The sequence below is a fragment of the Oreochromis niloticus genome, linkage group LG9, assembly GCF_001858045.2.
Source record: "Oreochromis niloticus isolate F11D_XX linkage group LG9, O_niloticus_UMD_NMBU, whole genome shotgun sequence".
Lineage (NCBI taxonomy): Eukaryota > Metazoa > Chordata > Actinopteri > Cichliformes > Cichlidae > Oreochromis > Oreochromis niloticus.
In genome coordinates, this window is record NC_031974.2 from 25,219,271 (window position 1) to 25,362,718 (window position 143,448).

Genomic DNA, 143,448 nt, shown 5'->3' on the forward strand with positions numbered 1-143,448 from the left:
CTCTGCTCTAAACAAAGACACAAAGACAGTGTAAGTCAGTCCTTCAACACTTTATCCTGAACATCGCCTGAAATAAGAGCATCTCTGCAGACGTCCAATTACATTTTACTGTTTCGATTAACACACTCAGTTTACTGGGCTACAATAACTACAATACTACCACCGTAATACTACAGAATACATATTTAATATTACAGTAACATCTGACTTACACTTAAGTACTACCACACTACTGTTTTAGGGTACCCATGTAAACTACTGTAACCTGCAATAATACTAATTTATTACAGCATTAATAACACTGTAATGTGCAGTTATAACACTCAGCTGACTGGGATAGAAGAAAAACACTATACCCCCAATGACACTGCAATTATAACATTAAACGGGTATTTTAACTAGGGCTGCCACAAACGATTATTTTGATAGTCGACTAGTCACCGATTATTTTTGCGATTAGTCGACTAATCAGATCATGCATCCATTGGACGTAAAATGTACAGCTTATTGCACCAGCATGCGTCTGCTCTTATATAACTATCATTAGCTTACAGCTTGAAGTGTTTAAGGTATGTGCTAACTAAAAATAAAGACAAGATGATAGTTTATTACACTTTTAATGAAATTTGCAGATTGTTTCAGTGAAGTTTAATAAACTCAGCCGTCTGCTCCTTGCTATCTAAAATATAACAGGACACCTGAGTAATTCTGGAGCATCTCACACTTCTGATAATCAGTTGTCTGCTTGACGTTTATTCATCTGTGCAAAAACTATAACTTTATTTCTCAGCCAAACCAATTTACTCAGGAACAAATAAAATACAAAAAAAAAAAGCCAAACAATAACATTTTTAAGTTATCTAAGTGACTTATATTACATGTCTAACCTGAGTAGCGAAAGACGGCGGTGAGTTTGAAAACGATTGCCGGGAGTCCGGTGTTCTCACCGACTCTAATGAGCCTAGAACCCCGGCTCGCTATCGAGCTGGTGGGTAACAGACGTCTCCGAAAACGTCGGAGCGCTTTTGAAAATATGTGGTGTCTTGATAGACTGAGCAAATATTTGAGGTTACACAGCTACATTCTCACCTGAAAAATGTTAAACGTTTATTTTGTGACCAGAAAGAATAATAAGAGTAACATTAAAACTAACTAGCTGCCGCCATTGTTGACAACTGCGCTGGGCCGCGCTATGAATTCTGGGACACAGTTTCTTCTTCTTCGGGGTTTAACGGCAGCTGGCATCCTTGTACATGCAGTGCTGCCATCTTCTGTTTCAGTCCGTTATTACACTCTTAAATACTACTACTTATTTGGGATCTTACAAAGCTTCAAACGACGCATCGACTATTAAATTAGTCGTCGACGATTTTAATAGTCGACGTAATCGTGACTAGTCGACTAATCGTGGCAGTCCTAATTTTAACACTAATGTTTAAAAGTACTAAAGCTATATGGAAGCAATGATACTACAGCTATAATACTACAATACCATTATGTAACGATACAACTTTGTTAACCATAAGAGAAGATTACTGAATGGTTTGGTTTGTACTTAATTTATGTTTTATTTTATTCCATTTACACCTGACAGAGGAATGAGCTGCTGTAAACCAAAGGCCATTTATGCAGAAATAACAACACCATGATATACCACGAAGCTGCCTGAAGATTAAATAACAGCAACATATCAATTTCAGCATTTTTAGTTTTCATGATCATGTAAGCAAAAATCATAAGTGAAATGAAACTCTGAATAATGGCTCAGAGCTACTCTTCGGAGCAGTAGAAGTGCTAACATGCTAACACAATTTAATGAGCAGACTTGTTCCAAACAGTCAGACTGAACTTACAAGATAAAAATAAAAATACATACCTCACAGTAACTGCACTTGTAGAGTCTCTTTCTGGTGTGGATCTGTTGGTGTCGTCTCAGGTGACTCGGAGTTTAAAAGTCTTCTCACACAGGTCGCATTGATAAGGTCTCTCCTCAGTGTGGGTAAACATGTGGCTTTGTAAATGTGCGTCTGTTGTAAAGTATTTGCCACACTGATCACACCAGTACACATCTTCTCCGGAGTGAATGCGTAGGTGTATATTTCGGTACCATAGCTGGCTGAAAGTTTTTCCACAGATGTCACAGCTGTATGCCTTCATTCCAGAGTGGGTAACTAGATGTCTCTGTAAGTTGCTACTGTGAGTAAAAGCTCTGCCACACTGATCACAGCTGTAAGCTTTAACTCCACTGTGGACGATTTGGTGTCTTTTTAGGACATTCTTCCAGGAAAACAACTTTCCACACAAGTCACAGCTGAACAGTCTCTCTCCAGTGTGGATGAGCTGATGTTGTTTTAGTTCAGACTTCCTCGTAAAATCCTTCCCACACTCGTCACAGGTGTATTTTTTCTCTCTCTTTCTTCTGTGAGGTTTGTCGGCGTCCTGAGAGCGCTGACTTCTCGGTCCATGTTGGTCCTGCAGTGACAGAGATACAAACAGAGGCAGTGAGTGAAATGCATTCATTGAACAAACTGAAGCTTTAAACTCCCTCCATTAACACTAGTTTTAAACCTGAAGGTGGAGTGTGGCACCAAACACCTTAAAGGTCTCTTATCCACATCTACTGGTAGTAGTAACACATTACATCCAACCTGGTGTTAAAGATAATTAATCATTGTTTAAACACTCTAAAATCATGCCCATCCCTCCTGCTTTTACACAAATATTAGTGCTAACACACTCAGAATAGTAATAAATGTTAACCAGGTCTGTACTTTTTATATTTCCTGTTACTGTTTCCTATTATATTTCTATAATTGACAAATATATTCAATAATAATAAATCAAATGTAACAGTTACTAGCTTGGTTCAGTGAAGGATGATGTCAGAGTCTGACTGTAACCTGAGGGGTTTTTTTACTTTTACTCGTTACATTAAAACAATATATATCTGTATTTTCTACTCCTTACATTTTCAAAACAGCCTTGTTCTGGTTTAAGGCATTTGAGGGGAGTTATTTCATCACCGCGGGCATCAAAGATCAAATTGATTTGAGCCTAAACAGTAACTCATGAAATCCAATCCTGCATTATACACCAGGCTATGTGGTCAAGTCCTAAAAACGGAGCATGTAACGATCACCGTAACGCAAACCGTAAATTTTATCTGAGCTAAAGGTTTAAATCACCATCAATTTCATCCTTCTATGTGGGAAATAGATTCAGAGTTTGCTGACATTCCTTATCATACAGAGGTCCATCGGCTGAGTTGGGAAAAGTTCTCAATAAGAGTTTTTGAGCTCAGCAAGGAAATCTGTCAGTTCATGGACATGTATGATGCGGTGAAGACATTTCAAGTGAAGCTGTCACAAATGCACCAGTGCAACTTGCCTCACTTTCCCTGTTAAGTAATGTTGAACCAAGTCGGCGCACTTGCTGATAAACTGAGCGCACTGAGTTCGCACGGCACTTTGGTGACTGTGAAGCACAAAAAGAGAGTTTCGAGCTGCTTCGCAACCCATTTACATGGAAACTGCACCTGTGCAGATTCAGATGGAGCTGCAGTTTAATGGTACATTCAAGGCAAAGTATGACACTGAATGGCCCGCACAGTTTATTAGTTCCATTCCTGCAGCAATGCCCCAGCTCCGTCTACATGCAGCTCCAACCTTGTGTATGTTTTCATTTATTTTTTCTGGGGTTTTTGGCAGCGTGTTCATATTTCTAACTTGCATAATTTTGACAGGATATATTTTTAAGATCAAAACATTTAAAGTTAAAGTTGATTTTTTTTTTTAAAGTTCATTTATTCTGGAATAATATTCCTGTCTGTTTTTTATTCATATTTATGTTTAAAAAACATGGTTTTAGTGTGTTCAATAAATGTTTAACTTGTTTGGCCCGCAACCTAAAGTGTGCCTTGAGTTTTGGCCCCCTGTGCAATTGAGTTTGACACCCCTGGTGTAGAGGATGGAAATCAGCCAGGACAACTCATGAAACATCTGCACACATCTGGCTGAATTCAGTTGTGTACATCCCAAGAGCAGCAGGTCAGCTGATCACAGCCTGTACAATAAGAAAATCGACTCAATAGAAATGATTGTGAGCTGTGACTCTTTTCCCCACACTGAGCCACTACAGCTCATTTTAGGGTTCCCCACCTGCTGAATCCCACTTTAACCTCTTGCCTGCCCATTTTCCTCTTTAGAGCCAAAGTCACCCTCTACAATGTAGGCATTGTATTATTACATGATTATTACATTACATTAATATAGCACAAGGTTCAGTTAGTTTTGCATAAAATATATATCAGTACTTCAGCTTTTAACCCTTTAACACCTACCATAGAACCCAGTTTGTCAGAGCTTATCTTTATATTTTTACATGCCGTTAATGCCATTTTTGGGAGCATTTCAAGTTGCTATACATTAGAGCTGGGCGATATAAGATTTTTTCATATCACGATATGCTTTTTTCATTTCAGGTGATAACAATATATATCACGATATAAGCCAAATAACTATATTTGTAAGATTTAAATTGCTCACAAGTAAAATGTGAAATAATCAGCAGCTTGTTTTGATTTAAATATTTATTTCCCATAATAAGTTCAACAGGGCAGATGTACTTAAAATGAGGCTTCAGTTTAGGCAAATAAAGGCAAATAGTACAAACTACACAAAAGGTAGCCGCTAAAGCATTTAAGTTTCAAACAAACAAACAAAACAGACTACTAAATTGTCAGTTCCACTTAGAAACAAAATATTAATTCTAAAAATAAATCTTAGTTTATTTACAGAAGAAGAGACAAAATGACTAACTTATTTCATATTGCTTTGGAAGCGCTGTCTGAGAGAAATGTTTATGTCCAAGGAGTTGGTAACGAGGATCCATTACCTTAATTAGCTGCTTGAATCCTTCATTGTCGACCGTGTTTATTGGTAGCATGTCTTTAGCAAGACAGAAAGCTATGGCATTCGTTATGTTGTTATGTCTCTTAGCTTTTTGTCATATGGTAAGACGCTGGAGAAAGCCGACTCAATTGACTGTTGCTGCTTCGCAGGATTCCCCTGGTTGTTTTCGACGACGAATTAGCGCTTTCAGTCAGAGATTGAGCGTGCTCTAGTGGGTGGCACTGCTTCAGGTGATAAAAAAGGTTTGTTGTATTTCCAGACTTTGTGAAAACATGCTTTCGGCACAATTTACAGTGCGCGTTACTCTGTTTTTGTCAGACTTCAAATAGCCGAAATACCTCCACACTACGGAACTTCTCCGGCCTTTCCTTTCGACAATCTCTCCGGCATTGGAACCGTCATCTGTGTTCTCTTCGGTAACCTCTCGGTTGATTTTTCTCTAGTTGGCACACTCATTTCCTCCATTACCCGGCCGCACTTCAGCTGGCTGCTTCCCAAACAAATACACATGTGCAGCTTGGCACTTGAGCTGTACATAACAAGTTACGTGACGTGACGCTGCGGCTGTGATTGGTTCGGCTCTGTGCTGCTTAATTTGTATTGGCTATTCATTTTTTTATAAGAGAGGAAGAGAGAGAGAGATGAGGCCTATCGCAATAGTTTCATTTTTCTATCGAGAAAAAGTTATTTCGCAATACATATCGTTATCGTTCTATCGCCCAGCTCTACTATACATCAATATTACCATTATATCCCAAATTTTAATAATATCTATGCACTAAGTCCATAGTAACTACATAAAGTACAAAAAAACTGCAATAAAATAAAACAAATGTAAAATTGTTTTTGTTCTGTTTCTACACATATTTCTACTTAGAGAAATTTCAGAGGTTTATCCCTCAAAACTGTAAATGCAAAAAAGTTGCACATTGTTTCCAACCACAGGAAATTTGTTTTGAGTATTTTTGAGATTTTTATATACTGCAGGAAAAATAAAAATAAATATTATAATGCAAACTTGCAAAACAAACAACATGTGCATCAAAATAAACTATTTCCAGCAGTGCAATTTGAGTTCTAAGCATCCCAGAAACAATACAGAAAACAAAGTCAAACATGACTTTTAAAAACACCAGTATAGGTATCCCTGAAGGCAGGTTTTGGCAGGTAAAGTTGGACATGCGATAGTTTTCGCTGACATCTATTCTAATGTAGGAAGTGTTATGAACAGCTGATCGGATCGGCAAAGCGTGTTTCTGGTATGTTATGTTTTTTTGCTGCAGTTTTTGCAAATGTGGAAGAAAACCGTGACCTAGGGCAAGCTGATGGCATAAGATGTAAGTACAACTCCTCCTAAATAAAATAATTGCACTAGCTTAAGTGCAGTTCTACCGGGATTTTAAAATTGTTACGCAAAACGGAGCGTTCCTGCTCCAATAGGCCTTAAAGGGTTAATGGAGTACTTCTTAACAATAGTATCTGTCACCTTCTGTGTCGAACTCATTGTTTTCTCTGCAGTGGCTGAGCTGAGTCCAAGTAGCTTAAATGTTCCCCTGCTGCTCCGTCAGACTCTTCTCCTCCTGCTGATCAGCTGGACACAAAACAGAACTTTGTTAGGCTCCACACTGCACTGAAGAGTCAAAGTGTCTCATATGTTCATCTGAGAGCACAAACAACAAATTTTAGCTTCCCTGGGTGGGCAACTTGTTTAAAACAGACACAAAAGGTTTGAACACCGATATCAAATTCAGCAGTATGGCACACCAGTACCAGGAGAGCAATTCCTCTTTAAAAATGGCCCTGGCCATGAACAAAAAAACCCAAAAAACAATCAATGGAGCTGCATAAACGAGTACAGTGTTTCCCAACCACTGTGCCGCAGCATATACAAATTTCCCACCTGTGGGACTAATAAAGGCCATCTTATCTTATATACGTGTGCCGTGAGAAATGATCAGGTGTGCCGTGGAAGATTATCCTATCTGAGTGGGTTTAGAAATCTGAGCCATGATCCGAGTAACCCTCATCACTCAGTCACACTCCGATTCTATACTTGTATCAAGTCCATTGTACTACTTTCAAGCATTCTGTCCACCTGTCCTCTAATGTGTGCCTTCCTCCTCTTTGTATATACTCCTCTTATATGTTATTTATTCTTACTGTCTTACTATTATATTGTTTCCATGCACAGTTGGTGTGGAGCACCCACAATTTAGTTGAATACGTACAAAGACAATAAAAGACTATTCTATTCTATTCTATTTATCTTTGTTCCTCCATTTCAGTTTGTTTGGAGCTTTAAAAAATCTGCAGTATATTTAAATGTGATAAGAACACAGATCCCCTCTTAGGATTTGAGGCTGTATTTGTTTTAAAAATGCATCTCTGGTATCTCTGGCCTATCATTATTATTTGCTACCAGTTAATCAGGCTCATTTACTGAATACTGATCAGAATATATCAAATCATCTTTGAAATGATTCTAATAACAGGCGTCTCAGAGTGAGGCCAGTTTTTACAATCAAATGCCCTGTGGGCCAACACAACTTTGCGCTGATAAGACAAAGGCAGCTGTGTTTTAGCCTGGAATACATTTATTTTTGCATTTCTCATAAATGGATTTCATTATAGCACTTTTACCGCCAACATGTTGGGATTTTTGGAGCCGGAAGTGACCTTATATGGATGAAGGATGGTGCTAGCTAGCTAGCTTGGATAGCACGCTGCATTCATAAACTGTGCAGGTGCCACACAGTGACACAGAGATGCTAACTAGCGCTTAGTAACAGACTAATAAAATAATAGAAACTCTGATTACACTTAGTTAATATAAAAGCTTTCTTCATTTTTCTTCTCAGTGTTTCATTAGCATTTGTTGATATCTTCTTGTAAATTAGTTTATAGCAGCTTGACTTGATGTAGAGGCTTTTTCTTTCAACAGGTTCACAAATAACTGACAACAGAGACCGAGGAGAGCAACAGAAAACTTCACTCAGGAGCTAAATTCAAGATTGACCAAACTCAGATCAAAGTTACCTTAGTGCTTCAGATTAGGAAGAAAAATAAACTAAAACACAAACGCAATGAAGCGGGAACTCTGCGGCTTCTTCTTCTTTTGGGTTTTTCTTTGGCGGTTAGAGCTTTAAGGTGCATTACCGCCACCTGCTGGACTAGATGGTTCTTAAACTAAAACGAGAGATTTAAAAGTATTTTAATAAACAATAAAAACAAAGTCAAAATGTTTCAGTGTGTTATATTCATGAACATAAACATCAGATGGCTTCAGCTTACCCTTACCCCCATTTCTTTAAGAGGTTTTGCTTTCTGCAGTCCGCCACAGTAAGTAAGTATGTGTTGTTTTGCCTGATTTAATAAAGGTTACACTGACTCATTTCTCAATCACCAGATCCAAGTGTGACATTAGCCATAATTTCCCAGGAGGGTACTTGGGTTTGGAGTCACAGCACAGTTTTCAGATTAATTAATGGGCTTGAGTACAGCCTGATAATTACAGGCATTCAAACTGCCTGTAATTCTATGGCATTCTGTCTCTATGAAGACATTAGATCTTACATATTTCTTGGTTAAAACCACATTAAACTCCTTAACAATAAGCCTGCAGCTGCAATGTGGAGGCAACTAAGAGTTTTGATGAGAATTTTCCAAAAATCTCATCCAATTATTTCTCCTTTACAGATTGTATAACTTTCAATTTTTAAAATAAGAATGCTCCAACAAAGAAGAAAATGATTTTTCTTTCATTTGTTTTGATACTAACTGAAACCACAAAGCTCCAGTTTCACACCCCAAACTAACCAACTGTAATGCTTCTTTTCATCAGCACAATAGTTTTCAGTTGTCAATTTCACATTGGTCTATATTCTCCACATCCTGTCATGTCCTTATCCTCGTTGGGAATCAGAGATATGAATATAATCAATTCATTAATTAACAATTGAATTCCACGCTTGTGTTCATCCACAGCAGCAGGACAATAAAGTTTATTGTGACCCTGATACTGCAGCAGATCTCTCTGATCCATTACCTGTTATCACTTCAAATAGAAATGAGGCTGTAGAGGTTTGGTGCGTGCAGAAAAACAGCTGCAGGGCTGCTGAAAAGACTTTTCTGCACCAACTTTCTGCGAGCAAATGCTGAACTTCTCCCAGCGTGTTGAGCTAATGATTAGTTGGTGTTTTTCTCCAAACACTCGCTCACTCTTCTCTCAATGTGTTCACAATGAACTGTGAACAGACACAGAGGAGAGCAGCAGAAGACCTCATTCAGGAGCTAAACTCAAGATTAACTGAACTCACATTAAAGTTTGCTCGGTGCTTACCTTTAGATGAGCCCACAAACTGCGAGACACTCTACTGTGGCAACACCACCAGTTTATAAAGAAGAATAGACGACAAAGAAAAGTTTTTACTTCCAGAAAGAGCAGCAAAACAAACTCGGTGAGGAGGGAAACCTCTCAGACAGACCCAGACCCCTGCACAAAGTGCTGTTCAGACAAACTCATTTATATTTCATGTTTTGCAGCAATGGCACACCACTACCAGGCGAGCCATCACACTTCCTCTTTATGCCACAGTACAGGAAGTGTCAGCTCGAAGAATTTTATTTATTTTAATTTTTGAATTCATCCATTTATTTTATTTTAAGTGTGAAAATTAAAACGCATCAGATTGAAAACCTCAAGCAAAACAACCGATGAAGCTGCATAAACTGGTAACACATATATACAAACAAATATATAAATTAAGTACATTAAACACAGGCGATAAACATTCGAAGCTAAAACAACCAAAACTTATTAAACTTTAGAATCTAAAAAGAATGAAAACCTTCATGAACATGATGAAAAGTGTTTCATGTCAGAAACAAATGTAATAATATTCAGGACAAACATTTGCAAGCTGAAGTAGCTGCATCCAAGTCAGTCAAGTTTAAAATCACCTTAAATCCATTAAGTGAGATCAGTTCCTTCAGTTTTTGTTGAGTTCAGTTGATTCTAAGAGGAAGGAGCTGAAAATCTGAACACTCTTTTCCCAACACAACACCTTTAACACTGAGTTGGTGGTGGGGTAGCTTTCTACACCTTCGTGGGGTGCTCAGGCTACGTCCTGGTGTGTGTCGGTTTGTGTGTCATTAGTGGGTGGGCGTGTGTGAGAATGACTAGCCTGTGTGTGATCGTGCATGGCCTGGGTCCTGTGGACATGGTCATGGAGGCAGGTGTTCTTGAGCGCCTGGGCAGGCTCGTACAAAGGGGTGGTCGGCCACTAGTGGAGTCAGCTGCCCCTGGCCTGAGGTTCTCCGGGATTCTCAGCCTTCGTCTGGGGAGCCCCATCTGGGGCTCCTGGGGCCATTATTGCAGCTTCCCACCCTCATCATCAAATACAATTGTGACAAAGACACACACTCATACTCTCTCTAACAGACAGGCCGCAAGATGATTGATGATTTATGTATCTGTGGATTTATCTTACGTGTGCAGCGGTTGTCGATACATTGAGTTTTTCTATTTGTAAAACATATTCGTAAAAAATCAATCAAGAGACATAGTGAGACGTAGACTGTGACAACACAGGCTTGACATGGGGTCTCAGGAAAGATAAGAGGTCTAAGGTCTCTAAAACCTTTGGATGTTCAGTCTCTGACAGAAGGTTTGGAGACATGTAGAAAGTTAGCTTTCAATTGGTGAAATGAATATTTTATTTACAGTTTCTCATACACAAGGCAGATAATATTCTTCATGTACATTATTTTTTACAAATACTGAAATTACAACAAACTGAAACAAATCACATTTTCATGAATTCATCTCTTGATGTTTTATACAAAACTTCTGAATGTGTTCTCTCTGATTTCCCAGTATGTGTTTTGGATCGACTAAAATGTATTTACAATAGCCAGAGTCTGCTGAATCCAAATATTTCTTAAATCCAAAGGTTAAAAATAAGGGGGCCGAAAATTCACCCCATTCCTTTTATTTACTGGAAGAGATCAAATCTGAGACTCTGTTATGTTGAGCTACATGAAGACAAGAAGATTCAAACTTAATACAAAAAGTCTGATATAAATCACAATATTTGTAATTAAAGGATCATTAGCTGCTGGCAAGGCTCTCCACTTGCTTCTTCAAAAGTTGTGTTGTGAAAACCCAAGTTTTTGTTGTTCATACCGGCAACAGGGTTGAATTCATAATTGCCGTTGCCTGGTAGCATCGACCAGCCAAACAACTGGGGTGAGGTGGGGAAGGTCCATTGAGGTCCAGCCGCAAAATTGCCCACAGCCTGATAATTTGCACCAGTTCTGATTAAATTGGTCTCCAGGTGCTGGTGTACTGCTGCTTGAGTGGGGGCTGTCCCTCTCCCTGAAACTGAATCACAGACAGCACAGTCAGTAAAAGTACAATACAAAGTTCTTGTTTCAAATTATACTCAATATACATTTCAAATTAAATTAATGAATGAATTACCCAGATGTCTGAATCAAAGTTTATTAATAGGAGATACTTACATGAAATGGGAACTCCTAAACTTTCTCCTTCTGTTTTGAAACCAAGTTTTTACCAAAAGATGAAAGAAAATAGAAAACATCTCATCAGTACAATGGAGACAAGATTGAACACGAATTCAATTTCTTATGTTTTAGTAAGCTGAAAAACACTCACCTGTTTGTAGTCAAAGGAGCTTGCAAAGAAAAGCGTCTGGACTTCTTTAAGTTGCTTGAAGACGTTTCACCTCTCATCCGGAAGCTTCTTCAGTTCCTCTAATCGCCTGAGCCAAGGTGTGAAACTGGGTGTGGGTCCCAATCAGCCAGGGTTTTGGTTGAGCTCATTGTGAAACCTGGCCCCACCTTATCATGCGAATTCCTGAGGTCGGATGGCCCAGGATGTGAGTGGGCGTTAAGGCGTCTGGGGAGGGAACTCAAAACTGGATTATAGATGGCAGACAGTTGGTGTCGTAAACCACCGCCTCTGTTCAAAGATGGTCGCTCACAGTGGACATAGATGGCTTCTTTCACTTTCAAACCATCTGTCCTCTCTGTCCAAAATGTGAACATTGGCATCCTCAAAAGAGTGTCCTTTATCCTTTAGATGCAGATGGACTGCTGAGTCTTCTCCTGTGGAGGTGGCTCTTCTATGTTGTGCCATACGCTTGTGAAGTCTCTCCAGTGTAGAGGTCTGGGTACTCTTCACTGCACTGTACAGCAAACACCACATTGTTAAGTCTGTGTTTGGAGTTTTGTCTTTCGGGTGAACCAGTTTTGTCTGAGCGTGTTGCTGGGTCTGAAATGCACCGGGATGTCATGCTTGGAGAAAACTCTCCTGAGTTTTCTGATACACCGGCTACAGTTTCACACCTTGGCTCAGGCGATTAAAGGATCATCAGGGGTCCTTTATCCCTCTGTGGGGGATACTCCCACTAGGTTTAAATCCGGGACTCTCCACCATTTGACCTTAGAACTGAAGAAGCTTCTCGGATGAGAGGTGAAACGTCTTCAAGCAACTTAAAGAAGTCCAGACGCTTTTCTTTGCAAGCTCCTTTGACTACGATGACCTGGATGACTGAGAACCTTCACAGACACCTGTTTGTAGGTCAGTCCCGTCATCTCTTCCAACTATTTAATCTCTGTTGGCTCATGGTAATGTTTCAAATGAAACTGATGGACAAGAATATTTAACTGTCTCTCTGTGAACACCACCTGGGCCGTTCCTTTAGGTTTCTCTGAAGCAGTGCTGGGATCGTGCAGAGTGGCAGTGATGTTGCCATCCTGGCTTCTTGGGACAGCAAAAACCTGTTTCTGCTCTGAGACAGAGCTGGAAACAGCCTCAGAAGTATCACCGGTTTTGTTGCTCACTCTCCACCCGTAAGGCGAGTTCTTCCAAGGGTCGACTCCCTTCAAGGGAGACAGGGACATTTCTCCCATTGAAACTAGACCAACAAGCCAAACAGTTAATTGTGTCATTTTTCCAAAGTCACACATCAGAGTAAAAAAAATGAAGATGAGTGTATGAAAGATTGTTTTGAAAGCTCAGAAAGTCATCCATTTCTGTGTTTGATTCTGTTTTTATTCTAGGATTGATTCCATAGAGATTGTGCACAGTGTGATGTAAAAAAGTAGAAGCTAAAAGTAAAAATAGTAATATAAAAATAGTATTTTATATTCAATTCTGGATTTAACAGGAATCCTTTTGAGAAAAGTCAATATAAGAGAAAAATGCTCTGTCTTTCTGTTTCCTGCCAGTTTGTCTCTGAAGAACTTTTATGGTGTGTATGGATACATGCTCCTCTAAGATCCATAAAATGACATGTGGTGTGCCTCAAGGGTCGGTTTTAGGCCCTGTACTTTTTAATTTGTATATGCTCCCTCTTGGCGGCGTCATCAGGAGGCATGGAGTGAACTTCCACAGTTACGCTGATGATACTCAGCTGTATAGCTCCGTGTCTCCTGATGACACCAGACCAATGGATGCCCTTTTAACTGTATTCTAGATATAAAATCTTGGATGGCAGAAAACTTTTTACAGCTTAACCAGGACAAAACTGAGGTTTTAATCATCGGTCCTGAGGCTCAGAGAGAGAAACTCTTGTCTAAATTACAGGCATTTTCACTATGCCCTTCACTACAAGTGAAAAACCTGGGTGTTATTCTTGACTTTGAGCTTGGTTTTATCCCACATATTAAACACGTAACCAAAATTGGATTTTATCATCTAAAAAATATAGCCAGAGTCCGCCCTATTCTCTGTCGGGCCAACACGGAGATGCTGATGCATGCTTTTATTACCAGTCGCATTGATTACTATAATGCCCTGCTCTCTGGTCTCCCCAAAAGAATATTTCACCTTTGCAACTTTTGCAAAACTCTGCAGCTCGTGTGCTGACGAAGACCAGAGGGCGGGCCCACATTACACCGGTTTTACAATCGCTGCATTGGCTCCCCGTGTGTTTCAGGATCGATTTAAAGTTCTTTTATTGGTTTTTAAATGTCTTAATGGTCTTGGGCCTTCTTATCTTCAGATCTGCTTTACCATATGAACCCTCGCGGACCCTGAGGTCCTCTGGTACTGGCCTTTTGATTGTCCCTAAAGTCAGGACACATACTCACGGAGAGGCAGCTGTTCAGTGGTATGGTCCTCGACTGTGGAACGTGTGTATCCATGACCGTTTCTGTTAATAAGAGTGTGGGGAATGAGTGGGAGGGTGGGGGTGGGGTGGGCTGCTTTTAACCATGTAAAGCACTTTGTGCTACAGTTTTTTTTTGTATGAAAAGTGCTTTATAAATAAAGATTGATTGATTGATTGATTGATTGATTGAAGCTAAATGCTTTCCATGGAGTTTTTAGGACATCCTGATAGTAACAAATTACAGTAATGAACAGGGAGGCGGCAAAGTCTTAAACAACAAATGGGCTCATCTGGGATTTGAACTTAAGAAACTCAAACTGAGGATCATCCCCAAAACCAACAAGTCACAGGAAACAGCCACATTCTCCTTTTAAAATCTCACATTTCAGTGGCACAGTTTCCAACAATGTTACTCTTATTTATGTTTCTGCGTCACAAAATAAACTTTTAACATATTTTCAAGCGAGAAAGTAGCCGTATAAACTTCAAATATCTATTTGGTTTATCAAGACATCACATATTTGCAAAAGTGCTGTGACGTTTTGGAGACGTCTGTTACCCAGTCATTAATGTGATGTCCTCGCGCCGATCCACATCACGTGGGTCTATACTTTCAGTTCTTTTGTTCATATTTAATAAAACAAAAATGCAGACATAAGTGTAAACATTAGTTTTGACTGCTAGTGAAAAGTGTTTTCTTTACAAATAACTCTCTCACTGAAATAAGAGAGTTATTTGTTACGACCCGGCTCAAGGCCGCAACCAAAAAAAAAAGATGAATACCAGGTTGTGGGTGAGAAGAGGCTTTATCTTAAACTGGACAACCAGGTTGGCTAAAAATTGGCTGGTGCCACTAAAGCAAACACAACAAAAGAGATGGACAAAATGGTGAACGGAGAACTAAACTATACTGGGAAACTAAACTACTGACCCTGAACAGAAACACAAACCTGAACACAAATAACCGCGAGCAGAAAACAGATGACGGTTGGGCAGCAGGGAAAACACACAGATGATAATAATAATCAATCCCTCAACAGGTTTGTGCTCTCTGCTCATATTGCCTTCATATTAAATCGTTTTGTGCTTTTTAAAGAACTTATTTTAACATTGCACTCAACAACAAACAAATCCCCCCTAACAACAAAAGTAACTTCAACGGCCAAATTTCATTATATTTCTTCAGGTCTATATACGGGCCGCAAGTTAGGAGTGAGGTAAGCAAAGAGAGTCCCAGGTATTTATACACCAGTGGGATGTGTCCCTTAAAGGAACCCAGGAACTCATCTTTCCAAGTTCCGTAGACTAACAGGCCCTGGATGACTGAGAACAGACAAAACTTAAATCTTTTAGGCACTGCTGGGAGTTGAACCCAGGATCTCCTGTTTTCTAGTTTAACACTTACTAGACAGGCACTTTAACCAACTAAGCCACAGTGCCACATACATGCCACACAGATGAGTGACTGATGAACACTGAGAAAACCTCCAAACATCAAACCAATTTGAGCTTAAACAGAAACACATGAAAGGTAATCTTGTTTCTTTATTTAATCACCAGAGGTTGTCGCATCAAAAGAGACAACGTCTGTCAAAGTCAGGGGTTAAAAGTTTTGCTAGCTCTCCACGACACTCTAAACTTCAGGCTGCTCATCTACAGTCAGCCTCCTCCATTGCGTCTTGATGCCCACTCACACTAGTCAGCTTCTACGACAGGTGGGTGGGGTAACTGCAGAGTTACTCTAGTTTTGCATTTTCATTTTCTTCGTTTGTTTTTAATTTAGTTTAGTTTCACTTACGTTCTATTGTGAGTTCATGTATTTCAGTTTCGTTTAGAGAGCAAGAGAGTAATAATAACTAACTGAGGAAATAAAAGTAAAACCCTTCAAAGTGCTGCAGAAAAAGAAAATATTTCACTCTAGTCAGTCACCTTAAATGATAAAAACTGGACTTCACCACAGGCTCTAACTTGGCTGCCCAATTTAAAATCACTGTCCAACTTAAAACCAAGGTCAGTAATACCAGGTTTAACATAAACATCCAGGGGTCTCAAATCAACAGAGGAGGACTCACAAGGACCACTAGTTCCAAACGCCAACACCTCTGTTTTCTTATCATTAGAATTTAAGAAGTTTAAAGCCAACCAAGCTTTAATGTCATTTAGACATGTCAAGAGAGGTTTTATGGAGATGCCATCCTTCTGCTTTAGCTGCAAATAAATTTGACAGTCATCAGTGGAACAATGAAAAGAGATCCCATGCCTTTTAAGGATGAAACCCTAAGGCAATATATACAGTAAAAAGAGCCCTAAACTTGACCCCTCTGGGACGCCACATGACAGAGAAGCAGGAACCGAGAAGCTGACAGAGAAAGTTCTGTTGCCAAATAAGACTAAACCAATTAAGTGCAGTGCCACCAATACCCATAAGATCATTTAATCAAGATATTAGAATTTTGTCGTCTACTGTGTCAAAGGGTGCAGTCAGATCAAGCAAGATCAGAACAACGTGGTTACCAGAATAAAGACCTTTAAGAATGCAGATTCTGTGCTATAAAGGGTTTTAAATCCCGATTGAAAAACCTCAAGGATGCCATTACATCTATAAAATATTTCAGTTGACACAAAACAATTTTCTCTAACACTTGGAAAGAAAATGCAGCTTGGAAATCAGTCTATAATTAGCTAAAACTGTGTGATCAAGGCCAGGTTTCCTAAGCAGTGGCTGCACTACTGCATGTTTGAAAATTGCAGGAACCACACCAGAGGACAGACTGCTGTTAATAATGTCAAGGACAGACTGCCCTATACTAGGAAAGATTTCTTTTAACAATCGTGGAGGGAAAGGATCCTGGGGGGAACCTGCGGGGTTAATATGACACCCCGCATCCTCTGAAATGGAGAGAATCACAAGCTCAAACTGAGTAAAATCAGCAGTGCAAGGCACAGAGACAGAGGGTCAGAGTCAGGAGCTGTGATAAGAGCCCTGGTGGTGCCGACCTTTTCAATAAAAGGCGATCATCATGTCTGGCGATTATACCTCAGCAGAGACTTTGTTTGGTGAATGACACAGGTCAGAAATAATAGAAACAGAAACAAACTTGGGAGTGACAGATGAGCAACCACACACACCGGCGCCATCTTGTTACCAGTCAGGTGTGAAGAACAGTTAGACCAAAGGTTCATTCAAGACTTTTTATGTGAAGGGGAGGATTTTAAACTGGATTCTGGTTTTATCAGAAAATCAGTTCCACTCGATCTGTTTCAGGATGGCTGAGTGGTCTAAGGTGCTGTGTTCAGGTTGCAGTCTCCTCTAGAGGTGTAGGTTTGAACCCCATTTTGAGCAGTTTCTGCTTGGTATGAGGAATCAAATGCACAGTCTACTGCTTGCTGAATTTCATCACTTGCACACCTGGTGTTTGTCAAACACTTAATTCAGGCTTTTTCACTTAATACAAGATATTTTAGCTTGAAATAAGTGAACAAATCTGCCAATGGAACAAGTGAAAATAGTCTACTTTTTTCTAGTTTTAAGCTGCTTGTGTCTCGTTTAAGTGTAATGAGATCATTTTGACTAGAAATAAAAGAAATATACTTGGTAAGATTTAGAGTTTTTGCAGTGTGTGCTCCCAAAGCTGCCTCTTTTGCCTCTTATCTTATCTGCAAAGGCATTCCCTAATGTGACTGGATCTTTCCCTCGGGTATGTGCTGCACATTTAAAACGGCAATTCTACTGGGCAATAATACTGCTTATTGCATATTGGCTATCAGTGTATATTGTCACATTTTGTTTCTCTGCAGCTTACATGCAAAAGGGCAAAAAGGTTGACGGATTTAGAGTTGTGCACCGCTTTATGGTTATGTGTGGTTGTGAGAGGAGCAGTGACATTAAAGACAAGTGTCTTGCAGGTGATAGAAATGTCATCTTAGTCTGCAGCAGTAAAACATCTACCTCGTGTGGAACTAACAGTGTCAAAGGGTGAAATAAAACTATTTCCCCTGGAACATTGTACAGCTTGAGCCGCTGCATACTTACCTCACACGCAGAGGCAAAGCAGAAGCAACTGGATCTAATCTTTTAGGATAGTAAGCTACTGGCTTCATTTTTGGGGAAAGTGCTGTTAGTCCCAGTCACTTGGCATTTGTGCTGTTCACAGAACCACAATTCCATCGCTGAACTTCCTCCTGCGCCGTCGGATGGAGCTTGGCACGCTCCCTTCAAGCTTCCATCTTGTGGACGATCTCCTCAGTCACTCCTTCGCATGGCACCTCACGACACCTGCAAGTTAGTAATTGACACTCCTCTTTTGCTACGGCTCTCGCCATGTGTCAACTGCACACAATGAGACATGCACAAGAATGTTGCACATTCTTCTCCAGGGTTTCCCTCTTGGAGCAGCTCCACTCCGAACCTGTAACCCTGTGTATAAACATTAGTGAGCTGTTAAATGTTAAGCTTGTTTAACTCCCAGCTCCACCCGGAGCCTGTATCCTAGAAGACAAAGTTAAAACAAACTTCACATTTCCAAACAACTGTAGGTCATAAGAGTAATAAAGTATTCAGCATCACAAAGACAACTAGAAAGTGCATTTTCTGAAGAAACTGCAGTGTGAATGCTTGAATCTGAATGTATGCACTGAAATGAATTAATTGCTGAATTTAAGCTAAAATGTTGAATGAGCTGGAAAATACAGAATTTTTAACCTGAAAACAAAAGTGCAGAACTTTTGAAAGCTTATGTTCACACAGAAGAAGTTGGAAAATGGCTGAAAATGTATAAAATGTAAATTAGAAAAAGATGAGTAATGACAAAAGAAAATTTAGAGTCAGAAAACCTCTGAATATTAAACGTTCATATTCTTCTAATCACTTAAAGAGTGGAATTATGTATTATAAATCTCCAATTAAAAAAACCCCCAACTTAATAAAAATAAATGTAAAAACAAATTTGTTGAAATGAACTTAAAAGATGAACAAACATTCTGGAGAAAATACAAACTTTAATATACAGCATAATGTTTTTCAGACATATTGTGTATATTATGTTTAATAGTATTATATACATCAATTTGTTTTGTATGTCATAAAAATAACATAAAAATCTTTTTTTTTCTATTTTACAGCTCCTTTCTGAAAAGGACTAGTAGAATAAATAAAAATAACTAAATTAAATAACTAAATAAAAATAAGCAACATATGAAGTACATGAAAATTCAACTTTTAAAACCACAATCCTGAACCTTTAAATTGTGTTGGTTTCTTAGAACATGGCTGAACAGCTGTTTCTATCCGTCTACTTAATCTACTGCTCTGTCTACAGATCTTTTTATTACTCATTTTTTACGTTTTATTGTAAACAGTGTAAAGGAGAACTGTATAGAGATTTTTGAGTAAATTCAAATGAAAGCCTAAGGTGGTGACACAGTTTAAAGACAGACTTTAAAGAAAATTCTTATTTGAAACTGGTGATAAAATCCAGGTCAGATACAGTTACATACAAACATACAGTACACACTGCTGCTCAAAGGTTGGAGGTCAGTTAGAAAAGTCCCTGATTTTAATAAAAAATTGGCTTTAATGTAACATCACATGAAGGTTATCAGTAATGTTTTCACAGCTTTAATCAAATCATTCATCATCCATAAGTTGTGATGGAAAAATGTCTGCAAGCGTGCAGGAGCCCATTTTTAGAGACAATCACTCCTGTGTTATAATGTTAATTGAAGTTTATCAGGTCAGATGACCAATAGATGATAAGAAATATACTCTTACTGATTATTAGAGTTGAAAAGTACTTTGCTAAGCAAAATTAAATGAGGTTAGGCTGCAACTTGAAACGTTTACATAAAAGGCTCAGTTGGTGATGCATGAAAGAAAAATAATTTTCTTCTACAAATCTATTGGAGAATTCTGATTGTAAGAAATGAAAAATATTCAAAGAGTGAAACTGTTGGAAAAGTGAAGGTTTTGTGCAGCTGGGTGTTGCAGCCCCTTTAGAGGAAAATGTAAACTTGGTTTAATGAGGTTAAAAACAGAAACTGGGATGATCCAGACACATTTATTGTTTCTTTAATCCCCACAATAGTTTGAGTTTGTGCTCAAATGTCTTAAAAAGCTGTTTTGAGTGATAAATTAGGCTTTTAATGTGTTAAACTTGCATTAGATAAGACAATGTACCACTGAACACAGGAGGGATTATTGCTGAAAATGGGTCTGTGAACACCTCTGTAGATATCTGAGAGGATCACACTCCTAGACCAGAGGAGAGACATATGAATGTAAACAGCACTACAGTCAAGTGCTTTATTCCCATCTTCTCTTTTCTGGAATACATTTGACAGAACTGAGTCCTTACTTCTTTAATTGAAGCAAAAATGGCAGCTTTAGTGCTTCTTTCCTGCTTTACTTGGTCAAAATCCAGAGACTGCACACCATTCCTGAGGTAGGGCTTCAGGTCCATTCCCTGATACTGATGTTCTCCAATGTACTGAAAAGTGCTTTCCAGCACTCGAGGCAGTATTCCTGGCTCTTTTGGAGTTCCTGCAGCACTTCAAAACATTACCATAAGAACACGACTTGAACTTCACAAGGATATTGTGCTTCTGTCCGTACCTTGGATTGTGAAGGTTTTCCCAGCATTGGTTACACCATAGCTGAATATCAGTGCATTCTTCCCATCCAAGAAATCACTCATTTGGCTTTTGACTGTGTTCTCAAACAGCTCAGCCTGTGTTGTGTCAGGCCCAAAAATCTAGAAGGCAACAGAAGATAAAAAGTTGATAATTATTGACATAAAAGGGGGGAGAAAATGGGTCATTTCAAATGTTACTGACCTGTGAAAAAGAAAATTTGTGGAGTGACATGCCAATTCCTTTCTCACTGCTCTTCATGGTGGCAGAACCTTTTGGTGCATTCAGTGTCACCGTCTGGCTGTTTTCAATCACAACACAAGCCTGAGAGATGGGAAAACAAAGTGTTTAACAGTCTTTGTAAATCAAACCATCTCATAACAGGTGAAAGTCAGAACTGGCATGGGCCAGTTGGTGCAAAAGTGGCAACTACGTCTTAAATCAGGTGCTCTTTCCATCCATCCATCCATCCATTCGCTTCCGCTTATCCTTTTCAGGGTCGCGGGGTGCGCTGGAGCCTATCCCAGCTGTCATAGGGCGAGAGGCGGGGTACACCCTGGACACGTCGCCAGTCTGTCACAGGGCCAACACACAGGGACAGACAACCATAGTTTCCTCACACCTAGTGACAATTTCGATTATCCAATTAACCTATCCCCACAAGCTGCATGTCTTTGGACGGTGGGAGGAAGCCGGAGTACCCGGAGGAACCCACGCAAACACGGGGAGAACATGCAAACTCCACACAGAAAGACCCCGGCCTGATGGTGGAATTGAACTCAGGACCTTCTTGCTGTGCGGCAACAGTGCTGACCACCGTGCCACCGTGCTGAGGTGCTCTTTCCATTAGTTTTATTTTGAATGCAAGACAACTGCTCTTAAATAGTATTAGGCTACAAGATCATCTAATCCGGGTAGGGAGACCTATTGTGTTTTAATACAAAATGTTCCAGTCTCTTATATTGATGGAAATGTGCAGATGAGCTACAACACTTGCAGAAGAAAGCAGAGAGGATACACACTGGTTTTTCCTTATTGGTCATCCCAGTATGTTCGAGTGTACCTGATCCTCATTGTTAGAGAGCTCCTCTTTAGAGAAAGGCCTCACTCTGAGATAAACGCTCATTGTCTGCTGTTCAGCTGCACCGGGCACATCAGTCTAACAACAGAAAAAGACCAATCAAAGCAGAGGAGCTGAGTTTAAACTGTTTTTTCCAGTCCCTCCATTCAGTTACTGGGACAGACTCCTCAAGTAAGCGAAGAATTGGCAGCAATGGTAATGCAATAAAAACACAAACAAACAAAAATAAACATTACCTGTTGCAGGGACGTGTTGCCAGGAGGAAGACAAGTAAAGTCCATGTCAACAGACTGCATACAAACACTGTTTTCCTGAGTCATTTCACTAACTTCACTCATCTTCAAGTAAATTAGCTAAAACAACAACAACTACTACAAAAAGAAGTAATAGTTATTTGTTAAATTCATACATGAGATTGAGTGTAAGATATCAGCACTAAAGCTGATTTAACAGCCACTGACTATTGTAGGCTTGAAATAACTCTTTGCACCTTAACAAGAGCCAGTAGACCTGCTGGTTTTCCTCCACTGAGAATCAAGGGAAAGCTTCTAATCACCACTAATTGGAAGCAGATGTGAGTTCAAGCAAGTCATCAATATGTCCAACCAGCTTGGAGTGCCCTGTGTTCCAGATTCTCATTTGATGAATGTGTCACTGTACAAAAAGGAGACATATTGAAAAATTAACAAGCAAACAAGCAAGTAAGACAAAATGGAACCGTTTTAATCTTTGAGGATTCTTCCAAACATAGATTTCCTCATTTGTTTGATTTGATTATGATGTTGGAGAGCGCAGTCTAACCCACCAGTGTTCACTGTGGTTTAGATCTGCAGCCGGTTTCACAAGCGCAGTCTGTAGGATTAAACAAGTCTTATTTAGCTCAGGTTTACGCAAAAAAAATTTGGAGTTTAGTTGTCTGGGACAAAACGAAATTACAAACAGAGATTGAGAATAACCCAAATACTATAACATAATTAGGGTTTGGTGGGAGATACGTAAGCGGTTGGATAGAGAAGACGGCACATTATTTTTAACCCCTTTATTGAGAAACACAGACTTTGTTGCAGGAATGTCTCACAGTATGTTTGATATGTGGCGTAACAACAGGTTACAAATGATCGGCGACCTGTATCAAAACATCACATTGATGAACTTTCAACAATTGAAGTCATATTTTAATTTTTCTTGAGAACATTTTTAGCTCTCTCCAGGTTCATAATTTTGTTCATGCTAAAATGTTACAATTTTTAGAAACAACTACATATGATGATCTGGAGACATTTCTTATGAAGGAAACATACAGAACTCATTTTACTTCTGCTTTTTATTCATCACTGTATGCTCACAGTAGCAGTACATTGAGTGCTATTGAAAAATGGGAGGGAGATCTTAATAATCAATATACTGAGGAGGAATGGAAAGGAACTATTAGCATAGTTAGGTCTACTTTCACTTGCAACCGCCAGGGAGAAACCCAGTACAAAATTTTGCACTGCCTATATATAGGCCCTAATGCAGGGGTAGGGAACTCCAGGCCTTGTGAGCCGGTGTCCAGGAGGTTTTAGACCTCACCCTGGGTCAACACACCTGAATCAAATGATTAGTTCATTACCAGGCCTCTGGAGAATTTAAATTGCTGTGTTGGATCAAGGACACATCTAAGACCTGTAGGACACTGGCTCTTTAGGCCTGGAGTTCCCTACCCCTGCCCTAATGTTTTGCATAAGATTAAGAAACAACATTAACTTATTTACAGCATAAACTATGTACTAAACTATTGTTGCTGGCTCGGAAATGTATTATTTTTAACTGGGTCACAGATAAACCTCCTACTGTTACTTTGTGGTACAGGGAATTGTTTAGATTAATTCCACCTGAAAGAGTTGCTGCTGTCTTTGGAGAAAAATGAAGATTCATTCCTCAGTGTTTGGTCTCCCTTGCTTATTTATTTGCCAGATGATTTGTCCCAGCTGTTGAGAGATGGTCGGTTGTCTTTAGGATACCCCCAGGCAATTGGGGAGTGAGCACCAAGAATGGGAGTTTACTTTTATTTTTTTACTTGTGTGAATAATGATAAATATCTGCTTTTTTTCTCCCAATCTATGTAATTCTAATTTGATCATGATTTTAAATACATGTGATTGTTTTCCTGCTTTGTGCGAATGAATAAAAAGTGTTGTACAAAATAAAGTCAAACACCAGACAACTTACTTGTAGGGTTACTATAATCTGCTGTTACCATGGAATCAATAGCAACAAAAAAAGCAGTATTTCATGACCATCTTTAACTTGTTTCACCAAGTTGCCTTAAAATCTATCAAATGAATATCAGGAAGTATCTACTTGGGTTTTAGCCCCCCCAAAATGTGTTGTTTATGGGTTAAAACAAGCCTTGTAAGGTGTAAACTATACCTCACCCTTTGTGTTTACAGCATTCCTATCATGTCACTAGCCCCTTTAGTTCAAGCTCTCCATAATAAGCCTTCAACTGGCAAATGTTTACACTTAGTAAAAGCCCTTATTAATATACATGTCCTAAAGAAAAGAAAATGCCAAAGGTAAAGTTATATCTATTGCTTGAGAAAACTACAGCCATTCAGCGAGCTTGCAAAACTGCTTTTTCAGGTTCCTTTATTTGCACCTGTAGGTAGATTTTGCTAAAGTTTACAATTAACATCTAGATCTTAATCCCAAACTTGCCCCTTCTGAGGTTCCCCATCATCACCAACACAAACTCAAACAACACCACACCATAGTTTCCTCAATCATTGCTTTATTGAAAAAAATCTGGGTCATTTATGCATCAGCGATAGTGACTTCGACCTCTACACCAGGTTCGATGCTGATGGAGGTGATCTGCTTGACAATTTCAGATGGGCTGTGCAGATCAATCAGGCGCTTATGGATCCTCATCTGGAAACGATCCCAGGTTTTGGACCCTTCACCACAGGGAGTCTTTCTGGTGGTGATGCGCAGAGTCTGGAGGAAGGAAGAGAAACGCATTTTACTTTGATAAAATGATAAAGCATCCAGGATACACCATCAAGAAAAAATGTATTCCAATGTGGTGTTAGAGTTCTGAGCCATGGTCTTCAGTACCTTGGTTGGCATGCGAACAGGTCCCTTCACCTTCAGATTCTTCTCCTTAGCCCCACGGATCAGGTCTGCGCAGACTGCAGATCAGAAATGCACAAAACTTTTGAAAACATGGCCAATCATCACTTTGCCTTGATTTGCTTTCCAAGCCGTGGCTCAGAATAGCGTATACATAAATCAGGGTTTATCAGTCAAATTTTTGTCCTCATAGCTCAGGTCAATATTAAACTCACACATTAAATAAATCTGAGCTTAATTACCCTTCTCCAGAGATTTGACGTTGCGGCTGGTGAGGGTGATGCGGATGCGGTGGATGGCAACCTCAGTATCGACTGGTGCCTTGCCGGTGTCCTTAAAAGCCTGGATGTGAGGAGGAAGAAGCAGTTACTCAGACCCATCTCTGATATTGCAGGACAATGTTAAAAAACAACAGTGGTACACAGAATATTACACAGCATGGCTTACATTCAAACTACCCCCCCCCCAAAAAAAAATGGGGGAGATCTCAAGAACACGTGCAGCAAACTAGTTTAGGTTTGATTCCTTTTTTACTGATTCGAAGCCCGGGCAAAAGCACCTGAACGCAACGGCAGACAACTATAATTTGGGACACCCCGATAAATAACGACACCCATATGATTTACTTTCAGCAACAACCGGCCCTTCTTTGACTTCTCTATAAACCCCACAAAACGCGCGAGTCAAGAGACAGCTTTAACTTTTTCTCAGCGAGTCTTCAGCCTCGCTTAGAAATGCGCCGAAACGTAAACTGTGCATTTAACATCCTGAGCCGCATGAATCTACAGCTTTCTAACGTTAGTAAAATTGTATTTACAGTCCGTTTGGAGGGTGTTCATGAAGGGGTTGCGAGCGCCATTAGCTGTCGGCATTAGCAGCGACACTCCGTAAAACTCTTGAGTTCAAATTACTCTATAAATTATCAAGCCATTAGCAAAACCAGCTGCATACAAGTTGCTGGCTGGCATAATCAAACAGCACATACCATTGTGAATATTCCTGACCGACTTATTCGGGAAAAAATTCAAGCGAACAGCGGTGAGCCAGGAAAGCACGCCACCAACGTGGTTAGCTCTCGGTGAAAAGACTGAGCAGAGGCCCGTTTCCTCATATGCACTGCTCATCCGGGAGTCTTCTTCTTCTTCGTTAGTGTTTCAAGCGGCTTCATAACTAACAGCGACATCTAGGGGACACGATTTTACATGACTTTGAAATTTGTCACCATTGGAGAGCAGTGGGCGCTCTCCACATTTTGTGATCACGTATGTGCGTTTTAGATAAGACTTTTTCTTTTTAAAATTGCAACTGTTACTTTTACTATTATTCCAGTAACAGTGATTTGTACAAATTTGTTACAGTAGTTGTTGTGTTGTTACTCATAATCTATGGGAAATTCTTCATTCCAAAATGGGTATTTAGAAGCAAGAAACAAAATCAGAATACTTTATTAATCCCAGAGGAAGTGAAAAGGTCACAGTTGCTCCAAGACAGTATAAACAGTAACAAGCAAGTTAAAGTATCAATATTAAATAATACAATATATTACAAAATGTCTCTAATAATACAAATGACTGAATTACACAAATTTCCGCAAAAATATATCACAACAAAAGCAAGAATTGTCAGTAAATTGAAATATATAAAATCCAAGGTTTATTTATGCAAATTAGTAAACATCAAGGAAAATGTGCTTGGTATAAACTGAATATATGCCAATCAAGTAAATTTTATTTGACCAGATTCCATTAATTCTAAGGTTTTACACTGTACTTATATAACAAAATTACAGTGAAATTTTATACGTAATTAAATTAGTTAAAATCGACATTTTTTGTTTGTTTGTTTGTTTATTTGTTTTGTGAGTGTACTGGAAAACTACATTTTTTCATTTAAGATATTGCTTGTTCTTTCTACTGAGAGAAACAGAAATCTCCCATTTTTTTTAATGTATTTATTTTAGTTTCTAATGTAAAGCTTATTTTTACATTAAAAATATATTTCTGTATATTATGGAAATAGCAATGCTTATTGTAAATACGGTACTGCTATTTGGAGTCTGTGGCTTAAAAAAAAAGGAAAAGGAAAAAGTGAATTGCTGCATTTCTCCACACACACCACTGGAGGGCAGTGGAAACACGTTTTTCGCCCATCTGTTTAGCTGCGCGTTGGCAGGACATGGATAACAATAACAATCATGACAGCATTCAAAATAAACCAGAAACGTAGTGTTTTTAAAAATGTTAACCTCTGTATATCTACGACAACTAAATAACCTCTTAGTATGTAATGCAAAAACCTCAGACAACAACAGCAAAAAGAGACATAAAAAACAGAGAACACTTCCGGTAAAAACGTTTCAGAATAATACAATTTTTTTTAATACGATTATGTTGAGGCGAACAAAAAGTTCAGAAAGATGGTGATAGCTGAGTGAATAATATCAACATCGATACTATTCTGTGGAACACTGCGCTTTTGACATTTACGTTTTTAAATTGAAAGATGTGTCATTTGCTTCGTGTCACAACGTATATATTGAGGTTTGTGACACTGTATATTTTAAAATATTATCTTGGCTGGTAATGTATCGGACACTAGTCATAGACGAATGTGGAGTGAGGAAATACAAACGCAATGTAATGAAATATACGAAGCAGCCGAGCTATAAGTGGGTAAGTTGAGCAAAGTACCCCAAAAGCTGATCGTACCTGAGTATGCTTTTGTTTTGAAAAATAAAAGAGGAAGTAGTGCCGTGTCGCCGCTAACTTCACCGTGGTCAGATTCCTAAACAAGTAACGGAACCGGGCATCGCCGGCTGCTTGCCACAAAGTTGTTTTGTGAAGAACATTAGACTAAATGTAGAGACTGGAGAGGAGCTCCTTGGCGTATTGTTTGAAAGGAAGAACATTAACAACAAATCTGAACTTCATTTTGCTGTGCGTCATGATTTCCAAACACAGGCCGCCGCCAAGTGACAGAGGAGAACTTTTTCACGGTTATCGTCGATAAAACAACTGGAAGCTGAATGGAGACAAAACAGCGCGGTGAATAAAGACATGAATTTCGGGGTCCCCGCGAATTCGCGGCTACTTTTACGTGCCTGCGATGAGGGGGACTATGAAACGGCCCGGGGCATCCTGGAGCCCGGAGCCCCTAAGGAGTCCGGGCGGCAGAGCAGGCTGCGATCAGAAGCGGGTTCGGAGTGTGACGCCGCGGACATGTTGTCTCTGGTACCTGTGGATTGCACCGACGAAGAGGGAAACACCGGCCTACAGTTCGCCTCGGCCAGCGGCCACGAGAACCTGGTCCGGTTCTTGTTGAGAAAGGGGCCTCAGTGGACAGCCGCAACAACTACGGCTGGACCCCACTGATGCAGGCTGCGAGGTGGGGCAGCTTGCTGGAGCTCATGTAACTTGTCAAGAGGGTGGCACCAGACTCCGTCTAAAAATGTGCCTATTTTATTTGCCACCGTGTGTTGTTAATCATAAAGTGATTTATATTAAAGGGCAGAAATCTTCCGATGCCCCTCCCCAATTCGTCGCATAAAAACACACATTTTAGTGAAGATGGAAGGGAGCAGATTATGTTTAGTCTTGTTCCCTTTAATATCACAGCTAGGCTGATCGGGGGGTTAACATTTTCAAAACTTAGTGGAGTTTCGTGGGTATCACTTTATAATACAGCCAGCGACTAATTCCCCTGTAATTAAATGGTATTTCGAATGATTTTATTTGAAATTAAAATGTAATTATATTTTACCAACAATTAATTACACGAAGGCACATTATAATAACGGGGTAACAAGTCAGGTTTTTACAGGAAACAGAGGTATATATGTACTGTAAGTAATTTTAGGGGTGTGGATTAATCTTGCCCCTCTTTATTTAATCTTTAATTAACCTCTATTATTATAACTGTCCTTTGATTTTACCAGTGTAAATGTGATAAAGACTGTTCTCACTACCAACTAACAAGAAAAAATAAGTATCATCAAAATTTGCAGGCTAATGAGATTTTATAATGATGGAGCCAAGCCTAGCTAAATTGATCTTAATTAAAAGAAACAAAACTTAATTTATGCCCTTATGTGCAGGCCATATTATAAAGTAATACCATTGTTATCTAGAGGTTTCAATGAGCCTTCAACCTTCTTTATAGAGAAAATTCAAGTGCTTTGTAGCAAATTACTGTTCATTTTTATCCATTTTCTTTTTCTAATTTTGAACATACCTGTAGTTTTCTACCCAGTCCTTGCTTAAAGTCCACTGGCATCTCTTTTGGCGCCTGTGATAGCTGGCTTAAAAAGAGCATCCTAATTCACCTGGAACAACTTCTACATGCAAAGTTCTTTCTTTGTGTCTTATTTCTCCTCGCAGGTTTGGCCACTTGACTGTCGCCCACATTCTTTTGGAGAACGGGGCAGAGATTAATGGGCGCAACAGGCTTGGAGCAAGCGTCCTGACCATGGCGGCTCGCGGGGGACACACTCATGTAGTCAAGCTGCTTCTGGAAAGCGGTGCGTACGTGGATGACTTTGATCACCTGGCTGTCGCCGCAGAGGCGGTCTCCAATGGCAACAACAACAACAGCTGCAGGTTTTTTCTCTTTTTCAAGTAAATCTGTAGCCCAGTGTGCTATCTAACAGTGTAAAGGACTGCACACATGTACATTTAAGTTAAAAAGAAAGCCTAAACATCCTCCACTTTTTTTTGCTTTTTTTTTCACAGCGGATCTGGTTTTGGACCTGGTGAAGGCTGTCTGGGAGGAGGAGGAGGTGGCAGAGAATTCATGGACATCACAGCGTTGATGGTGGCATCTCAGCACGGTCATGAGGCCGTTGTGCGCCTGCTGCTGGAGTGGGGCTCTGATGTAAACTTCTCTCAGAAGACCACTGGCTGGGGACCACTGATGCTGTCCACTCTAAGTGGGAAGGTGGGGATTAAAACATGGATGGTTGGATGGATAAAAAAAAGATATATAGGTAGCACACTGTGGGTATGTTGGTGGTTTTTATTAATGGGTTTTTATAAATTGATTATCATGGACCTGGATTAATTTTCTGTAGGACCTGGTGATTAAAGCTGTGTGTGTGTTTTGTAAAGGTGGCTGTGGCTCAGCAGCTGGTGGAACGTGGAGCGGACCCAGACCGAATCAACGTTCTGTCCAAGACAGCCTTTGAACTGGCCATGCAGCTGAAACAGAGAGACATCAAGGCTTATTTGGACTCCATCACTACTGTCAGACCACAGACAGGTACGGCCTTCCCTCAGTTACTGATTCAGACTTTGCTGTCCTGGCAAAGTACAGTTTAGTAGTGCCAGAGCATCTTATGCACGTCTTCCAGTGTGAAAACGTTTAGAAGCAAACTAAAGAAGCTGAGCGGCTGAGCCTGCATACTTGTGTTACATGTTCCCTAAAAAGAACAAATGCTGGCTGTCCCGTCTCCCTTCCCTCACCCCTTAGCGGACGCATCAGATGACTGCCCCTCCTGGTTCTGTTGGAGGTTTCTTCCTGTTAAAAGGGAGTTTTTCCTCTCCACTCTTGCCAAGTGGTTTTTCATAGTGGGTCATTTTATTGTTGCGGTTTAGTATTATTATTATCATTATTATTATTATTAATACTAAAATTAAATCAGCCAAAACAAACAGACACAAATAACATGGATAACATCAGTATAAAACTTCAGCCTAACCTGTATCTTGAATGCATATAGAACATAAAAAGAACATATAAAGGAAACAGTGGTTTCCACAGTAGGTCCTGTGTTAATACACTTCACAGTAGGGCATAATGAAGGAGTTAGACGAATGTTTTGGATTATCAGAGAATAGCAGACTGATGTAATAGTGCGAAACATGAAAGACAAAAATAAAAAAAAGACAAAATAAAGTATATACTCAACTTTTTAGTGTTTTTTGAGAGTGTGTGGCGTTTTGAAAGTTTTGAATTTTATTTTGGTAGCACCATGTTAACAAGAGAACCGACCCCCCACCCCCACCCCCTGCAGGTTGTGAATGCACTTCAGTTAACATTGACGTGAGACGGGCCAGAGGAGCTCAGCCTCTTTGATGTTTCATGGCTCTTCTCGCAGGTAGTTCAGGTTTTTAGCTCAACTTACCAACGTAGCCACACGCAGTGTATATTTCAAAGGTTTTAATTGCAGCATGCATACCGGGAAAAGTGTGAAAAGGCAAATCAGGCAGATTATTGTGGATTTGTTAGCGAAACCTACCAGTTTTAATTTCTAACGATGTACAAGTTCTGGTTAAAGCATGAGGTTCTTATTACTCATATCTTATCAGAAGTTCAGGAGTGGGCCCACACTTCAGACATCGCTGGTTTACCTCTGTAACCTGCCCTATGCAACTGTTTTTCTTGTTGCCGTTCCTCATTCTCATTGTGGGAACTGAGAGGGATCTATCAGGATTAGGAGCTGCTGCCTTCCCCAAACCACAGCGTCAGCCTCTGGCTTAGCTCTTTGCTTCTCATTAACGTGTCATCTTCATTAGCAGTAAACACTGGTAAATCACATTTGGAGCTTTAGTTCTTGCTAGTGAATGCGTCTTTCGCCTCTCTACTTTTCTGCCTTTTTTCTTTTTTTCTCTGCAGTCTCGCACATAAATTATGGTTGGTGTGATTTATGTGTGTGTTGAACTCTGTAGTATGTAACAGTTGTGTACTTAACACCCCACCCCCACCCCCCACGCTGCCTGATTTTTGCTGAGCTATGTGGAGTCTGGCCAAGCAGGGCAGTTTTTTTCCAGATCTCTTTCCTCTTCTCATTCTCGCTCGTTTCTTCACAGATGATGAGAGAAGAAGGCCAGATGTGTTCAGCGCTCTGAAATTAGGTAAGCTAAATCGAACTGATAAACCTGGGAGAAAGGTTTTCGGGAAACGAATGACTTTACCACACGACGGTGCCTTTACACATCTGTGGATATGTTTTCTTCTCAGGAAATTCACAGCTGGTCAAAGAAATCCTGGAGGAGGATCCTGCTCAGGTGAATTTGTCCAATCAGGAGGGAGCAACGCCTCTCATGATGGCAGCAGTAAGCGGCCAGTTAGAGGTGGTTCAGCTGATGGTGGAGAAGAATGCAGACATAGATAAACAAGATGGTGTCCATGGGTGGACCGCTTTAATGCAGGCCACCTACCACGGGTGAGGAGAAGCTGCTGGTTTGTTTCAACCAGAAAATTGTTTCTTGCTTTTTTTTTATTAGACGGATTTTTGATAAATTTAAGGTTAAGAAGTTTGGCTCAGGTGTTAAACACTGTTGTTGTTGTCCTGTTGGTTTTGAATGTCAATTAGAGAGTGACAAAAACTCAATACCATATTTAATATCACGATGTTTGACTTCCAAAGTCATACACAGAGCATGTATCATTTCTTACACTGTCTTTTGTTTTCTCCTCCGCCCTCCATTCAGCAATAAAGACATTGTCAAGTACCTGTTGAATCAAGGTGCTGATGTCAACCTCCGAGCTAAGAATGGATACACAGCGTTTGATTTGGTTATGCTGCTCAATGATCCAGGTAGTTCTTACTGTCATTGCTCCGTCTAATAACACTTTGGGAAAACCTCAGCTAAAGAGGATAATTCATTCATAATCAGCTAAAAAAACAAACAAACCAAAAGGCATCCACCACTTGTGAAATCCCTTATTTAAACCTTTTAAATAAAGTAGTGTACTTAAGATGAGGATACAGGACACAGATAGTGATTTCATAATATCAACCAATCAAAATTTAGAAGCATGAATTGGAATGAAAAGAATTGAATCTTTTTTCAGTTATATTTGCTTTTAGAAAAGCTCATCTCTAGTCTTTGGTTTTAGCAGTAAGTGATGAGGTTGCTTTTTGAAGTATTAGCTGTGTGAAACGAGCTGTTTGAATGTGATGGGTGTTTATCAGTTTGTCTAATCAAACAATTCATCTTTTATAGAGAAAATAATCAGTAGAATAATCTATGATAACAATCATAAAACAGGTCGACTTAAATCCCTCACTTTTTGCAAGTTATTAACTGCATATACTCATAATTTTTCCCCTGTGTTTTCTGCCAGACACTGAGCTGGTACGTCTGTTAGCATCCGTGTGCATGCAGGTAGACAAAGATAAGTCGAAACACCGCACCAGAACTTTAATGACGCGCTCCAAGAGTCGACAGTCCCTCAACAATGTCCCCTTGCCACCCGATGACAAAGGAGGCCTTAAGGTAAAAACGTAATTTGCAAAGTTGCTTTCTATCAAGGATACAGTAATAGTTTTGATTGTAACGCTCCTTTGTGTCCACCCTCTTCCAGTCCTGGTGGAGTAGGATGTCGAACCGCTTCCGTCGGCTCAAGTTAACTCACACCCTCAGGCATGGCCTTTCAGCCAATCGCCTGGCTCCATTTCCAGATGATGCCGAAAGTTCACTGGATGCCACGATGAAGGCGAACGGGAAGCCCACTGCTGTGTCCAACGGGGCGGTGGCACCTACTCCTGCTGTAGCAGGGAATGATATGAGCACCGCCTGGGCAGTGAAGACCAAAGATGGTGGTGAGTCACAGTTTCCTTAAAACCACGAATGACATCACATGTCCATGAGATGTTTAGGGTAAATGTAGCTGAGCATATGTCCAGCTTTATGTGAGCAAAGCAATTGATAAATGTGATGTATTCTCCTTTCAGCAGGTCATTGCAGAACATCCTCAGAGAAAGACGACTTTCTAATAACCACAATGGTAGGAGCACTATCATGGATTATAGTTATTTCAGACGTGTTTGTGACTCTTAATATGTGTCTATCTTCTTTAGTTGAGAAGCGGTGCCCCCTTGACTCGGCTGCCAAATGACAAGCTGAAAGCAGTGATTCCTCCCTTCTTGCCACCCTCCAACTTTGAGCCGTGGAACTCGGACCGCTCACGCGTCCTCAGGGAGGGCAAGAGCGAAGTGCCCCGCCTGCCCATGCCACCACAGAGGAAGCTGAACAGCAGTGGAAACTCAGATATTGTGAGTCCTTTTGGGTGTTAGACAGAGAAGGTTTTAGTTCAGGTCGGAGAAGGCGAAATTTGTCCTTATGCCGATCCTTCTCTCTCCTTTATGGGACAGACATCCATCAGCCGTGTGGTCAGCAGGTCCATTAAGTTTCCCAGTATCCCCAAGGGACCATCTTCATCCTCTCCTTCCAACTCTGGTCACTATCACTCCCCCCACTCCTCTGGAGGCTCAAATGGAGTGGCGGGACTCAACCGGGACTCCCACAACCGTTCAGGTTCGCAAGTAAAAACATTAAAAGCAAAAAGTGATTGCATGACACAGGGGCTGCAAAACACAACACAGTCTTGCTTTCTCCTTACACCAGGGGGCAGTGCAGACAGTGTGCTCTCCCAGATAGCAGCCCAACGTAAAAGAGCAGCTGGCCTTATAGAGGTAAAGAGCCAACCTCCGGAAAAACAGCACAACCAGACGCCGAGTCAAGCCCCACCACCACCACCAGTTTCAGCACCTGGTTTGCCCCTGCCTGACATCAGCCTTCCTGACATTCACACCCATCCCAGCCTTGTTGCCTCAGACATCCATTCCAGAAAGGTCTCAACTTTCTTTCACAGGTTTTCTTTGACAGTAACTCTTAATGTCTTGTATAACTGTGTAAAAACAGCCAGAGCTGAACAAATGCTTCTGTTCACACCAATCATCCCGTAACACTGTCCACCCTCACTGTCCTTTTTCAACTCCTAGAAAATGGAGTTGAAAAAGAGACCTCAGTCTGGGAATTCCTCCACTTCCAAGAGCACATCGCCCACTCTCACACCGTCTCCTTCACCAACACCCAAGATTCCCCCCGTGCCAGGAGACTCTCTGTCCTCAGCCTCTTCTCATCCACGCTCCAAGAGCAGCGGAGGATCCAGCAGCGGAACCATCACAGATGAAGGTGTCGGCCCATTTTATTCAGCATTAACCCAAATCATCACCATGCATGGATTGTGTTCTTTTATGTGCTTTGATGTAAAATAAGTATGAGTGGTATCAGTTTCCTTTATAGTTTGTTTTACTTTTTCAGATGAGCTGTCCAGTATTTTGAAGAAACTGTCCCTTGAGAAATACCAGCCTATATTTGAGGAACAAGAGGTACTCCATCTTTTCTTTCTTAGCCTTCTAACCATACATTTTCACAATTAAAGCCCAAAAATGCATCACGTTTCTTTTTTTTCTTTTCTTTTCTTTTAGGTGGATATGGAAGCATTCCTGACTTTAACCGATGGAGACCTGAAGGAGCTGGGCATCAAAACAGACGGACCCAGACAACAGATCTTGGCTGCCATATCAGAGCTCAATGCTGGAAAGGTACGTTCGGTTTAGCGTGGTTATGCATTTCAAAGTTGCTTCCAGCAATCTATTTCTGTGCTGTGTCTTTCTAATGTATATCCCAACATTATGTCATAGTAATAAACTGCCTGAGCCACCAGAGACATATAGAGGGAATTAGTAATTGTGTTACAGTGTGTTTACAATTGTGTAAAAGTAGCCAGATATGGCTACTTTTAAAGAACATTTAGAGCATCTTTGTCGGAAAATCTGTTCCTAATGCATAAAGATCACTGTTGTCTGTCATCAGGGTAGAGAGAGGCAGATCCTTCAAGAGACCATTCATAACTTCCAGTCTTCTTTTGGTAGCAGTGCCAGTAACCCCAGGCAACCAGGACAATCACGCTGTAAGTAGTGAAAACAAGCTTGTGGGCCTGTTGAAAGCCTTCATAAAGACAACATCTTGATCTGTTTATCTGTCTATCTGCTGTCATTCTTTAGCTCCAACAAGCTGGATGAGACACCAGGTTCGTTCCTCCAGCAAAAGGTAACCCCATCGACTTGATGCACATGTGGAAGAAAACCAAAGGTACTTAGAGTAAGAGTAAAGTGCTGCTGACACCCTGCCAAGATGCGAACGACATGGAGACTTGGTGCGCGTGTTCTTGACCAGTAGAGGTCTCAGTGCAAGAGGACCATGCATCAAAAAGGCCAATCAGGTTGTAACAAACTGCCTGTGTCGGACCCTCCTGGACCAAATTGTCTCTGTCATGGATTATAAAGCAGGGGTTCAGTGCCCTGCTGCTTTTAACAAGCACATGATGTTACCACGGTATGAGGCTTTCATGGTACAGTGATGTCAGGAAAGTGCATTACACAGATGTTAAAGTCAGGTACAAGGAACCTTAAAGGTAATAAAAGATAATTTTTTTTATTTCTTTGGTTGACCAAAGGCTTTATTGAAAGTAAAAATTATTTTTAAATGCTAAAGAAGTTATGAGTAAAACTAATCATCTTTAGAAATAAATAGATAAAATAAATAATAGTTTGTGTGTGTGGCTGAAGCTGACGAGTCTGGCAGATAGTAAGAAAGAAGAGCCTCTGTCGTGTTGCTTCTTTCAGTAGTGTGGATGAGTAAACAGTGTGATAACTGTCAATTTTCATACATTGTATACCGTGAAAAACAGGAAACCCACTGCCACCTTAGCTGCAAAATATACTTTGGTCTGAATAATGCAGCAGCTAACAGCAGCTGGGTAAAGCAGGGAGTCGGGATAGTGAAAGACAAGAATGTTACACACAGCAGAGGAAGTGAGTGCGAGCCATGAGAGATTTTTATTTTGTCTCGACGAATGTGAGAAATGCAGCAGATGTATTGTATAAGTTGCAGGTGAAGTCGAGAGGAAAGAACTAGCTGTTAGCTAGCGAGACTGTGACTGAGATTTATAGGCTGTGCTACAACTGAGAAGGTGCACTGATGAGGAGCGCTGATGGAGAAGTGAAAGTGAACTATTTTTAGTCAGCCAGTCCCCGGGACTGCTTTATACTAGTTTATGTGTTGAATCTTTAAACCACTAATGTACACAGATGACTTTATTAGAGACTGTGCTGTCATGAATAAATAAAACATTACGATGATGTAACAACATGTTCTTTTTTTGTTTTTTTCTGTTTAATACTTTATTGGATTTGTGATGAGAAAACTTTGGCAAAAACATTTTGGGAACATTTTATGAGGAGTATAAATTTAGTTTAAAAGAAGTACATTGAGCAACAGTTTCCACTCAGCTCACTCCGTTCATCCCTCTGGCCCCACCGTGAAACACGGAGAGACAGACGGACTGCTATATCATTCCTAAATATCAGGTACTCCTGTTCCAAGTCTTAAATCCAAATGATGGCCTGTGGTACTGTTCAGGATTGGCCGGTTAATGTGAGATGACGCTGATGCAATATCCTGTTTAGTCATGTCCCAAGTCTGGGAAATATAAATTAGAGGATGAATCACTAAACAAACTGAATACAAATGGGTGTTCATAATTAAATGCAACAAAATGAAGTAAACACAGAATACAAAGTGCATTCAGCGGGGCCTTGGTTTTATAGCTGGAAACCAGGTTTAAGGTCTAACTTTGCTTGTTTAAGAACTTTATATAAAAACAAATGATGTAAAACAGTCTCCCATCCACAAGATGGCAGCGATGTGCAGTTGATGCAATAAATTATACTCGGTATAATAGCATGTAATGTTGTTCTGCACTGATTTTGGTGTGTGATCGTATCTTCTGCTTTTTAAATGAGATGCATTAAAGTAAAATGTAATCCCATCAATGGTCATAGAAAGTGGCTAATGTTTTCAAAGCCAAGAAGCCCAGTTGGTACCTGACTCAAAAAACTGAAACATTCAGGATTTATTTAAAACTATAAAAGTAGTAATGTAAATAATAACTTCTTTTTGACAGGCACAGGCATGTAAATAAAAAATATTTTTATTGTATCCAAATGACAAAAAATATAAAAATTACAGAAGAAAATATGCTATTGTGGGAAATAAGTGGGCGCATAGAGGAGGCCAACTGAACACAACTGTGCTAAAAAACAATACAAAACACAGCTTAACAAAACAAGGCATCTCAACAAACTGATCCAACTTAATAAGAGAACTGAAACTAAATACTAGTAGAGGAAATGATTTAGATGCGACTTGGGGAAAACTACAGAGAAGATAACTAAAGTTAATACAAAAACACCTCATTTCCCATGTTGTCACCAGAGATGGATCAGTGAATTTTGTTGAGGCATGGTCAGTGTATCACATGAGGTTCCCCAGCAGCCTGAGCCTATAGCAGCATTAAAGGTTAAAAGCAATTTAATTAAAGCAAGTAAAGGTGCTTCTGGTCAAGCCCTAACTATTAGCATTATCAAAAAAAAAGAGGAAAGATTTAAGTCATCTTAAAAGTAGAAAGGAAGTCTGTCTCCAGAATTGTCCTGAATTACTTTTAAATACTAAAGGTCATCCTCCAGCCTGAGAGTGCTGTGCTCTATTAGGTTAATAACACTGAGGCCTTTAAAAATGATCGGGCCCAATTATTAAAAACATTGTCTGTGAGGAGAAAAAATGTAAATTCAATTGTCCTTGTGCCTCTATGGGAGTTAATATGGGAGAATATGCTCTTTCTTTGTATGCCTCAGGCATGCTCAAAAAGCTAAGGAGCTTCCAAAAAGCTTATTCTGTTCATCTGGACGTAGCGTTTTTAGTGGGAAAAATGTGACTCATCCAAGTGACTTCTTCAGTCTCAGCTGACTGCAGGTTTCGCCAACCTTATAAACAGTGCATTTGCACACTGACTGAAGCTAGCACCACTGATGAACAATGGGCTGTGAGGTCAGTTTTTTGATCATTAATATGGAAGTTGTCATAATCATTTATCAACAACAACTGACTGATGACCACTGATCAATTGCCATGAGTACCATTCACAGAGAATCGGGGAATGGCTTCAATCACAGCATTGTAGGATGATGAAAGCTGTACCCTTAGGCTCCCTCCTTGATTCAGAGATGTCCATCCTCTTTTCACGTAAATGGCCTCCTTGACTCCACACTCAAACCAGCATTACTCCCTGTCCAGGATGTTTGCATCCTCATCACTGAAAGAGTGTCCACTGGCCTGTAGGTGTGAACATACTGCGGAGTCCTGGCCTGACGAGGTACCTCTTCTGTGTTGTGCCATCTGCTTAGCCAGGGGTTGTTTGGTTTCCCTGATGTATAAATCATGGCAATCCTCCTGGTACGTGTTGGGGGACCCGATCCTTGGGGTGGACCAATTTTTGGCGCAGTGTATTTTGGGGTTTAAAAGCCACAGAGACATAGTGTTTAGAAAAAATGCGTCTCAACTGTTCCGATACTCCTGACATATAGGGGATCACTACAGGTTTTCGCTTAGGCAGCGGTTGTCCTCTCCTGGATCGGCTGGAGCTTTCTTTAAGTGCCTTCCCAGTTTTGACAAATGTTCAGGTGAGATAACCACATTTACTCATTGCCTTCTTGATGTGATGTTCTTGTGCTTCCCTGGCCGCTGTATCTGTAGGGATGGTGTTCAGTCTGTCTTGTAGCATCCTGATGACACCCTGTTTGTGCTCCAGTGGATGATGAGAGTCAAACCTTAAATACAGATCTGCATGCGTTGGTTTACGGTACACATCAACTGTTAACTGTCCCCCATTACTGGTGGAAATCTCAGTCTAAGAAGGCTAACCTGCCACTTTTCATATCCTCCCTGGTGAATTTGATGTGTTAGTCTAACGAGTTAATGTGATCAGTGAACTATGGTACATCCTGAGATTTGATTTTCACCCAGGTGTCATCCACATACCTGAACCAATGACTCGGTGATGTTCCAAGGTAGAATAACAGAGCCCTTTTTTTCCACTTCTTCCATGTATACGTTGGCCGCAATGGGTGAAACTGGGGAACCCATGGCACACCCATGTTTCTGCCTGTAGTAGTGAACCTTGTATGTGAAAAATGTGGAATTAAGACACAGTTCCAAGCGCAAAAACACTTGATTGGTGCTGAGAGTGGTCCTTTTGCTGAGGTTGGGGTCATGAAATCTCTTACGAACTACCTCCACTGCTTTAGTGACTGAAACACAAGTGAAGAGAGATGTAACATTGTACAAAACCATTGTTTCATCTGCCTAATGACATCGCTCACCTTCTCAACAAAATCCAAAGTTTTCTCAATGTGGGGTTTAGAGCTGCCTGCCAGACGGTTGAGGATCAAAGCCAGAAACTTTGAGTTGATATAGGTGACCGAGTTGATGATACAGACAGTTGGTCCTAAAGGTCTAGCCTTTCTGGTTTACCAAACCGTGCACCTACACTTGTCTGCCGAAAGGATGATAATATTGTTGTCATTACCAAGCGATGTGAGATATAATTTCGTCTCCTCCATGCTGTTTGATGCTGGGGGCTTTGCAATGCTGAGACAGGCTAAAGCTTTCGTCCGCAGATGCTCTGCTTCCACATCTGCAATGTTGTGCTATGATGAGTTCCATGAGTAGCAGGATATGTCTCGGCATCACAGCAAATTTCAACCCTTTTGCAAGGATGTTTTTCACTGTTTGGGTAAGTTGTCTGTCAGACAAGTTTTTCACCCACTTGTCCACATCCTCGGTGTGGAATCCTTCCCTCTTCTGGCCACTGAGGACACTGTACATATTTTGCTGATGTTTCCAATGCACAACAAGTAGGTCAAAGTTCTTTTTTTGCCTGGTCTTAGACTTTTCAAGCTGTCCTAGATGAGCCTTCTCAGTGAATCCAAACACCTTTTGAAGAGTATTCTCATCTAGAAGCTCCTCTTTTGATTTTAGCACATCAATGGTAAAATTTGTTTGTTTCACCTGTTCATTGAGCATCTGGCTCTGTGCCTCCTGGAGGATTCTTGTTGCTCAGAGGCCCTAAATTGACCTCGTGGCCCATTGTTCATTAGTCGAGCTAGTTTCAGCCATTATGCAAGTGTATTGTTTGTAAGGTTGGGGAAACCTGCAGTCAGCTGAGACTGAAGAAGTCACTTGGATCAGTGACAGAACGTTTCTCCCACTGAAAACGCTACGTTCAGATGAACAGAATCAACTTTTGGGATAGAAGTAATAATGCATGAAGTAGCTTTTAGCATCACTCTGAGAAAGGATGTTTCTAATCTCAGCAGTACTGCCCAGATGAAAGAAAGCAGTCATACATATTCGTTTAATGTGCACATTTAAGGATATATCTTGGGTAAAAGAACCTCCAAGATTGGAGTGCCATCTCAGTAAGTATCTGGTTCAATACCATGGTTTCAAGATTTTTAGGGCTGAGTCCATTAACCCCAGTTTTACTTGAATTTAGAAGCAGGAAATTACAGGTCATCCAGGTCTTTATGTCTTCAAGAAATGCCAATAGTTTGACTAATTTTTTTGTGTCATCTGGCTTCAACTAGGTATAGTCTTCAATTCAATGAAAATCTGTGCATTATTTTCTAATAATTTTGCCTAAGGGAAGCTGGATATATAATGCAAAAAATAGTGGTACCAGCATAGAGCCCTGTGGAACTCCATGGCTAACTTTCATGTATGACAAGCACTTCTCATTTACATACATAAACTGGTATCTGTCTGAATGCAGTGTTGTATCGTATTTGGTATTAAAACTAAAAGCTTGCTGTTTAAACCTAAAAGCTGGAATGATGCACAAGAGTGAAACTTTAAATATGGAAGTCTGATTGATATGATTGCATGCATTAGATAAATGTTACCAAATTGTTATTTCAATTGTGTGGTTATGGATATGCAACTATAAATACCCCATGTTAATACTGAGAAAAACTGGTCTCTGTCGCCATTGCGTCAACAATCAAACATAATAAGACGCAAAGCCAGATACTTTTGTGATATGAAACTGCTGTGAGCATGTGAGAATGATCAGTGGAAAGATGTGTTAAAACGACGAGCATTTCAAACCACATTCCCTGAGGTTCAGCAACACAGACGATCCTCAAACATGACCAAATAGCAACGCACTGGCATTGTGGAAATCATTATTGATGACCTGGATATAGACTGGCCCGACAGGCAGGCGACAAGGTTCCTGTAGAGTTTAATGAAAAGCATCACTCAGTAGAGGAAAGCAGTCCTCTCCAGGACTGTGGCAGATTGAGTGCGCAGTCATGTGTGAGCTGTAAGAAACTGGTGGGGAGAGAAGTACATTTGGAATATATTAACATCGCTGTGGCATGCGGGCAGCAAATGGAGTGACTCATTCAATTTCCTCCCAATTGTTTTCACTCACATCAGGTTTCAATTGGATTGAATAACATTTAATAATATTGTTTGTAGCTGTCAATACAGTAGTCATGCAGTAGTGATAAACGACAGACATAGATCACGGGCACAAACTGATTAAAGATGAAAACAACTGTTTCTCTAATGATTAACACAGCAGAAACCTTTTATTATTTGATATACAATAAATTAGAATTTTAAATCTTTATTTCTTACTATCCTGGCTATCTTAGCCAAGTTTTAGCAAAGTGTCTGCTTTAAATCCTAGATTTAAAAGAAGATCCTCAGTAGAGATCAGTTTTCAGTTAAGTGGCAGTTTTCTGATTTCTGTTCCCTGCACTTTGCTTTAGAAGGCCTCATGTGAAAAAGAAAGTTTTCACAGCACTGTGCTATACTTTAGGAAAGTAAATCCTGCCCCTGTAGTTTGAAGTAGTTTGAAGAACCACCTTTAGCAGCAATAACATGAAGTAATTGTTTTCTGTATGACTTTATCAGAATCAGAATCAGAATACTTTAATAATCCCGAAGGAAATTATAGTATCTCACATTATTGTGGAGGAATTTTTGCCCACTCTTTGTTACATTATGCTTCAGTTAATTGAGGTTTGCAGGATTTGTAAGCTCCCATCACAGCATTACAGTCATTTTGAGGTCTGGACTTTGACTGGCTCATTGCAAAACCTTGATTTGTTTCTTTTTTAGGCATTCTGGGATAGATTTAGTGCTGTGCTAGGGATCATTGTCTGGTGCAAAATGCAAGTTGGGCCAAGCTTTAGCTGACAACAGACAGTCTCACATTTGACTCTCGAATATTTTGGTATACAGAGGAATTCATGGTTGACCCCTCACCTGCAAAGTACCCACATCCTGTGGCTGCAAAACAAGCAAAAATCATCACCCCTCCACCACTGGGCTTGATAGTTGGTGTGAGATGTTTGTGCTAATATTTTGTGCTCGGTTTTCTTCAAATGTGGCCAATCATCTTCACTTTGGTCTCATCTGTCCAAAGGTTTGTGTTCTAGAAGTCTTTGTAGTTTGTTTAGATGCAAAGTTGCATCTAAACATGTTCTTTTTAGAGAGAAGAGACTTTCTCCTGTTAACACTTGCTAACATGCCAGTCTATTTCAGGTTTTCTAATAATGCTGTCATGAACTGTAACATTTAACACACTAACTGAAGCCTGCAGTCTGAGACCAAGCTTTTGGGCGTGTTTCCAATTTCTCTGACCGTTGCATGATTTGACCTTGTGGCAAATTTGCATGTATGTCCACCCTTGGAAACATTATGGCATTGTGTTAGCATACAGCTGAATGATTTGAATTCCAAACTGCCAAAACTTCTGCTTTTATAGTGGTTCTCACACTAGCAGCACCTGTTTGCTACTAATTCCTGTGAAAGCAGTTAGGGTGTACTTATTTTTTCCACAGCATTGCACAAAATGCTGTGGACGTTTTTTTTTCACATAACTACTCTTTTGTGTATTCCTCTTACACAGAGATGCCGAGGACAAACAAAGACAGAGTCAAAAAATGTGTTGCAAAATCTTGACAAGTAACTTGCTTTCAATTGATTACCAAGAATCATCTCAAGAAACATCTCAAAGCTGTCCCGACTGTTTCTCAGAGTTTTAGAAAAAGGGGACTCAAATGATAAACTAAGGCTTAAAAATCCTTCTGACTCTTAATCATCACAGTTAAAGGACATACATATTTTTTAAAGCTAAAGTCCTAAACTTAATGACTTGTGTGTGTGTGCGTGTGTGTGTGTGTGTGCATGTGTGTGTGTGTGTGTGTGTGTGCGTGTGTTAGTGAGAGAGATTTGGTATTGCAAGTGACCTAGCCTCAGTCAGTGGTGACACAGTTTGCTTAATATGACAGACATAATAGAATTTTCCCAGCATTTGGACGTCTTCCCAAAAAGCTTTGTTCCTTTACCATGAAATTCACTTTGTGGCCATCGGCCTCTGGCTGTACAAGCCAGTGCGGTTTTCAGAAGCGCATCACCTAAGGCAATGCATCTTTACTGTGTGTGTGTGTGTGTCCTCATGTGTATCTTTTGATACCTCTGTTGTGTTGTATATTGCAATGATTGCAGGTTTAAAGCTTCTGGAGCTTTCACTATTTAACAGTCTCTGTTTTTTAATTAGCTCACTTGCCCACTGAAGACCTGTCAGTTTGTTTAGAAAAGCTACAGTACATCCAAAAAGCAGCGTACATAAATATCATAGCCTTGTGTATTGTTGTGCAAACGATGTGCAAGTAAACAGTTGCTGCTTGAGTTCACATTTGTGCTCCACTGTCAACATTTATCACTGCAAAAGTGACTCATTTGCTTGCAGGGTTTCCCAGCATCTTGGGTGTTACACAACACCACGACCCTCTCTGTCGGCCTCTCTGTGCCCTTTTTTTTCGTGCACTTCACACAGATAGAAGCAGAACCGCAGCTGTGGGATGGAGCAGATTACAGAGGGATTGATGGGAGCAGAAAAAGGAGTCAACCTCCATCTAACCCTTGCTTTGGCCATAGAATGACCTCTGGAAAAAAACCCAAACAAATCCAAACATCAACAAAAGATTATCCCCATCAGAGTTCCAATACACAGTTTTCTCTCTCAAACCAATTGACACAGATCTCGATACAGGGAGAGACAGAAACGTGACAGCTACGCACGAGTTTGAAGATGTATCCATAGGCTGATTTTTTATTTTGTTGTTGTGTGTGTAACCTGCAGCATGATTATTTATGTCTGTCCTGATGCTGAGCTGCACCATAATGTATGTTACTGTGAGCTGGAATTTGATAAAGAAACGAATGCAATATTGATTTGAGAACACAAAAGCATGTGTTTGGAACATCTTCAAATGGTCACCGGGCTCGATACCAGCCCCTCACACACTTTCAATGGATAAGTTTTGTGGTTGTACGTTGTCAGAGCGTTTTTTTCTGCGTCATCGTCTTTTTCAATCTGTGTCTTTTGCATTTTGTTGTCAGATTTTGTCCCAGATTTGTGATCCGTGGTTTTATAAGTTCAAAGGTGATCTGTTCATTGTCTCCAAATAAACACGAGTCTGTTCAAATGTGGTATTAAACACTTCAGGGTCAGTGTGGGATTCTTGCAGCTTTTCTGCACATCTAGAAAAAAAAAAGAAAATCAGTAGATGAAACCTTGCTATTGTTCTTGTGCGCGTGCATGCTCACTTTTGTGCCTGCGCAGTATTTCCCACAGGTCCTAACTTCTCAACCTCTCGAGCTGGTCTTTTGGTTGTCATGGCTTATACTCAGACTCCACAAATCCTGACAACACAATTGTGCTTTTCAGCTGCACTCGTCAGGCCATGAACTCTGCTAGCACTCTGCGGTTCAAGGCTCCACTGCAAGTGGGGTCAGCACCTCTATTGACATCACTTTTTATAGGGATTGGGTAAAATGATGTCCGAGATGAAGCTTTGTGCTTGAAACATTGCACAACAAATAAAATCCTAATGTGCACGCTATCCGGTGTGCTGATCAATCTGCTGGATAAAATGTGTGTTTTTTAAGTTGTGCTTTTTGTTATTCTAACAATGAGCACTCATGTACCACATAATGGACAACGAGCCTGCTCTAAATGACAGTGACAGCGAGGGGAAATGAGTGTATGTTTGGTACTTTCCGATATCGACCTTCCCATCAATTATACATTTCCATTAGAATCAGACTTGTCGTGTCACAGCTCCCCATGTCTCCTGAAATCCCACACTGATGTCAACAGAGACATCTTAATCAATGAAAGCCACACTATTGCACCTGGCAGATGGCTTTCAGTAAGTCCTATTTGGCTTGTCGGTCAATCTGAAAACTATTTAGCCACATACACATGCACTTCTTAATGTATGCACACAATAGCTTGCTCGCAGAGGCGTGCACCCACGCACACAGTAAACAGTTGCGTGCAAAGGTCTGCCCCAGCAGCGCTGCCAGAGCTCTAAGCCTGGGCTAATCTGGAAGGCAGCTTGGATAGTGGTGCCAGCGGATTTGCATTGATACCAAAGCTCCCTGTAGCTTTAATGGTAGCCACCGACAATGTTTACAGGACCTTAAGATCTCTTTAGATCCTCAACTACGACTGTCACAACAAATAAAACGCCTCCCCTGATGGACACTTTCATACAACAGCACGCTAAACAAGCATTTGCTCTGTCTGTCGTGCAGTCTGACTCTATGTGTACTTTGAATTATAGAAGACAAAGAGATAGCAACAAAGTGTGTCACTACAGTGTTTGGCAACCAGTTGTCACCTGAATAGCTTAAATGCAGCTTAGCATTGAGTCTCCAAGTGTCTTGAACTCTACTAGAAGGATGGGGGAGCAGTCTTCTATCAGATATTCCGTAAGTGGGTGTTTTGATGATGGTGTTGAAGAGGGCAGGGAGTCCAGAATCTCCTACAGGTGTTCATCTGGGTTGAGAAACATCATTTTCATAGTGATCAAACCATTCAGTGAGCCCTCATGTCTTTGCCCTTTATGGTTCTTTATAGGATAAGAAAATAGGGTAACTGCGTCTCCTTCACTGTAGGATACAAGGGTTGTTTTTCTTTTTAACTTTTGTTACCCATCTCATATATTCCACAGCAATCTGGAGACTAGGAAGACGACTGACAAACGTATCTTGTCATGTTAGCCCTCAAGCCCGAGGCCACCGCTGTCCTTGGTTGCTGTTTTACACACTGCATACATTAGTTGTGACATTACTGAGGACCAGTGGTGATTAAACAGTGATTTACTCTGCTCTCATCCTGTTGCCAAAACGCTCACTGGGCTGCTGTACGCTGTCAGACGGCTTCATTAGCTTACAGATTAAAGCTTTAGTTAGACAAACATTACTCAAAGCCTTTCAGAAGTAATCCTATTGGGTGACATAAACCCTGGTAGGTTGTGCCACACCACATCATCACATCTTGTCTATGTGGCTCCGGAGTATCTTGGTATGTTTATAATACAGTTAATATATTTCTGTTTAAATGCCACGTGTCCCCTTTCTTTTTGCTCTCTCTCTTCTTATTGCTAAATTGAGTTTTCCAATGGGAGCTGTCCCGTCAACACTGGAGGAAAGTGACTTCACATAATGTCTGGGGTGTGTGGCACATCACAGTTGAAGGTTTTTCCCTTGCACTGTGTCATCTTTCTTAAAAGAACTGTGTTGCGGTGGAATTTGGCTTGCATGGTTTACTACACACTAATACACACTGAGCTACTGTGCTTTTCAGTTTGCTATGCATGCTTTGTACACTAGGGTGCGGCAGAGTAGACCACCTACATGTGTGTGTGTTCTGGTGAGTGTGATGCGTTTCAGTGACAACCGATTGAGGCAGTATACTTATTAGGGTACAGTTTCACAAACAACGATTAATCAGTGAATACATTCATCTCTTTTAAAAATGGAAGTACATTTAAAACATGCTCATTGCAATATTTGACCGGACATCTTCAGTAATGCAAAATATGATCGAGGGGGGGATTCTGCAGCAACAAATCCTTGCAAACTCTGCTTTGGCTGCCTCGTTTTGTAAGCATTGTGCGGGTAGTGATAGTTTTATAGCTCACAAAGAATATAGCTCAAATGAAAAATATGATTTTGTTTATTTTTAAGGACGATTCGTTCAAGCAAAAATAAAACCTGGAAACCATCTGTGACTGTAAGCCTTGCTTTCTTATGTATTTCCTTTTAACTTAAAATAAACAATAATTATATCCAATTGACATATAAACGCGGATCATAAATCCGACAGGTTGTCCAGATTTAAGCGTTTCCGGTTTTTTAAAAAAAGACCACATGTACTCAAAATTTTCCATTACTTAAAAAAGACTGAATATGAATCAACGATCTTGCTTAAAATCCTCTCACTAGCTAATTCCAGAGATTGTACAAGCGAACTCCAGCGGATCAGTCATTACTTTTATTTTGACAACGCATTCGCCTAATTTCCGGCGTAAGCATGGCGTCTGTCGGTCTGTACAAAACTTGACGCAGCGGCCAAACCGGTCCCGCAGAGCCCATTTCTGGAAGCTGCATCCGATAATTTAGTAAGAAGAGGCTTAATCCAGTCCAGCGCACATTACACTTGAATATTTCGGGGTTTCTTTGCAAAATGTGTACGTCTCCTTTAGCCTTTAGTTAGCTAAATCCCTCCGATCTGCGAGAGCCCTTACCCACCATCAGCCTCGGTTTGAAGGGGCAGATTTGTGCCTCCTCTGCCCTTCGCGTGCGACCCCTCCCCTCTCTACTACTCTCAGGTCGGGTTGGGCTAATGGTGCATTTGAATACTCTTCGTAAATTTGCCAATGTATCACGAGTTTCGAATAACTGTGCTAAACACCACATACATTTAAACAAATATAGCACCACCACAATATAGACAGTAGCTATTATCTCTAGTGATTTTATGAAACCGAACAGAAGCTCTGTTCTGTAGAATAAAGTAAAAATTCCTATTGACACGTAACTTTTTCATGCTCCCTTCAAGTCTTGATAGTAGCCCGCATGTATAACTAAAAATAAATCATATCCAGCTATTATTCATCCATAGTTAATTACTCAATTCCGAAAAGACCGCCATGTTAAAATACATAAACAAAACAAGTTGTTGCCCAAATTCAGACAGGGCCTGAATGCAACATAAGCCTCCAGTGTGTGTGCGCTCGCGCCGTGTTTGTGAGGCAGAGAGTTGCGTGCGAAGAGCTCGACATGTCATTCAGAGGAATCCGCCACCTGAAACGCGAGGAAGTGAAGGCGACTCAATTGGGTATAAAGCATCAGCCAACATCTGCCCCGAGCAGTGCAAAGCTGATGAAAACATCAGCTCGGAGCTCATACAGGACCACTCAGATTTATTTGATTTCCCCTGGATTTATCGCTGGGAGTCGGTGCACCCTGGGAGACGCATCTCTTTTCAGCACTTAAAGTGAATGTGACTCCACAGCCAACACTATACTGGAATTAACAGAAAGCCGCAGATATCTCAGGTCAGTGCTTGCATTTGAGGCGCTTTTTTGTAAATTTAAAATTCCAGTTTCTTTATTTAATTTTCTTCTGATTTTAAGCATTCAGCGTGTCTTCTGCAGTTTTGCATACAGGCTATCCAAGTTGCACCGGCGTGCTGTACTTATTTATTTTACTTTTCTTGTATTTTACTATGTTTTAATTTGTTTTATTCTACCTGATGACATTTAGATGTTTGCTATTTTTTTAATCACCATCGAGTAATAATAAAAATATTAAACCTATTTCGCAAATTGCCCCAATATTTTTTTCTTTAAAGCACTTTAAGCTGTTTTAAGTGGATTGTTGTATTTACTTTTAGGGATGCTGGAATTTCCTGCGCATTTATTCCAAACTGAGGACTTTTCAGTGACATATAACCACGAGTGTGTATATATTTGAATGCACTCTCCCTTCCAGCGTGGGTCAGGGTACTTTCTCCAGCCTCACGTAAAGTTTTTCTGTGTCCTCCGCAGCGCACCTGTTACCTCCACGGAGCGCGAGATCATGATCCCTCCTGGAGACTGCATGTATGCGGGCAGAAAGAGGAGGAAGCCCATCCAGAAACAGTTAAGGAGCGCTCTTAAGTATTTATTTTTTATTTGTTCATATCTGTTGACTCAGTGTTTCCTGAGGCTGCACACTTTTGTTGGTTCAAAGTAAACTTCTTCTCTCTGCCCTGTGATTCAGTAGCCCTAACTAGGTTATAATGAATGACAGGAAGTAATTGAGGTTCTAGCATGAAGGTGTGAAAATTATAGCACAAGTTGGTATGGGTTTTAAAAGAGGAGTTCACATCTATCACAACTTTCATTTAACACTGCTGTCAGCAGATCTGGTGCAGATCCTGCTTTAAAGTTAATTAATTAGAATTTGACTGCCCTCTGTGAGCTGTCCAAAGTTTCCTACGGACTTGTTTCCAAATACGCACAAATGGGGCTGATTGATCAATGATTAAAATTAATTGAAGTTTTTGCAGGTTCTTTTTTTTTTAACCTTGCATGTCCTTTTCAAAATAGTTTTAATGCAGTCACAGGAGTCACGGCATCATTCGTTCGGTACTGTTTTAAATGTCCACGGCTTTTAATGCCAGGATACTTTTTGTTAGACAGTTATGTCAGCTGATGTCATGAGCAGTGGCTGGCAAGTTGTATAAGATTTTGAAGAGGGAAGTGGTAATTTAACGAGGCTGGTAGCGTTTTTGACTGGGTTGCTAATACAAGGGGAAATCTTTGCCACGTCAAACCGAGCCTACTAATTCTGCCATTAGAGTCTTGAGGATTTAGAGTTATAGTTAAAGGGAAGTTTTAATTATTATTTAATACTGAATTTGTGCAACTCAAAGTTTGTCTAAGTAACAGGTGATTTAAACTGTAGTCTAGACCACACCGTGACATTTAAACATATTTCTTTATGCACTTTTTCACTGGCAACAAGTGGAAAATATATTCGACCGTTAACGTAAACGTCTCGGCGCGGCGTGAGCTGAAAAGTTTAAGCTCTCAGCTGTGGAAATCAGAGCTGACCGTTACGTATGTGGATCGTGTTAAGGTCAGCTGGTAAAGCCGTGATACACCATACTAACATTCACAAATAACTAGGAGAGTTTTATGCTCTCAGGGAAAGATCGTGCCGTCTGTGCGGTACCTCTAATATCACATCTCTTTAATGCAAAGCTACAAAGCTACAGAAATGCTTGATATCAGAAAAATGCCCAAATCGCTTCCTTTTATCTGGTGGTGAATGCACACATCTTTTTTTTTCTTCTTTTTTTTAAAGGGAAGCAGAGATGATTGATGTGCATGCTGTGTTGTGGAAGGCTGAGTCAAAAGGAACTATGGTTTTAAAGAAAAACGGACTCGTACACTGTGTGGTTTATCTGGTCATGTGTCTGTCCTTGGTTTGCAAGTTGCCATGCTCGCCATACGTAAACAAGGCAAAACACCATCCTATTGTTTGTGTCATCAAAATGAGGAACAGCTATTTAGCAAAAAAAACAATAGGTATCTATTTCAAAAAAATCCTCAAACAGTGAGTTAGTAATCACTTTACTGTAACCTCAGAGAGTCTGACACTGTGTTGATATGAGTGTGTTTTGGCGTTTTTGCGGTATAGCATGTTAAAAACTGGCTTGTTGCCACGCTTCATACTTCATATATTACTGATACAATCAACAAGTGTGTGTGCGCTCTGTAAAAAAAGGCCTGCATCGTGTCGTTTCCACCGTCTTTGCTTTTACCAGTAGCGTAGCTCCAACAAGTGAAGTTAAACAAACTTAATCCTCTTTTTTGTGCTGCTGCTGTCGCTCACTGGTTTTGGGGAGTGTTGCTCAGTGTACTCAAGTATGCTTAAAAAAAGCCACATTACACACACACACACACACACACACACACACACACACACGCGCGCGCCGATGTCCTCTCAGACCCGGTATCTGTCTTTACCTTATATCCGTCTCATCATCAGGAAGCCATCTTCTGCCAATGAGAAAACCAACCCATCCAAGCGGCACCGGGACAGGCTGAATGCTGAACTGGACCGCCTGGCCAGCCTGCTGCCATTCCCCCCAGATGTCATCTCTAAGCTGGACAAGCTGTCAGTGCTCCGTCTTGCTGTTTCCTACCTCCGCGTCAAGAGTTTCTTCCAAGGTAAAGGAGGTACAAAAGGCGGCATTGTTGCAGTAGTGGTTTAGGTATTTTGCTTATGTGGAAGTGTGTGGCTTTGAGTTAGTTGGAAGCTCCTGAGTGGATGTGGGTCAGGCCAATAAATAGCTTTAAATTTTCTTTTTTGTTTTGTTTAGTTTTTTTTGCATATGAGCATAGAGGCCTCTGTTGTCCACTTCTGATGCAGTTACCTGGACATTATTTTTTAGTGTGAAACGGAGGGTTGTGACCTATTCACTTTTACTATGCAAACACAGAAATAGTGGTAACAGAACTATAGGTAGTAATGTCTTCCTTTTGGCAGATGGAAAGAATGCATAGTGTTTTGCAACACTTTGACATGTAAATTGTAATTTAAAAGGCTTTAAATGTCAGAATACTGAGCTAAAAAAAGTGTGTTGGAATAACCTGTGCACTCTTTCTGTTGGCCTCAGGAGTGAGATTCCCCAAGGCTCCGTAGCAAAAACCTAGATAAGAAGATCTGTGCATGTTGCCATTACACTTCAGATTACAGTGATTTACGATGTGAAAATGCTTTCTAGATACGAGGAACCGCAAATAACTATTATGACCTTTATCTCTTTTAAACGCATGTAATTAGAAGGCATTTTGAGTTTTCCCACCCTCCCACTGTCAACTGAATGCCTCCCGTCCTCTCCTCGTGTTCCTCCACGATTTGCTTCAAATATTTATGCGCTGCTTCAGAAAGTATTTTGTTGCCAGTGGCCTTGGCAGCTGCCTTATCAACACAGCGGCTACTGGCACAGCTGGATGTGACAGGCCTAGAAACAAGAGGCACTTTTTTATTATTACAAAAAAGAGCACTCTTGCAAGGGGAAAAAGCATTAGTAGGATAAAAGGGAAAGGCAGGGCAGTGAAGAAGAAGCAGCAGCGGCGCTCCCGTGAGGTTCACTACCTAGCCTGCCCTCGGGGCTGAAAGAAAATTCTCACTGAAAGCTCTCTTCTTCGAGTAGATGGCAGATGAATTTGTGAGGCTCTGGTGTCCTCAAAGTTTTGCAGCTAGTCTTTAACCTTCTCCTCCTCCTCCTGATCCTCCTCTGACACTTAACCTCCATCATTTGTTGCCTTATTCAGCTTAGCCACCACACAAAGTTGGCAGGCAGGTGCTAAATGGAGTTATTAAAGGGGCATTTCCCAGATCAGGGCTCACGCAGAGATAAACACCACATCCACCGCTTTAGCGACGAGTGATAGCGGGGACTGTCGATGACATCTGAGAGCTGCAAAGGGAAGGAGACGGTTCAGTTCAGTCATGTGTGGAGGCTGGTGCGAGTGTTGAAAGGTGTGCAGAAGCCGTTGGCTTGAGTGGCAACGCTGCTGGGTGAAACTACCCTCACTGGGGGAGTTTTCTTGAATATATCTGTGCAGGTTTTTCTTAAGCATTACAAAAAAGGTAAATGTGGAAAACATAATTTAAGATCCTTTATTCTGAATTCTTTGAAGATGCATTCAGGCCAAAGCTTGTGTCTGTTTACCCCACCTCTGCTGGGTGCCTTGTTATCAGCGGCAGTTGTGACCAGCTTATCTGTCTTTTGATGCTCCGATAATGAGATTAATTAGTGCGATTTGAGTCGGTATACACGTGGAATCTCTTGCCCTCCTTCATTTGATAAACTCGGTTGGCCTTTCCACTGATATTGAAACATGGAGTGTTGATCAGAGCTTTTCCAGATAAATCTTAAGATGTACAAGTAAGTTTCCACATCCTTCCTGTGGTTTTCAGCGACCGTCATATTTGTCTGTTTCTTTTTTTCTTTCTTCATTTCAAAAGTGAGTCATTGAGACAAAAACACATTATGAAAGCATGAAACCAGCAGCAAGTTTCATTTGTTCTTATAACCACTTTTTCTAGGGGAAACACAGACATTTTAAAGTGCAGTTACTCTGTATTTCCACCGGAGGGACTGTGTGAAGCTACTACTGAACTGAGCTATGGCTGATATCCTTTTCAGTTTGTTCAGATACAGCAGTGGGTGTGAAATTTGACTACAGTTATACCATTTATCTTTGTAAAAGCATACGTTTATCAACTTGATCTGAGACTATTCAGGTATGTCATGCAAGGTGTGCTGAAAGGTTCAGACAGGCAGGAGGAGAGGGAAACCGTGCAGCAGCAGGTGTTCTGGAAGCTCCCTGAGATTATATGCCGGTTGTCTTTGTTGCGTGACAACTCGAAGGTGGAGCTCATTGAACAGTGTGTGGCCATGTAGTTCATGCAAATATACCCTAAGGCTGTGTGTGTGTGTGTGTGTGTGTGTGTGTGTGTGTGTGTGTGTGTGTGTGTGTGTGCGCGCGCGTGTGTGTATAAATAAAAAGCTCGCCTGAATCATCATATTCCACTGGGATCAGAACTTCACTGGAAATTTAGATGATTTGTTTAAAGGCCCATGACTGAGATCACTACATGCACTATTTCATATGCATCTATAATAGAGGACAAACGTGCAAATAAATAAATAAAGAATGAAAGTTGTTTGCATACATAAACAATTTCTATAGTTTTCTTTTTTCTTTGTTTGCTTGTAGGCAGATGCATGGCTCAGGAACGTTTTCACAAGCGGGCCTAACAAGGAAATGTTTTTACAGATAAGAAAATAAGGGACACTGTTAGAAATGTAAACTTATACTTTAGAGTTGAAGCTACTGTGTAATGAAAACCACCACTGTGCAAGCATTTGCCCTTTAAAAAAGTAAAAATTTCTTAAGCAGGTTTGTTTTGTTGGTACTTTTACTGATTTAATTTACTCTCTTTTTCAACAGACCCCTTGTCTGTGGAAGGCACATTGTAAATAAATATTACTTAATTGATTATTATAAACTTTATAAAATGTACAGAACACTTTTTACCCGTCTTCTGACATCCACGGGAAAACTGAAAACTGGTTGCCTAGTTTCATTTTCTTTGTTAAAGTCGAGTTCTGCTGCCACATTTTTCCCCGAGTCGAGACGGGACGCGGCAAAAAGTCATATTCTCCTCTTTCCATAAACCATTACTCTAGCAGTAAAGTTTGCCGAGCTAGTGAAAATGGCCCCAGAGGGGCAAACCTCTCCTTTAAAAATAACAAAAATAATAAGAATAAATACATTTTAAAAAAGTCATCAGTTTGTAGCCTACAGGCTGCGTGGAACTCTTTGTCCCATGTTTTTCATTTAAATTAGATTTTAGGCCAGAGTAGGCTTTTTTTCCAGGCTTTTGAGGCAGATGTCCAATCAGGTAGGTCCACATGAACGTATGTGAGCGTTGACAGTCAGCAGTTGTAATTCTCCTCTTTTCTATGTTAGGTCTCTGGCCTCGCTGTAATTGCTGAGCTTGTTAAATATTTACCCTTAGGATTAACTATCTCTCCTCATTTGTCTTTCTGGCCCGATTGCCTGTATTTCTCCTCTGGTGCATATGTGTTTTACCCTGTTTGTGTGATTGTGTTTCTCATTATTTTAAAGTAGAATATTCTTCTTTTTTTTTTTTTTAATTTTAATAAGGTTACTGCATTTTTTTTTCAGGGATTAGGTAATTAAAGGCAACTCTTAAAGGGAACATTCCCTTTTTGAATGATTGTAATGAGTGAGATGCTGGCAGGGGGTTGTATTTTTCTATATCAATGACATTAAAGGGATCCTGATAAAATAAAGCTGGATGAGGAGTCATCGCTTTGATTAATGGTGTTCAATAACCTTTCTTTTTCCTTTATTACTCTTCACCCCCACTTTCCTCTGAGAAGATATGAATTGGATCTGCCTTTAATGAGAGTGGAAAGTCAACAGAGCTAGAGATAATAATGAACTGGGCAGCATCTTCTTTGCTAATGCACATGCTGCCTCTCTGATAAATAGGGTTGAATGGGTTCTAGGTTTTATATCGGTTGATGTAATTCATAACAATGCACTAATACTAGCTGTTGGTACGACTTATGTTTTAAAAATGTCAGGAATCATTATGCTCTGTTTGTGGTCTTTGTTTGCTTATAATGTGGTCAAGTTGCAAGTTGGAGTGCAGCTTGTGGTTGAAATACTGTTGCAGCCACGTTCCACATCAGCGTGTCTCTGATCAAGCAGAACATTTTCAAACGTGAATTTAGTGAAGAAAAAAAAACAGAAGTTTCAGTTGGTCATGAAACTTCTCTTGGTGTTTTGTGCCTGCGAACAAGGCTCTAAGACCACCACACTTTCCCAGTAACCAAGAATAGACACCTGACTGTATCAGGAAGCGTTCTCCTAACCAGAGAACATGGCATTGAATAAATATGGTCTTAAACCTTTCGGTACTGAACCTCTGTACTTGGAAATAAACAGTTAATTATGCCACACTCGTTTCCTGCGTGCTATTATTTGCAGCCTTTTTCTGTACTCAGATCTACCACTTAGACTATCAAACCTATATTAAATCTGTATGGATACTGCAGATATGTATCAGTTGTTAGTTAGTTAGATAGTTCTTCTGAGGTGTGAACAGGACAAAAATGAACTTTTTGGGGCCAATATGTACTTTCGATGCAGCAGGGAAGTTGTTTGCACTTTAAAATGTAATCACCGAATGATATCCAGTGTGCTTATAGGATTTTTTTTGTGTGTGTGTTTTGTTTTGTTTTGTTTTTAAATCCATCTGAAATCCTGCCAAGGACATATTGCTTCATGCCTTCGTGCCTCATGCCGGCAATCAACTTTATGAAAAACAACTAAAAATATCACCAAGTTTGGTAGAACAACAGTTATTTTAATAGTTTTTCTGCATTTTTCTTGGTACTTAAAGTAGTTACAACTACAAAATCTTCTTCTTTTTTTTTTTATTGAAAACATGATAAATACTGAATATAGATACGGTCAATATAGTTAGAATGGATCCTTCTCCTTAATTCTAGAAATAAAAAAAACCCTCTACACACAGTTCTCAGCAACCTGTAAAGCTAAATCATCTGATCTGAAAACTTAGCACTGTCTAGGAGTGCATGTCATAACACTCCCTAATCCTACCACCAAAAACAGATTTCAGCCCAAATATAAATACCTGTGGTGTAAATGTATCCACACTGCATTGAAGTATATTTAGAAATCTGTGTGCGTGTGTGTTTCTGGAAGTCCTTAATTAAAACCCAACCGTCCCTCATAGCTGTCGTCCGGTCGGGGTGTTGACAGCGTATGAGAACATACCCAGACAAATGTAACGAGACTTCAGTGCAAGTTCACCAATTTACGCCAAGTTGGGTAACCTGATGTGCCCACCGTCCCGCTGGTATACTGAGTTTTGTTCACCAGCCATCAATCCTCAGATCTGCTAATTGCAAACAAGATATATATGCGTGCTGTCTGACTCTAAATGCTGGCTGAGCTATAATAAAAGAGGAAGAGAAAAAAAGGCCACAGAACCCACAGACTCACGCCAGGCACACACCATTTGTGACGTCAACCAGCAGACAGGAGACAGTTTTGTAACTCGCCGTGCAAATGAGGAAGGATGGAACAGCACAAAACAATCAGGTTGTTATTAGATCACCTCCTAATTTAAGAGAATTTCACGGACGTAAGCCCGGTCTTCATTGCTAATTGGGTTAATCCTTTTTATGTCAAGTCTGTATCAAATCCGGGCAATAAAAGTGCGGACCATTTGATTTCCCAAAGAGGGAAGTGCTGCTGCGTGATAGCTGTTTCTGAATGGAGTCTTTGCCCATGGGTGAAAATGTGTATCAGGTCACATTACAGATGGACTTTGTGTTTACTAAACTCTGAGTGACCCCACACTCTTTCCTTCCTTAATACTTTGCAACCCAAAGGCAGACAAGATGGCGGGGCAGAGTCCGAGACAAATCGGTGATCTGGGCAGACTGTAAATGAACTGAAAAGGTTTAGCAATAGAAAGGTCAGCATGTGGTCAGTTTATTGCGGTTTGAGTTTAGGAAACAAAAAGCTTTCACCCAAAAAATTTCCGGTGAATCATAGACTGCGTTCACAGCTGTTCCCATTTTTAAACCAGGCTATTAGAAGGTATCGACAGCTTGTTCAGTTTGTATTTGACCCATTTAGTCTAACGCAGTACAGATCTATGGGTCTGTAGATGTTAGCATCCTAGACTCAACACATATTTGTGCCTTAATCTGTCTATCCTGTCTAGCCTATTCCTATTTTTTTAATTTCAAAAATGTTGCGGACGTAGCAGCTACAAACCTAAAGAGTTGTGTAACCCTATAGAAAATATTTTTTAAAAGCCCCAGCAACTGTAACTTGTAATTGCGATGGAACATCTCTTGACAAACAAGGTTAACTGAGAACAGCTTAGGAACATAAGCGAGTATAAAAAGAACATTATAGACAGGCTCAGTGTTTCAGAAGTAAAGATGGGCTGGCGTCTTCATCCCTGTGGAGCTCAAATAGAATGATGTTTTATTTCATAAGATTGCAAAGAATTTGAAGATTTCATTATTGGTGGTACGTAAAGATTCAGAGAGGCTAAATAAATCTCTGTACACAAGGGAGAAGGCCGAGAACCAATATTGAATGAAGCGATCTTTGGACGAGCATTAAAAACTGACACGATTCTCATGTGGCAATCCCAGCATGAGCCTGGGAACAGTTCTGAAAACTAACAGTGTTTTTATAAATTCAAGTTAAAAGCATGTAGATACAAAGAAAAAATGAACAAGGTCTAGAAAAGCCACTGTCTCCTCTGAGCCCAAGCTCTGTTAAGATGGATTGAGGTGAAGTGAACTGTCCTGTGGTCCATTTTGGTAAGGGAGTGCATTAATGTACATGGCTTGGGTAACTTGCACATTTGCAAAGCCTTCATCAATGCTAAATGATATATATATATATATATATAAAGTTTGGAGTAACATATGCAGGTATCTTTTTCATGGAAGGCTTTGCTTATTTTAGCAAGACTACACCAAACCACATTTTGTAGATACTACAACAGCAGAATGCATCGCTCACTGAAAAGGTGTAAAAAAAGAAACAGCAGTTTTCCTAGAGGCCCCAAATATTTTGCTCTCAGCAGTAGGTCCCCTCAGGCCCCAAACATGTGCAGAAAGCTGCTAAATAGTAAAAAACCTATCTAATTTGCTAGTCATTTCATTCTGTTTTTATTTACATTTTTACGCACCATCCCATCTTTTTAGAAATGTTTTTATTTGTTTGTTTGTTTAAAAAAAAAATATTCCCATCAGATTCAACGGCACTGAAACGCTGGTGTCTGTTAATGATTCAGCTGCTGGGCATTGTTATAAATTATACCTGTTAAATTTCAACATGAACATGTTGAGCACGTTAGCTTGAGGCCATATACACTGACTGGTTTTGCTGCTCAGCTTGATATTCAAGTTGTATTTATCTATAGTTTTTGTGTGTGTGTGCACGCGTGTGTCTTAAATAAACACTTCACTAGCTGGAACGGCGGTTCATGTATAGACAGAGAACCAAAGAGGCGGGTATGGAGGTGTGGTCCTGCTCCTTAAATTCAAATAAATTATCTCCAATTAAACCTTCTATTAAACCCCATTTATTTATTAATTCATTTATTTTGACTCAGTTACTTCTTGAGTAACTAAAGCAAGTCTTACAAGCTGATTTAAGATGCCATATTTGTGCTGGGTAACTGTATATTTAAATGTTTAAGTGCATCAGAAGCAATAAGATGTTAGCGTGGATGTTAACATGAATCTGCCGTTCGTGCCAGTTTAATGTCACATGTCGCAACAAAACTTAAGACGGATACAGACGGACTGCCCTGCTGATGTCAGCTGCATGAAATCTCCAGTTCATGCCGAGCTGCTGGATTCCAAGACTTTCTAAAAGTAGGAGCAAAAGTAGGAGAGTGAGAGGTGATGTTATGAACGCCATGTTTCTGAAAGTGGACAAAAGCTTCCTTTGAGCGTTCGTGACACACAGTAACCAGAGCTCCAGCCAGCAGCTCCCATTCTCACGACTTTTTTTTTTCTGGACAATTCATTAAAGCGTTTCATGTAGCTTCTCATCGTTTTCCGATCAGCACACATCAGTAAATCTTCAGAAGAGCTACTTGTGTGTATTGATTACGAGCATCCATGGAGATATTGAGTCACAACATCTCAGTGTGTGCTGTTGAAGCCAACAAAATTTGCTCTTGTGCATGATTATCATCTTGAAATGAGGGTACACATCAACCTGAGCCCCGGCCCCTTCTTTTCTACCCATCCCTGTCTTTTTTTCTTTGCCTAACATTTCTTTCTTTTTATCTCTGTCTTCTCTTCTTTTCCCTCTTTTCCCCCTTGTTATGTTCTGCCCTCCTGTAAGTTTCTCTGACCTCTTTGGAAGAAATTCACCTCTCGTCTCCATTTTTGCTTCATGAGGAGTGCGTGATCGAGCTAAATGCCAGTGCTCAGGCTTTTTTCTTCTTCCTCTTTCCTTTGCATGCGATGTCTGTATACAAAGGTAGATGTATGGCCCCTTAATATATTTCCAGTGTAAATGTTAAGGTGTTCTCACTGTTATGACTAACCTAAAGCCTGTGCTCATGTTCCTATCATTCCTTCCCTTTATTTTGGCATGCAAAAATCCAGCTGATTTGATGGGGAAAGGGGTTTGACAGAAGGATTTATACATGTAATATAGTGACAAAGATACTTGTACTGACAGTCTTTATTTTTTTTAATGTAAACACTTTTTCCCATGTAACTTTCCTTAGCACCCATTGGTAGAAAACTTGTAGATCAAAAAATCAAATCCAAGTTAATGAATTGCTCTGACCGACTGTTAGTGTTATTTATTGTTTACTTTAAAACATAAGAAATTACAGGGTGTCCGCTCCAACTTAAACTAGTCTGTTATTGTCCCAATCTTTGGACTAATTTTAACATTTTTCACCATTAAACTCACCATTAAAATCACACTAATCAAATAGTTTTAGGTGGGATAAGCACCTTAAGTGGGTGATACCATTTTTATTGCATAATCCCCGCAAGTTGTAAAAGAAAAATTGCCCTGGATGCGTGCATATTTTTAGCTTTGAGTAGTTTTATGGCTAAGATAGAGGTATTGTCTGCCCAATGAGTCTGTGTTCAGCAGCACATTAGTTGCATGTCAGCTCACTCTCCCACCCTCGTGCATGTGTTTTCCCCCTCTGCAGTAATCAGCCACACAATAGCTGTTAAGTAGTGCGACTGGCCAGCCATGCTAATCCCTTGTATATGTCAAAAACCATGAATGGAAATGTCGCCGTACGGATTCAGCATCCTCACAGTTAACTCATTAGTTGCTTGAATCTAAAGCATGACACTAGCTTTGTCTCTGCTTGGCCTCTTGTGCCATAGACACTGAACTCACTTGAGTGGAGTTGGAGTCTGTAGGCCTGGGGGGCCCCCCAAGAGTCCCCTGGGATCACTGAAGGCCATAAGTGAATTACTCAAATCAATGCAGAATAGGAGCCCCGTTAGACGCCAACTGTAACAGCTAGTGGAGACCATTCAGCAATGGGAGGTGTAAGTGTGTGTGTGTGTGTGTTTGTGTGTGTGCCTGCCTGCACGCAGACTGACGGGTAGAGTGTGTTTCAGTTTGAGTGAGTGTGAATAGACAGCCAGGGCTCATGCAGAGGGAGCAGCAGCCTTTGTTGGCCCAACACTATTGTTTGAAGCTGTCTTGTGTAATCACTGTCACAACTACCGCTTAGTGCGATGCGCGGCCTAAGCGAGGGCGGAGGGGGGCGGGTGGGCAAGGAGGGAGGCAGCAAGCAACCCAAAGCCCCTGGAGATTAAGTTGATAATAATATTATGGGAGCACTTTAAGGAAGCAGCGCAGCTACAAACATGCTGACATAGCCCAGCTGGTGTTTTACATTGTTTAGAATATTATTGCATGCCATTAGAAATCTTAACACGCTACTCTGAAGTCAAGGGTATTTAAAGATTGCGGGTTGTGCAGTGTGCTGTGAATCTACAGTAAGAGTATGGTAACGCTGTTGGCAGACTTATTTCTCATTAAAAAGCGTTTTTTTCTTTGGGTTTGCACTGTGCCATTTATTTATTTTTATGTTTTTTACAAGCATGCATTTCCTGCAGTGCTTCACCCCAGCTACACTCTTTTACCCCTTTTCATTTTTGGATTAGATTAAATATTTTTGCAATGCCAATTTATGTTAATTCCTTCACAAAACAAACAAATAGACATTGTTGATGTCCCTGCAAACATGGAATATGGCTTACAGATTTAGTACTCCCTAAAGCCACATGTTGAAAGCCCATTTGATAACTCATTAAGCTTCAGAGCAGTCTTTTTTGTTTGTTTGTTTGTTTTTTGTTTTTTTTGTGTGGCATGCGAGCATTTCAACAGAAACAGCTTCCTGTAAAAGTTTTGCATGTGTTTATTGTGGAATTACCGGATTTCACAAAACTAAATCCATTTTGCAACACTGCTGGTAGGGAACTAAGAAAAAAATAAAGAATTTAAAAAAATATATAGGAATCAAAGCATCCTGCGTCCTGATTGCCTGATGGCAAACTGAGAGACTCTTTACAGTCACTAGTGAATGAGTGGTCAATGTTATACCAAGAAAATCTGGTAATAAATATCAAAATAACACAATTAAGGTCAAATTCAACAAACCCACATGTACTCCACAGTTGCACCTAAATGCATCATCATTATAGACTCCTGAACCTGGTAAAGCTCTACAAACACCAGAAGCAATGTGTTGAGGATTAAATGCAAAGGAGCCAAAGCATATGCTCGTTATAAGCAATATTAGTGATAACGATCGTGTTGGCTCTTAAAAGAAGGCCACTGGCATGGCACGACTACCACATGTACTACATGTCGTCAGGCTGTGTCTATGCTCTGGTCTCTCGAGCATACTGTACATCAGACCGTTTGTTTTGTCTGTCACCTCCATTTATCTTAATTGAAGCATGCTTCAGTGTGCAACAATGCCCAGACCCGGTCCCTGCTGTTGTTCCCTAATGTAAATCGATATGTTTCCATGCGGTTGGAAAGATCACTAACCAAAGGTGGCATCTGACCCGATACAGCTCGATACGCTAACTACCGTCAGCCAGATGAGGTCCCCTTTCATCAGCATGTGATATGGGAAAAACAGCAGCCTGAGTAAAAATAGAAAAATAGTTCCTTAGATCATGTCATATAAAGTTAGGGTTATTTGGAGAAGCTTTTGGGGGGGGCGATTTTTTTTCAGAATTACCCAGTGTGTTGCAGATTCAACCATACAAATTGAAATAATACTAAGCGAAAACATCTTCCTGTAAAAGGCATATATTCCAGTGAGAAAGGGCATAGTAAGGGCTAATTAAAGAGGACAAGAAAATGTGATGCAAGAGGGTGTTTAAAAGGGTTTGTGTGTGTTTTGTTTTTTTTATTGGCTGGCAGGCCGTTGCTGCACTCTGCGCACCCAGAGCAGACTGAACTCTGAGTGAACTCCTGCTCTCTGCCGAATTATGATCGAATGAGTGAGCCTGACAAAATATTTTTAGTTTGGAGATAGACGCAAGCAGAGGGTACAGCGAGAGGGAAAGAGGGTAATGGTAGGGCGCTTTATCTCTCACAGACACAAACACACACGTATGCGCACATGCGTTCACTTGTACACGGGCAAAGCAAAAGAAAGACGAAGGGAAGCTGAACATCAGTTAACAGCTGCAGAATCGTCTGTGACTTGACAGCGTCCAGGCGCATTGTTAAAGAGGGAAGGCTCTGCAGGGGCAAATGTCTCACCAAGGCAGCCAGGTATTCAGTCAGTCAGGAAGATGAAAGTTTGTGTGTGTGTGTGTGTGTGTGGGAGGGAGGGAAGAAGCAACTGAGTGAGAGAGAGAGGGAGGCAGTTGCGTGACTTGTGCTCGGCTCAGCCCTCAAGCCCTCCGGGTGTTATTTGTTAGCCAGGAGAAAGGAAGGTATATCTTAAGTGTTCTACAGTAAACAGAGCTGTGACGGGGGCCCTAATGCTTACCGGGATTTATTTGGGATGTGCACATTTGTGTGCATGTGCGCGCAAACAAGACTATCAGCAGGGCAGGGAGTTTCATCTCGCATCCCCAGAGTGTTAACTGGACTTGAAACATCATCGTAACATTATTCAGAAAAGTTAAAGTGGGGATTTTAATGTAGCACGACCGGACAAATAACACGACTTTACAAAATCTTTAGCGAGATGCTGTTAACGCAGGAAACTCAAACAAAGTGTTTGCTTTATTTATAACTGGGTTCACAGTAGTTAATTCCTCTGCAGAGCTTGAAACCTGGGCAGTTTTCCTGTTAAGGAAGCTGCTGGATGCACTGGGCCCTGCTGGAGGTTTTCACTAACATCACTAGCAAACCAAAGGCCCACTGGGGGAGTTCACGGTGAAAGCTGTCTGGGGCTTTCTGAACTTTGCAGTGTCAACTGAAAATAAAGAAGAGAAAAGGAGAAAAGCATAAAAGATGTAGTAACTGAATAATGAAGGGGAAGGATGCTATTTTTAACAGCTGCATTGCAGTTTTATCTTGAGGTGAGTTGTGGTGGTTCACTCTGGTCTTTACACTCTTTGATTTTTAAGGCAGAAATTTGAGCAAATACATGCCTGTGAATAAAATAGTAAAAGCTACTTTTTTTCCCATCACTTGATGATTCTTTAACACACACATTTTTAAAAGGCTGTCAGTGTTAATGCTATATTAAAGGAGATTTTAAATATTTTTAGTGAGGAGCTGGTACTCTCTTTAGTGTTTCATCTCCGCTCCTTTCATCTCTTCAAAGTACGCTTCAGCTTCAGCTGACGCGTTGAATCTTTGCGGGTGTCAGATCTCCGCTACCAAAAACAAGCCTCCTTCAGCTTTTCTGATTTCACAAACTTCCTTTGTTTTTTACTACAGCTGCTTTCATTGTTTGCACTCCGGCCAGCTTCAGCTGACGCCGTCTTTTCATCCACGCGCTTGATACCACATACATGTCCGATGTCCATGTCAGTTTCTCTCCTAAACTGAAGCTAACATTTCAGCTCCTTTCAGTGATTAAAATCTAACTTTATGCTCAACCTTGCAGTGCACATTTACTTCACAGTATCACTCGCACTTTAACTGAACCTTTCTCAGTATTTGTCTCTTGCGTGCCACTTTCCATTCAAGCTTCAGCAGTATTGAAATATTTGAGCAAGGAGCAAAACTGGGCTTTTCTACTTAAATATGATCTTTTTATGTAATAAACACTTTGGCACGGCCGTTTCCCGTCACCATGGTTCGTGACCTTATTAGAAGTGGAGCCACAGGCAGCGAGGCTCTGGACCTTCCAGGGATAAGTGCAGGACTGATCTCATGACTTATTCATCAGGCACGGCGGCATGACCTCTTAAAGACGGTACATGACAGTGAGCAAAGAGATCAAGTCAAATCAGGTGCATGAGCTCATCACGTATACCGCAGCAATGTAGGTGATTTACGCTGTGAGCCTTGCGCACGGCGAATAGTTTCAACAGCAGGAAAAAGAAGAGGAAGGAGGAAAAAGAGCGAAAATGACAAAGTGACGGTGAAGAGAAGCATTGGACTCTGTTTCTGTCCCTGAGGATTGTTTAAATTGGCATGTTGTGGAGAGAGCACTGTTAGAGTGGATTTAAACAGCTGCTGGCTTCACCCACAGCAACACACACACAGACTGACACAGACACACACTCTCACACAGGGGCCCTCCCCTGCTCTAAGTTTGCGTGCGGAGCTGGGAAATTATCCATGCTAATGTGCCAGGGTTTGTTTTCATCATCAAATTGCAAACGTTTTAAATATGCATCACACACATAAAACCTCCCCCCACACACACATTTAGTCACATTTATCTAGCCGGAGCGCCGACGCTGTCTGATCTGTGTTTTCATACACTGTCATCTGTCAAATATAGAGCTGGAAGTGGCTTCCACCCATGTTTATTTTTCATACACCACTCCCATAATTTTTCAATCATATTTGATTTCTTACACAGGATTCTTTCGACTATAACGGATCTCAGTGCTTTTCTTGGCTCTGTGTCTAAATTAATACATGCAATGTGGAATCACAATTAGTGTGAGCGCTGGAAGATTAATGGGAAAAGTGAGTGGTGTGTTGGCATGTTTGTGTACTGTTAAAGCCACAATGCAGAGACTTCTCTTTTCAGATTCTCTGTTTGATGACTTGGCTTTATGAAATACATGCATACATTTATGATATACTATAGAAAAACGTAACACAAGATAAAGAGACAAAAAGAAAGACATCATCACCTCTGTTTGCTTTACAGCACCGAACACTCAAGAAAGCAAAATTTTGACAAATTAATGTGACTTAAAAAAAAAGGCATTCTGATGTTTAACCCACTTTCTTGCTGTCAAAAGTCAGCCTGGCCCAGCACAAATTCTGACACCCAGAAGATGTTGATATGACAGCCCGCACCGAGGCTGAAAGCCCAAGTAAATATAGCACAAAAATCAAAGCTGAGTCACATCCACTCGTCGTCCGTAGCTGTCTGATACAAGTTCAGAGACGCTCTTTTCACATACTTTTACTGTGGCAAACCAAAATATTGTAAAAAGTTTGGTTTTGCTTGGGGATAAAGTTAAATTTTGCCACCACTTAGAAATGATTGCCTTTCAAATCTTTACTGAGAAGCTGTATTATATATAATCTTGGCTTAACGATATAGACAGCCCACTTAAGGATGAAGGGATGTGAAATGCTTTTTTTTTTTGCCTTGGGTTGGTTAAGGTTATCGCTTTAAAAACAGCCGAATTATTACGGCAGAACTTTTTCATGTGTTTTTCCATTACACCCTACCAAATTATCCCTGTTTACCTTTAAAAACAGGGATGACTTTCTTCCATCCCCCCCACCTCCGCTGAAAACCACATGGCTGTGATGCCCAATGTTCTGCGCATTCTTTTGCTCATTGAAATAAATGCTGTAAATGGAGTTTGGCCACAGGACAGGGGGAGAAAAGGGGATTGTCATAGCGATAATTCAGTTTCCATCTCTAGAGGGAGTGATAACAAAAAAACATCTTATTTGAAATTGAAGCAGGGATTCGTCCAAATCCTACCATGAGTAATATGAGGATAAACAACAGATCACTGGAGACTCCTTCCTTGTGACTCATGAGCAACAAGTTCTCAGAAAGAAGAGAGAGAAGGAAACAGTCTTCAGGGAGGACGGGGGGGTTGGGTGGTGGTGTGGTGGTGGGGGGGCACCATAATAACATCATTGTGGACGTTTGAAGTCGCATCAGGCCTGTTTCCCACATACAGTAAGTACAGGCTGTCTACATGTCTACTGGTCTCTCGCCACTCAAAGGCCACATTCATGGAGGCACTGCCGCCCTCACAGAGGGCAATTGGATCCACCAGATACCCTTCCCTTCTCACGCAATGTTGTGTAAACCCAGGGAAAATGACCTCAATATGTCCTAAACGAATTAAGGATGAAGATGCCGCGCCTGCTCACATGTCTTAGGCATGATAATGTGGTGATAGTTTTATAAATACCCGCTCTCATGCGCACATGCACACATAGATGCACACACACACACACACACACACACACACACAAACATGCAGCAACAGCAAACACTGATTGTGTCTGTCAGTGTGTCGCACTTGAGTTGAAGCTGCTGTTGGATCTCTGAGCGGCTAACAGATCGCCCTTACCCTCTGTTCATATAGGAATCGTTTGTCTTTCATGTTTGATCTTATCCAGATACACCGGACAGGTTTGCCTAGGAAACCAATTTGAATTATTGGCATGCAGATTAACCTGAGATAAACACTGATTATTTTATACAGGGATAGAAAAAAAATGTAACCAAAACCATGTGTTACACCTAAAATTTCACTTTCACTGTTTCATTTCTTAATTTATAATTGTGTGTAGTTATATCCTAGACGTGCGGGCAGGTGTTTTTTTTGTTTTTGTCTTTGTTTTTACTCACGCTGAGCTTGTTAATCTCCCATTTAATCCGTCCTCTATTGTGGTGCCACCACACCTTGGCCTGGAGGCCTGGACAACCTCAGCCTGACTGCCTGCTGGTGTGGATTCAGCCTGTCTCTCTCGCACTTTTTCCCAGTAACTGAAGCTGCACACGCTTTCTTTTTTTTTTTTCCTTACTTGACTCCCTCACCTCTCCTGTTGCCCTGCACTTCCTCCCGCTTCCCAGTAAAGAGGAAAAATAGACAAAGTCGGAATTATTTCATAGCTGCATAACCGGATGCGTCTTACAAATAGGTCAACGCGTCACGCAAGACCCAGCGCTACGAGTGGTGTTCAAGAGAGGTCAGCGGGGGGTTGGAAACATATGAAAGGAGGTTTAAAATAAAAGGCAGAAAGGAGGGAAATCGTCGTGCATAATTCATTGGGCCATCGCAACACCAATTCTCCATTCATCCATCACTGGACCACCATCTTTATTAAAATGTCAGATGGGTTAATTCATGTAGAAACAGGCTTGACCTAATTGGCAGACGTTGCTGATGAGGTTGGCGCTGCTGTGGTAGACAATTAACTATGATTCAGAATTTCCAGAAAAACGACCTTAATCATTTGCTGAAAGTTTGCATCTGGTTGACTCTTCTGTTTATCCACTAATCAGTCCACTATCTCAACTCTTTTTTTGGTAACAGTTCTTCACGGAGTTGTTTTGGAGCTGTATCCTCTCTGATTGGACTGACTTTTCATTCCTGTAATATATTGGAACAACCTAGACACAAAAAATGTCCCAGTTTTTGCAGTACGATATGCTTTGCCATCACTCTGTAGTAGTTGGTAAAAGTAGCTAGAACAAAAGATTACTGAGATTAGAGTCTGTCTGTACAGCTAATAGATTTTCTTGTAACACCTCCCATGTTTTTAGTCAGCAGCTGGATGGATAGCAGAGACAAAACACCTGCCAAAAGCCTTCAGGCTTGAGCCTTTACTTTTTGGCAAGCTTCCCCTCCCTGCTACTTCAAGTCTTTCCCCTTCTCATGCAACCTCTTCTGGCCAAATTCTCTGTCAATTTCCAGGCCATATTGAGGCTGTATGGTGGCTTCCACTCCCTCACTGGTGATGTCATGACAAAAAACACAAACTGAGATTTGATGAGCTGGAAAATCTCATTCCAGCTTGTATAGAATTGTTGTCCAGTCTGCCTAGAGTATGTGTCAAAATGTCAGCTTTGATTATACAACTACAGCGCAGGTAATAATATTTGAACTCAACAAAGTTTGTGTGTGTTCACGCATGTCTTTGCATTTACGCTGCTGGGTGCGTGCTTATATGCAACAAATGGACATTGCTGAGATCTTTAGGCAAAGCTAAGACGATTGACCCGGTCCTAGCTTAGTAGGGCATGGCAGGGCTGTTGGGATTTGGATTTGGCAATCTGAAGCTCTGTGTATGGGCTTGTGCTAAATACCTTCTGTTATAGTATAGTTTGTGTGTAGTTTGGTTTCTATTTTATCCTCTGAAATACAGGAAAAAACTACAACAGATTAAATATTGTAAATGATTTTATATAAGCTAAGACCTTCCAGTTTTTAGTAAAGCAACCCAAATTTACTCTTAAGATAAAAAATTCAGTTTTATAGTTTCTAAAAAATGAAAGTAGCCATTTATGGCTAATCTTTTCACTTAATGCTAATGTTAATGGATTTGACCTGCTCTCCCGAGTCACCATTACTTAAAACTGAATGTTATAGTGCTGTCTGGTTAATTTCTGAAGAAAGTTCATTTATGTTTACATCATTTATATAGTTCCCACTGTAAAGGTAGTCTCCTTCAAACAAAAAGCCAACAAGCAACAATATTTTCGACTAGCTAGCAAGCTAATACTAGCTAGCTAAGACATTTAGCAGAATAGATTAAATGGCTGCATCAAGTCACTGGGCTGCATATTGTCCAGTTTGGCAATATGCACCTGAAGTATTTTAGGAACTATTTAAATAGGTGAAATTTGTATATGAGTACTGAAATAGAGAGCATCTTAAGAATATTTTTAGAATAATGCATTATTTTCTAAGCAAAGTGTTATTCTATCTACTTAGACCCTGAATAAATTAATTAGCTTCACTACTCATCACATTACCTTTGCATTACATTATTTACATGGCCTGAGGTGTATTTTCACTTAATTACCAGCTACGAACATAAACCTGCGGCTACACACTCGCATCCCAAAAAGGACAGACTGAGATCTTTCTATTAGTGTTTACGTATGAGCACAAAGAAAACAGGAAAGAGGAATTCACAGAAATTTATTGTGTTATTGTGACCGCAGCTATTCGTGCTTAGAAATACAGGCCACGATGCCACAAGAGCAGCTGCTCATCAGTGCTTTTGTTACCTGTTGAAAATCATGCTTTGACTTACTGGGTGTGGTCAACATGTGCTCAGCTTTCAAGTCACTTCAGTTCCGGGGTTCTCTGCTAGATTTGCGTTGCCATGTTGCCCTTGCAGATTTGTAAGTCGAAAGAGCTTTGTAGGGATTTTGAAAGCATTTTAGAAGACCAGCGGTAATAATGACTTCTTTGTTTGTCTTTCATGCTGTCTGTTCAGAAGCACTAGCAATCACTTTCTCTGTGCACACTTTCCCCTCTGGCTCCCTGTCATCCCCAGTTACTCTGTATTTCTCCTTGGGCTATCCTGGTAGTACAGAGGTGATGAGAGGATGGAGAGGTGTTGGGAACGGGAGCGAGACAGAGACAGGAGCAGGACAAAGACAGATTGGCAAACGTAAATACGTCCTGATCAGGACAGGACAGTGTGCAATTCTGTTTGTGAAAGAATACAGTTCTTTGTGTGTGTGTGGCCATAATCAAGTTGGAAGTACACAGAAAGAGTTCACAGAGTAAGACTGAAAACTCATTCTGGCTTTGCTTCAGTGATCTTAACATGTAAATGTAAAACTTTCACCTGCTCTAGCAGCCTGCAGCACTGATTCAAAAGAGGTTTGAGGTTAAAAGGTAAAGGCAAAAATAGTGTGTCTTAAGTCTGCTCTAACCACACGAAGAGATCCTTTTTAAGCACAATATTATGTAACATGTGTATCACTGTGTGAATAATCCACTGAATACGTGTTTTGCTTGCATGAAAATCTTTTTTTTTTCTTCTCTTTTTTTGTTTCCATTTCATTCTAAAGAAAGCATAAAATTTTTGGCACCGATTGCAGTCAGAGGTTTATTTGGGAAACCGGCTTTTGACTAGTGTTACATTTCCACGCTGCATCCACAGGTTGCATGTGTGTTGCCAGCGAGCGCAGGAATGCTTTGAGCGCGCACAGAGCCAAAAATAGACATGCTGATCCTTTAAAAGCAGAGCCCGTAACATGTTGTGGCTGCAGGGAGCGAGATGCACACTGTCTCTTTAAGACAGGGTTCTTTGTGTAGCATAGTGTAGTATTTGCTGTGGTAGTGTGAGTATGCGTGCATAGACTCTGTGTGTGTGTGTGAATGTAAAGCTGACTGAGCAGGCGAAAGGGTTGCGTGACTACTGCAGACGAGGCTGCGACCTCAGAAAAGTGGTTATGAAAACGATCTGTCGAAGCAAGCAGAGAGAGAGAGAGGGAGTAGGAGTGAGTGAGTGAATGAAAAACGAAGGGAGTCAGTAAAGAGGGCAGAGAGAGAGAGAGAGAGAGAATAAGCGAGCAGGGCTGCAGAAATGAGTTAATTTGGACCCTACACTATGACCGAGTGGCACTGAGGGCTGCCCCACATGCACATATTTATGGTATTGAATGCATATGCACATGCAGTAAACACACACTGTGCTGTGCTTATAGCGCTTAGAGCCAGGGGGTGATGCCACTAAAGGCCAGTTTACACATGGGAGCAGATAGCATGCGCGGACAGAAGCAATAGAAATTACACCGAGATTTAAAAAGAAAGCCAGAGAGATAAAGGAATGGGAGTATTTTGTCACTGAGACTGAGAGTGGGGGAAATAAGCAGGAGGGAGGTGGGGAGAGAAAGTCAGGTATCATATTCCTACTGTGGCATTGGTATGCTCTGAACATCCAGGAGAGATTCCTGAGGCTGACCACATGGAAACAATCAGAGACCGACAGAGGACTGTAAGGACTACAGTATATACTGTCCAATTAAGATGGCTCAATTTGCATCCATTCTTTTTTCCCATGCCATGGAAATTAGAAAATGTTGATTCAGTGTCTGTTTCTAGCGTGTTGACATTTTTAAGTTTTTAACAGCTCTCCGTTTTCTTAATTACTTAAGAGTTGCGGTGGGGGCTGGAGCAGCCATCAACATGTGAATATAAATTTTCCTGAAATAAAAATAAAGTGATGTAATGTCCCTGTTTGTTGAAATCTTTCCACAATCTGACTGTGTTAGGATCAGCGAGTGTTTGGGCTCATTCCTTGGCGAGCAGCAGAGCGGTAAACCTGGAACCGTGTAATCAAAGAAACATGTAAGCTTTTAATTTTCTTTGTCGCAGGAGACGTTTGCTGACCAAGCTTTAACCAAAACAAGTAGACGTAAATGTTCCTCAGAATGTTTGTGCATCTGTAAGAAGTCTTTGGCTTCCTTCATTACCCTCATAAATGTTTTAGAAAGTAAACAAAAAAAATCAAGGCATGGATAGTTTGTCAAATGTTTCTTTTAGTAGAAGGTTAAATATCACCAGGAGCATACACAGATGTGGCAGAAGATGGGAAGAAAAACAAGAGTGGGCAAAATATATCGGTGTTTGGTGCAGATAGCGTGTGAACAGTAATGCTCGCCTTCAAAGAGCGCATTGTATCCGAGCATGAGTCGCTCAACAGGGACAGCAGCATGACGGAGGGAGGGAGGGCATACCAGGACAAGGGGCTGAGAGAGACGGAGAACGAGGGGCGAGGAGGAGGCTGAATGAGTCTGAGTCATGACAATTGTGATCTTTGTTTTGTACGAGGTTGCCAACTCTCACGCTTTTGGCTCAGTCCCATCAGACCATGCAGGTCTTACATCAAGGAAAGTGTAATTATAAAAACAAAGGTGGGCTGTGGAAAAATACTTGAGAGATTTTTTTCGTGCCACTTCAATGTCAGTGTATTAGTGATTGTGGTTTTATAGTTTCAGTAAAAAAACAAACAAACAAACAAAAGAAAAAAAAAAGGCTTGCTCGAACATGAAAATGAGTTTTGTTTCTCAGTTCTGAATGAAAAACTAAAAAAAAAGTCTAGAATCGCCACACGCTTCATAGCGAACCAGCAAGTGTAGAAAATACGCTTTATTAATGAGGAAGGAGTCAGTGGAAGTGGGTTGTTAAATCCTGGGGCTCTTGACAGGTAAAACTGAATATCTCACTGCTTAAATCATTACATTTTTATTGTTATCATACCTTTCATCAAAGGGCAGGCTTATGTATTTTATCGATGTGGTTAAATTGCCTGCAAATAACAAGCAATAGCAGGATTAATCGGAAGTAGGACAAAGTAATATCTTCCTTAAAAATAGTTAAACATTGAGGTGCTCATAGACGGCAGTCGCTAAGCTGAAAGCTCATTCCTACAAAATGGGTTAGTCATGGGGAGCGAAGGGTCAAAGGGTCATCTGATGTGGCGATACAGAGTTTGGAATTTGTTTCACACACGTGTACATTGATAGGTCGAGACGAATTCAGGCAGGTTTTCTTCTGCATATTAACATCACTCTTCTGCTTAGAGACAGGAAAGAGGGGTGGACAAGAGCGCCTCAGCCTTTTCAATTATAAATGCTTGAGAGTTCAGCTGCAGTTTCTGCAGCGCTTTATACATGTTTTAAAATCTCAAATCTGCTATAAAGACCAACTGTCTGAAGTCTGTGATGTTTCTATGGCTCTATCAGGAAAATCTTTAAATTACTTCTGCTGTAACTGGAACTGCTCTCAAACTAACATGAAGTTTATCTCCACTCATAGCATCAGCCATTTTCCACATGAGTGAAGAACCGTGTGTGTGTGTGTGTGTGTGTGTGTGTGTGTGTGTGTGTGTGTGTGTGTGTGATATGGTTTCCCTGCTGGTGCAGCATGACTGTTTTACCCTCCTCTTCAGGGTCAATATTTACAGTTCATCTTCCTCTACAAAATCACTCTGTCACAGCGCTTTACCATCTCTCTCTCTCTCTGCGCATCCATCCCTCCCCCCCTCTCTCCCCCTGCTGCCTGTCACATTTGCTGTATGTCTCAATGGCTGAGCGTGATCAAGGCCAATTATGGCTTGTTTTGAGCGTGCGGGGCATCTTGTGGAAGCAATGCATTACTGGCAACTCACTCGTGCCGCTGCATCCCTCCCTCCATATGCGTCCCCTGTCCCCTGTCTCTCTCTCTCTCTCTCTCCCCCGTTCCTCGTGCATGTACAGCATGTAGTAATTCTTCACACACCTCCTGCATGCAGCTGGAACGTGGCTAAATGCAAATTCACTGGCGTGCGTTTTGTTTTGTACGTACTGTAGGAGCATTCCTCTGTTGTCCCAGGGCTTACGAGACGATATTCAGTACTTTGGTTACTCTTTGCTCAAGGTGATTCCCCAGCTTTGTCTTTAAAAACATTAGGTAGATTACCAGACCTGGGATAGGTCCAAAGTAAAACAGTGCAGCCTGTAACTTTTGAGTCTCACAGAAGAAATATAATAAAGCCATATGGTGTTTTTTTTTTCTTTACATAGAGCAGAAATTATGATATTAGCTAAAACAGTTGTTATATTTTCCTCACTGTTTCTACTGCTCACTCGCTACATTTAACTGTATTGGTACCATTTGTGCTTTGAGGCTCATCCGCTCTCATGTTTGCTTTGTGTTTTCCAGCAGGCTACAACGTGGATGTATTTTAATCAAATTATAATTTGTCTTCTTCTGAATTTGTTGAAACTCTCTACAGCCTTTCCAAGTATTCTTTTAAACAGCAGCAGTCCCTCGTGGAAGGAAAAAAAGAGAAGGAAAATATGTTTTTTTGTTTTTTTTAAACACAGTGTATTTTTTTTTTGTTCAAATGTGAAACTTTTTAAGCAGAATGACTGCTAAAATTAATCAAGGCTGAAGGAAGGGAGGAATCTGGCTTCTTGTTTATCCCCCAAAATGACTCATACTTGCCTTGCATTTTTGTGATCGAGTGATACAGATCTATCAGCGTTACAGCGCATAGATCTCCAGAACTCAGTGCAGATGCTGAGGGAAAAAAAACCTCCTACTTTCTATTGTTGTATGTCCGTTTCAGTAAAAGCGTTGGTGAGGCGGTAGGTAGGAAGGAGGTGTCGACACACACCAACACAATGGTATGGTTTCCCTATGCTTCTCCACAGGATGCTGTCTAGATCCACACACACAGACAAACTCAGAACAATGGATCGACACATGGTGCTTTCATTTTATTTACTGCTGCTGACTCTTCTTCTGTTTAAAAAAAAAAAGAGATGTCATTTATAGTCTCACATCACCTGCTGCACCAGCTTTCAAGCTTATCATGAAATGTAGCTTAAATTTGCCTATAAAGACAGGACAGGGTATGGAAAACAAATAAGGAATGTTAGATTTTTCTAAAGATTATTTTCAGTATAGAAAGAAATGTTGATCTTGGTGTTTAAAATACTGGCGAATGTGAGCTGTATTGGTGTATAATTACAAAGCAGAAAAAAAAGGAAAAAGACAACCCTCTGTCTGGCTTCCTTCCACCCTGATGTGTTAGCTATTACATGAAAATGACCCAACACAGAGACCTCAAAGAAGCAGCCACATGTTTCCTATCAGTCATTAAGTACACACTCCAGTTCTGTTCAGCCGCCTCCCATCATCAGGGATCATCACCTCATCATCAGGATTGGTTCCAGTTCATTTTGTTGCATTGTCACTTTCTGTTCCCTCAGCTGTCCAGTCCAACTTGTTAACGGATTCCTCCTGTTATTCAGTGACTCCAGAAGTAAGACGTTGTGTATCCCTGCTCCAGTGTTCAGTCTATTTAAGGTCTTGACTTATGTCCGGAAAAAGTCAGTGGCATGTTGCTGAGGTAATAATATCTGACCGCTTTCCCTGTAAAATGCGCATGTAGTCTATGGGAAGAGTGATAGAGAGCAGGTAGATGGATGCAGTAGGACTCTACAGTGAATAAAATGACCTCTCTCCAATTGCGTGCCATGGTTTGTTTTCACTACAGGCCGCATGTTTGAACATTGCATAACTTCTGAAATGTGGTTTGTAAGTCATGGATTATTTTGGGAATAGAGGTGTGTGTGCTTTGACAGACACCTTACTGAAAACTTTAGCCTACTTCTTCTAATCAAGATAACCTTTTGAATTTAAAGATCCTAAATCCTAATGCATGTAGTTCTTAGAAATGCTGAATACACCATTTAAAATGACTGATTACTAAGTGGTTGATGTAGGAAAAAGTAATTTTCCAGGCATTCACGTACTTAATCTCTTTTACTGCCCGCATTCATTCCACAGATGGCTGGTTGTCTCTCGTTGTCCTAACGGTGGGAGTTTTGGCCCAATTAAAGGCTAATTAAAGGCCCAGCCCATTAAAACAAGGAAGTCTTTGTAGTGTTGTTTGCACAGGTGGTGTGCATCACCGTGTTGTAATAGTGTCAGGTTAACACATCAAGGCTGCACACATGGACACACATTCGTGCTTGTGCAGGATATATGTTTTCAATAGCATCATTTTCTTAATCGTATTAATTTCCAGGCAGAGGCTGACTTATGGTGTCTGTTTAACAAATCAATCAAAGAGATTGAAGCCTCAGCAACACTTATGGTATGAAGAGCAGCTTCATTACTTGACCAACGTGTTTCAGTTTGTGGTCTTCAGATCAGTTAAACCTGAATTTCGGACTTTTGTTGAGGAAAAACAACTCAAAATACGATGAAGTTTTAACAGTATTTTTTAGATATATCTCCACCAGAAGATGGTATATTAATTTTATGATGACATGGGCTTCTTATGTCAACTAGCCAGCTATCTTACTGCTATTCAGGTGTTGCAGTCACATGACTAACGACTACATAACGAGAATTTGTCCCCCATTTTGAGCATGTGACGATGTATGGTCAAATGACTAAGGCTGCTGTCACACAGACCTAGAGACCTGTCAGTGACCTTCTGCCAAACTCTGGTTGCGAGGGAAAAATTTGCATTCCCCGAATGGTTGGTGGGTTCCTGGCAGTCGCTAGGTTAAATTGGTCACAAAGAGGTAAGCGGTGCTGCAACAAAATAGTTTCTTGAAATTGCTTTGGCCACCAGCAGATTACCACAGTGACCCATAGTTTGCATGTGAGATGCCAACTTGTCTGTAAAAATTCACCAGCTACTCTTTGAGCGACAGTGTAACTGTGAAAAGTGTGATGCACACCAGAAACTGAGAATGTCTGCCTTCAAAGTAAATGTTACACCTTTGAAATCTATTAGCTGCAGTGCTGATGCACAAGTTTTACTTTGAAGGTAAATTATTTCCGTTTGTGTTGCAGTTTTTCAAATTTTACTGCTTCTTGGCTCATAGCTAGTGAGTGCATGCAAACAATCCGCCGTCTTCTGTGCAAACGACACAGGACCATAGATCTTCTAGTGACCAAAGGAGTCACAATTTTTGGTGTAGAACCTTCTTTGCGGCCAGTTTTACCAGCAACAACTCAACAACTGGTTGGGGAATACATTTCCTCTAGAAACAGAGGTGGCCTGACGATCACCCACCAATCTGTTTGACTTAGCCCTAACTGAACCTGATAAACATTAAACTTAATAAAATAAAATATAACAGTGAATTTAAAAAAAGATAAATGTCTACACCCCCTAATAATCTTTACATTCTATCATGTCCAATATGGCGGACAACTCTTGAGCACTGTGCAGGTGATGTCATACAAGAAACCTGAATATTAATTTGTAATGGAGTGAAACTTATCATTTTATTCTTGGATGCCATGAATTTGCTCAAGAGACCAGCTGCACTTGTTTTATTGCAGTTGATGTTTATTTTTTCTTTGTTTCTGTCTTTTTGGAACTCAAGGTTCAGTTTGGACCTGGAAATATGTCCAATTTAATAATTGGAAAACAGAATTTCAAAGCTTCCAAAATAGTTGCCATGTTTGTCAAGATGTCATATTATCTCCTTAAAGTCTAGCAAATGCTTGTTATAGATAATCAATTATACAATGAGTTCCTCTCGATGTGAGGTGCTTGTGTCCAGAACACAAGAAACAAAACAACTTTGGAATCGTCCTGCAAGTCATAGAGTTGCTGGTGGTTTCTCTGCAGCACAGTTTGTAAAGATCTCTTCACAGTGCTGGTCACCTTCATGCCAGTGGATCCCCAGTTTGGAAATTACAGCCAGAGTCATCGGCCACATAAATGCACGGGAGCATTTGTACTAACAACTCCCCGTCTACTGGGATTCATATTTCAGCACTTTCCAATTTGAAATCCAATTTCTCCAGTAAATGTTTCAATACTCAAAGCAAGACACAGCCTTTGTTTATCTGGACTTCTGCAGTATGCCACTCGAAATCAAAAGCCTTCACTGAAAATAGTCTGGAGGTGGAGAACCAACCATTTCTCAGCAATGACATGTTTTGGTGTAGTCGACCATAATAGGCTGCACTCTCACCCTCAAACACACAACCACCGCTAAAACACAGCCTCACACGCATAGAAACAGTTCAAACAAGTTTTTCTTGTCAGTCCTCTGATCTGTTGTGGACTGACCACCCACACTGCAACCAGAACTTCCTCTACATGTGAGACTCATCAGCTTTACTGTTCTTTAACCCTTGAAACCGCATTAGTCTTCAGGTGTTTCTGCCGTGGCTAAATCACAAGCACATTGAAGATCAGCTCAGTGATATTCTTTGCAAAGGATCATTGCTCTCATATTTATAAGATAAGTATCATTCTGTTTCCACAAGCGCTGTCGAGACCATACGGGGGGGATATGCATTTCCAGTGATGCACACTGATCCACTGATGAGGTTAACCAGATGCAGACTGTAATAGAGATAAGAGGTCTCATTTGGTCACGGAAGGACCAGCTATGGATTTAATGGGGATGACAGGTGAATAAATGGAAGAAGTCCATTAACCCTCCTCACGACACCAGCTCAAGCCTTACACCTAACTGTTACGCTGGTCTGTGTTACCGTTCCTCCTGAGTAGGTATGTGTGTTTGCAGTTTGTGTGGGGAGGCGTGGTTTCGCTTGGGAGTCCCGCCCTGCTGCACGCAATGCCTGGGAATCCGTGCTGGTTGAGGATTTACTGAAAATGCTTTAGGGAATCCCAGCCCCTTCCCTCTCACATAGACACATACATATTCATATGCACAAAAACACACACACTCTGCTGACGTAGTTGACACCGATCAGGTAGAACCCTTCATGAGGATGGCACTCCTACACACGCACATTTCACTTAGTTACAAAACAAAATAAATAGATACAGCGCCGCGCAGACTCTCCCCAGATCCCATGAGGATGCGAGGTGTCTTTTCCAAACAATGATCAGATAAGATCAGTCGCACAGTCACCACACACGCACGAGCGCACACACACACATCTTCACCTGGAACTAGCCATCAGAAGCAACATTTTTCTGCCTCTTTTCTTCCTTCCATTGTTGGCGTATCTTTCTTTTTTATTTCAAGAGCACTGAAGCTGATGTTGCTGTGTGATCATGTGCCAAATTAAAAGTAACAAAAGTAGTACATAGAAAATGCCTTTAGCATAACAGTTTACGTTCCAGTTGGCAGATTATCAATCAACTTCTCTGGCTTTGGGTCAAGAAAATGGGAACTGGAGATACAGAAAGGCCGCTATGGCTTCTTTAACTGTAGCAGTGTTTTAATCCAGCCGTCTTCTAAGTACATGTTTGACATGTGAGGGAAAGGACCTTAAAAAGAATTAGCTACAGCAATTGTGGTTTCTGTTTTTAAAGTTTCTATTTCAAAAAGAAGTTCAAGAGCGGAGAAAATGTTTACAATAACTCGATTTTGGAATGCAGTGTGCACGATTCTGTTCTTGATGAGAGTCTTGATGCAATGTTTTAGTGGTCTCATTTTAAAGAGGGGATGTATCAGTAAATATTTCTGCTGATTAAAAAATAAAATCAGCTCTGATCCTCAGACTAATTTCTTAAAAATGGCCTAAACAAGGTGGTGCCAGTTTTATATATTTATTTAATTTTTTTTTGTCTTGACCTTTCGCTGCCTCGGTGATTCACTGTCGCTGATCAAAGGTGAGTTTCTCTATTGTGGCACAGTGACACTAAATGTTTGGACAGGGAGAAGCTGTGAGCATCGAGCACAGAGAAGAGGAGACAGAGGCAGGAAGGGAGAGGTGATGTCAGACGCCGAAGTGTTGAAATCGTGGGTAGAGGTGTCGCCGTATCCTCATCCTGCATTTGCTGGGAGCTTTTGAGAATCTCTGATTTGTAGAACTTAGACATATTTTACACGTGCATCAGAAAAAATTGAAATTGAGCATTCACATCCACACGTGATGGTTGTATGCTGTAGATCAGTTTCCACAGCTGCTGACAGATGCTGTGGAAATGGTGTTTGGCATCTAGTAGGTAGCTACATAATAAATCAAAATAATTTGAGGGGTGCTGTGTATAGTTTTGTTTTCTTTTTTTCTTTCTTTTTTTTTAAGGATAACTACACAGTTCATGTCAAACTATGCTTCATATGTTAGCCATCTGGTTGCGCGTGAACCTAAGCCAGGCTGGATTGGGTTTAATGCGAACCCCGGGTCCGCTCCTCTAAGACCCACTAAGTATCACAATGAAACTTGAAGCATGTTTGAGACACATCTGGAGCTCTCTCTGACTCTCCTTCACAGTACAGCGGAGCCACAGAGGATTTCTCCTTCCTTCTAACACACACACTTTTTCATGTTTTATTGTCCAGTGGGAAAAAGACTTTGAATCTCGTTCTCTGTTCTTTTGTATGATAGTTCCCATCCTGGATTCTCTTTATCTTTCTCTCTCTCTCTCTCTCTCTCTCTCTCTTTTTTTATCTTGCAAAGGAATTCCATTCTTTTATTATTACCCTCCTCCCGTGTCTTTCTTAGCTTGGAATTTGAGTTGGTGCTGGTGTCGCAGCACTATATTCAGCCACCCTTTAGTGTAAATTCAGTTGTTCTTCCGCAAACAAGACAGTCATGAGGATTAGCCCACACATCTTATCATTAAATCATTTTCTTAGAATAACATCAATTTAAATAAATCCTCTGACCACAGACTGTCAGGAAGCTTTCTTTTATCAGTTTTTAAAAGTACATGTACTTAAACAGGAAACAGCGTCCCTTTTTACATATACTTCAGAAAACGTTAATGGTTTTCTTCCAGCGTGAGAGAAAGTGAACTTTCCATTTATTTAAAGCCTCCGTCATTACGTGCATCATTCTTCCGGCTCCCAGTGATGGATGTTAAACGGCACCGTGCAGTGTAAAATTTGGTCTGAAACTCGATGTGTCTGTGTTTGAATGGACAGATTATAGCAGGCTATTTAAAGATGAGAGGCCACAGTGGAAACAAAGAGTGAATGACAAGACCACACACTGATCTGAGAATAGACTTCTACAGAGCTCTCTCTCTCTCTCTCCCAGTCTGTTTGTGTGTCTGTTTGTGTATTTGTGCGAAAGATCTCTTATAGATTGTCTATATATGTCCGCTCCTGTGTGCATTTGTGCAAATTCAAGCACGCGTTTGTGTGATTTGTCACTGATAATTTGGAGCAGGATGCTGAAACTGCTATCTCGAGATGTCTTTCTCCAGAGACTGTGATATCATCAGTCTTATTTAAATATCACTACTGTGAACACATTGAAAAGCCCTCCGTCTAAAGTTACTTGCCAGGTGTCCGCTTGGCTCGGCCTAACTACTGCAGACAGATACAAAGGTTTTTTTGCCAGCCCTAAATGGGCTCGCGGTGGCGCGAATAATCACTGGTGTCGGTGAGGAAATGGATTGGCTGACCACAGAGCTCCTCCTGCCCACAGTGTGGACTCTTCTCTTCTCTTCTCTTCTCTTCTCTTCTCGTCTCGTCTCGTCTCGTCTCTTCTCTTCTCTTCTCTTCTCTTCAGTCACAGCGATGAATAATTATAACCTGTGATGGTACTGAAAGGGAGCCTAGGGGTGGGGGCGATGGGTGGGTTCTTGTCCTCTCTCTCTCTCTCCTCTCTCCTCCATCCCTTTTGACATGGAAAGCGTGTAAACTTGGCAGGGCCAAATTTGTTGATTGCGGGCTACTGATGTGACCCATCTGGGGTTGAAACATTGCATTAGGTCTTCGCACGCTATTCCTCGCCACTCCCTCGACTCAGCAGTTCCCCCACCCCACCCCCCCACTCTTCTGTCACATGAGAAACAGTTGCGGCACTGTTGTTGGGTGAGGAGGATGTGGGTGTTTGGTGTGTTTATTTTGTGTGTGTGTGTGTGTGTGTGTGTGTGTGTGTGTGTGTGCGTGTCTGGGTTTAACGGGAGACTTGCCTACCGAATGGACAGTGGTTCAAACCCAGCAGCAGCAGCTGTGCGCTGAAGTGTCTTCGAGCAAGACCATATCCCTAAACAGCTAAAAATGTAACACACTTGCTCAAAGTGTGTTGACGTGCGAGTAGGTGTGTGTGCATTATTAAGTGTAAGTGCATCTGCAAAATTTCTCAGACACTGATTTCGATCCCTACACTAAAAAACCTGACTGATTTAAAAATGACACATAATTTGAGGAAGAATAAAGCACTGAGCTGACATAGAAAGTTGCTACGTCAAATATTCACAATGAGATGAGTAAAAGAGCAGAAAGTGCAGTAAATCTTTGTTCAGCAGAGAGGAGACGAGGATCTGCATTGGCTTGCGTGAGCCGCTCGCAGTGACGGCCGTGTTTTTGAGCTGCTAATACTTTCCCTAATCAGAAATGCTGCTCTTATTGTGGAGACATCCTGAAGCTATTGCACAGGAATTTCTGTGGTCCTGCTCATAAATCAGCTGAAAAGTCAAGCAGAAAACACAGGAGGACTGGCCTGCAGTGTGACGCTCAGTCCAGCACAGCATGGCCCTGGATGGAATACTCTGGAAACACATGTTCTTCACTTTCACCATGTTTGATGTGTCTTGCTGCATTTTCTCTGATGTAGATTGCATACGTGCTTTCATATATGCAGAGTTAACTCCAAGCAACAAGCTAAATCTGGAGCCTAACAAGTGATTTCCAAGGTTTAAAATGATTTTAGTCAAGTTTACATCGGAGCTCTCAATGGACAAAGCAGCTGGTTCAGTTTCTGGGTCAGGGTTTCAAACCACAACACTTCAGCGTGTTTTTAAGGAGAACTTTATCTCATGAATGCTGCCATGTCACATCTGACTCAGAACAGCAGTTAGATTCGATTAGATAAAACTCCGATGATGTCTGTGAGGAAACAGGGTTGCAACATCAGAGACTGAAGGTGATAAGAAGAACAGAGAAGAAATTTGGAGTTTGCTGTCTGCGAGCAGAGTCTCAGCGTTTGTAGATGAGATTTAAAGCACCGTGAGGTGAATGCTATAAAATTAGGGTTGAAAGCAGCCAGAACTGCAGCCTTACATGGGCAGATTGTGGGCGTGGGTCCGGCAGTGTTGCCCGCAGGTCTCAGCTGTAGGACAACACCAAAGGGCCGATGTGGAAGTTTATATGTTGCCGAACCTAAAAGGCGGTTTTAATGACACAGGGTGTAATGTGAGGTTCATTAGTGCAGAGGCGATAATTGCAAGGGTTGTTTGAGGAGTGTGCCACACATTAGGTCCCGATGTTCAGCTTTTCAGCAAAGATTCCCGGCAAGTTTTTAGCCTTTCTCCAGAATTCTCTGACTTCTTCCAAATATAAAACCTCCAAAAGTCACTTCAGGACTCGACCATTGTTGGTTTAAAAAAGAAAAAGAGTTTGACAGATGCATGTCTGTTTGATTACATTTCAATCTGCAGCTTGAAAACAAATGTCAGATGCACATGATCTCATCTCGCATTTTCATTCAGATGATGTCTTTATAAGTAACATAAATCTCAACAAATTGAATTATGTAATGAATGAATCTTGCCTACTATTCCCATAAATCAAATTAGCCAGCAATATTTCCTCTGAAAAGTTTTTCCACATTTATCCGTTGCCTCAGATTTACAGAGTTGCTCTTTACCATCTGCAGATTTCCTGATAGAACAGGAGCACAAAAGCATGATTTAGGATCCAGATAAATCTATAGCTTAGCCCTAGCCTAGGTCAAATTTTAACCAAGGTGATCATTGTGCAATAATAACTCATTAAAAAGAATTATCCCCAATATCTGTTTGTACTTCCTTACTTTTCAGCATTGCTTTAAATGCAATATTTCCATTTGTGTTAACCAAAATCAAAGATGACGTACATTAGCACACAAGATTGATATCCCAGTTTTAAGTTCCAGTCAAACACACTTAAGACTTAATATATTTTGCACATTGAAGGCAGTGAAATATGCAGTTTCTGTGTGTGTGTGTGTGACTCTGGGCCGCAGAGGATTTTGGGTCAGTGGATAGAGACACTCGATTCTGTTTGCTGACCCTGCTGCGCCCTACTGTACTCTGCTTGGCTGTCTAAAACAATCCCTCTTTCTCCCTGATTCAGATACGCACACAAGCATGTGCACACGCACGCGCGTGCGCTCGTCACTGCTTCCGACCTTGCTTCCGTGAGAAGCAGGCTCTTATTTTAGTGGACAAGAAGGATTTTACCACATGGTGATGAGATCATTACCAGGCTAAAACATACATACACAAACAACTGCTGTGTCATATGCACGAACACTTGCAGTGTGCGAAAAAAATGAATCCTGGCCTGTAATGACTCACAAAGCCACACACACGCAAGGTCATTGTGCTGTAATTTTTTTTTTAAGACTCATTTGCTTACTGTTTAAAGTAGCTCTAGTCCTAGATGTGGTAAGAGCTAAAAAGCTGTGTTACACAGGTGCCCTCACCCCACTTTTTCACATGGCTTCAGCCCTGTGATCGAGTTCACAGGCACTTGGAGTATCTGCTTTTTCTGGTTTTAAACCTGCTAAGCTTGTTCAGGTCATCAGCGCAATAAAAAGTTTTATATGTTGGCAGGAGGCCTGTTTTACTGTAACTACAGCTTTGCTTTTTACACGCAGGAATTCAGCACAGCTACCCATGCATTTTTTGTCTTGTTCAGTTAATGTCTAGTAAACAGTTGAGACTTACTGATCTGCAAGTCTTATGTTGAAATGGAGTGGGGTTTCTTCTTTTTATTAGAAAGGATGCTCTTTCATAAGGTGCCTGGTCTCCCCAAACAAAGTCTCCTACATTTACTATATGCTCATATAATCATGCCATATGCAAGTGTTATCTTGCTAAATGCTAAGATAGCGGTAGTGACATCACTTTGATATCATCATGGGTCATTTCCCCAGACTTGACAAAGACCTGCTGTCATGCAACTGTTTTCACAAGATGAGCAGGACTCACATTGAAGGGTAAGGTGGAGCAGGTGGAGTGCCTCTTAAAGCAAAAAGGTATGTCCTCCAACTTTTCGGTGTGTTGCCTTCTAGATGGAGTACAGGTTGGTGTGCTGCATGTTGCAGCTTTGCACATGCTGTCACAATAATAGTCTTCCTATTTAGAGCAAGAGCCTGTTCAGAGAGGCCAGACAAGTCCGTGTTTGTTTACACCCTGCAAATCTCATCAGTTGGTCGGGAATTAAACATAACACACACAAACATATATAAACTCATATTAACACACTAACACCAGATGCCAGGAAACGGAGTGGTGACTAGGTGGCATCTGCAGCGAGTCCTGCCATCCGTGACTTGCCCCCGACTTTACCTCTTTCAGCAAGCTTGCGTGATCCCACCATTACTCCCCTTTAAGCTCTCCTCATCTCACTACCCGAATCCTACAGTCTCTCTCACACACACATAGTAGCATATTGCCTGCTGGGCAACAGCACAGGGGGTATACGTCCTCCCTCCCTGTGCCAAATGAAGTGATAGGAGCAAACACTTTTAAAGAGGCTTGGATTGGAGTGTAGTTGTGACGTGCAAGGGGGCACGGATGGGAAAATGTGAAGTGTACAGTCACGATATGTCCAGACGTGACAGCAGCTATCCCAATGCAACTCACATATTTCCACCTGCCCTTCCCCTGAGGGATTATAACTACAGCAACTTCCCAGTTTTCTATAAAAAAAAAAAAGCTCATTCTTCACATGTACTCAGGGTGGACACAAAATATTCTCTCAAAACAAGCTTTATAAAAGTCATCCCAAAGGGCTCTTTGGGATATTTTGCCACTTGAGCTTTTCTAAAAGAGCAAGTTGTTAAATGTGGAGGCAGTTTAAAATGAATGGATGCTTGCCATCAGTGGGTCTTATTGGAGAACGGCCATGTAGAAACATTTTGCCTCATTTGGAGTCTTGCAGTCCACCATTATTATCTTAACAATAGTGAGGTAGACCCCAAAATTAAACAGTTTTAGTATTTTCTTTTGTCTTACCACTCCAGTCAACCTCATTGTGAATTTGAGGTTTTTTTATGTCAAAGCAATCAAAATGCCTGAAGGGTGTTTCTATGAACATCCAGTGTTTTCTTGCCACCCCGGCCTAATGGGATGAGGTGTTGGATAATCAGATTACTGTTGGGTTAGAGTGTCACTGGCCAAATAGGTGTGTGATATTTTTAGTGAGGAAAACAAAAAAAAACAAAAAAAGGAGGTGAGTGTTAAAATTGTGGTAATGGGTGATGCAAAGTAGTGTCAACTCAGGTCAAAACCACTTCATTCACTCTCTGAAATGTTGTTTTCTTTAAAACTACAAAGGACGACATGGTCAGAAATATTTCTTTCTATTTAAATTTTATTGGATAGAGTTTTACGATAATGGAGTGACAAAGATAAAGTTAACCGATGCCAAAATAAATACTTCATGGAGGCATTGCTCTTGATTACCTGCTTCACAGATTGATCACACTGACACAGTGGACATGTAACACCTGTGGTAGCATCTAGTGATTGACAGGTTAATGGCTTTCATGCATTAAGGATGATCACCATCATGGGTCACTTGATCCTCCTCAACCCTTGGCTCATTAACCATCCTACACCCATTTAATTACACATTGATGATATGCTGCCAGCACACCACACAGCCATCAGATGGTAGATAAAAGAAAGAGTTCAGAAATGTATACACACGTGATTGTTGCTAATGCTAATCTTGTACAAAATGCAATATTTAAAAACAGCAGACGTAGTAAAATGAGTGAAAATAATGAATGAAAGAAAAGCAGTGATGTTATAAAAAGGATGTCAGCAGGGTCACTGCGTTCAGACAAATATTCAAAAAGCAGAAGAGGTGTGGTGCAACTGGAGTCATGTGCGTAAAAAGTGATCTCGGTGGAGAGTAGATTTTTGCAAAAGAGTATGAAAAGTGATGTTTAGTAATAAAGGACTGGTATTTCTCTAGTCCTCGCCATGAGCAGACAGATCATCTTGAAGCACAGTCATTAGAGGAAGAGCACTGGGTGTGGCTGGTAACTGTAACTAACTAGTGGTGCTACTCCGTTAGGTGCAGGGTAAAACCCTTTAGGAGTAGAGACCTCTGGGATCTCACAGTTTATTCTTCTCTTTCCATCCCCTTCTTTTTTTTACGTTTAGCAGCATTACATGCTATGGTAGCGCTACCATTGTCTGATCTTGAACTTTTTAAAACTTACAGCTTTGCAGCTCTAAGTGAGCCACTTTCTGCGTTCACCAAACTCACTCTCTCTCCTCTGCTAAAAACAGTCTCCTTCAGTAAAATTTAAGCAACACATATTTTTTGAAGCTGTGAAACAGTCTTCCCACCACACGCCAGTGGTTAGCATTTGTTTAGCATTGCGTGCTACAGCGGCATTAGTGTAGTTTCCCTCCCATATGGATTGAGCCTCCGGGACCATCTGCCCATTATTACTTGCCTCAATGGGCCGAAACGGCACCATAATCTTTTTAACAGATTACCCTTTCGTTATGGAGAGCTTTTACACATGAAAAAAGAAAAATCTAATTGGATCACTGAAGGAATCGAGGTTTTAAAAAGGTGTGGTTCTTTTTTCCAGAAACCTGCTTAACTCTCTGTTTATGGAGACTGAAGTGAGGAGTGCTTTTGGCTCTCCAACAAGGAGGAGAATACCAGAGTGATAATCTTGGGCTTGTTGTGGTTCTTTCACTCCCTCTCATTTTAAGTAAGAATGACATTAATTGGCACACCAAACAAGAAACCACCATTTTATTTAAAGTGGCAGTGCACATGATGCTGCAGACTCTACCTCTGATCTGCTTTCTGTCTTTCTCTTGCCTTCCTCTCCTCTCATGCATGTAGTTGCTTATTCTATACATTGTAAGCTCGATTTTGCACCAAGGCCTCATCTCTTCTTTCTCTTCCTCTTCATTATCTCTCTCTTTTCACTGTATTCTTAAAACAACACACTCACCTCTTGTGGCACATCTGTTTGCTGACTTTTCTGTTTGTTTAGAAAAAGAGGATAGGTTTTCATTACAAATTTACCCACAGTTATACGTAAAGTCAGCAATTTGGACTTTACAGCAGCTCGCACATAAACGTTACAATTTACAGGACACTGTATGGCAACTTCAAGCTCTTGAATCTCGGACTGCTCATGAAAACGGAGACTGTGCGAGTACAAAAATAGGAGGCCTGTGCTTTATTGTGGCCAGGTGGTGTTCCTGAATGCAACTTTTATTAACCACAAGCTGCTTGAGAGAGCAGCGGGCCACAACCATCCTCATCAAAACAGGAATCCAAGGAACAGCTATTTATAGGGTATCCATGCAAAACGCATACTGTATATGCGTGCAAGAGCTGATGCCTCCTACAGTAGTGCAGCAGATCTGAGATGTGGGATGTTGCACTCATTTCAATGCATGCATTAGAAATGTATTCACTCTTGTTACTTCATGTTACAGTTGACTAACTGGAAAATAGACTGTATGGCAGAAATCAAACTAAGAAAAAATAAAAAGGCAGAAAGAGTATTCTGCAAAGAAGTGCGTCACCAAGGCTAAATTGTGTCTGGACACTGAGGTGCCTGAAAGGAAATATATTATGTCATGATTTGACCGTGCATGTCCAAGTTTGACATAAACAGGGAAGCAAAGGAAGCAAATTGAAGGGAAAAGACAATAAGCTTTATAGTGAAGTTTCCCCTCCTAAATACACTTGTACTGTGTGTGTTTGTTTGTGTACATGCAGTGCTGACACACATGTTGTCATTCTGCCTCTTGGCAGTTTTATTGCTGGAATATACTGTGTGACTCACGAGGGAGTTTATATCCGGAGTTCAACCCCGTGGAGCTTTACCGAGGGCCAGGGTCGACGTTTGGCTGGTGGAACATCGCCGGCCACGGGAGGAAAACTACAGCGTCTTGTTGTCTTCAACTAGAAGACACACTGTTGCATTCATTTGGGTACAGTCAAATAAAAAGCTTTCCTGCATAACTGGCTCATCTCACGCGACACATGCCTGAATGCAGCGTGCGCGTGTGCGTGCGAGGAGAGAGAGCACATCGTTTCGTGCCGAAGCACATTCTCCTTGGGCCTCCGTCCATTTGCATTCTGTTAGCTTTTCTAATTGTCTGTATAAATATTGCACCACATTGAGCTGATGTTGCGGTTAATTTTCCTAGGGCTTGACGAGCCAAATTTAGGAGTGTTTAGACAGCCCTTTCGCTGGCTCCGCTTGTGCGTCGCTCATTTCAGTGGATTCATCAGAAAAGCAATTTTCCCAGCGGACAAACATCGCGCTCACATATAAAGCATGTGCGCCACAATCAGTCATGTTCTTTATTTATAGAAGCAATTAGATGACTTTCAAATTATGATCGCTATAATAGTTCTCCAGTGTGTGTGTGTGTGTGTGTAAGGAAAAGGTGCGTGGCGCCAGTTTTATGGTGCACCATGCAGACAGAGCCGCATACAGTAGCAGTAGTGAAGAAGTTACCATGCAAGTATGTTTTGCCCAAGGGCTCATGTGTGGAGACGTATTACTCCTGTAGAGTGTGGCGACTGCTTGCCAACCAAAACAGAGAAGTGGAAACAATTGAGTTTACATCTTGTCCTCTATTCTGTGTGATCCCATTTGCTCTGTCATAATATCACTTCCCTTCTGCTTCAGTATCTAGGCGCACAACCAAGGCCTTTGTTTACGTTCTATTCAGGAATCAGGGTTCTTTTTTTTCCTGCTTCAGAGATAGGCTTCCCCTTAGCTGCTCAAACTACAGTACATGTGCATGCTCCCCCAGGGAGGAAAAAAAATTACTCGCATTATAATCTCCTCTGAAAGATAAATATTTCTAATTCCTGTCCTGCCTCCAACAAAAGTGCTGTTTGTAGTTGTTGTTTTGTTAACAGACAAAGAAAGTCGCTCTAAATCTGTCCATCCGTTTAAATGTAATCTTATATAGCAGGTCACAGGGGAACCAAAACATTCATCTAAAACAATATCGGTGAGCTTACGAACCTCATATTTAATGTTAATATTGTTACGTGGGATGATTGAGTCAGTGTGCTGTTTCCTCATCTGCTGGAGTTAAAAGCAGTGGAAAAGTCTGCTTCTGTTTGTCTTTGGAACAGCAGGGAAATGCCCCAAAACTTTTCTAGCTGTAAATCCTTTTTTGTGTTTTTTTTTTTTATTGCAAAAACAAGAAAAAAAAAGTTCAAATTTGGATGAGGCGAGATCCGGACATTTGATCTCTGGCATAATGAAGTATTAGCTTCCATTACAGAGGAGGCTTAACCTTTTTGCAGAGCGCCATTGAGCGCTTGCCAGCAGTCATCAATATTTAACAGCTGTTGCTATTATGAAATTCTTTATGGGCTAATGTGGCTCGTCGGCTTGCACGCAAGGCCTTGGCTGTCCGCCAGCAGCCTGTCAGGAGGAAGGGGGGGAGATTGACAGACGGCTCGCTCGCGTGACAACCAGCCCTTGATCAGCCAGCTTCTCTCTCTCTCTCGCTGCCTCTCTCTCTGTTAGTATTGCTCTCTCTGCTGTGGATTTCCTGTGCCGGCAGTGAGAGAGAAGAGTGCTAAGGGAAGGGGGCGGGAATAGGCAAAGGAGGTGGCAGTGAGCCAACCCAGCCTCCACACACACACACACACACACACACATATGAAAACACACACACACACGCATAGTTTTCTCTACTCACGCAAGCCTTGTGGGAGGGGAAGAACTGCTGTGCTGTACTGCTCTCCCATGTTCATGTCTGGAGCTCTTCTTGGCACAGCTGTGGATCAGCTGCCAAAAGATGGCACCCCTGCTACTCCAATGAGGGGCGCACAGAGATGAATGGGTGTAGGTGTCCCTGCCGTTCACCAGAAATGAGATTTTATCTCATAGATGATGATGATGTTAATCTGAAATTACATTTCAGTGACGTTTGCTGGGGGTTTCTTGGGTTTTTTTTGGCTTGTTAAATAAATAAAGGCAATAAATTATAAATAATGAATACATATTTTTAGTACCTCTTATTTAAAATGTGTATATACTTTGCTAGGTGTAGTGATTTAATGAAATGTGCAAAAATACTGTCTATAAAGTCAATATTTGGTATGACCACATTTATTCTTCAACACAATCTGAACCCTTTTAGCTTTCTTGTAATTTCTTTAATGTAAAGTAGTCTTCAGGAATAGTTCTCCAGGCTTCTTGAAGGACATTTAAAGCTCTTCTTTGGATCCCACACTGCTTCAGTAATGTTGAGCTCCAGGATTTTGGGAGGCCTGGTGCGTGATAGTGTTTCACTGTGTGTTTTTCTATCCTGGTATGCTTTTGCTGCATTGACAGTGTGTTTCAGATCATTGTCATACTGAAAAATGAAACTGTTGCAGATCACATGCTTTCCAGATGGCGTTGCACAGTGGTCTCAAAAGATCTCAAACACCAGTGGCTGAAATGCAGCCCGAAATCATGACAGCACCTCTGCCGTGCTTTCCAGATGGCTGAAAAAACTCACTGTTGTACATCTCTCCTGACTTCCTGTGTATATATTGATGACAGTTTGAAACAGAGATTTAAAACACCATCAGATCTGTTTCCAGTGGTTTTCAGTCTAGTAATTTTGTATTCTCCCTTTTTTCTGTCATGAAGAATGGCTTCTTGACATCCACCCCTCCACTGAAACCCTTTCTAATGAGGCTTCAATGAACGGTTGAAGGGCCAGATACACCTCTTACATCCTGTGTCAGATCTTTGCTGGATTTTTATAGACTCTCAGATACTGTTCATCTGATGTAGGTAGTTGGTCAAGCTAATTTTAACAGTTGTGTATATTGTTACCTCCAACAAAGCATCTTGCTCTTTAAGTTTTAACATAACGCTAAAATTGACTGGACCAACTTCTACTAACAGTTACTTTAAATGTAACACAGAGAAAAACTACAGAAACAGCAGCTATAACCACCTTATTGACTCAGCTTGGAGCAGGATGCCTGCTGGTTTCGTGTCTATGAGCCGTGTAAAAACACTTACTCGCTCCTCACTGCGCATTGCTCTGTTTAGGAACATGATGTTAAAAGTAGACCAACCCTTGTGCATGACTTGAAGCAATTCATAAATTTGCTTACTCATAAAAACTCTTCTGCAGCATTATGTTTAAGCATAATGTCGTGACATCTTTGATTCCTGCATTCAGCATTTGGCATCAATTTGTAACTATGTTTTTTGTCTTTTATCCCCATTATTTTATTTTTAAAAAAGCACGTCAAGCCCTCAGAAACGTTACACCCCTCTGCTGAAACAACTGTCTCTCCCTGTCTTTTCTTCTTATTGGATGTAGCCTCTTCTTTTATCTCTTTTCTGTTTTCTCTCTCTTTTTGTTCTTTCTTTTTTTTTTTTTGCTTTTGTTTTGTTTTTTTAAGGTGTTCTTGGTGGTGTTACAGGAGGAAGTGGCTTTAGAGGAGAAGCAGTTGAAAACAGACAAACAAACCGAGCTTGTGCTCTACACATCCGTCTGCTACAGTGCCAAACCTCACCTCACCCCCTAGAGGCCGTTTAAGTTAATACCTGCTTCACACGGGGCTGTGCTCTGCTTACAGGCGGCGTCCAGCAGGTTCAAAGTTTTGTGGAAGTCCTTTGGCTCCCTCTGAATTATAGCACTTCTCATAATGTTATTTTATTACGACAAATCAACGCATCTAATATCACTGTAAGCTCCCCTCGTCAGTCATCCCAGAAGTTCTGTTTGGTGATTGAAGTGCTGAGACAATTGTGCCTTAGACTGTGAAAATGAAGTCATGCTGTGTTATGCTCGGTGTTTGGCGGGTGGTCCTGAGATTCTCAGTGAAAGTGGAAAGACAGACGGTGCTGACTAAAAAGGAGCTAAACACTTTCAGCCTCACCCTTTGGCACCATCTACATCCCGCTACTTGTCACTTTTTACTTAACACCCTGTCCTCACGCGGAGCACATAAACGCCTCACCATTACCTACTCTGTTTTCCTTTTTAGACCAGAGAGGGAGAAAATAGAGGCAAAGAAAAGCAAACCTGAAGACATGAGCGGCGATGAATAAAGCCCGTATTGTTGGCAGAGGAAGTGCCGGTGCCGATAATTAATCATCCCGTATGTTTGTCTTTCCTGACGCTGCATCCTCTCCAAAAAGCTGCCGTAAGAGAGAAAACAAAAAAATGCACCAGGCATTGAAGGAGGAAAATAAAGACGGTTATTAGATTCATTTCCCTCTGCAGTGGTTTCCACTGGTTGGATGATGTTGCGGTGATTGGACAGAATGGGTTTTGTGTGTGTGTTCGCGTGTGTGAGTCTGTTTGTTTGCATGCATTTGCACCTAGCAGAGGTGATGACAAAATACTTAACATTATTACTGGCTTTTTTTAATGTAGCTGTCTGTCAAAGCTCTTGCGCTTGCACACGTTATGGCCTTTATTTCCACGTACAGCTCGAATAAACCTACTTTTCCAACTGGGGGAATGAATTATTGCATGTGAAAGAAATTCATCCTGACAAACTGTACGGGCGCAGAAAAAAAAGGGTTTGCAAGCTTCAGTGTGGATTCAAGAGAAGGCGAACTGTTCCAACAAAATCAGTGAAATCAGTCGTCGAAACAAAGGCAGGGTGGAGAGAAGAGGATAGTTGAAGGAGTGCGAATGGGGTGGGGGGAGGATGGAAGCTGTAATGAGGTTATTCAGTGGGGGTGGGAGCTATATGAAGCATCAGTAGATGTATAGATATATATGCTCTCAGTGTGTGTGTGTGTGTGTGTGTGGCGTGACTAATCCGTGCCTGCTACAATGAATGATGGAGTGAAGGTCCGATCACTCGGAGTGAGCTGCATGCTCCCTGACAGCACGCCCGTGAGAGAAACACGCAAACATGCCTTCGACACGCAATGCATACGTCACCACGTGTGCCCATGTGAAAACTCGACATGCCACAGTCAATTGCATGGGCTTAAGCATGCAGGTGGCATATTTCAACATTCAAGACCCAGGTTGAAACTGTGCTTAGTTACGAGACAGTGCAGCGAGAGATTTGAATGGCCGCTCATTACATTGTCAGCCTGTTTGAGTCGAATATAGTAGGAGCCCACTCTGTGATCCATCGGTGCACATAGAGGCCAGAGGTCAGGCTTAGTTAGTCACTGGAACCAGAAGGCTTTTACTGGTTCGTAAACAACACTGTCGTACACAAAGAACTTTGTCATATGGTGCCTCTATGTTATAACATGTGTAAATACAAAATGTAATTGTGTTATACCTCATGATGTAGTACAAATCAGCTTTAATGTATAAAACTGCACAACTGCAACTGCCTAAATCAACTTAAAAAAAAAACTATGATGCTTTATTCAGGGGGTTGCCTAAACAAGATCTTCTTATTTTAGCCGCTGATTATATTTGTTATTGTTGACTGAGAACCTTTTGCACAGTTCAATAAAAACAGAGAGCATGAGCATCCACAAGTGAATGCTCTATGTCTGGTTAACCACTTCCCATTCAAATGTCGCTAAAGCATTCAATTGTTTTTGGCCTGGCTTTCTGTAGCCCAGCGAGCTTTGCATGTGCATGTGGCTGTATCGTGTGTAAGAAATCCTCTAAAGTCATGAAATCTTCCAGTGTTTTGTCTTGTTAGACCAGCCAACCACGCAGAGTAATACCTGGCATTAGTGCAGCGCCTAAGAAAGGGAGACCGATACAGTTAATGTGTCGGCCACATGTCTGAGTGCCGGTCGTGTTCTCTCGCTGCCATATTAGAGAAAACAGAATTATTATTGTTATTAATGTCAACTTTTCCCTGTTTTGATACAGGCCTTGTTATATGCTCTGTATTCTGAATGTGCATTGAATTAGGTTAAGAATTCAGACCTTCAACAGCAAATATGAGTGCATATCCCTATAAGGATCAATTTAAATCACGGCTGTATCCAGCGTGTGTGATCTTCTCCTTTTGTTTGCAGATGTTCTTTCCACCTCTTCTGTTATCGTTTTTTAACATTCTCAAACCGACTGGTGGCTTTTGGATTATTGTTTTAAACAAAAGCGAGTCCCTCGTGCCAACCTGTTTACCTATTTTCATTTTTTTACAGCGAGCCAAGACAAGACCAGCAGGAAGCACATCATCAGCACAGCATCCTCTAACCCTGAACCCAGGAAAGAGAGCCTTCCACTGGGCACAGGCGTGAATGAAAGCAGCCTCCTCCTGGAAGTAAGAAACCACATGGGTGTTGTCTGTATGTGTGGCTATCATGTGGAATATTTACCATGTTACATCTGTAAATACAGCACCAAAGCAGTTAATATCAACCGTTGCCACACTATGTGCCATATTCTAGCCTTTGGTTGGCACTTACTTTCCTGCAGTGCCATGCTCTGGTTTGCATACATTTGCTTCTGAATTAGTGATTGGGTATTTGGGACATGGGGGGATTTTGTTAGCATGTGTGTGTTGTGTGCGCCCTTTGCCCTTTGGTCCAGCCTTCTTTGCATGGCTGTGCTGTTGCGTGACATATGGGTGAGACAGGTTTGTCAGAGGTGATGAATTAGGTGGGGACTCTCACATGTTGGCGGCTTGAGCATCCAAGGGAAGTGTGCTTCTGTGTGTGGTCGGACCTCTGTCCGAAAGCACGAGAAAGCGAGAAGTAGAGAGCGAGAAGGCGTCAAGCCTGTCGACATTTATCAGAGAACGTAGGAGGTCTGTTCAGCAGTCACTTGACCCAAAACCTTTAATCAGGTTTTTACGAGGACATTTATTTCGCGTGGAGTAACAAACAGCATGTGACAAGCCGTTTGTGTGACTCATTTAAATGCACGTAGCCATATGCTACATGGGAATTGCTCGGGCATTAGGTCTTCATTGCCCCCACACAATATTCTCATGGCTCTTGGTCAAGCAGTAAATTATGACAGAGATTATCGCAAAAAAAATACACGGACCTTCATTCGGAGCGTAGAAGCGATCCACTGATGCTTCTGTTAACGTGTCAGGCTTCTCAGTGGGACAGGAAACAAAAGGTTAGATTGACCATAGTGATGTGCTGCCTCCTGTTGCGTGACTCAACCTGCAGCGGGGCCTCATAGCAAACTGCACATTACTTATGGTGACGGGATCCCAAGAGAGGGAAGAGACGGATATTTGAGTGTGCGTGTGTCTGGGGGAGATTGCATGTCTTTGTCTGTACGCATATGTGTTTGTACATGTTTATCTGTTTGCATATGCACTGTGTTTGCAAGTGTCTGACGGGAATGGATTTCTTTGGAGATTGATGCAGATCGAATGTGCTGGAAGTTGCAGGATTTATTGCATAAATTGAATTCACATGATCACAATGCTGTGCTGTGTTGTGCCGCAGCAGTGTTTTTGCACATTTAAACATATTTCCATCCATGTTTTTTTTTTTCATATTTAATTATCAACACATACCAAGTTAAGGCTTATAGGCGAAAATTTGTTCTGATGGCTGTTAGACTCAAAAGAGGTTCAAGGGGGAAGCAAAGATACTAACAAAGTCTTTAATATTTTACATTTCCCACATTAAAAGGCAACTCATTAAATCATTTTAACACATTTCAGTCAGAACTAATGCAGTGGACTGATGGATAGACCGCTTCTTTTAGTCTTTTAATGTAAAATGTTTGTCATGTGTGACTCTGCTTTGAGTGGCTTATCAAAGGTTTTCTAACAATCAGTCAACACAACACGATCCTATATTACTGCAACCCTATTGCATGTATCACCACGGTTGCTGCGACCTCCCGTCATTTCTCACTGTCGGCACAAGACAGCAGGAAAACTAAAGAAACTCCTTTGAAACAATGATACAAGGCAATAACGCCACGCCCGCCACCAACATCCTTCTCCTGCCCCAATCGCCCTACAGCTCCCCTGCTGCTTCCAAGTCCAGCGAACATATATTTTATTTTGGGCTCTGCGTGCAAAGCGCCTCTTAAGATTTGTAAGTCAAAGCTTTTAGTCTCCCAGGGCCAGTTATGAGAGCTGGGGGCGTTGCGGTTTCAGATATGTGGTGGAGCGGGCCAGCAGCAGGTGCCTGTTTCCATTACCTAAAGACTCTAGTATGCAAGGAACTGAGGGGAATGTGAATGGAGAAAACACACAAAAACAGCATGCAGCAGTGCAGCCAATATCATAACAGTATTTCTGTCTTTGTTTCTGGAACTTTTTTTTTGTTGCCCAGTTTACAACAACAGAAGAACAGGCAGTGTTTAGATGTACTTAGCTGATTCATATAAAGTGTTTGGTTTTATTTATATAAAACCAAACACTAATTGTTATTTTGAGTAATAGAGCTCCGATGCCCCTTCCAGCTCTTTAACTGGAAATGTAGTAAATAAGCTGCTTTATCCCAGCATAAATGACGGATGTTCTCTTGAAGGTTTTGCACATGTAAAAAATAAATGCATTGTATTTATCTGTAATAAATTTGCAGGGCCAGGCATAAAAAAGCCAATTAAAGCTATAGAACATAAACTTTTTGCTTGTGCATACTCACAGGTCACAGGTCTGGGGCCTATTTGTTCCAGAAGAATAAAAATGTCAAAGTCCTTTTGTAAAGAATTTGGGTTGCAGAAATTTACTGGCATTTCACTGACTTGGAAGAGGAGTGGGGAAAGGTGAATGGGCTAAATAAATCTAAATGAACCTTACATGTAAATGTCGACCTTTTTATGGCCTTGTACGACCTCATAAAGTCAACCTAGCTTTCCAGCATGCTTAGGATGTTTTCATGAGTTTTTGAACACATGATCCAAAGACCTTCAAGTAGCCCATGCTTCAGACCTTTATAGCTAAATGTGAAATAGTCATGAAAAAGCAGTGTGTTTGTTCAAGTTCATGGACATGCATTGGCATATTTTTCTGTGACAGTCAGCGTGACATTGAAACTATTATTGCTAAGACATGAGAGCTTTCAGCTGTTGTATTTTAACCCAGAACAAAAAGCTTTACAGCTTTACAGCCTAAATGTAACCGAACTCGTTTTTATATCCTCACCCCTAAACAAGTCGTTTTTAATGATAATCAATAAAATATTGTTTCATATTAGCATGATGCTAAACATTTTCTATAATATAAATAATGTCACTCCATGACTCAAACTGAGGTCAAATGATCACTCCAAGGCCAACCCCATCTGTGACACCCTTTCAAATAGCGGAAAATATTCACTTTGTGTACACGGACATGAATCAGGACATCTGAGGCCAGACAGATGAAAAAATTCTCTTCAGGGATACAAAGATAAGGGTGGGAAATTGTGTCCAGAAATCCGAATAAGTACATTAGATGTTGTGACTATCTGACGAACTGCCGTGACACTGCGTTGGCGGTGTTGGATTTAGACAAAAGACGCTGATTTCATAAATATATCACATCTGGCACTGACATGTTGTTACCAGATGCTTACTGAAGTACTAAATACATTACATAGCTACATTAAATATTAATCCACTAATGTTGATTGATTGCTACCCTCCAGAGGGCTCCAAAAAATGCTGGTCTGTGTAACAAAGACCTTTAATTTGTACAAATGTTGCACAGTAAATGCTGAGTGAGGACCAGTATCAGAGGAAAGATGCTATATCAGTGTATGCTGTATTTCTAACTAATCTGCATCTGTTTTGAATGCTGGAATAAGTTGTGCATCTGTGTGTGTGTGTGTATGTTTGTGTGTGTGTGTGTGTGTGTGTGTGTCCCCCCCCCGACATTTGAACATGTGCCAGTTAAACTTGTCAAACATCATCTGCATCTATGCCACAGAGGACTTGACCCATCTTCCAGTCTCCACTGCTGCCATCATGCTTTCATATAATGTTTTCAGATGTCATCATGTCAGTGTCTCAATATTTTTGTCTCAGAGGCTTTGCTCTGCTGCAGTTTGGCTCCTACGCCGATGGGTTTTAGGGCTACAAATTGCTCTGTTCACAGAGAGGTCACAGAGGGGTGTCTGAGTTTATGGGACGGGTAAGGACAGGGCGTGTACAGTGAGCATTCGCCTCTCGCTAAGGCAATCAGATCACTGCTTGGGTGTAAGTGACAGAGGGAGACATGGAAGGAGTGGGCACTGGGGTGAAGTGAGGGGCAGCGGGGCTTTCTACCTTCTAAAGTACACAGAAACACACAGAAACACACACGCACCAGGAAAGACCTGCATAGTCTCGCAGTAAAATAGAGGTGACAGACTCTGGCAGCAGCAGTCACGCAAGTCAAGTAGCCTTGCAGTTGTCACGCTATCACAGCTGTGCGCACACTGCACACTGGAAGGCCTCTTTCCCGTCTCCTTCCTGTGCTTTTCTCCTTCATGTTCTGCTTTTTTTTAAATATATCTCTCACACTCTTTCTTTTCCTCTCCATCTGTCCATCTCTCTTCATTTAACAGATACCACTTGTGTATTTATTTAACATTTTCCTTCTCTGTATCCTCCACTGGCCAAACACGTTATTCCCCCTCCCCCCCAGCTTTGTGTGGATGGGTGTGTGAGCAAAGAGGGAAAGTGGGAAGAAGTGTGCTTGTGTCTGGCGTTTCTCTGCTTTTAATCAGTGTGTTTGCTACGACAAATCAAAGCAGCTGTACCAGTCAAACAGACTTAATTATCAGAGTTTCGAGCTTATGAAATGCGTAACTTTAAAGGAGCGAAAATAGGCGCGTATGTCATCCGCGAGCTAACTGCTTTAGAAAATATAGTTTTAACCAGAGAATATGAGAAAAAAAGTCTTTCACAAGCAATATTTTGCATTATAAATCACTAAGTTTTATTTGGCCCGCTCTGTAACACAACCATCTGTCTTTCATTCCCTCTCTTGTGTTGTAATTTTCTATCTTTTGTTCCATTTTTATAGTTTTTCTGCTGTTCTGAGAATTATGGAAAGAATTATAAAAGTTGAACATTACACTTTTAAAAGTTTTACAAACACCAAATTCTTTTTTTAAGGGTCTTGTATTAACTTCAACCACGGCTAGGTCACAAATTAGAACATCTGACTCTATTCTATCTACATTCATGCACCTGTATTACGCTTTGCACAGACAGAATAGAGAAGTCATGTCTGTGTTTGTTGCATTTGAGTTTTTTTGTTGCACGAGCTGCCCTGACTCTGTGTGTGTGTGTGTGTGTGTGTGTGTGTGTGTGTGTGTGTGTGTGTGTAGTCTCTGACAGGCTTTGCCTTGGTGGTGAGCAGTGACGGGATGGTTTTTTACGCTTCCTCGACCATTGTGGACTATCTGGGATTTCATCAGGTGAGTTGAACTTCTCCCTTGTGTTTTCACACGAATACAGTGAAAACATTGTATAATCTATGTTTAATATGTATAAACGAAATGCGCGCTGTACATATGATTATCTATAGATAAGCTGATAAGCCTTGACTGTTCTGTAGATGGGGGAATCAGTGTGCCAAAAGTCCAACAGATCAGTAGGAAATGTGCTCTTTGAGCCAGAATATATAAAATATAAAAATGAGGTGTGGGTTGTTGTTTTTTTTCCGTACTTTAGCTGGTCACATGGCCTCGTAATCGGTGATGATAGCATCCATAAAAGTGTTTTAGCACACAAACCCTCTTAAGGTTATGAATCTGCAAATGTCATACGGGACCTCATTGCTGTCATTATTCAACAAGGTCACAATTGCTGTTTTTAGTACACTCCATTCTTCTGTTGTCTGCCATCCATCCCATCCAGTTTAGGATCCGGAGTAAACTGCCTTTCTTTCATTCTGCCTTCCTGCTGCCTGATAACTCTTTCAGAGGGCAAAGTAAACCCACAAGGTTACACCTAAGGGGACCACAGAAGGGTGAAGACCTCTGTTTCACCCTGAGATACACTCTGTGGGCGTCTGTTATGTGTGTGCGGGCACTGATAAGTCACCGACGGTTTAACTCTTTTCCTTTCCAGTGGCTATACCCAGCCAGTCATTAATTATGAATGAAGTCAACATGGGCTCGCCTGTCCCTCGACTCTAAAATCATCGCTCTCCTTCAAAGCCATAAATAAAGTGCTTTTCACTGTTAAAATTCCTCCTGTTGCCCTCATGCCTTCTCTTTCTCTCACACACACATACACACACATGATAGACATTCTTCTGCAGCGCTCCCACTTGGCTTACAAGCAGACAGGGGCAGCCATGAAATTGACATGAAACCCAAAGTGGTCTGAGACGCCCTGCCACAGTATGTGCATAGGTGTGTGTGTGTGTGTGTCTACAGTCTACAGTGTGCCACGGAACAACCAGGCAAAGGAAATTAAAACTCCAAGGTGCATTTGCGTATGCACGTGTGTCTTAGCAGCTCAGTCAACGCTTTTTAATTTGGAACGTCTGCTTTTTGTTCCCATAAATTTCCACTCAAATGATCAGATTTTGCTAGCTAAGGTTTCACTTTATGCCAGCTTCACTGTCACGTGCTCAGTAAAAGACCCGAGGTAAAAGTTAATGTCAATAATTTTGCAGGAATCAAACCAAAGTAATGGAAAAAATTTCAGTTTTGAGCTGATGATTGCACAGAACCTGAATATGGCCTTGGCTGAATTTCACAGCAAACCATCCCAGTGTTGAGTCGAGTTGTTGCCATCCAGTTGTTGCCTTTCATAAGCACATGTGACTAGCACAGTTAAAAACAAAAAAATGAACAGCTGTCTTTTCATTCATTCAAATATGCAACAAGTGCTCGAAGAATTAGCAAAAATCGTAACCGTGTTAGGAAGGACCAGAGCCATTTTGCGCCATGTTAGCTGCTGATTAAATATTAAAAAGATGTAAATTTACCAGCTCACACTAGTAGAATCACAACTGGCCCTTTGTGTGCTCAGATCTCGGCAGTGACTCTATGTAAGACACTTGGCAGCTGATCAAGCGAATCAAGCCACCGCAGTATGTTAAATTGCATACATGCAAAACAGTTATTTTAAAGAAAGAAAAAGAAAAGGAATTACCACGCAAAAGGTTTGGCTGTGAGCCACAGCATTGCAGCATGCAAAGCATTTGGTGTGATAAACTAATGTATCATCAGCATTAGCTCAAGGTTGAGCTCAGAATTCAAATCAGGTGTTCTTTGTAGTCAGTGATGGCCATATTTAGAAGTGAAAAGCAAAATGCAGGTGACTTTGAGCAGAGAAGATGAATAGGAATGAATGGGTAGTTGACAGCTTTTCTACATTTTTCTACATTAAAAATGTCTTTTTAAATACTCACAGATCCGTGTGTTGTATTTTCAGACTGTCATGAAAACATTCTTTTATCCTTTCCCACATGTTCAGCTCTTGCAAAGGAGCTGTTAGTTGTTTTTAAGCCACATGCTTTGCCTCTCAGGCTTTGACAGCATGTCACATAATTTTGAGCCCACAGCTGTATTCAGAAAGACACTTATCCATAATACACCACAGGAAATAAAAAAGAAAAGACATGGCTTTGCTAAGTAGCACCACAAGAAAGCGCCACAGAAGAGCAGAAAACCTCCACTGGCCTTTGATCCAATTTGTTACAGGGGCAGTTAGCCTTTGAAGGTCACTGAAAATATCACTTATTCTCTTTTTCCTCCCCCTTTTTTTTCCCTCTCTGAGTTTTTTTTACAAGAAACATAAACAATAGTCACTCGATCCTTCTGTCTGCCTGACTGCCGGTAGGGAACCCAACCACAGGACGAAGCACTCGCTGAAGACAGTGGGAACAGATTGTGTTTGCAGAGGCAGGCGATCAAAAAGCCTCGCGTGCCACCAGTGTGGAAATTATGGAGCGAGGGCAGGGAGGAGGGAGAGAGGGAAGAGGAGAAGGTTGAACATTTTAGTGAGGAATCTGTCATGGAATGACAGAAAACACAGCTATTGCTGGAAAAGAGAGGGAGGAATGACGAGAGCGGGCTGGAACCCTACTTACTGTGTGTGTGTGTGTTTGTGTGGATGTGGAGAGAAAGCTGGGCTGGACTGCCGTTCGGGAGCTGGTGTCACGCGATGTTTGACAAACACAGCTGCCCTCACTGGCCCTGCAGCTGCCCTTAAGACTGTTACTGTACTGGGGCAATTCTCCTGCCTTTGTGCATGTGTATGTAACTGTGCGAGTGCTCTGGTTCTCTGACTTTCATCGACTTTGTATGTATAGCGTTGACCTCCCCAGGAATGGTGGGGCAGAATTAGCCCTGAGAGTAGCGAACAGCTGTCATCTGCAGTGATGGAAGCAAAACTCGGTCGTCCAAAGTCATAAATCGGGTGTAAAACTAAAAATTAAAACTCACTAACCAAACCAATCTGAACCTCCTCCCCACAGACTGACGTGATGCACCAGAATGTGTTTGACTACATCCACATAGACGACCGTCAGGAATTCAGACGCCAGCTCCACTGGGCCATGTGTCCTCCACAGCACCAAGGGACGGTGGCACACCAGGATAACCAGCTAGCTGCAGGAACTGGTGGGTAGCTCAGTATGAACTTAGTATGGCAACATGTAAAGCTTGTTATTGAACAATACACGTTTGAGATGATGAGGTCAGCCTATGCTGAAGGCTGAGATTTCTATTCCTGGATCTGTATGATGTTGATGAGAGGAACTGTCTATGCTAGGGTCATGTCTGGTATCTATCTGTGTCAGTTCAGTTCAATTCAAATGTATTGTTATAGTGCCAAATCAAGGCAATGACTCTACAATAATAGAGGGAAAACCGAACAATCAGTAGACGACCCTTCTGAGCAACCGCTTGGCGAAAGTGGGAAGGAAAAACTCAGTTTCAATAGGAAGAAACCTCCTGCAGAAACAGGCTCAGGGAGTGTCGGCCAACTGCCGCGACCGGTCAGGGGTGAGGAGAAAAAGACAAGCTGTGGAAGTAAGCCAGAGCTTAATAATAAATGGTAAATGGCCTGTATTTGTATAGCGCTTTACTAGTCCCTAAGGACCCCAAAGCGTTCAGTCATCCACCCATTCACACACACATTCACACACTGGTGATGGCAAGCTACATTGTACCCACAGCCACCCTGGGGCGCACTGACAGAGGCGAGGCTGCCGGACACTGGCGCCACCGGGCCCTCTGACCACCACCAGTAGGCAACGGGTGAAGTGTCTTGCCCAAGGACACAACAACATAACTAATAACTGAGTGCAGAGAGGCATATAAACACATAGTTAGTGAGAAAGGTGACTGGAGAAGAAACACTCAGTGCATCATGGGAAGTTCCCAGGAGCCTAGGCCTATTGAAGCGTAACCAAGGGAGGAGTCAGGGTCACTTGATCCAGCCCTAACTATAAGCTTTATCAAAAAAGGAAGGTTTTAAGCCTGATCTTAAAAGTAGAGAGGGTGTCTGTCTCACATGACACTAATTATTAATAGTATTAATGATTCATTAATTAATATTGATACAATACTGACAGATAAATGCTTTAAACAGCATTGTATTATTCATAAAAGCAGGTAAGTTATAAAAATACAAAAAAGAAGTCTGCCCCAGTCATTTGCTAACCATAAGTATTGTTGTCATTTAAGAACTTCATCATATTTATACATATGTATTTTGTTTTCTCCTGTATTATTACACAAATTGCAGTACAAATTGTATTACTCATACCCTCTCAATATTTCTTTACTAAATTACAGGTGAAGACTTTGTAGTGAGCAGCCTGTTCCATTCTCCAGAGGCAGGGGAAATCCCTCCCGAGCTCTCCTGCTTTCTCAACAGATGTTTCATAGCCAGAGTCCGATGCCTTTTGGACAGCACTTCTGGATTCTTGGTGAGTAATTGAACCAACTCAAACTCAAACAAAAAACCTTACTTCAGTTTTCAGTTCATTAAAGTTTACGTAAAATATAAAAACTGAGCAGGGGTTGCCCACTCACTGGAAGAAGACCCAGGCCTATAAAAAGTGTTATAACCCCTTGGTACCGCAAGACTTCACTTATAATTGTAGTACGTGCAGTTATTTATAGGTGTATTGAGGGAATTATAAGGTAATTGGGTGCATGGCCACAGTGGCAGAGAATGAGCTTGGTTCATCCCTCATGGCTGTGACTAGAGTGGTTTGGAGACCAGCAGTGGAAAAGCTGAAGGCCCTGATGACAGAGCAACGAGAATATGGGTTTGGACCGTTTCATCAGGGTCAGTCAAGTTTACTGTCACCAAGTCCTCTCTGGTTGCACTGAAGCTGGCCGCACAACAGAAATTTTAGATGGCAATTTTCTACATATACTGTAGATGCTGGTAGCCAAGTAGTGAGGAAATACTGGTTGGAGGCTTTCCTCATCAGTCAACATAATTACAGTTAGGACACAACAATTTGTAATGTAACACACAGTACTCAATCTGCTCACAAATAATCTGGCAAGAAAGTCTCGGTTTCATAACATTTGGACCACTTACGAGTGTTTTCAGACACAGTAGCAGCATTATTTCATGGACAGGAAAGTCAGTCAGTTTCTTCACAGTGTTAGCCAAAAATCAAATGTCCACCAGTGTTGGCTAATAAAAGTTAGCTGACAGGTTTAATCAAGATGTTGAACACTGCACACAACATCTAATTACAGGCAATTTAGATAAAAGATGGATGCATCCACCGTGACGTCACCCAGTGACTTCAGCATTTTGTTTTTGGGGGCGAGAACTTGCGTAAACTGGACTTTAGGGGAGGATTACCAGGTTTAAGTTAGCTAACATTAACAAGCTTGGCTAGCTAAATGTTTAGACCACATGCATGCATGCCACAGACACAGATACCTCCTGATTTGAGCCAAGAAGCTTACAAATAAAATACTAGAATTTAGCTTTATTGGATGGAGTGTCGGACCAACTGACTTTACAGGAACCCATACTGTTTGTCTGAAAGTGGCACTAACAGTGCAGATATGCTAGAGAGGTCCAGTTCAGTGACTCAGATTAGAAGAGGAGAACCCTAGCCAACAATATGAAACCTCTTTGGCACTGATTGGTCATAAAAATGGCCCCTAACAGTCAATACCTTTAAGCCTTTATACAAGGGCAGAAAAATAAAGCCTAGATGTTTGTGTAATTCTATTATATATTAATCGAGGCCTTTGGATGGGTCCTTTCTTTCTTCTGTTCCAGACGATGCAGTTCCAAGGTCGGTTGAAGTTCCTCCATGGGCAGAAAAAGAAGTCAGCCTCTGGTGCTCCAGTGCCCCCACAGCTGGCTCTGTTCTGCATAGCTGTTCCCCTCCTGCTCCCCTCTATCACGGAAATGAAAATGAAGAACATGTTAATGCGGGGAAAGAATAAAGGAGCAGTAGGAGGAATCATCTCCGGACTGGAGCAAGGGTAAGAGGGAATAAACTCTCACACATGAGCAGCATCTTTACAGCTAAGTTAGGAGAGATGATGCATATTGACACTGTGTCACAGTTTTGGACACTGATTGCTTTAATAGGGGTACTATGTAGTAACTAAAGGTGAAGTGTTTTAACACAGTCTTGACACTGAGGTTTGATGCATTTTGGCATCTCGTTATAGCCTCTAGAGAACGACACTGATTGGCTTTATGGGAGCTCTGAGTAAAGGTCAACATTTGAGAGTCCGTAGGTCACAGCAGCTCACAGTTCATAAGGGATGACGTGTTTATTTTTATTATTATACACTTTACATGTCCTAAGATTACCTTTCTCCTCGGTTGTGGTCCACATCGCATGGCCACAGAAAACATAATTATTTGGAGTTACTGTGAGAAAATACATTTGCTCCAGCCCTCATGTGTCATTTATTGATTTTTTGAGGTTTGTCTTTTTTTTTAGAGATACCAACTTATTGCCCAGCAACAGTTTTATGAATACACAAGCATTTACACTGAGACCCAGTTACCAACACAAACATAAGCCCTCTCCTCACCCAGTAGGATCTGATACCAAACCAAACAAGCGCTGGACGCCTTACCTGTGGCCAATTAGGAGCAAATACGCGTCTCAGCTTGGATAAGGCCCTCTGTGATTCATGCATCATTAACAACTTTAGGGAGTCAGAGAGGCCAAGACTTGGGATGTAGTCAGTAAAGCAGAGCTCCTCCACCCCCCTCTGCTGTTCAGGCTTCTTTCTTCCTTCACACATCATCCAGGGCAACGTGGTAAATAATGTAACGATCAACCGGTTAACTAGACAAGCAGGTTGGATCGGTTAAACCATTCTTAGGGTTAAGATTCAGAATTAAGTGTATAGTATGTACACTACACATGGCATCTGGGTCTGCTGCCATATAGGGAGACGTAAATATAGCTTGGATTAAACTTACAGTCAGATTCCCGAAAGCCTGCTGAATGTACTGGTTGCACAACGATCTCCGGTTCTGCTCTAAATTCTGAGTATATGTAGACTTTTTTAAAACTAGGCAGTGAAACTGTGTCAGGCTATTATAACAAAAAATAGAAAGCGATACTTCTCTTTTTGGTCATTTTGTGTCACTAGTCAGCAGATGTCACTGAAAACATGTCCCTTAGTTGATTTTGCAGGCTTGTTATAGCGAAATTGTAGCTACTGCTAGAACAATCTAAGAGCTAAGAAAAGACTCATTTTACACATATGATGCTACAGAATATACTCACTTACAGCTTGGCTGTATTAAAGACCTTCAGCCGTGCTGTGCTCAGGTGGAGAGATATTTGAAAGATAGGAAAAATGCAGAAACACACTTTGGAAGCAGACAAACAAAAAGAAACATTTGCCTTTAGAATTCCTGAATAATCACTCACAGAACCGCAAATTAAACCCTGTTATTACCACTGTAGCAATGCACTGTAATTGGGTTTCCATATAAAAACTGAAAAGATGAAGGGGGAAAAACAACATATTTTGATTTTTTTTGGGGGGGGGCACAAAGAAAGCCACAGAAACAATTCAAACAAGTACGGAAAAAACTGGAAAAGGCATTTAAAGTATGAATGCTGATTAATCAAAAAGTATGCTGTAATAGTTATAAATATAATTTAGCTCTTGTCCTTGTATCTTTTTGGATTAATTGCTTACTCAGCATTCAACAAGATCAATTTCAAACTTAAAATCATAAGAAAATACAGTTTGAAAAGACTTTCATGCAGTTACTGAACATATTCAGGTTCAGCTACTGCACTGTGTAAACATGAAGATATATTGCATTGTGCTGCCTATAAACTAGGAGACCGGGCCATCATTGATCTTTGGGGTTCTGGATGTTGACTCTGTTCTCAATTTTCAGATGAGACACATCCCGGAAAAGATGAGTCACTTTTGGAAAGATCTTCTCGTGAACTAAATTGAACCAAACTTAGAATTTTTATGCTTTGAGTCATTCGGCAGAAAAGAAACAAAAACATTGAGTACGCAGTGGTTGCCATATGGATACATGGGTAGAAAATGGTTCTTCGTGGATTTTGTTGAAAAACAGTAAAACTTTCTAAGTTTTGTGTCTTTCTTTTGTGACTAATGATCTATGTTTTTTCCTTCTTTTTCCACTTCCACTTTCCACTCTTTCCCCCTGCACAGTGAGCGTGGAGAACACCTCCGGAGACACTCCTTCAATGGAGGAATGGGTGACGCTGAAGATTCTCTCCGGCTCTCCTGTCCCACTCCTGGTGCAACCCAGCGAGGTCACCACACTCCCTGGACCCCACTCTCCAAAGACAACCTCAAGTACCGCCCGGACGGTTACTATAACCAGGAGGAGCCCCTAAACTACTGCAAGTCCTCTGTGGGTCCCCATAAAGGTCTGAGCCCAGGCGTGGGTGGCGGCTGGCCTGTGCGACAGAACTCAGGACCCGTCAGGGCAGGCCAGGGCGTCGGCTACATCCCCTCTAACCGCATGAACAAGACCGGCCAGTATGGGAAGCCGTACCGTCTCTCGCCCAGCTGTCACAGCGGCAGAGGTGGTGAGGTGTTTGTCTCCAAACTGTATGGCAACGTCCAGATTCCCACAGACCCAGACGCCTACTGCGTGGACCTGGTGAAGAGCGAGAACGGCTACGGAGAATGCTTCGATGGTCACCTGATGCCCGAGATGCCCCCCATCAAGGTAGAGCACGACTCTGATTCGGAGAACGGCTGCGACGCGTACGGCCGACCCTGGACGTGCCGCGACCAAGTGCCCGTTGACCGTCGCTATGGTAACGGCCTATATGACCACACCACTGGCCTGCAGCTTAAATCTGAAGCTGATTATTACGATCCACAGTATTCGCCCTGTCAGCGGGGGAAGGCTGGGATCAGCCCGCCGTACAACAACGGTAACTATCAGAACTATGCAGTGAACAACGGGAACGCCAACGCACGCCTGTTAAAGTGCGACAAAGACCTGGGCAGTAACAATGACTCCAGTCAGTTTAGTCCTCAGAGATTCCCACACTCAGACTCTCTATGCAGCAGCCAATCCGTCAACCTCATGGACTCACACGTCTACTCACAGGATCCACACAAGGCCTACATGCAGTCTGACTACAACAAGCATGGCACCTACGAGTTCAAAGGTCACGGCCTGATCCATTCGATCAAGCGGGAGCCCATGGACTCTCCGCCGTGGCCCGAGAGCGGCCATGACATGAACCAGTCCATAATGGTCGGCTCCAGGAACGTTATGCCATGCGTGATGAGCACAGGACACCACAAGTCCAGTCCATATATTTACATGCCGTGAAAGTGACACGTCAACACATCTGCAGATACTTACCCTCTCCACAAACACACACACACATACATATTCTGTACACGCAAAGAAATCAGTGTGCATTAAAGTACTTTGTCTTATCGTTTTCATACACCAGCATTATAAGAGAAGAGTTATTTTTTAAGGGATTCCCAGGATGTCACATACTTCTTCTGTTTGACGAAGAAGCTCAGGTTCTAGTGTCAGTGTTGTGACAATCAAAATTAATACGAATCCAGTTTATGCATAGATTCATTTGTTTGTAAGGATTAAACTTTGTAGCTGGTTCCAAGCACTTTTAGATTTAGTGACGACGAGACATTAGAAACACAGTTTTATTTTATTTTTTTTATATGTTGTGGACACCTGACTTTTGTGGAAGAAACAAAGATTTAGCGGTCGAGAAATGTTTTTGTTTTTTTAACCTTGCACACAGGGGACGACTTATGCCTATGCTGGGCTCAAGTGAGATGATTTTTGCATGTTTTCATGCTTTTTAATTATTGCCAGGGCAGTTTAAAAAAACAAAGTGAGCAAAGTTGTGTCACAAGATAATACTTAAAGCACCGTAAAACACTTGTTCATTCATTCGAGGATATTTTAATGCATGACAAAATCCTTTTTTATCCTTCACGGGATGCCCGTTTGTTTTGTGTTCTGAATCGTCTAAAAGCGTAGCTGTTGATGCAGCATGGGAAAGTTTTAAAAACTGATCCTTGCTTGCTGCAGAACTGTTCAGAAAACTGGAGCCCAGTTAATACTGCATAGTGAAAAACATGTCAAACTATCGGTAGAGCCAAAGCTTTAAACTTTAAGCATATTTTTTTTTGTATGTTACAATCAGCCAGATTACATAGAAGCAAGCAGGGAAACAAACCTCAAACACAAACCCTGAGTCCTGCTGAAGTCTCCATGAGCAAGGCATCGATTGGTACCTTGTGAGTGTGCTGCTTTGCATTGGCTGCTGGGCTTCTTTGTGAAAAAGGATAACGGGAAGATGAAATTCAGAGTGCACAAGATCAAAGTTTAAGAAGGCTGGTAATTCAAAAGTGATACTAACTGAGATCATGATGTAACTGCTGTTTTTTTAATCATCAAACAGTAAAATATTTTAATTAAAATCTTTCAAACATCATCATTTTAGATCATAAAACTCCTGTCGCACCTTCTCTTGGAGGTAATATTGTACAGCATAGGTGAGTGTTCATGACAAGTTCTGCATTTCAGCTCATACCCCCCCTCCGGGTTATGACGCCTTTCATGTCGTCCTTTCAGCCCCGAAACGTCGGACCTTGTGTTCACATCAGTATTTTTGCACTAGTGAATTTTTTAAAAAGCACCAAATTAAATCGATATCAGTCTCAGTTCTGTGAAGCTAAGTTGCACTACTGGGAATAGTTCAGTTGAAGTTCAGCCTACCCAGAAAGGTTTTGGAGTTGACACGCACAACTGTACATGGTGTCACTGTTTTGGATTTGTCTTTTTTCTCTCTCTCTCTCTCTCTCTCTCTTTGTGTGTGTTCATTTCAATAAATGTTTGAGGATTTGTATTTATTGTAAGACGCAAATAATTTAAAAACTACAGTTTTGAAGGCTTTTTTGTTTCTGTTTTACTAACGTAAATAAATATGGCTTTTCCCCCTCCTCGCTATCTGTTTTGATAATTGTAAAAAAAAAAAAAAAGACTCATACTTATCTGATGGAGGAGGTAGCTGCAACGTAGCGAACACAGTGTGTGTATGTATATATATATGTATATATGTGTACATATATATATATATATATGTATATATATGTGTATATATATATATATATATGTGTGTGCAGTGTCTTCCAATGTTTCTAAGTGTTTTTGCAAATGGGAGTTATCTATTAAAAAATCTTTCTTTATATGAAAAATCTCTTCCAAGTGGTCTTTTTTTTAGTTACTGCAAGAATAACACTAAATGTAACAAACATAACAATATCACAGAGCTAATGTGAAATCATGTACAGTGAGAGGTCATTTTTCCAGACTTCATGATTTCCAGCTCTTTCTAGGATTATCAAAACACAAATTCTGCCGTTCAGTTAACATCTTTGTCTTTTTAGCAGCTTTTGAATTTTTCACGCACACCAAATATGGTTTCATCCTTCAGATTTGTGTCTCGATTAATAATAAATATTCAGCAGAACAGGATACAGAGTATCTCTAACCACATGCCCTGTATGATTAATGTGCTGCAAAGTTGGCACGACAACTTCCTTCACACGATCTGGGAAACTTCCCCATTTCTCACCACTGCCTGGGATGAGGGCTAGAGCCAGGGGAATGTTGGCGTCCACCAAAAGGTGGAGGGCAGAAAAAGAGGCAGTGGACATGAGGGGAAAGAGATGTAACCTAAAAGCTGTGGTTAGATCCCGACCCTGTGGGATTCCCAGAAGAGCTGGACTCCTGTCCAACCAGGCAGTTAATTGTATTCACTTGGCACATATGGTTTAAAGTACTCCCTGAACATTTATGCTCATCTACTAAAATTATCATAGGTATTCATTCAGCGTCACTTCCTTTGAACGTGACTGTAGAAGTGCAGTATGTGGTATTTGGATTTTTTGCTTGTCCAAAAATCAGTCAGATTTAAAGAGTAAATAATAAGTGGCTTGAAGGCCAAACTCTGAATTCAAGTGGTTGCAGATAATGGGACACAACAATTTAGCATCAAGAATGGAGGAAATCCACCCGACAAACAATTGCAGCACTGGAACTATAAATGAAAGTAATATCAGAAATTACAGAAACTGATACTCTGGAAACAATTAGGCTATTTGGTAAACTGGCCAAAGTCGAACCTTTGGGTCCTGGGACACCGTGGGAACTTTCATGATACGCGCTTCATACTTAAAAGTAAATGTTAGTGTAGACTGTATATGAAAGATGGATGTAAACCACTGCGATGGCTGATCACTCTACAATCTGAAGCATCAGTGATAGTATTTTACATGCGACCATACTATTTTAGAGGTTATTTTTTAATTATATCATGTGTGCTTGGCCACATACATCTAACCTCTGAACTACAGAGATCAGTGAATAAGTGTTTTTCTTGGATACTTCTGTTATTGTTTACAAGCTGGTTGCTGCCCAATAGTTTTTAGGATTAAGGGGAAAAAACTTTTCCAGATCATGCAAACGTCAAACAGAAACAGAATTGAGATTTTGTGCAACAAATACACATACTGGTAAGAAAGAACTAGTTTCTCTCACTGCCAACTACAGTATCATAATTCCTCCCTCTAATCCCCCCAGAAGCTTGTGTTTGTTTTACTGTGGGGAGAGTATAGCTTATAGGGAATTACAGGATACATGAGGATCAGCCAGTAGGATGATGCAGTGTGTACATACATTTGTGCATGTTTCTGTGCATGCTAGTACATCAAGTAAGCGCCACATAGTCACATCCTATGTTTGTTTGTAAAGCACAAGAAATCCTATTATGATTTCCACCATTATCCACTATGTATTTACAAAAATGAGGTCTAGGGCCAGCATTCAGCTATACCACAGATCCAGAACACTGACTAATGGTTATTCAGTTGTTTTGTTTCATTATTAGTTTTTTGGAGATAATAAAGATAAAAACAGGAAAAGGTAACCTTAAAATGATCATTTCAGACATGATTTAAAATCTTTAGAAAATCACAGAACATGTCTGTAGCCTCACAACAATAAGGGATCTGATCAAATGAACTGAGATGACCTGCTGAAGTTCAACCTGAGCATCAGAACAGGGAACAAAGATGATTTTAGTGACTTTCAGAAACTCTCGATCTAATGGATCCATGCTGCCTTGTATCAAGAGTTAAGGCTGCTGGTGATACACACCACATCCTACCTGAGCGCTGTGGCTGAATAGTATACCAATCTACTGATGGCTGCTTCCAGCAGGACAATGTCCACTGGCTTAAAGCTCAGATCATATCGAACTGGTTTCTTGAGCATGTCAGTGAGTTCACTGTACCCAAATTGCCTCTACAGTCAAGAGATTTCAATCCGATAAAAGCACCTTTGGGATGTGGTGGAACAGGAGATTCACATCATAGATCTGCAGCCGACAAATATTTGAAGAATGTTTCCAGCAGCTTGTTGAATCTGTGCCATGAAATATGAAGGCAGTCCTGAAAGCAAAAGAGGGTTCAACTCAGTGCTAGTAAGATGCATCTTATAAAGTGTCCAGTATTGTATGTTTTAGTGTATTTAGTCAATAACTATATAAAGATATTGTTAAATAACTGTTGCCAATTACTGTGAATATTGTCTGTTCTTATTTAATTCACTTAATGTACAGAATTCACCTGCTTGCTGCATACATGCTACTACTGCACATTCACCTAATGTATATATTATATATAATGCCCCCCTCCCCCCCTTTGCACAAGTTGAGGAGCGTGTCAGGTTACATTTCACTGTGTGTTATACTTGTATAACTATGCATGTGACGAATAAAGAACCTTGAAAGTGTATAATTAGCAGTCTCCAGAGCGAGTATTTCTACATTATAAACTACACTTCCCAGAAATTCTTTTAAAGAATTGTATTTTGATACTGTCCTGTTGTGCAATTACCATGTGTGCGTCAGTACTGATGTGTTTTCACACGCACAGACCGGGACAGTTGTACAGAATGATTTTCTTCCTCTTGACTTACAAAAGGCAAATTAAGATCCTACTTCCCATTGGCGCTTCACACACAATGTGTTTATGTTTCTAGGAACCTGCATTTGCAACATGGTTTTCATACAAAAGTGCAGGGCCACCTGTGCGAGGTTGTTTTGACTGTGAGAAAATGAACGCGATTTTTATGTTTTTACTTAGCAGAACTATAGGAACTACAGTGTAGGAGAAACAGTAAACGCTATTCACAACCCATTATGATTCATAAATAGCGTGTATGCAGAGTGCCAATAGGTCAGTACCTTTGGCCCCAAAAAGCCTTGTTGGTGACACCAGCTAATGTTTTGGGACTTCCTGTTCAATCTGCTGTCCTTTCATATTTAATCTTCTTCTTCTTCTTCTAAGTACCTTGCCAAATGGCAATGATGATCATACTCCTCCAAGATGCCCGTGCTCCTACAGCATTTCAAGCAACTCATTTGTCCTTTATTCCATCAGTGAAGGTTTTTGGTGTTCACAGTTGATGGATGACAGTCGGGGGTCACCTGTGACAGATGACTATCTCTATTGGACGAGGCTCCTTGCATATGACTGTGAGAACTTATGCTCTTCAAGACAGTAATTATCCTCCTATCCATTCTCTTCCAATTATCCATCTGAGGGTTGCAGAAGGGCTGGAGCCTATCCCAGCTACCACAGGTCAAGAGCTGGGGTAAACTCTGGACTGGTCCAGCCTGTTGCAGGCTAACACATAGAAACAGACAACCACTCACATCTTGGGGGAATTTAGAATCACCAGTTAACCCAATCCCACTAACTGCATGCCTTTGAATTGTGGGAGAACACTGGAGTACCTGGAAAGAACCCAAATGGACAACATGCAAACTATACACAGAGAGGCCCCAGACTGGATTAAAACCCAGGACAATCTTGCAGTGAGGTGACTGTGCTGCATAATAATGTTGATAAAATTGTATTAAAATTAAAAAAAAAAAACTCAAGTGTCTTCAGAGCATATCCAAAGATTGCCTTTCTGCAAATGCATGCTCCCTTTTGCTCTCCACTTTTACTGCATGTAAGCAAAGCCTGCTTAAACATATTAAGTCAAAAGTACTGAGGAGGCTTTTACTGACAATACTATTACATATACTATTATTATCACTGATCACACTGCACCTCTCAATGCACCTGCTAGTTAGATGGCATGTATGTGTATGTATATAGATGTAAGCGTGTATGTGGAAATATGTATGTGTATGTATGTACGGATGCAAATATGTATATATACATATATGTATGTATGTGCGTGTATGTTTGCAGGTGTATGTATTACTTGTACATATCTTTCTTGTGTAAATGTAAATTTGTCTGTTATTGTGTAAATACTTACACTATTGTGTACTTCACACACATGGAGAAATGCCAAACTGCCTTTCATTGTTCTTCTAACAGTGACAATAAAAAGCTATTCTATTCTATTGCCTGAAAACTCTAGGTAATCTTTGCATATCATGCATGCACTGCATGTTAAGATATCCACTTGCACTCAGACTGTTGACACTAAATTGTAAACAGAATAATGGACACACAGCCTTAATGATATTGTTAGAAATACTCCGAACAATAAAGCAGTTTGCTCTCGTCTTGCAGGGATCAAACTGCGTAACAGGAATCACATTCAGACACAAAGTCCTCTTCATGACGAGTAACAAGTAACTCGTGACGCAGTGTTTGATATTGCTACAAGATTTCAGTGAGCCATTTGTCTCACTGTAGCTTCATATCAGATGCTGTGACAATGACAGGGGGGAGGAGTGGCTGAGGCTGACTTTAAATGTTTAATATTCACTCGCATGCACGCAACCTTCGATCACGCCATCTCTACAATGCTCGTTTGGTACAGGAAGGGGAAAGGATGAGGACGAGAAAAAAAAAGAGAGGGAAGTGAGATAAATTTGAGAGCAGAAAAAACAGAAGTCAATTTGGGAAAAGGGCAAAAAAAAAAAAAAGGAGTAGTGCCTTAAGGCAACTGTAGTGTAACCAACGTGTTTGACGCTTGCTGACAGCTGATCTGTGAGCCACAGTGTGTGTGTGTGTGTGTGTGTGTGTGTGCAGATCAAAACCTATAATCCTATACCATACAAGGTTGCGTGACCGTTCATACCCTGCTGTTCTCTAGTCCACACAGCATTTGGCCTAACTGGTCACTCCCTCTCTTGCTCCATCTTTCTCATAACATTTAAAAAACACACAGAGATAAAGGCAGATGAACAAATACACGCACACATCCCCCCCAGTGACAATGAGGAGAATTCTTCAGGGTCTGGAACAAACAGGCATCTGCATACACATGCATACACTTCATTAAACACACATATACACATTAGCATATGGAACATAGTCACGCAACCCATAACCCCCCTCGACCTTCCCACTTCTTGCTTCCTGAGTACAATTAACAAATATACAGTGAACGCAGTGCCTCGTTTTCTTTATTTGTCCACATCAGCGCTCCAGCAACAGAACAGTGCTTTCCACCCTTTTTAGACTGTTGTGCCTACAGAGTGCTGTTACCCTCCACTCACCAGACACATCAGGTTCATCTGAACTGGTTTTAGTTTGCATCCATAGTTCACCAACTATGATGGTATGACGAAACTCTTAAGGGCACAAGTAGCTGTAATTTGGATTGGCTGCCACAAAAAAATGAGATGGTAATATAGGGGAAAAACATATTCATATTAATTTTCAATCCTAAGAATTTGCAAATAAACCCCTGAATGTGGCCATCAGTGTTAAAATAAGATGGTTTATGCATGTGCCTGGGGGGCAACTAGCCAGTTGAAAGGTTACTGGGTGCATCCTGGTGATTCATAAACTAGATATGCAGGCTGCAGCTGACCATGACTCACACACACACACACACACACACATATGCAACACACAACCAAGACATTATACTCGTACAGAAAAGCAAAGCAATGTGCAAATGTCTAAGGAAAGCCACCGATTTGACCCTACCTGCTGTGTATCTCAAGCATTCATAATGCAAATCCAGTATTTTATAATTATTATGCACTTCCACTATCAGTCCCAGGATCAACAGACACGCTCAGAACCAACAGGGCTAAAGTGAATGCTCTAATAATTTCCATGTGAGATTAGAGGGAGAGTACAGTGAGATTATGGAGCCAGTGCCAGCTCTGTTTGTTTTAGGTTGTGTTCATGCTCCAGTTGACTGATTAATCTGCGAGGGTTACATGAGGATATACGCTCAAGCTGTCCCTTCTGCTTGCAAATGCTCCTGCCTACTGGTCACAGCTGCAAACTGCAGCCAAAGAAGCTGCAAGTCAAACAGCTGCCTTGAAGATTATGCGTTAGTGGCCTAGACTGTAAATACTGTGCTTGTCTGTTTTCTTCCAGTGTTAACAATAAACACAGATGAAATCATTAGCTCCAAGATGTAACCATGGATTTTAAATAACACAATGGCATTCTCAAGGAAGTACTTATTTGATTTTATTCTTTTCTGAAACTGTAAAAAATAGACAGACAACAGTGGGTTTGTTTACTGTCTCTAACAGTAGAACTATTTAAAATATTCTCCCTCAAACCAAGAAACTATCTCCTACCTATCAGATTAATGTGCAGGCCAGCCTTAATTTACACCGGTCAGGACATAAAAACACGACACAATTTAGGCCAGATTTTGCTGGATTTTGTAACGTTAAATCTCCTTGGTGCACCCTAATCCATAGTTCAAGTGCTGAAAGTACCAACAATAATGTCAACATGAAAGTGAGACACTCAGACTGAAGGCTTCTCGATTCCTAGCAGCATACAATTGGATTATTTCTCCCTCTGGAGTTAGAAAGTGCTTTCCGTCACCACGAGGTCAAAATGCCACCAAAAAAAAAAAAAAAATCCCTGAAGGGTGTATTAAATACTTTGACCCAGAGCTGTTTATTAAGACTGTGGGGAGAACTCTTTGTGATCTCTGATCTTCAGCAGGTATTTTGCCCCATCAGCAAACTTTTGACAAATGACTTGGCCACAGGTGGAGCAGACTTCAAAGTTACCATTCAAAAAAACCTGGGCAACAGTCAGTTTCTGCTACGCGTCACACACTGTGGATTTAAGTGTTTTGACCGGCAGTGGCAAGCATGTAATCCACAGGTTTAACTCAGAAAATCCACCTGAGCCTTTGTCACTCAGAAAACATAGTGTTCTTTGCTAAAGTGATTTAAATTATTAGAGAAAGTAATTAAAGACTGGGGAGATTAAAACTTGGTCTACATGGATCCACAGTGCATGCATCCTTTGAAGTTTCAAAGAGAAAATTTCTTCAACTTTGAATACATTTGGGTTTTATTCAGCTTTCAGTCTCAGTGGAGTTTTTGTTGGATTGTAATGAGTTACAATCTGGATCAGAATGAAGCAGTTGACGACCTGGAAGAGCAATCCGGCTAGCCAGATCCATAAGAAGGTGTTGTAGCCTTCAAACTCCAGGAAGTAGGCTGGGCCCAACCAGATGCCCTGTTTAGTGGAGAAAAATATGACAGTTTATTTTAAAAAACATTGCCAGATGACTTCAGTTCTATGTTTCCTATCACTCGTATAACTTTCAACTCAGCAGGATCAAGATCACAATCAAGAAACAAACTTCAGGGCTCTGAAAACACCGCCAACTAGGAGGTGCTAAAAGATAGTGTTCTTCTAATGACCACTTGAGGCTAACTCTAAACATTAGTCAATCCTCATAGAGCTACATATTAAAATGCAGAAGTTTAAGGCAGAAACTCCCTGTTTTCTGGTTTCATTCTGGCACAAAAAAATCCTTGTAGACAGTTTTACCCTTTGTGAAAACTACAGGTGGGTGAATTTGTACAAAGCTCATCCTCTCAAGCCGTTCTGAGGCTTAAAAATTGTATTTCCATGGCTAGTTGTCAAGCTGTAGCAAACCAAAATTTTGTCTTGCTGTGTAGTTGATTGTAGTAAGTGGTAAGTGACATTAAGTGGTGAGTAAAACTCTAGTATTTTATTAGTCTCTAAACACTCGTCAGAAAGTATCTGTGTCTGTGCAATGCACCTGTACACTCCATGAATGCACCTTGGTAACCAAGGTGTTAGCTAATAGTGTAACAATCCTCCTCCCTCTTGTACAAATATGGTCACTTCTGGCTACAAATAACTAATATTAGAATTTAAAACACTAAAATTAGAATATTAAACTACTAGTCTGGGATTTTAAATGGAGAGCCCATAGATTCAGTCAATGGTATGAAATCTGATTACATTAACAAATGTATATCTGAATTCATATTTAACTGTAATTTTAAATGTGCTTAACTGAATTACCTGTCCAGCAAACCAGAGGAGCAGTAGTCCCAACCCTTGTTTTACTGTCAGACTCAGGTTAGGGATGACCAGAGGAAGTAAGCACAGGTACCAGAGGAAGTACTGTGAAAGGATTACAAGAAACATTGTTCAATTTCTTGTAAAGTGTGTGTGTTATGTCTAGGACAGGAGGAACAAAGTGAAATTATGTTAGGTATGTACCTGAGAAGTGCACACTTTGTTGAAGGTAACAAAAATGGCTGTGTGCAGGAAACAGCAGAAGGCCAGGTCTTTGTAATACATCCATGACGTTACCAACAGCAGGGCGAACTGCGGCAGGAATGCTGCCAAGCCTAGCCACTGGCTCCACATACTCTCTGCAAGGCCAAAAGAAATGGGCTCATTTAAAAAAATAAATAAAGCTGTATTACCCGCTGTACGTTTGCTCAGTATAACACAAAAGACAGAGGAAAATAACTCAACACACCTATAAATTAGATTTAACAAGCATTTTATTGCTGTCCACCTTCATCATTTCGCATGCTACACAATACAGGCGTGAATGGTTGGATGGATAAATACCTGCAGTAAGGTAGAGCATGTAGAAGTATGGAGAGAAGTTGTGTCTGATGTCTCTTCTGGTCAGATGGTACAAATAGGTCTCATAAAGAAACTGCCAACCATACCTGCGTTTATAGGAGAGGATACACGTGTGAGTAAGAGTGTTGGTTCAAATAAAGGGTCACAAGAGAGGCTAGCATTAAGTCAAATCAAAAACAGTACTTAACATTACTGAAAGTCATTCCTAAACAACAGTGAATCATCTTCAAAGTAATTTTATGGCATCTGAATATTAACAAATCATGCTAATTCCAATAGCATCAGTTGTAGTAATAGATAAGTCATTTCTAAGTGATGAAAACGATTTGTGGTGTCCATCTCACATGTAATAGAAGAGTGCTGTGAGGGTAAAGAAGACTCCACCAGCCACCATTGCAAATAGGAGCAGATCTCGGTTGAAGAAACTGACAAAAAAGCCGACAAGCTTCTTAAATCTTGAAGTCTTTTTGGATTCATCTACCCTGATTTCAGCTGTGCGAAGGGTCAGGGCAATGGGCAGAGCATACGTAACAGGGTAGATCTTCATATGAACTGATAAACCATACAGAAACGCTGCCCATGTCAGACGCTGAGCTGGAAGAACACAAAAAGAGCAAATAAACACAGAAGCTGTGAAAACACATGATCAAATTAATACTGATATATTTAACCCACACCCTTGCCTTCCATGCAGAGCAGAGTCCCCAGCACCAGAGCTGCCAGGATTGACTCGGCATTCCCTCGGCTGGACACTCCCATGGGCAACGGGTTGAGAAGCCACAAAGAAGAAACACAGCGTGCAGTCTGAACATAAACAAGCAAAAATTTATTTTTTTCTGTATCAACAAAAGTACCCCCCATAGCCCATCTAATTTAAAAAAAAGAGACATAATGAAAGAGTACCAGAGTCACAAACCTCAGCCCTTAGACCTCGCAAGCAGAGGACTTTGTAGATGAGCAGTCCTGACAGCACATCGCATACAATGAAGAGGATCTTTCCAAAAACCATGTTAAGATAGATGTTTGGGGTGAGAAGCCAGGCCAGGAGAGGAGTGTAACGGTAGGTTGACCTGTTGTATGGGGACTCGCCCTGTAAAAGGAATTCCCCACATGAACATGATGAATGTGATATTAGGTTGAATAAAGCGGTTATATATGATAACCAGCAAAAACAACCATTTCATCCAAACACCTGACAGAAATGATGTCTTCTGTTGACAGTTTCATACACCATTCTTAAAGTGGTAGAATAAATATCATATCATAAACATTGCTTATTTTGTTAACACAGAAATGTAATAAGGACCTCACTACAAAGAATATCCTAACATAATATTATTTTTTTTCCTATTTTTTATTTTTCACTCTCAGCACAGTCTGCAGCACATGCAGCAGAGTGGCATCACAGGTGAGTGGTGTGAGTCACACAGTGCCTTCAGAGTGAGCGCCAAACCACTATAAAATGCATCTCTGGAAAGTTAAACAATAACCCCATAAATTGGCCTTTTTGTTACAACTCTAACTAACTTCATGTGTTAAATATCCAAGAGTCCAACACTGTCTGAACTTCACTTAAAAGTCATTCTCCTTGATGTGTGTGTGTTTCATAATATTTTTCTTTTCTCTTTCCACCAACCTTGTGCCATAGAGCTACTCTCTAGCCTAGTTCTGTCGGAGGCTTCTTCCTGTCAAACGGGAGTTTTTTCTTCCCACAGTCACCAACTGCTTGTTTTGGGGGGTTGTTTGTTTTCTCCCAAATAACTGCGCTTTATGCCGCCTTTAGGGTGAATCCTGTTATGATTTGGCGCTATAAAAAATAAACCTGCCTTGAACAGAACATACAGTACTAAGCTTTGGTTTGGTGACCTAACAGCTTCAATTCAAGTTAAATCCTAGTTCATAAATTCTCTATTTAGCTCAGTATTAAGTAATGTTACCACCCTTATACAACTGGTGCTTCTCACTATTTTTCATTGGCTATGTTATATCAGCAGGACATTCAGCTTTGAGACAGTTGTTACCTCAGTAATGAACCTCGCAGCATCTGTGAACACATGGTAGTCAATGTCAGTGTACTTCACCGCCATTGTCCTGTCCTGGTAGTCTCCATAAGCGACCAAAGCCAGTCTTATAACGAAGGAAGCCGTGAAAAGGATATGCTTTTCAGTGACTTTAGATATTAGCTTCTCCATCACCAGCTACGGAGTGATTAGCAGGAAGGACTGAAAGCTACGTTTGCTATTTTTCTATGTTTAACGTTTCTCCACGTCCATATCCCTTCCCTTTAGTTTACGGACTTATCAAACATTAATACTAGCTTGTATTATTCCCTTTTGAAAGCCCAAATTTCAAATATGACAACACGGAAGTTATCCGGAAGTAGCATTAGGAAAATTGTCTTCTTATAAATTCCACACAGGGCTTCAGCGAGCACAGGTAATGCAATAGCACCACCTACTGTGTTGGAGTGGTACGGCTACTTGAAATGGGAAGCTATTTACTTTTCAATCCAGTGTAAGATAGTAATTTTACACTGGATTAACACACTGTTATTATTACTCTCTTTGGCTAAGTATGATATTGCATTTAAACAATATGAACAACTTGTGAGAGGATTGAAAGTAACGGTCCAAGGCTTGGCTATACAACTTTTGTTGTTTCAGTTGGTTACATAGTTTATTTTTTATTTATTATTTATTATTTTTAACAGAAGTGTAAAGTAATCCAATGGCCAATTAGAAAGTGCTTTAAGTCTCCCTTTTTCCTACTGGAACAAAACAATGGCAAAATGCCCCCCAAAACATTTGAAAGGACTAATATGATGTTAGACAGACTGACAGTGACAAGTGTAATACCAAAAGTTCTACATTAAATGGTTAAACAGCATTAGAAACCAAATCCTATAACACTTGGCTGAACCAGGTAAAAGAAAATGTGAGTAAAAAGGCATTTTAAACATGGAGCAGTTGCAAACCACACACTTTATTCCACATGTAAGTCAAGGGATACATAAAAATGACCTGGACTCAATGCCAGTTCAAGCATTCATGTAAGTTTTTATATATTCTCCAATTATTATATGCATATTATAATTCCATATAAAATGTACTACACTGTTATAATTATTCTCTTTGGCTAAGCTAAGTATGATATTGCATGTTTTTCAGATAAAATGCACAGCACATTTTCTTTAAACCAAAAAAGGTGCACCTGGTGTACAGCAGGTTAATAGAGGCACAATAAAAAAGTTTTCCTAGGGTGTAAGGCATACGATAACAATCTAGTCTTCAAGATAGATAAAACAGGGTATATGACTGCAGCAAATAGGGCCATACATGCATTACAGACACGAAATGAATCAAAAGATCAAATTAGGTTAAACAGTGCAAGATGACAATGTTCAGAGAAGTGACACAAACACGGGGTGAAGTTTTTTTATAAAAATTCCACACCGTCATTTTTAATTCCTCATCCTGGTGCTGTTGATATACAGGCCGGGAACATAGGGTGTGATTAGCATAATGAAACTCTTGAGCAGGCACTCTCAGCAACGACACCAAATTCGATTTTACACTAGTCATGTTGTAACCTCCCTCCAGCTGAGAAACACCACTCTAAATGATGACGCCCTCACACAGGGGAGCTGTATCGGCCAGCAAAGAGGATGCTCGAGGAAGGGTTGTGCCTGATGAAGAAGAGGAAAGGGTGGTCGGCGATGAATCTGGCTGGAATCCTGGCGCAGCGCAGCATCATGACAGCAGCAGTGGCAGCGGCAGCCTCTGTTCCCTCCTCGTTGACCTCCACGAAAGCCTTGTGCACGACTTTGGACAGCACCAGGTCATTGGCAGGAGACATGCCTGTCACAAAACAAAGCAAAATAACATATTTGATTTATGTAGAATATGGGGGTGATGTAAATTACGCTGATTTAAGAGAACTGCAGCAGTCAGTTCATGTTTTGGGCTCCCGTTTTATTGTGTGGCATTAGACGGGTCGTAACAGTTCCAAGAATACATCATACCAGAGAAGTCACTCTTTGTCATGTCGAAGGCATCCACCATGCCCATGCTGACCAGGACAGCCTTCATGTCGTAATTCTCTTCCAGCTTGAATCGTGGCAGGCCCACCGTGACCTCAATTTCATCCATCATATTGGGATTAGTCCACTCCACAAATTTCTCAAAGGTCAGCTCCTTCTCCAGCTGAAGATAATAAAAAATAATAATAATAAATATATATATATATCATTCACTGTTTATGTATTTCATAGGTTTCATCATCCAACTCCAAGTGTGCTTGTTATACCTTCTCCAGACCCGTTGTACCGTCCTCGATATTTTGGGGCAGAAAGACGAGCATGCTGAGCTCATTCCCTTTGTAAGGCAGCTCGATGATCTGTCGCACAGGTTTCAAACATTAGCGTGAATATATAATAGTGGCTATGCAACGGTTAGACTTAATCATCTTAGTTTATTATAACATGCTTCCAAAAATGCTAACATACAATGCCGTGTAATACAATAACTTGCAAATCCAGAAAGCTGGGACAGGGGCAACATAGCACTAAAATAACTTCTAGACCATTAAGGTTACTTAGCAACAGTGTAGTGTTAAAAACAAAAAAGGAAACAAAAAAACAACATCATTAAATATTTTTCAAAAGGCACTAAAATCCCTGTGCACGAGAGTCAAGGGTCAAAAAAAACTGATATTGGCAACAATCTTTGGCTCGTCAGATTGCACTATGTTACAAAACCGACATGATTTTGTTCACAGGCTCTGGAAGACTTCAGACCAACGTTGGCAGTAAATCAAGTTCATTCCTGCATTTCTGCAAATCCAAGTTTATTCTCTACCTTCCTGGGAATCAAGCATATTTAAGCTGGACTGAGGAGAAGTGGAAAACGGTTAACGGTATGTGCACAGTTCACAAACCAGCATCCATGATGATGCAGAGAGCATTAGTCCACATGACCATGGGTAACTTAACCACTAATGCTGAACCCACACAGGTTTTGAAACAGCTTGAGCTGCCACCCAGACAAGATTGCATATAGGGGACGTCCTTACTTATTAAAGCAAGATACTCTTACACCACATGCAGCTGCATGGCTACATAATAAAGAGTTCTGTCTGCAGTTCAGACCTGCCATAAATGTCTGTAAAAATATTCGACGGGTTGTAGTTTGTTTTCATTTAAAAATCATTGTAGTTATTTGTAAAGTTTTTATTTACAATAATTTCATCCCAGCATTTTCAGAAACAGTTGTATATATATATATGACCATAATCTCAAATCAAACTATTTTAAATGCTGCCAAGTTAACAGGTGATGGGTTTCCGGCCATACTGACTGATTTACTGCAGTAGCCAAATTACCTGACAGTTGACTTCATGGATGAAGGTCAAAGGGAACTTAGACTTCTGGTACATCATCTTGACTGGCTTAGTGTCATTCTGAAAGATAAAAAACATTGTCACGAGTGTATTAGTTCAACCTGAAATTGGTGTTGAGTGTATATAGAAGTATATAGAAGTGTATCAGAGCAACCGCAGTTTGTAGCAAAGCTGCTCGAGGAGAAAAAGTGGAGTTTTAAATCATTGGCTTGCAAAAAAATAATGTTAAAAATAGTTGTTGTTTCTTTAAGGCTTGTTGAGCTACTCGAGAAATACAAACAGCAGTGAGAGTGTGACTTTAATTCATCAGGTGAAGAGCGAACCACTGCCACTGCTACCCCACTTCTTCTAGATTTCCAACTGTTTGCTGGCAAGTTAATAATAATAGCTTGAAAGGCTGAGATATATATTAGCCTTGTTCTTGAGTTAGATTTACTCTCTTTAAGTCACAAGATGGTTAAACGTCACTTCATGCAGTTCCAGGATTTTGTCAGCCAGGTCGAAGCATAATGACTTTTTTATCACTCTGAGCAAAGTCTACTGTGTTTTTACTGTGTTTTATCACAGCTAACAGAAATATCTGATCGGACGAGAGGTGCCGCTAAGAATGTATGACTGTGAACACCATGTGATTAAAAAAAAAAAAAAAGACCCTTACTTACACCAAACACTGCTGTGATGGGGTTTAGCTCCATCACAGCAGCAGTGGATGTCAGGATATATTATATATAATAAATAAAATCAGTATTCATGTAGCTGCTGTATTACCTTGTTGACTCGAAACTGAGCATCTTGTGTTTGATCCTTCTTAAACTGCTTGTTCCAGAAGCCCTTAAAGTAGATGGCATTGACCAACACCAGCCTGGTCATGGAGTCCAAAACACCCTCAGCCAGCAAATCCTTGATTTTACCTGAAGGATACGTTGACACGCGTGAAGCAACGACACAGACGTAGGTAATAAATACCCTACTAACATCTCACAGAAGACCTGAGAGTTCTGCAGGACTACTAACCAACACACTAATAATATAAAAGTCTTTACATTACAACTTCTAACTTCATATCAGTGGAAGGTGGACATGTTTAGTGTGTTATCCACCTTGTGTTGTCTTCTCCACCCAGCTGTTGATGTTGAGCCTGGCAGCATCGTAGCTTTTAATGAAGTCCACGGCCTCCAGCTCAGCATTGTAATGCTTCTTGGTTTTTCCCAAGAAATCCTGAAATCAGTTAATGACACACAAATTGTGAACACCCAAACAAAAATAACCTATTAGCTTAGTGGAATTTTACTACCTTATCAACTACCTCATTCCTTCCTCCACAGCTTCATGATTCCTCTCATTCTTTAGGAAAAAAAAAAAAACAAGCCACACACAGAGAGAGAGACACACCTCAACAAACTGGTAGGACTGCTCCCCATACAATCTGTTGGCAACGCTGAGAGAATACGGAGCATCTGACTTGTTGAGCACACTCAGCAACTGGGCAAAGCTGCTGTGGACATCATCCTGACAATCCTTCGTTTTCAGGCACTGTGAACAAAGCAGACAACTGTTCAAAAAAACAAAACAAAACAAAAAAACAAAAAAAAAGCACAGGTCAATACACGCACCAGTCTGCAAACACAGACTGGTCTGTCTCCATTTAAGGGTGATGAGACAAAACTAAGTGAGATTTTAGATCGGCATTAGTGGCTTTGATGGTTTGTGATACATATAAAAAGGTGGGCTAACCACCAGTTGACTAAAAGAAAATCTGATTAAATAATCTAATTTTCAATTTTTCCAATTTCAAACTAAAGACATCTCAAATCTGGCAGCTTTTGGACATCAGTACTTTAAGTGGACCTATTATGCTACTGAAGAAAGTAGAAATCAGAATAAAACTATGAAACTGGAAATGAGCATAACAGGTCCTTATCCAGTGTAAATGCATCATTATTGATCCACCAACTGTTGCCACCTTTAACACTGAATTCAGAGAAGCCATGACCCAAGATTAGAGATTCCTTTCCACAAAGCATTTAACAGCACAAAGACCCACACCATCCCACCACCGTGTTAATATTTATGCGGTCATCTTCAAGTCCAACTGTTTAATAAGAATGAAGCAGAGTGTGTTTTTACATGGTGCACATCCAAAGCTAAAGTCAGACAGCTGTAATGTTGTGTGCTCAATTTGTTAACAGAGTTTTCTCTTTTCTCTGGAATTACACAACCAGGAAATGATACGCTGTCATAGGTTCAAACTCTGAAGGAAGCATCTGCTAATAAGAGATAAAACACACACAGAAAGAGGTCATGAAAGGACACGTCTATATGCATATGCATTATGTAATACTGTGGGGTGTGAAGCTGTTGGACTCACCACAAACACACTAAACCTTTAGTAAACAGATATACCCTTACACTGCTGCTTTTACCTGACACAGTTCAAGACAGCAGCATAAAGGACATCAGCAAAGCAAAAACTGAGCACAAACACAGATGTGAAATGCTCTGTGAAGCTCTGATATCTTTGTTTCCACCGATCCCCTCACCACACGGCACGGTTAGATCAGCTGTTAGTAATATTTCCCCTTTTGTTAGTGTGTAATTCCTGTATTGCTGCTTTGTTACCACCTTCCTCAGATTCGGCAGCCCAGACTGGACCTGCTGTTGCATGTGCATCTGTCCCGCCGGTGCGCGCTTAGGCTTCTCTGCCTTGGTGAAGCAGAGAACCTAGAAGTGCGATTCCAAGTGCTCATTGTTACGTTCAACGTTTGTTTCCATTTTTTTTTTTTTTAAACAGTCATTTATTAGCTTCTCCTTAAACTGATGTGTGGGCCGAGTTGTAGACTTCAGTCTGATACCTTAATAACAAATCTTCTAATGAGTCGCTAATAATGTTCAGTGAAACACTTTTACACAGTTGTGGCAAACCCCTCTGTAAAAAAAAAACCAAAAAAAGAAAACCACACAAACAATAGAAACAATTATAAACAGTATGACCAGAACTTCCCTGCATTCATTTGCTTTAAGCATAAAGAATATTTCCTATACAGAGGAATTTTTGGAGAACCAAAACATTTTACCCAGAACCAAAGCATTATAATTTTAATAACTATAATTCAAAATGAAATGTTTTAAACTCTTACTTAAAATTAAATCAGCAAAATAAACAGTCTTCATATAAGGTGACAGGCAGCCAACTGTCCTTACAGTCTCGTCTCCCACGGGCACATCTTTCTGTGATGGTACATCTGAGCCAAGCTGATACAGAGTAACTACACCCAACAGTCTTATCTGGTTATACTTAGCACAGCAGTGTATAAAACTGTGCTTGGGAAAACATCATTTATAGTAAGTTGCTCTTTTAAACTTACTTGTACTGACTGGCAGAGAGATAATGTAAGCCAAAAAACAACAACTGTTAGATCTGGATTATTAACATAAGTCCTTTTTGACAGCAGTGGATTTACTGCGTGACTTTGTGGGGTGCATCATTATTTAAACATGTATCTCGTCATTCTGTAAAGGTATGACAGAACTGATTATGGATTTGTTTCTCACCAGCAATTAAATCCAATTTAAGTTATTTGGCTACATGTTTTGAACCAATGAATCCTAACCATGGGCGCTTATAGCTCGGGAAGTGCCTCTGCTCTGGAAAGGCTGACTGTAGTTAGCTGCTGTGCAAACTAACAAAAGTGAAAAAAATGCAACTTGTTTATAAAATTAGGAATATGCATATATTACATTAAATGAGAGACTTTGAAAACTAGTCAGCCAATGACCAGAGGTCAAAATGTTAAAGTTTCTCAAATATGTATTTATTATGGAAATGATTTGAATAAATACCGATTTAACAGACAGAGTAGACTGGGAACCCGTGAGTGAGACTGTGAAACAGGACACTCTGTATCTATACATAAGCCACAACCTTAAAACCACTGACAAGATTATCTCGATACAATAACATCTATCAAGAGGAAAGAAATGTCAGGCAACAGTGTTGGATGAAGCAAAGCAGGCGGCATAAGCTACACAGATTAATGTCCGATACATCAACTGTCATCATAGTCATGATAATCAGTCATGATAATCTTCGAGGAAATTCTTCAAACTTTTTGTTCCACGTAATCTCTAATAAATCCATTATGTTTCAGAGTGTTATCACTACAAATGACTGGATACAGGTGGAGGTCCTTTCCCTCCCATAAACCCACACCCACCAGCATGACTTCACTGGGTGTGACTTGGCTTAAGAAATAGTTCTGTCCTGATGTTCTTACAGAATTACGATAGTTCAATAACCTACCAAAAGAGGTCCAGTAAAGATAACCACTGAATGAGTGAAAGAGTCACGAGTGCCTCACAGTCTGGCCTGTGCAGTTTCACCATCATGTGGATGGCTTTTAATTGGTTCTTTAAGTTCTGCTGGGAGATCTCGTATCCTGACATTTATGTGGATGCTTCTTTGAAGACTCCCACCTAGTACAGGAAACCTTCAGCGGTCTTATGGAGTTCGTGTGTCAATGATATGGAAGTGTTTTGGCTTGGTTTTAATGTTGTGGCTTATTCAGTCATAATCTAAACTTATTTAAATACTTCCATTCATCCATTCTCTTCCAATACAGGGTTGCAGGGGTGCGGTGACTGGAGCCTATCCAAGATATTCCAGTACTTATGAGGCAAAAATATATTTTATTTCATAGATTCAGAATTGTGGGTGGTCTCTAGCTACACCCTGATTGAGTAATCACGCCCACGTACGTGCATTGCTAAACAGGACTGAATTATTGCACTAATGTTGTTTGTTGAGGAGATAAATGACAAGTTTGTACAAATTCAGGAAACGTCAGTGCTCCTGTGTGTTTGCAATATCTGTCAAGCAAACGTTGCCCAACAATCGTACAGTAACTGACACTTACTCACAAAATGAAGAATGTGATTGCACTTTGTTTTTCCACTTGAACCTCTGACACAAGCTGAATCAATTTTCAAGGTAAACTTGCATTACCCCCCCCCTTTTTTTTTTGTTAAATACATCCAACAGAAAGTTTAACTATGCATCAAATCTTAATTACTACTCTTATTAGCTTTGATAGTTATCTTCTAGCTCCTTCCCTGCAGCTCAGGAGCAGAAGCCACATCTGTGTGAAAAGAAGCTGTTTGCCTACAGCTACACAGCCTTTTTGAATGAACCCAGGCAACATGCATGCACATTGGCCCAGACCTCTTTGATTTGAACAGTGAACCATTTTATTTTATTTAACTATCTTCTCTCTGATCCTGTCAAACAACCAGGTAATATTCTAAAACTATTGCAACCGAAGGCATAAAGAGAAGAAAAGAGACAGCTTGGATTAATCTTGCTTTTCTACGTCAACTGCCGTGATCGTTTTCAAGGAATTTCTTCAAACTTTTCGTTCAAGGTACTCTCTAATAAATCCATTATCTTTCAGAGCATTATCATTTCAAATACTGGATACACGTGGAGGCCCTCTCTCTCCCACACACCCACACCCACCAGCTTGACTTAGCTGGGTGTGGCTTCACTTCAGGAATCCTTTTGTCACAATCTTCTTATTGAATGTCAACTTCCACCTACATACCAGCTACCCCTGCTGAATATAAGGCCTCTTTAAAATCCCTCGGTAGCTCTTATTTGATTTTTACTCTAACAATACACTGATTGTCAATCTCTTGTCTAAAGACCTTTGAAATGCAGGGCATGCTCCACAGCGTGAGCCTTCTTCTCCATAAGGTGCTAAAAGCATAGCTCTAATTTCTATAAACAATGCAAGTTTAAATGCATTCTGTGTTTCCACAAATGTGCTTCAGTGCCTGATATGTCTTAATTAGGGTAGTGTATTACTTCTTTATAGACTGCGTCAAATATTCTTCCAGCCGTTTCCATTTAGTGCCTCAGCTTTGACAAGTGCCTGCTTATGAAACCCAGGCAGCCAGACAAATGGGCATGCCCGCTGCACAAAGGGAACTGATAACCCGTACGGATTACCTGAAGCTTTATTGCCCTTACACTTCCATTTTATGGATCCTGTTCCCCGAGTAACACAGCACAGGGCTGACCCTCATAAAAGCTGAACAGTACAGATCTTTGTCATTTTTCCTGACACTGAAAGTCAGAGCTTGGTGAGTCACACTGTAGCTTGGGGGCTTTCAAAAGATCAAATTCGACGCCCTATCGTCATGGAGCTTCAATGTTCAGCGTTGCTTGAAACTTCCTCTCAGAGCTCTTTAAGTAAATGAAAGGGGTCATTTCAGAAGCCATGGATTTTAACGGTGTTTGGAGGGAAATCTACAAATACGTAAAGTAGAAAAGCAATGAAACACATCACAAAATGTAAGCTAACAAGCTTCATAGGGTAGAACTGAACCAGCTTCAACAAGCTGCATACAATCTTTAACAAAGGCAGCTGCACGACTGTACCTCTGACATCTGTGTGGCTGTGTTGCCACTGGCCCCCAGCATCACCATAGCCAGGGCTGAAGAAATGCTGAACGGGGAGAAAAAGATGTTTCCCGTCTTGTCTTTATTGCTCAGCTCTTTGAGCAAAGACAGAGAGAAGGCACTGTTTGCCTTGGACAGAGGGGTTGCAGATGCCATGGTTTCTGGTATAAAAAAAGAGAGGGCAAAGGTTAATTATTGCGGCAAAGTAGGATTAATTAAGTGAATTAAGGTTCACTTTACCTACCCCCCTCCCCCTATCCTCCAAAATACAAAACACAACAACAACAGAAAAGAAAAAAAAGGTGATTATTGTGTTTCAGGAATTAGAATGACGTGCATCTTTGGTGGTTTGTCTGCAGATTTACCTGCAGACTTCAAATACACCAAGCAACAGTTCAACTTCCACATTTGTCAGTCACATATAAACATCACCTTTTTTTTTGAGTGCACATGAGGGAAGAAATCTCATATTGCTATCATCAATCGTTACTATGATTAAAGTTCTTTAATCATAATTTAAATTCAGTACAGGGACTGCATAATCTGAGCGACTATAAAACTTTTTTTTTCCACATATCTGGTTGACGTCATCTGAAAATTATTGTGCCGCATTCAAGTAACACTAACCATCTGTACACCAGATAATAACAATGCGTCCCACAGTGCACATCCTGTCACTTACCAACGCGGACTTTTGTCGAGGTCTTCAAGCGATCAGGAGTCTTTCTGTGACGGCAAGCCTTCTGTGTGAAGCATCGCTTTTTATTTACAAATCGGCACGCCCCACGTGAACTTCCGCGTTCTCGAACGTCACTGTACGGAAGCCGAATGGAACAATTCCAGAGAAAAACCACTTCGTCACTTACTTTGTCCAGGAGCAATGGTAACCCCTGTTAGGAGTTTTAGGCAAAGGGGGTGAAACTGCTTCCAGTTAAAAGTGTACTTGTACTTGAAAGTACACGCTGAGGTTTAGTCAGTGAGGTACAGCGCATGCGCCCGACAGTACAGTCACAACTCGAGAAGACGTTTTGCAAGGACTGAAGACTGAAGTTTACAGGCTGGAGCTGTGCGATACTGCAAATGTTAGTGTCGATCCAATACCAAGTAAATATGGGGCCAGTATTCCTTCATTCAGTAATAATAATATTTATTTATTTATTTATTTATGTATTTAACAAAACTCAACGGATAACATACTGAACTATCGATCCAGCATTGGTCTCTTAATACTATGGATATTTGGAGTGTCCACCTCTAGCAGAGGCCTGTGCAAGAAGCGGGATTTTGTCTTTTCAGGCAACTTCAAGGTTAACCCTGGGTTTAGGTAGTTGATTTAATGCCTGTGTATTTCACTATGGTAACGCATTCTGGATTACCGATCATCAGGTATGAAATCACCATCTAATGAACAATCAGTTCTCTGGAAAATAGTGTCACTATTCCTGAAAGATCCTTCAAACTTTTGTGTGAAAAGTGAGAGAGTCTTACAATAGCCTCAAGACATTTCTCAGTAGCGTCTAATGTCAGAAAGATTTTTTTTTTGTTGCAGACAATTTTATAATCTTATTGTTCTATATTTTATTACAATTTATATTTGTACTTTCATCAAATAAGTCTAGTTTACATTTGAATTCTGTTTTTCTGTACTTGCTCTCAGACTGAGGTAGGACGTGAAAGAATAAAAACTAAAACAATCTTTAAAACATTTATGAAATATTCAGTAATAATCAATCAGATATCTTATTCTCTCTTTTTTGGCTTTCTTTCCTTGCTTCACATAAACAAGACTTTATTCATGAAGCAGATCTTATCCAGTCTTAAAGAGCTCACACATTCATACAGTGCTTTTTCCTCTCACACACTCACAAACTGGTGATTTGTCTGTAGCAACTGTGTTGCTTTCAGTCTGTGTTGTATAATTAACCTCTTCATATTTTCTAATATTGTAGCTTTATCTTCTATCCATCCATTTTTTTCCACTTATTCAATCCAGAGTCACAGAAGCCCAGCTGTGACAGGGCACACCCTGGATGAGTCACCAATCTGTCATAGGGCTGATACATAAAGGCAGACATCTATTCACATCTACAGGAAATTTAGAATCAACAGTTAATCTAACCCCATGCATGTCTTTGGACCACCAGAAGAAGCCAGAGTACCCAGAGAGAGCATGCAAACGCCACGCAGACTAGATTCAAATCCAGGACCTGCAGTATCAACCACTGCACTACCCTCGTTTTAGCATTCAGTGTAAAATGATCCTTATTGCCCATGTTAGGTTAGGTGAATCCAGGGGCCTGTTCTTCGTACCTCGCTAAGTAAGTTAGCCGGATTTGAATGTTGACGATTTCGCGTGATCTTGGATCGTTCGGTTCTTCGAAGCTCATCTGGGACTTGCTGTCATAGCAACAGATCCGTAAGCGTAAACCTGCTCGGGAGCAGGTTTACTTTATGTAAACAGGATTAGATCGCGGCCACTCAGGTATGTCCGCTGCAGTTATATGAAAGCAAGAGCGATATTTCGCCACTGTTTTACCATAAATAAATATTATCAATGTAACTAAAGATAATGCAGCATTTGATTCTTTTATTGATTTCATACAGATACATACAGGTCATTTCCGAAAAAAAGGGAAATGTACTATTAATCATTCTATTACATGTAGTAGATCATGTCAGATGTAATTCATATTTTAGAGTAGTAATAGTAAATTACTACGTGTAATCAAGATGAGACCACGACTATAAAAGCGAAGGTGGATTTGGGAAGTCTGTCGCAGCCATGTCCTGTCCGTTTGTACGCGAGCAAGGAAGGTGCAAGATTGATAAGGAGAGTTTACAGAATTTAGCGTATATTGCGGGATTAACAGGATCCTTTAGCTCAGCGCGACGGTGTGCTCATAGAGAGATATCGATTCTCCCGTGAGGGTATTATTTACTTACTTTCTTTCTCTCTCTCTCTCTCTCTCTCTCTCTATAGATATATAGATATATATATATCTCCCAACTTACTGTGCATGCTTCAGTCACCCCTTGCATGGGAACAGGTAAAAGTGATGGAGTGTTATGTAAAACTACACAAAAAAACCCCACAATGTCAATAAATGTCACAGTACAAAAAGCATTTTAATTAAGGCAACAACCAAATATTTTACATTGTATAAATAGCACCAGTTATGAAGGTGCTGCTACTGCACCCCGGCTGCTGGTCTAAGGAAGAGCTTCCCCCAGGGATGCCCTCAACAATGGGTCTGGTGGCATTCAACCCTAGGGCCAGCTCCTCTGCCGGGGTGTGACAAGGGGGTGCAGGACCACCACCTGTCTTTATTTGCTCTGCCCTTTTCTTGGTTGCTGTTATAAACAAACAAACAGATTATTTCAGGGTCTCTTTTCAAGAGACTAAAAGCAATATAAGTGATAAATATTACCATTCTGTGGAATATTCTTATATTTCACTTTTACTTGTTCCCATGTTCTAGTGGGTCCTGTTGTGGCTCTAATGTGAAAGAGGATATAATGTAATATAATCTAATAAATTATTTACGAGTTTAATTTGTCAGCAACTTTCTGCCAGCCCTCTCTCCTTGCTTTTGCAGCCTTTGCAGTGTTCCCCTGCGTTTTAATTAAACTCTGAAACTCCTGATATCCCTCAATCAAGAGTTCTTGCTCTGCTGCCGTGAAATACTGAGCGCGCTCCTTCGACATCTTCGCCAACCAATCACAGGGTTGCCGATCAATGTTTCTACTATCGATGCGTAGCCCCTTTTCAGCCACCCAGTGATCTCAGATTACTTCATCCAGCTATACTAATCGTCAACAACAGGTGTGTTCGGAGAACCGGATTAGCGAGCTCAAAGTTAGCGCGATGATTTGATCTTGGATGTGTCATTTGATCTTGGATGTAGTAAGCGAGGTACGAAGAACAGGCCCCCAGATCACATAAAGTTATCCAGGCTAAATTGAACTTGCTTCGTAGGCTCTGAAATAGTTTGGACAAGTGACACTACATTAAAACACAGTTATGCAACGAAATTCAAATTTCTGGTACATAAGAACAGAGATTCTTTGGATTCAAGGCAAGCAATGTCAACCAAGAAGAGATGCAAAGGGTGCACAACGCAGCACAACTAACCTGTTCAACCGCCACAGCCTGCAGTATAATGAATGAAGGCTAAAAATAATAATGCAGTGGTTGCTAATGTGAATCACCCAACATTAACTTAGACGCCCATAAAAGGAAGCCTGTGCAGCATGTCATCCATGCAGCTCACAAAGACTGAACTCTTCCTACTGCAAAGAACAATGTGCAATGTGCACGAACACAGTGTACAGTCGAGTCCTAATAGCACTTACAACTGGGCTACACTGCCCATGAGGCTACATTCTTTAAGTCTATGCCTGTAACACTCTGCCTATTGCCTTCATATTAAATAATTTTTTGAATAATAATTTTTAAAAATATTTCGTCACGTCATTATGCGGGCCACAAGTAGAGCTGACATGGGCCACGAGATTGAGACACAGGCATTAGAGCCTCTTAATGCGTGTTTTGTTTTGGCGTGGAATTACCAAAAATAGAGAGGGGACAGCCTAACATATGAAACAGGAAAAGGCCGCCGTGTAATCATTTATTTCAACAAAGTAACTGTATTCTGAATACCACCTTTTAAAAGGGGAACTGTAACGGAACACAGTTACTCATATTTTGTATTTTAAATACGTAACGCCGGTACGTATATTCCGTTACTCCCCAACACTGATCATACCCACAACCATCGAGTACTTTGCTGTGAGTGAAATACTTGATATTTTGCTTCTAGGAGCTGCACTAGTGTCAGGTGAATAAACCTCTTATTAGTCTGCAAAGAAGTTGTAATTAACAGGAAGGAAGAACAGTGTCAAAGCGTCCTGCTGATTTCATTTTGTGTTACGTTTTTCTGCAATTTTTAAAAGTGTATATTTTATTTTTATTGTAACAGATATGCTGAATTTAAATGAATGAAGAGGACCAATTTGTACAGATGTCACAGATGAAAATGTGAAAGCTGTTTTCTCTTTTTTTTCTGTTTGCTCTTACACAGACTGGTATCATGCTTTCCTTTATTTCCCTCTTCAGAAATATGTTTCATTGTTTCGTCGTGTTAAGAGATTTTATCCACATAACTCACCTTGCTGGATGGAAATAACAATGGAAGAATTATTGTTATATTTATTTATTTTTTTATGCCTGACAAAAATTTCAAACTTCCGAATTCCTGCATCCTCATCCGTCTGAAAGCAATTTCTTTGTTCCCACACTTTGCCTCATGCCTCTGCCTCATGCTTTCATTTTCCGTGCTGTGGTTCTCAGAGACTTCTTTTGTTGTACTCTTCCATCTAGCTCGAATTGCATTTTCAACAGAGGAAGAGCTCAACAGATGAATGCACACTGTATTACTTTCACTGTATACAATGCATGCTAAAAGAGAGCCTGTCAGTCAGGTTTGCACACCAAGAAAAAATGGGGGCAGTAAACCGGGATAATGAAACACTGAACAGCATGTTAATGCAGCATGTTTACATAGTCAGCAACTGTAACTGAGGTGGTTTCAAGATGAATCTTATCTTGGGGAATTTTACTTTCACTCGATTTACCAAAACATGATTTTGAATTGACCAAAATCATTTGACTACTTAAAGTTGGATTTGCGTCAAATGTTCAGTTCAATACGCAAATCACCTTCACTGCAAGGTTTGTTGGTTTGTTTTTATTAAGCTAGTTAACACAGACTTATGAATCAATCATGCATTGAAGACCAACCAGTGTTGTGTATTCACAGAACAAGAAACAGCTTTAAATTGTATTATCAGGCACTTTGACACTGGCAGCTTTTTACAAAACATAATTTGTCACAGTTTCTTTCGTTGAATCTAGGAAAAAAGGCAAAAATAAAGACATAATACAGTATTTTTTTTGGAACAATAACGTGATTCTAAAAGAGCTGCTGTGCATTGTGTTCTTAAAAAAGTGTTCAAACTGGACAAGTTGAGGACAAAAAAACTATATAACTGAAGAGTTACCTCACATCCAAAGAAGAGCTTTGAATGTCCTTCAAGAATATTTTGCAACAGATTTAGCTTCATACTGGGGAAATATTCCCGATGACTACTTAAACACATGACAAGAAAGCTGCCTAAGGAAGTTCAGGCTGTGTTGAAGAATAAAGGTATTCAAGCTTGATAGAACTGTACAAACTCTGTTTTTTCCTTATAGACTATATTTCAATGCATGTTTGCAAATTCCAAGAAATCGCTGCACCTACTTCCCATTTTATCAACAAAATATTGAAAAATGAAGGGTGGTTCAAGACTTTGGCACAGTATTGTAGGACACTGACTGACCATCCAACCAAAAGAGGTTACTGGTCACTGGTTTGTTATATTGTCTTTTTTTCTGTAATTTCCCTTTACCTTACCTGTCCATTAGAGAAATATAGTCTAGCTAACAAAAAAATAAGAATCAGTAGATCAGTCAATAAAATCCATTGCCTTATAGAGACATTTAAATCTCATTTGTAAATATTTTGATTAAGCACAAACATATCTTTATCTGATATGGCCAGTCACAAATTAGACAAATATTAAAAAGCATAAAAGAAGAATCAAAACATCATCAAACTGTTTACTTTATAGAGATACTGGACAGCAATGAACAAATAATTAAAATGAGCACGAAGTACGGAGTAGCAAAGTTCGGCATATGAGCCGATGCACAGCAACGTCTCAGTCTATAGTAAAACATAAAGCTCAACAGATCAGTTGGTGTGAAATGACGACAAACTTACTCAAAAGCAAAGACTTGTCCAAAATACATGCTGTACTGTGCAAATGTTTCAGGCACTCAGATCAGACCTGTGATACTTTCAAATTTTCCAAGAAGAGTGTACATTTTTCAGTAAACTATGAACAAATGCAGGAAACAAAACATTCACGTTCTTTTCACTTCTCAGATTTTACACCCTTAATTACTTTCCTCCTCTCTTTGTTGCATCTTAGAGCTCCCACCAGTCAAGCAAACACAGGAGGGAAAGAGACACAAGGAGAGAGGAACAAAGGCAACAAACAGCTAACATGACACATCACTGCTTCATAGCTGTTATTTTAAAGCCATAAATGAAAGGCATGGGTCAGCAGAAGTGAGATCATGACAAATGACATTATATAAAAAAATATATATATAGGAAAGTTTGAGTAAAATAAATGCAGAGGGTCTGTGTCTATAGAGCAGTGTTTCTCAACCACTGCTGCCAAATTCACCTGATTGGTACTCCGAGCGAGCGGAGCGTTGTGACAGGCAGAACAGTTACATTCTCTTCCACTTGAGGGCAGTATAGCTTCTTGCTCCAATTCAGTGAGTAGCAGGTATTAGCAGTGGATAATAGCTGCAGCATACTCAGCTTGATTTTCTGAAATACCTCACCCTCTACCTGAGAGATATTACAGTTATTGTAGAATTTAATTTGTTTGTTGTTAAGTCTTTTCCAGCATTTTGCATGCTGGAACATTTTGTGCTCCCTAAAAACTAATTTACATTTTAGTTTGAATGTTGTAGTCAACAAAAAGGAATGTGAAAACCACACAGGCTTTTCATATTTCTTTACAGGGACACAGACAAAATAACTATGATAATAGTAATAAATAAATGCCTACCATAGGTGTGTGTGTTACAGCTAAGGTTTGTGTTTTTATCAATGAAGATTTTTTTAAGGCTGCAAAGCCACCTGTCCCACTTCTCTTTAATATATAGAAAAAGAAATGGTCGAAACCAACACTTGTTCCTGCACACATAATTTACACGGACTGCTAAAATAAGCATGATTCGTAATAACTCAGCTGGGTTAACTTATTTATCTATTCATATTTTGGGAAAACTACAAAAAGCAAAAAGCAGTCATTTGAGTTTTTCAGAAATGGTTCACAGAAAAGAGGTGGTTTGACGCCAGGAAAGGGGAAGCTATTGGTTAAAAGGTGCCATAATGCATCCAGGCTTGTGTGTATCTGTTTTAGGCTAAAGATATATTCTACATGATGATGTCGAAGACCAAGACTGTATGTATGTAACAGTCAGACAGGTGAGTGGCCTGAATAATAAATACAGGTGTGTGCTGTAGGTCACTGTTTTGGAGATAGTAGCAGTTATATTGTGTAATTAATTTCCAAATACTCCAAGAACAAGTTGTTTTTTGTTTTTATTGCAAATTACTTGCATTATATCATTTTACTAATCATCTAAAAGACAAATCTTTTTCAGGCTTCACAATAAAAACAACTTTGCTTTATGTATTCTTTTACTCTATACTTTAAAAAAATGTACGTACTATATATGTACAGCTCAATTTAGACTAAAATCACTTCTATTGATGGGATTTTATCTCTTCTCCTCTGTTTCCTCTCTCTCCGCTCCTTCCAGTTGTTTGGTAAAATTCCTGTAGGTGTTCAGTGTCTCAACATTCAAATAGATCCTCTCCTCGTCACTGATGTCATCTTCTTCATTGCAGGATTTTAGAGTCACTGAAACAGAGCAGATGAGATTTTTCTGGACATCATGATCAAAACAAAGCTGCTGATTCATCTAATACATTGTTTGTTTTGGTGAGCACTGACCTGTGGTGTGGATGTGGGCCTGCTGTGTTTGTCTCCTTCTCCTGGGCACCAGTAACACCACCAACGAGACCAGCAGGAGCAGCAGGACCACAGGAACTACAGACGAGACCAGCAGCATCCAAGGAACTAAGAGAGAAAAGGTTTTAGTCAAATATGAACGATAGAAAGTGGTTCAGCATGAATTATTGGGACTTTCTATTTCCTTTGAAATTATGGTTTTACATAGTAAGGAGGCTCTTTTTTGGCAAACGTGTGTTAATCAGAAATGAGTTCAAGACACACTGCAGACAGGTCATTGGATGAATCTACAGATGTATAGAGCCTTTTTTTTATTGTTTAGAATGACATTTGTATCTAACATGCATGTTTGGACTGTTAGAGGGAGCTGGAGCACCCACAGAAAATGATACACAGGCAAAAGGTGCTAAATGCAAACACAATTAGCTCAGGTAACCAAAACACTCAAACCCAACTCAACCCCATTATTATTATTCCTATTATTATCCTACTATTTTGCAGTTTTTACATCCTATGTATGGTGATACACTACAGTGATTCTTTTAACCAGAAGCAAAACAACGTTCTACCCCAGTTGTGTGTGGCAATTAGTTTGGCAGGAGCATGAAAATCAAGAGCTTTATTTTTTTTTATGACTTTTTATTTAGATTCTGTGAAACTGCGTTGGATTAATCTTGTAAGACTTCCACATTTAAATCAAATAAGTAATTTTCAGAGCATTTATGAAAGCTTTAGCCAAGTAAAAGTATTAAACCTACTTACCAGTTTAAGGATTTAAGCATGAACTCTTTTATAATGCAAAAATTCTTGTCATAAAGGGATGAATGTGTCAAAAGGCAAAAGCATGCCACAAATGTAAACCAAATGCAATCAGTGCACTTTCGGGTAAGTGAAATAATCCTCCTGTTGTCAGCACTTATACCTTATATATAACTGTTAATGGTTGATGTGGATTCATAGAGGCATCTGCAAGAGCTAAAAAATTTGTCTTAGTTTACGTGGACCTAAAAGCACATGGTCTAAACTGAAAAAACAAACAAACCCAAAAGAAAACAAATACAAGTACAATAGAGAGAGAGCAGTGATCAAATTTTTGTTGATGCCAAACCTGTACAGTGAGAGACTCCAGACTCCAACATGTTTATCGAAGGACTGCTGTAGAGAGAAGGTTTTTTTTTTGTGCATAAATGTATTTTTTAGCACTCTATTGCGTCACCTGTGCCCATCTGCTTTTGCTTCCCTTTCTACTTTTAAAATTAGAAATTTAAAACAGGCACTATTCTGGTATAGTTTTAAACACTCAGCTGTACAGGTATTTCTAAATGTGAATGTTGGTGTCCTGAGTAATTATCAGCCTATTTTAAAACTGTCATTCTTTGTTAAAGTTTTAGAAAAGGTGTTTTAAATCAACTCTTGTCTTTCCTAGATGAGAACAACATTTAGAGGACCTTTCTGCAACTTCTGCATGTCCATTTCAAAATTTGGAGAGGTAAATGTGAAAAGAACACAGTAGACCGGCATGTCTATTACATGCTTTGCCATGGAGAGAACGGAGGACAGTGAACAAGATCATCCTCTCTACTTAGTGTGGCAGGAGCAGAGGTGGAGGCCTGAGCAATTGGTGGAGAACAAACGAAAGGAGCAAAAGAGCAAAAGTGTGGAACAACAGCTGTAACAGGCAAACAAAGACAACACTAACATACTAACATAAGCACCTCTGCGTCCTGTCAGGCATCCCTGCAGCATAAAACCTGCTACAGAGTTTAACAATGGCCTGTTTTTAGGCCTGTTCCTTTTCTCTGCGCATCTCTTTTCACAGCTATGTAGATAACTTACAATTATATTTACCTTAGATTTTGGAAATGTGTGAAAGCTCAGTGACTGAATATTTTATATCAAAAATTTGAATGTGTCATAGTTTCTTACAATTAAACAACATATTTTGTTTGTCCCTGAAGTTGTAGCTCGGACATTAAACCCCTTTTTAGTGCAAAACACAACTTAAAAAGTTTAGGGTAATCTTTGACACAAATTGAAATTTGACAAACAAATAAATTACATTACAGAATCTAGAAAGTGGCACTCTTCATGTTTAAAGCCATAGATACTCTTTTTCTTGTTTTTCAAGATCTTTAAGGTCTGCACCCCAAACCCTCTTAACAAAAAGTGGGTCACACTTCTGCTGTAGTTGTATCGAGACTCTGGAATGATCTCTCAAGTGACCTCAGACATGCATTAACTGTGACTGTTTATAAATTTAAAATGAAGACTTTTTTTTTTCTTTTATCAGTCATTTGGTAACAACTGAAACAGCGGATGGAGGCTTTTTGACATGTAAGTTGTCTGAAAGTGTGTAGTTGAAGTTTGGGAACCTATCTTCTCTTTATTTATTTTCTGTCTTGTTTTGTAAAGCATTTGGTTTTAAATGTGCTTTATGAATCAAATTGACTTACTTAAGCATACATTTATATGAACAAATGAGACTCACTTGTTTGCTGGGAGAATAAACAGATAAACTGTGTAAAGAGTTAGAGAATATAGTAGCCACAGTGCGCACATCACACACAGTTACGCTGTCACTGTGGGCTATATGCTGTTCTGTTATTTAAAAAGATAAATTCAAAACTATACTTACAT

General features: G+C 40.6%; 7 protein-coding genes and 2 non-coding genes across 13 annotated transcripts; 2 read left to right on the plus strand and 7 right to left on the minus strand.

Annotated features, from left to right (window-relative positions):
* Nucleotides 1–1,748: 1,748 nt before the first annotated feature.
* LOC109200427 (zinc finger protein 708-like) lies at nucleotides 1,749–6,414 on the minus strand. Its single transcript, XM_025910213.1, has 2 exons — nucleotides 6,397–6,414; nucleotides 1,749–2,472 (listed from the first exon to the last, which is right to left on the minus strand). Exons 1-2 carry the CDS (start codon nucleotides 6,412–6,414, stop codon nucleotides 1,933–1,935), a joined length of 558 nt encoding a protein of 185 aa, XP_025765998.1. The 3' UTR covers nucleotides 1,749–1,932.
* An 8,984-nt stretch (nucleotides 6,415–15,398) lies between these two features.
* Nucleotides 15,399–15,487, minus strand: trnat-agu (transfer RNA threonine (anticodon AGU)). Its single transcript is given in 2 exon segments — nucleotides 15,399–15,434; nucleotides 15,450–15,487. It is a non-coding gene; the product is annotated as a tRNA-Thr (tRNA).
* Nucleotides 15,488–20,215: 4,728 nt separating this feature from the next.
* Nucleotides 20,216–22,317, minus strand: LOC109200426 (kinesin-like protein KIF20A). Of its 2 annotated transcripts, XM_025910364.1 has the most exons (6): nucleotides 21,992–22,312; nucleotides 21,738–21,833; nucleotides 20,879–20,998; nucleotides 20,658–20,796; nucleotides 20,401–20,585; nucleotides 20,216–20,297 (listed from the first exon to the last, which is right to left on the minus strand). In XM_025910364.1, exons 1-6 carry the CDS (start codon nucleotides 22,091–22,093, stop codon nucleotides 20,241–20,243), a joined length of 699 nt encoding a protein of 232 aa, XP_025766149.1. In that variant the 5' UTR covers nucleotides 22,094–22,312; the 3' UTR covers nucleotides 20,216–20,240. The 2 variants fall into 2 exon arrangements, with proteins under 2 accessions (XP_025766149.1, XP_025766150.1); XM_025910365.1 differs by lacking the exon at nucleotides 20,216–20,297 and having other exon boundaries at nucleotides 20,428–20,593; nucleotides 21,992–22,317.
* Nucleotides 22,318–24,508: 2,191 nt separating this feature from the next.
* On the minus strand, nucleotides 24,509–26,014 carry rps20 (ribosomal protein S20). The gene is made up of 4 exons (XM_003460099.5): nucleotides 25,855–26,014; nucleotides 25,112–25,211; nucleotides 24,855–24,928; nucleotides 24,509–24,734 (listed from the first exon to the last, which is right to left on the minus strand). Exons 1-4 carry the CDS (start codon nucleotides 25,855–25,857, stop codon nucleotides 24,552–24,554), a joined length of 360 nt encoding a protein of 119 aa, XP_003460147.1. The 5' UTR covers nucleotides 25,858–26,014; the 3' UTR covers nucleotides 24,509–24,551.
* Nucleotides 25,001–25,066, minus strand: LOC112847966 (small nucleolar RNA U54). The gene has a single exon (XR_003221803.1). It is a non-coding gene; the product is annotated as a small nucleolar RNA U54 (small nucleolar RNA).
* Nucleotides 26,015–27,925: 1,911 nt separating the features above from the next.
* anks6 (ankyrin repeat and sterile alpha motif domain containing 6) lies at nucleotides 27,926–36,806 on the plus strand. The gene is given in 19 exon segments (XM_005466004.4): nucleotides 27,926–28,196; nucleotides 28,199–28,253; nucleotides 29,246–29,464; nucleotides 29,597–29,801; nucleotides 29,972–30,122; nucleotides 31,673–31,717; nucleotides 31,824–32,028; nucleotides 32,297–32,403; nucleotides 32,934–33,085; nucleotides 33,174–33,411; nucleotides 33,547–33,596; nucleotides 33,670–33,864; nucleotides 33,964–34,126; nucleotides 34,217–34,443; nucleotides 34,594–34,786; nucleotides 34,916–34,983; nucleotides 35,083–35,199; nucleotides 35,471–35,567; nucleotides 35,662–36,806. Coding segments are annotated over 19 exon segments (2,808 nt in total). The 3' UTR covers nucleotides 35,712–36,806.
* A 10,816-nt stretch (nucleotides 36,807–47,622) lies between these two features.
* On the plus strand, nucleotides 47,623–111,587 carry LOC100696058 (uncharacterized). The gene is made up of 9 exons (XM_003460097.5): nucleotides 47,623–48,984; nucleotides 49,477–49,569; nucleotides 51,467–51,648; nucleotides 95,196–95,314; nucleotides 100,269–100,358; nucleotides 103,376–103,520; nucleotides 104,700–104,833; nucleotides 106,162–106,370; nucleotides 108,558–111,587. Exons 2-9 carry the CDS (start codon nucleotides 49,508–49,510, stop codon nucleotides 109,699–109,701), a joined length of 2,085 nt encoding a protein of 694 aa, XP_003460145.1. The 5' UTR covers nucleotides 47,623–48,984; nucleotides 49,477–49,507; the 3' UTR covers nucleotides 109,702–111,587.
* A 5,246-nt stretch (nucleotides 111,588–116,833) lies between these two features.
* Nucleotides 116,834–122,804, minus strand: pigm (phosphatidylinositol glycan anchor biosynthesis, class M). 3 transcript variants are annotated; one of them, XM_003460100.4, is made up of 8 exons: nucleotides 122,318–122,804; nucleotides 121,213–121,386; nucleotides 120,980–121,100; nucleotides 120,641–120,890; nucleotides 120,279–120,382; nucleotides 119,919–120,073; nucleotides 119,718–119,819; nucleotides 116,834–118,895 (listed from the first exon to the last, which is right to left on the minus strand). In XM_003460100.4, the coding sequence occupies exons 1-8, from the start codon at nucleotides 122,486–122,488 to the stop codon at nucleotides 118,728–118,730; spliced, it is 1,245 nt and encodes a 414-aa protein (XP_003460148.1). In that variant the 5' UTR covers nucleotides 122,489–122,804; the 3' UTR covers nucleotides 116,834–118,727. The 3 variants fall into 3 exon arrangements, with proteins under 3 accessions (XP_003460148.1, XP_005466058.1, XP_005466059.1); XM_005466001.3 differs by having other exon boundaries at nucleotides 120,974–121,100; XM_005466002.4 differs by lacking the exon at nucleotides 122,318–122,804 and adding an exon at nucleotides 121,933–122,223 and having other exon boundaries at nucleotides 120,974–121,100.
* A 454-nt stretch (nucleotides 122,805–123,258) lies between these two features.
* LOC100695799 (leukocyte elastase inhibitor) lies at nucleotides 123,259–132,988 on the minus strand. Of its 2 annotated transcripts, XM_005466000.2 has the most exons (10): nucleotides 132,833–132,988; nucleotides 132,130–132,311; nucleotides 128,316–128,414; nucleotides 127,086–127,226; nucleotides 126,794–126,911; nucleotides 126,462–126,604; nucleotides 125,676–125,753; nucleotides 124,602–124,691; nucleotides 124,318–124,498; nucleotides 123,259–124,153 (listed from the first exon to the last, which is right to left on the minus strand). In XM_005466000.2, exons 2-10 carry the CDS (start codon nucleotides 132,304–132,306, stop codon nucleotides 123,927–123,929), a joined length of 1,254 nt encoding a protein of 417 aa, XP_005466057.1. In that variant the 5' UTR covers nucleotides 132,307–132,311; nucleotides 132,833–132,988; the 3' UTR covers nucleotides 123,259–123,926. The 2 variants fall into 2 exon arrangements, with proteins under 2 accessions (XP_005466057.1, XP_003460144.1); XM_003460096.5 differs by lacking the exon at nucleotides 128,316–128,414.
* Nucleotides 132,989–143,448: the final 10,460 nt, after the last annotated feature.

What these genes read in the sequence shown, in the direction of transcription:
- rps20 (XM_003460099.5), bottom strand. An exon ending in CGTCAAATCTCTGGAGAAGG is followed by an intron (nt 24,929 to 25,111) that starts GTAATTAAGCTC and finishes TCTGATCTGCAG; the next exon opens with TCTGCGCAGACCTGATCCGT. An exon ending in CTGTTCGCATGCCAACCAAG is followed by an intron (nt 24,735 to 24,854) that starts GTACTGAAGACC and finishes TCCTTCCTCCAG; the next exon opens with ACTCTGCGCATCACCACCAG.
- LOC109200426 (XM_025910364.1), bottom strand. Translation starts at nt 22,093, where the DNA reads ATGAGTGAAGTTAGTGAAATGACTCAGGAAAACAGTGTTTGTATGCAG. An exon ending in GCAACACGTCCCTGCAACAG is followed by an intron (nt 21,834 to 21,991) that starts GTAATGTTTATT and finishes TTCTGTTGTTAG; the next exon opens with ACTGATGTGCCCGGTGCAGC. An exon ending in GAAAACCTTCACAATCCAAG is followed by an intron (nt 20,586 to 20,657) that starts GTACGGACAGAA and finishes GAAGTGCTGCAG; the next exon opens with GAACTCCAAAAGAGCCAGGA.
- pigm (XM_005466001.3), bottom strand. Translation starts at nt 122,488, where the DNA reads ATGGAGAAGCTAATATCTAAAGTCACTGAAAAGCATATCCTTTTCACG. An exon ending in CTGCGAGGTTCATTACTGAG is followed by an intron (nt 121,387 to 122,317) that starts GTAACAACTGTC and finishes TTCCTTTTACAG; the next exon opens with GGCGAGTCCCCATACAACAG. An exon ending in TGCGAGGTCTAAGGGCTGAG is followed by an intron (nt 121,101 to 121,212) that starts GTTTGTGACTCT and finishes GTTTATGTTCAG; the next exon opens with ACTGCACGCTGTGTTTCTTC.
- LOC100695799 (XM_005466000.2), bottom strand. Translation starts at nt 132,306, where the DNA reads ATGGCATCTGCAACCCCTCTGTCCAAGGCAAACAGTGCCTTCTCTCTG. An exon ending in CAGCCACACAGATGTCAGAG is followed by an intron (nt 128,415 to 132,129) that starts GTACAGTCGTGC and finishes TCGCACTTCTAG; the next exon opens with GTTCTCTGCTTCACCAAGGC. An exon ending in GACAAAGAGTGACTTCTCTG is followed by an intron (nt 124,154 to 124,317) that starts GTATGATGTATT and finishes GTTTTGTGACAG; the next exon opens with GCATGTCTCCTGCCAATGAC.
- LOC100696058 (XM_003460097.5), top strand. Translation starts at nt 49,508, where the DNA reads ATGATCCCTCCTGGAGACTGCATGTATGCGGGCAGAAAGAGGAGGAAG. An exon ending in CGTCAAGAGTTTCTTCCAAG is followed by an intron (nt 51,649 to 95,195) that starts GTAAAGGAGGTA and finishes ATTTTTTTACAG; the next exon opens with CGAGCCAAGACAAGACCAGC. An exon ending in ATCTCCGGACTGGAGCAAGG is followed by an intron (nt 106,371 to 108,557) that starts GTAAGAGGGAAT and finishes CCCCCTGCACAG; the next exon opens with TGAGCGTGGAGAACACCTCC.